We start from the raw sequence: 144,179 nt of genomic DNA, 5'->3' as shown, positions 1-144,179 counted from the left end.
CCTATTACAACCTATAACAGACATAATGACCTAGTAGGAGTCCCTAGGTCCCCTTAACATATATATGGATAAAAATACCTAAAAATGTATCATGAGGTCGTTATGTGTCATTTGGTAATGTAAGAATGATCATTACCTAATAAGACCTATTATATCCTAATAATACATATTAAGATTTATTAGAACCTATAAAAAATAGTATGACCTATTACAACTCCTATGTCCCCTTAAGACACACATGTATGGATAACGTATTGAAAAATGCAGTTGACATAAGTGATCAAGTAATGTGTTGTTCGGTAATGTAAGACTCATTATTACTTGACAATACCTATTATGTGCTAGTAAACATATGAATACCTATGACAACCTATAATAGACGTAATGACCTGGTAGGAGTCCCTAGGTCCCCTTAACATATATATGGATAAAAATACCTAAAAATGTATCATGAGGTCGTTATGTGTCATATGGTAATGTAAGAATCATCATTACCTAATAAGACCTATTATATGATCCTAATAATACATATTAAGATTTATTAGAACCTATAAAAAATAGTATGACCTATTACGACTCCTATGTCCCCTTAAGACACACATGTATGTATAACATATTGAAAAATGCAGTTGACATAAGTGATCAAGAAATGTGTTGTTTGGTAATGTAAAACTCATTATTACCTGACAATACCTATTATGTGCTAGTAAACATATGAATACCTATTACAACCTATAACAGACGTAATGACCTAGTAGGAGTCCCTAGGTCCCCTTAACATATATATGGATAAAAATACCTAAAAATGTATCATGAGGTCGTTATGTGTCATTTGGTAATGTAAGAATCATTATTACCTAACAATAACTAGTTGTTAAAATAAACATCATCAATATCTAAGTGTGGTTCATTCGGTTAGTAGAGGGCCTATGTTATGGTTAGAATGTGGTATGGGTTATGATTGTAGTTAATATAAGGCTATGTTAGAAGGTGTATTTAATGTCAAAATTAATTTCACCATAAGATATTATTGTTTCACCTCTAGATCCATTAGGTTATGTTAGAAACTGAATAATGTTCCCTAAAGGTTTGCTACATTTTTTACTAATCTTTTTTTACATGTTTACCTCATTACCTAATATTTTTCTATATTTTAACCTAATGTTTTTCCTAATGTTTTTCTAAATTTTAACCTAATGTTTTTCTATATTTTAACCTAATGTTTTTCTATATTTTAACCTAATGTTTTTCTATATTTTAACCTAATGTTTTTCTACACTTTTAACTAATGTTTTTCTATATTTTACCCTAATATTTTTCCTAATATTTTTCTACACTTTTAATTAATGTTTTTCTACATTTTTATCTCATGTTTAACTACATTTTTGCTAATAAATTAATTTAAATACCATTCTAAAATAATTAAAATAATTTAAACATATTAAAAAATAAATAATTTAAAGAATTTCACTCACAAAATACTTCACAAACAACTATTTTAAGTACGATTAACATCTATTAATCAAAAATACATTTAAAAACTATTAAAAAATGGGGAGGAGAAAACCACCAACAATTTACGGCCGAAACCCTTAACCAGCTCTCCAAACATTCAGGAACCGCAACAGTAACAATGATAGCCACTAGAGGTTTGTGCCAGGTTTTATTCTGGCTCGGGTTTCGGCTAGAACCCTTTCAGCCGAACCGGTTTCGGCCAGAACCCTTTCGATCGAACCAATTTCGGCCAAAACAGTACGCACCACGTAGGCTCGCGAAACCGCCACATGTGTACGGCGAGATCTGTTACGGCCGAAACCGTTACGGCCGAAAGGATTCCGGCCAAAATGGTACAAGATATCACAAACAGTGACAGAGCTTTGTGGTTTTACCCAGAACCAAGTTTTATTTATTGTATATGTAGCCACCATTATTGATCAATGTCACATTGATCAAAATCGTTATGATTTGTTGATGCCACCTTGAAACAAATTTTGGCTTTAGTATATTTGGCACAAAATGAGAATGAACAAATAGTAATTATTATCCCCAACAATGTGAAATGCAACTAGAGCTAATAAGTAGTATCATTGTTGTTGACTAGTGAAAGTTTGTTTGTTTTCCTCCTTCCGCATGTGACTCAAACCTCCAATTAGTTTGCTATGGACTAGAAATTTTAACTTTTGAGACCCATTTTGTAATTTAGAGAAAAATAACATAATCTGTCCCACCAAGAAAAAACCTAAAAACCCTAATGGAAAAACCAAAACCCTAGAAGAGTCCTTACTGTCAAATTTTTTTGACTAAATGTAAAAGTGCATTAAGTTAAACTAGCCTAGCTGAAACCCATAAGAAGAGTAAAATCCTTAGGGAAATTATTGTGGTGGATAAGCAAGACTCAGAAGAGTCTACCAGGGATGGAGACTAGAAAATGAAGGTATAAGGTTATCATATTGAGTCTAGCTGTGGTGAAAGGAGATCAGATCGATTGATGGTTAAAAAAGGTAAGAACTATAAGGAAGAAAGTAGAGAGGAAAACCCAAGACAAAAATGAGGACAATACCTATGATGTTGAAGTTGAAGAAACACCAGAGAAAGAGGAGAATAGTGCCACAAGAGGAATTTGAAGCCAAAGTGGATGGCGAAGAGTTGGAGGAAGTTGAACAGGAGTCCCAGGAAGTCCATATTGAGGTAGTTACAGGGCCCGATGTTGACGTCCCTAAAGCTGACAATCTTGATGTGGAAATTAAAGTCCCGATTAATATGATACTAATTAGGAAAGTAAGGTTGAAAGATAAAAAATGACCTGAAAGATAAGAAATTTTCTAAAAAATCAATGATATTTTCGATCTTTTGAAAATTGGTAAGTGTACAATTTTGATGGAGAATAGCCACGTCTATTTATCACTGGATTGAAGAGAAGCTCAAGAACTAGAAAGTGGTTGTCTATTGTATCACAAACATCGAGGACTCAAAGTGGTGATAGAAACTTCCTTTAAAAGAGTCCATTATCCCTAGTAGTGGCTAAATAGTAAATAAAACCTTAATATAAAGTAAAGTTTGAAAATAAACCAAGTGTCCTCCTAGGGAAAGGAAAAACATAGTGGCTCTTTGAGGGAACCAGTGCTTTCAATGAAGAAAATCAGAACAATAGAAAAAAGACATGTGAAGACTTACGAAATCAATATGACAGACAAAAGACTCGTGTAGCCACTACCTTCTCTGTCCCTCAAACAAAGCCATCAAGGTATTTTCAATAATAAAATTTACGCCTTCTTCTTGGTCGGTAGATGGCTGGGTAAGTGTTGTAACCCATCTGATTATTACACGCTTGCAAGCCTTGGTGCTCGTGCTAGAATAGACAACCTCTCAAAATTTTTTAAGGTCTTGGAAATTTTTTTACAAAATAATGCACGCGACCTTTCCCTGAACTTTCTTGCCATATCCAATGTATTTGACCAATATCTTTGCCATTTCTTTAAAGAATTACTGGCTTTGTAGCGGTTGCCGCTTAACTTCTCGAACATGGTGAAACCCTTAATAATATTTAAGATTCTTTAGTTTAATCAAGTTTAGTTTGTCGTCCATGCGAGAAGAATTATTTTAAGTTAATTAATAATGTGGTTATATCTTTTAAATAATATCGCATATATTTAATTTATTAAATTATTAAATAAAAGAGTCTAAACAAATAACTAATAATAAATTATCGTGGTGTTCTTGTAATTCTAGGAGAAACTTCTCTAAGTTATTTATAAGGTCATGTTTGACATAGTTGTAGGTATGGTGAATTTGATATTTTAATTGTATTTGCTAACTTAGGTTGGAAGCTCAACATTTTCTGTCATTTTGTAGGTGCAAGATCCTCTTTGTTCTTATACTTAATAGTTTCGGTCAGAATTATCCCTCACTTTATTCTACTTGTTAATCTCAATTACTGTAGTTATAGATAACTTTTTTGTGAAATTTTATATTTGTTCCACTATGTGATTATCCCCATTATAACTGAGTAATTTGTCCAACATTGTGTATGCATTTGGCATAAATCAATAGTATTAAGTTCCTTATCTTGACTGTGTCTGTGTTCATATTCATGTCTATGCATGTTTATGAATTTGTTTGTGCATTTGCATCATGATCATGTATGTGTTTGTGTCCACACCCATCTTAATGTTTTTGTTTGCCTCTATGCTTGTATCCATGTATGTATATGCCTCTGTTTCCATGTCTTCGTCTTTGTCTAGGTTTGTCTATGTGTTTGCATCCGCACTTGTGTTTGCATCCTTTTAGTGTCTATATCTAAGTGTGTCTTGTATCTGTATAGTGAAAGGAAGATCATACATGAAAGACCTATGTTAGCCATATAGGGGTGGCTTTTTGTTATTTGTTGTTAAATTTGTAGGATCATTGGATATGTAATTACATTGCCTTCTTGGTTATATGTTTTCCAAAATGTAACTCCATCTCTTATAGCATAATCCATGAAGGGATATATCCATTTGCTAATATAATAATTTATTATTTACACACACACACAAGTTGTATATAACTCCAGTTTAGTCTTTTGAGTTTATTCAACTAAAGCTACGAAACATTAATACTCCCTCTTGGCTAGAGCGGATAAACACAAGACATCTTTTACACCATTGGTAATATTAAGCATGACAAATTTTAACTATATCTTTGATTAGTCTATATTTCCATAATTATTATATCACATATAATATCAAGAGTATTGAATATCAACATTTGATATTGAACAAAACTCTAAGTAATGGTCTCTAGAATATCAGCACTTGATATTCACCATTTTGATATCAAATTTTAGTATTAGTCTCTATAATAACAATATATGATATTTTCCAAATACTCTTTGAGTAATGGCCTCTAGAATGTGATGTAAGATATTTACCAAGTACAATGAGTAATGGCCTCCAAAATATCAAGTTGTATGATAATCAACGTGTACTCTGTGAAATGGCCTTTAGAACATCAATTCGCATAACATTCACCATATACTCAAAAGTTTTTATACGGTATTTGCACACACATTCTTATAATGCTTACCATATAAACATCCACCATGAAAAAATATAATCTATTATGATCTACATAGATATCATAAGATATCCATCATAATAGAAAATTAAGTTATTGTAGAATTGTCACCTTTCAATAACTTTAGCAAATACAAGTGACTTCATTTGGAAGTTGTTACTTCCTCATTATGTAAATAGGAGGTAGGCCCATTAAAACCACATAGTCACGAAGTATATTCATCAATCATAATCCTTCTGATTGTTACAACTCAATGATCACTAGAGAGACCATCTCAACGTGGTTTATTGCCTTGAGTCACGGTTGAATCATATCCTCTATCTGCTCCTGATGGATGTGTCAGACTCCCTCTAAAAATCTATTTTCTAAGCTCCTTTACCTTTGATGAAGTGTCACTCCCTCTAAATACAAATGATCTAAACTCTTCATCTAGAATTGTCACTCCCTCTTAATCTCTCTTTTTCTACAATAACATTCTCGGAGAAAAAGATCAAAGCACATAGCTCATATAGAAATATGGATAAGAGATAATATTCAAGGATAATAATTTTGTATAATAATATAAGATCATCCCAATATAATGTAGATAAGTGTATATGCTTCAAATATATGAGCACATCTTCCATTATATATATATATATATATATATATATATATATATATATTCTATGATCTATACTTTCAATATATATTATAAATCCTTTACTAATATCACATATAAAGATCTAAGGAGACCACTTTTATTTATATTCATAAAAAAAAATTAGAAAAAATATTTTACAGATATAATCACCATATATTTTCCGTAATACTATCTCATATAATATAACTAAGAAATAAATATTATTAATGATGACAGATCCCTTAAATAATATTCTAAATATCCAAAACATATACTTACCTCCAATATCACTCTAACCATAAAAAAAATAGTAGCTTTCAGTCAATACTCGTGTTTGACCACATGCCATTTTCATATATATTACTCTCTTCAATATGTATCCACATAGGATATATGTTTACTATCCACTCCCTTAATCATTAGCTCTGTCAAACTAATCACCAAGGGTGCCAAAACTCTTCTAGACTCCTCAATCCTATGCCATGTACCTCAAACATTGTGGCTCTATATGTTTTCATCTTGGGCCACCTTATCCACATTGCATATGAAGATGTTTGAGGAGCTTATTTTATTTTTGAATTAGTTTGTTTTATTCCTTCATTATTATTTGCATCTAGTCAAATAGTTTTCACAACATCACATTCTGATCTATGTTCGTCCCCATGGATAAAATAATATAGTCAAGCGAGGCACAAATGCAATCACCCGCACACACATAATTTTCCATTTAAATATTTTAGAGATGTTGTTGATGTTGTTTTGTGAATGCTAATAGTGTTGGGTGAATTAGCTTCAATGTTTTATTTGCTTCCCATTCTATCCACTAACTAGTTTCTTCTCCCCTTTTGTAATGGGTACAAGCTAATCTCCCACAAAAAAGTACCAAAGAAAAAACAAAGTCAAACCTTTATTTTTATCCAAATTCACAAAAATATAGTATTTTTTTTCCAATTTTTTTGTTGTTTTTTACTACAAACTATGCAGATCATGAAGATCAAGCACTAAAATTTTCAAAAAAATCCATGATGTTTTTTTATCTTTTCAAAATTGGTCAACTATAATTTTTTGTGGGAGGGTAGCCATGTCCCCCATAATGAGGATGCTTTTAAACTACTTGCAATTTCTTCATTCCTTGGTCCATGTTATAATTGGTAACTTTTATATGCATTGGCCTTGGTCTGCGTATCATGGAATTAGTTTCCTAGGGTTGTATCCCTATCATCAATTTAGAGATTGATGCTCCAATTTCTTTTTTCCTTGATGCATAATTCATCTTCAAGCACGATGAAGCCATTAAGACCCTACTCCATTTTTGACACCAAACAACTTTTGAGGGGAATCTCTCTCATCACTAGTTGAATTTTTGGTAGAGTGTCTTCTCTCGCTATTTCAAAGTAGACCCTAAACTAATGCAAGGCCATTATATGACAAAAATTATTAGACGCTAATGATCAGTTCTATAAACTCATACTTCAGTATCACCAAAAAGACTCCCTTCTAGTAAAGATGTGAAGGATGACATATCCCTTTCATATGTACACATGATTTTGTGGCACAAAATATCCTTGACTTTTCTAGAGTGTGACATAGAAAAGTTGAGTAATATTCTCAACAAGGTTTTTGCCACTAATCTGACAACTATATGGTGAAACTTCAGGGTACAACCTAATCTCCATCAAAAAGGTACCAAAGACAAAATAAAGTCAAACATTTTTTTCCAAATTCACAAAAACGTAGTGATTTTTTTCCAATTTTTTTTATTGTTTTCGACTGCAAACTATGTAGATCATGAAGATCAATTGCTTAAATTTTCAAAAAAAATCCATGATGCTTTTGATCTTTTGAAAATTGGTCAACTATACACTTTTGATGGAGGATGGTTGCGTCCAAACTTCAATAGTAAGGTGACATTATGTGGATGATACTATAGGTCTTGACATGTGAGCTGCATAGTTTGCACTGAAGTTTTCTACAATCACATCTATTAAAAATTATATCTCCTTACATTGCTTCAATTATCACTGTATGACCATTCAATCACCTTTTTTATGCTCTACAACCTTCAAACTCCCTATGTTCTAGCACGTAATTCATTCAATGATTAGTTTATTTTCAAACTAACACATTCAAATCCCCTCTATGTTTCTCAGATGAGTAACTAAAATGTTGCAGTTCCATGCCTCCACTATAGATATTATTGGTGATTTTCACTTAGGTAACCAATATCTCCAACAACATAATAAGAAGTCAGACAACTAGAACCAGTCACGAATTTCTAAATGAAATTCTATTTAGTTATAATAAGAAGTAGAGTCCCTTTTTTTCTATGTTATTCCTTCCCTTGTCATGGTTGGACCAAGTTCTAATTTTATTATATTTCCAAAATGCTCTAATACCATGTTAAATTTGTAGGATCATTGCATATATAATTATATTTCCTTCTTGTTATATGTTTTCCAAAATGCAACTCCCTCTCTCATAGTAGAATCTTTGAAGGGATATGTCCCTTCAAGAGACATATCCATTTGTTAATATAATAATTTATTATTTACACACACACACACACTCTCTCTCTCTCTCTCACACACACACACACACACATGTGTGTGTGTGTGTATACATATATTTTATACACACACACACACGTGTGTGTGTGTGTGTGTGTGTGTGTGTGTGTAACTCTAGTTTAGTCTCTTACTTTTATCCACCTAAAGCTACCGAACATTAACATTTGTTCCTAATGGTATAACCATTTTGGATTCTAGGTAGTGAAGGGGTCATATGGGAGATTATAGTGGCATCAAATCTAAAATTCTACTAGGCTATAAAATGCTTTGGATGATTACATAAACTAAAGAAGGGAAGAAAGGGATAATGAGATTTATGCCACTAAAATCATTGAGTTGTACGACTGATACCAAAATAGGAAGAATCTTCTAACATTTCAACTATATCTACTTATGACACAATAAACTATACATAAGCATGAGGTGGTTATCAAAATCTTCAATTATTACTCAACTAAATCTTAAGGAGATCAAGGCTGAAAAATCCTTTGATAGGTATTGTGTAAGGAAAAGAAGAGAGGAGTTGAAAGCTGAATTAGAAACTCAATCGGGTTCAAAGAAAGATGAAGACAAGATGACATGTTCGCCCTAGTTACATAACAGTGTGGATAAGAAAGAGAAAAAAAAATGTCTCTTCAAGTGGAGAAGAGCCAAACTCTCAAGACAAATTGTAAGGATGAAAAAAAATTGTGAAACCAATAGTAGTTGATGAACCTCATGGAGACACAAACTCTATTAATGGTCCCTTGTAGAAGAAATTTTTACAGATGGTTGAATGTGGATTTTATCCTTTGGTTGGGAATGAGACATACATGATTGTAATCTCTCAAAGAAACAAGTGGTATCTTTTCTATGAGATTCCAAAATAGATGAACGGGCATGATAACCTAAAGGCTTTAGATTTGAGCATCAATGTGTTTATAATGGGCTCTTTGTGACTTTGGAGGCATGAAAAAGTTTATATCAAAGTGGAGAAGTAGAAGCTTGATGATGACTTAATCTACTCACCTACATCTAAGTGTGTGCATGTGATCATAATGCAACATGGGGATTTCAAGTAATTCATGTACCAATGTATGTGCATGGTCTAGGATCTTAGAGCTTATTAGATGGAAGATAGTTATAGATTACTTGAGGCGAGAAATCTTTGGGTCAAGAGGATTATAATGTCCCTAATTATAATAAACTAGTTTTGTTAAGTTAACTAATTAAGTGGTCCTAAATTTTAAATTATATCACAAGGAATTATTTAATTAATTAATATAATTATTAAATAAAGGTACAAAAATTAATAAAATAATAAATTATTAATAGCCTTCATGTAACCTTTCGAGAAACTTCTTAGAACTCTTTGCAAGATTGAGTTGACATAGTTCTAAGTATGGTGAATTTGATATTTCAATTATATTTGCCAAATCAATTGGAAGTTCAGCATTGTCTATCACTTCAAAGGTGAAAGATCCTCTCTACTCTAGCACTATGTAGTTTTGGTGGGAATCATCCCTCACCCTATTCTACTTATGATTCTATTGGAAATCTGATTGAAAAAGCTCATTGTCAAAGATCAAAGAGGGAGATTGTTGCAAAGAAGGAAGATTTTTGTAAAAGAATGTTTTCAATCATCGTTTTGTCATTGAAGTCAAACTTGCTACCTGTAGGAATGACATTTTCTTATAAGATCCAAGTACTATCACTTAGTTGATTGATGAAGAGGATTTGGTCAACAAGATGTAACAAGAGCACCTAAGGGAAAGGTTGAGTTATGACGTTGTAATGAAGTGCAAGGATTAGTTAAGACAATGGCTAAATGATGTATTGATAACATGCTCAAGGATACAAAGGTTGGTCATACTTAGAAACATTAGAGGAAGAAGTTGTAACAGGATGATTGCAAAGCCTAAACTAAGATCTTTAGTGGATGCTTAGCAAGTTAGTTGAAGCCGAGCAAATTCCCAGTTGGAGCTGAGTAACAGGAAATTCTAGTGTGTGCTAAGTAATCTTCAGGTGTTGAGTGAAGATCAGGTGCTAAGCATAAAAAAAAATTTAGTTGGTGCCGAGTGATCTTGAGGTACTAAGCATCAGGAAAAACACAGTTGATGCCGAGTAACATTGTATGTGTCAAACACCAGTATTTTAATAGTGTCATGCTACTACATTGTTTAAAATGATGAAGATTCACCAAATCTAAGTCGACATAGTGGTTACATTGAATTTTGTGAATGAGTTGGAAGATAAGGATGATGAGTTGGTGGTACAGAATCCTATGTAAACTATTTTTGGGTGAATTCTAAAGGATTATTCAAGAAGCTTCTAGAGGAAACAAAATATGGGTTAGATGCAATGAGTCCTACCTAATCCATGCGAATTGGAAATTAAAGAATGAAAGAATTGAGTGGGAAAAGGAAATCGAAGACTTCTATTTAAGGAGTCATAGACCAAGAAGCAAAGAGCTACTAATATTGTTGTTGCTGAAGAGCCAAATCTACAAAGTGATAGAAGGGTGTTAAGGAGGAGACATCTAGGAGAAGGAAGAGCATAGAGGCTCTACTTCTACGAATGGTCATGAAGAGATGATTGCACTAGTACATTAAGTGTGGAGACTCAGTAAGACTAAGCTTGAAGAGATTGAAGGCTAGGCAAGGGTATCCGCTGAGAAGTGATCTAAGATCCACAAGATAAGTTGTATGTTGTAGTCAGGTCAAGATTTTCTAATACTCTCTAGAAATTGTATTAGATCTAAAAATCCTATGGACATAGGTTAGCCTAACAACAATTTGTAAATCCTTTAACAAGGTGACATTCCAAGTGAAAGTTCTAAAGCCCTCTAACCAAACCCACTTCTAATAGGGTAGATAAATCCTCTAACAAGGTCACATTTGATAGTGTGTTGTAAGCATTTAATAGGGCAGGCCTTTCACAAGGCATCACTTCAAAAGAGTGAGAATTGAGTAGCATGTTACTGGTGGTTTTTCCCAAATTGGGTTTCCATGTAAATCACTATATCATGTGTCAAATTATTATGTGTTATGCTTGCATGTTGATTTATAGTAACTTGTTGATTAGATAAGTTAAAACTTGGATGAATGAATGGTTGAATGGATCCACTATACCTAGTAAAAAGTTTGAATAGGACATCTGGACCTTCAATAACTGATTCACCCACCCACCCCACCCCCCCAACCCTCTCAGTTACTCTAAAACAATTCTAACATAGTCTTAGTTATTGTAATCATGGATATATTTTGTGTGAAATTTTATATTTGTTCTTGATGCAGGTAGGGATGAAGAACTAGAGCCAAAGACACACCCAACTATCCAAACCACCTTGCAAGAGTTAACATAGCAGAATCACAACACAAAGAACAACAACCAAAGGAGGAAGAAGAGAAAACACTTATTGATTCATCAAATAATTAGCATACATGCCTTGCTAAAAGGCCTTCTGGGTTATAGCCAGATACAAAATACATTCAAATCCATGATCCAACTTCAAATTCGGATTTCCAAATACATATGCTTCCAACTTTTACATCCTCTTCATTCTACTTCCAAAACTCAATCCTTGACCTTGTTAAATACTTGTGTGGCCACAAGTTGGCCTTTCACAAAATTAAACCTTACACTAAATGCATGCACAACAAAAAGTCAGATCACATCAAATATTAACTACCGATATTGAAATTAAATATGTGCAAGGTCAGCCCAAACTAGAACCAGACATAGGCAACTCAAAAAATGAAGGCTCCACAAAATATTGGCACTCGATATCCAAATGAACACTTGAAAACCACATGAACTCAGCAACCAAAGGATGACTTAGCAACCAAAGATCACTCAACAACAACTTTGAACTCAACATCTACTAAGAACTCAACAAAGTAGGACTTTGCAACTCGGCAAAATTGAAAACGTGTAGGGTAGAAGAGAAACCCAGGATTCTCCTCCATCAGTTCCTCTATGAAATTCCATATGTGTTCCTTGATGGGATTATATCTACTACACATGAGCAAGTAGTCCAACATTGTGTCTAAATCTGGCATATATTGATAGCATTAAGTTCCTTATCTTGATAAGGCCTCATTAGTGTTTATGACCAAATTTTTATTCACATCCATGTCTATATCCATATGTACTTTTGTATCCATGTCTACATCTGTGTTTCTATTTGTGCCTTTGTTCACATTTGTGTATGTGTCTTGGACTATGTTCATGACTACATCTGTGTATGTGCCAAATTTAGTAGGTTTCTACATTTATGTATGTATTTGTGTATGGGTCTATATATATGTCCACATTTCCATTCGTCTATGTGTAAATGTCCATGTTTATCTATTAGTGCACCTCTATCTCTGCATCCATGCCTACATTATGTATGTGTATGGATCTCTATCAACGTTTGTATTTGGGTGTGCCTTATCTATGTACAATGAAAAGGAGATCATCTAGTGAAGGGCCTAGGTGGATTTGTGTTGTCCATACATGGTGGTATTGACCCTTTGGGGAAGTGTTATATGTTGTACTGGGAGAGACAAAAGGTATCATATGAAGGTAAGACAAATGGGGTGTCATACATGGATTTATACAAGATGTCAAATTGATCCATGTTATTTAATTTTTTTTTATCATGAGAATCATTTCTTATCATGTAATGAACAAACAATTTATTCTTGCATTATTAAAAACTATCCTCCATACGGATGATTTTGGTGAGTGACATGGGAAATATTTATATACAAATCAAAGAGATACCTAACAAGCTAATATTTTAATTTTAATAATTAAATTTAAATTTAATAAAATTAGTAAGTTTTCATGTTGAACCCAAAGGCTATTATGAATAAAAAATTATTGTTATAGTCATATCATATGTTAAGAAATTCAACACCGGTAAAAAATGTCATTGTATTTTTTACAATGTACGTAAATGAAGGAACTATTTTCATTGTTGTTATAATTGTAAAGTGTTTCTCTAATATGTTGGAAAAATATGTGTCCTCACATATTTGAGAGATATGTTGTCATTGATGTCAACACATTTCTCTATTCAGATAGTGTTGTAGGGTTTGTTTAGGAATGTCCATGCAAGAAGATTGGATTGTTGAGGTCACTATATTAAAGATCAATTAGTTCAAGGATACAACTAGATAGAAAGGTATATACATAATACTTTTTTGAATTTTGTATGATTTTTTAAATGAAAAATGGAAGTTATAGTGGAATTACCAAAGATTGGTAAATTGGCACATTAGAGAGTGTTTAGGAATAAAAGGTGACAATGCTAGAGTTAGTGAGCATTCATAGGAATGAGTTATGAGTAGTGATAATTAGGAAATATCAATGACTCCATTAGGAATCCTTAACATGATTGGTTCATGTTGATGAGAAATGACAGTGAGATCTCTGTGGTGATAGAGTTTGTGGTTTCTAGATAAACAATGTTTGACACCAACCTGAGATGAAATGTGTTGAGTATGGATTCTAGCATTCTCAAGGATTTATTGGCATGCTAGGATGTTCTTTTAGATTATTTTTATGGTTTAGAAAATATTTAATGGATCAATTGGAAATTATCATAATTATGAAATGATTTTGGAATTAAGTTTTTGATAGGGCCAACCTATATTTTGTTCTACAAGGTAGATGACTTGTATAAACAAATGTAATATTTTGAGGATAAGAAGTGTGTGTGGTGTGTGTAGATGCACACATGCATCAGTAGTAGTGCAAGAGATAGGTGTGGAATATAATGAGCTTTAATGAAACAATTAGGCATCAGGAAAATACTATTAGGAAGTTCAAGTAATATTGAATTATATTTCAAAGCTGCAAGGTAGTGAGCCTTCCATTCTAATTGGTTGGTGCAATTTAAGAAGTATTCTTGAATGAAAGTGCATTCCCCTTTGTAATAATTTATATTTTTTCACAGAGTATACAAACACATGCAAGTGTACATATGTATATTGGATACACATATTTGGAGATAATATACACCTCACAAAAGATAATTTTAATACTAAAGAGTTAACATAGTGCTCAGTTAAATCAAACTTTAAAATGATAAATAAATAAAAATTAAAACAAGCTATGAATTTTTTTCCTTGAAGCATTTATGTTGTGCCTTTTCAAAGATGTAAATCTTAAAAAATTAAAGAACCCATTAAGTCTTCGATATTTTGGTTTAAAATTGGTCATTTCTTTAGCCACTAAGAGTCATTACAAAACAACACCACCACCCTAGTTTTAGATGTAGGTAATTCCTCTCAACATCATAAGAAAAGTTGCATATAGGCAAAAGCAGATGGCATGATCACATAAACTAAGAGATTCACTAGTTCAATATCTAATTGCTACAATGGTGACCACAACCTAAGATCAAAAAAATCCTAAATGAAAATCATTCTAACCTTTAATATCTCCAATGACCAGCAAGAAAGGAAAATCCTATAGTAGATAGCAAGCACTTGTAAAGCTTACCATGTTGCTTGACTCAATCTAAATACATAAAGGAGATATTGGAAAACATTTTTTTATGGATGATTCAAGGCTAGTTGGCACACCTGTGGTCATTGAATATAAATTATCTAAGGAATACACTACTGTTGAAGTGAATTAGAAATAGTATAGGTTAGTGATTGGAAAGTTGCAATATGTTGTACATATAAGAAGACATTATATTGCACATGCAATTGAAATAGCAGCAAGATTATCAAGAAATCCTAAGGAGACACATGTGACTGCAACACAAAGAATATTTAGATATCTCAAAGGGACATAAGAATAAGGATTATGGTATAAGAAGGAGGGTAATTTTGAGCTAAGAGTTTACATTGATGTAGATTGGGTTGGAAATGTTGATGACAAAAAAAGCACAAGTAGAGGTGCATTCTTTTTAAGAAAAAGGTTGGTCACATGAATAGCTAAGAAATAAATATATATTTCTTAGCCTACAATTGAATTTGAGTATGTTGGTGCTAAAATTAATTGTTCAGATATTGTATGGATAAAGGAACTACTGATACAAAAACTTGTACCCTTGCCTAAAGTCTTACCTAAAGGCAACCTTGTGTAACATGGAAACAATCTTGAAAGTGTAGAATTTTGCAACTTGAGATTGAATCTCTGGAGAAGGTTGACTTCCTTACTATCAAGATTCACCTAACTATTTATTGAGAGTAAAAGGGAGTAGGAATGCATCAAAGAAAACTACCTAATCTAATCTAAGAGGAGGCTATTCACCAAATAGTATGTTCAACCTTATCATTGCCCAAGAATGCATAGTTCATCAATATAACCTTGTAGTATACAAATTCAATCCTTTCTTAATCCAACAACCATATGTAGATCAGAAACCAAAAGAATTCTATAAGGAAGAAACTTCACTTTATATAATGTAAAATTCAAGTAGATGCAATCATATAGTTTGAGAAATAAAGACAATATATTAACACAAAGGAAAGCGGTGTTGCATAGTATATTAATGGAAGAAAGAGATACAATAGAGGAATGTATTAACTCAAAGGCAAAGGAAATTATAGTAGTAGAGCATAGACATACAATGTTACAGAATCAGAGAAAATGATTAACCCTAGGAAGGGTTACAAAATTTTCTTTTATAGTGCAAGCATAACTCAAATAGCTTCTACCCTAAGGTAAAACTCAACAACTACATTCAAGATTGTAGAGAATAGTCACTGAAAATCTAGGAAAGATTTGATCATGGCACACATCTAGATGTAGGAAAGTCACGTATTCACAAAATAGAGCCTTGAGAAGGTAGAAATGATGACCATTATTGTACTGACTAATTAGATGGATCAATAGGTGCTGATGGGGTATCCCTTCACATTTATCAAGCATGGGGAATGATGAAAGTGGTTGGAGAAGATTGAAAAGATCATATCTACCATCAAAGAGTTTCTTCCTTTGTTATCAGCATGCCAATTCAACTAGGTCATTGGTCAACTAGAGTCAATCCTCAAGCTTCGCCATTTGGACTAGTCATATTTTATCATTCTGAATCCCAACCACTCTTCTATCTTTCATATTTGACCTTGATTTATTTTTATTATGGCTTCACAACCACCTTTCTTCATTAGTTGTTATTCCTTGTGAAACTACAAATAAATCATATCGCTGCTTTATAGCTTGTCCCAAACATCTTCCCCTAACTATTGCAATCTCGTGACAATGTGGGACTGGCATCTTGCATCATCACCACTTAATATTCAACTAGCATTAGATGCCCACAACCATGTGAAAGTGTGATCCAAACTACCAACATACCATTTGCGTCATCGTGACTTGATCCTGGACTTGACATGAAATTTTTGCAACCATGTGAAAATGGACTTAACCACCATTGCTTGCTCTCCACCTAGACCTATTGAGACATGTGTTGCATTGTTTCCATCTCACTATACATCTTTTCTTAATGACATAGTGACAAGCATTGAGCTTGGGATATTGGATGGCCAAGGAAAAATCGTAATTACCATCCATGTCTAAACTTTTTACCAATTCAATGGTCCCACATCATCATAGTCATCTATATTGTTCCATGTTGCAAGTTTGCAACCTTACCCCGAGATTATCTTTAACTCATTGAGATCATGCAAATAGGAAGTGATGCATGATCACATTACTAACTATGGTTCAAGCCATAACTCCAGTGAAGCTACGATGACAATTTGGTCTACTCATTTTATGTTATTGTTGCTTCATAGCTTGATTCCTTAACCCATCATTGACCCCAACAACCATGTGCACAAGGTGATTCATGAATTCACCATCTTCACCATGGTTAACACTAAACTCTTTGCAATCATGAGAATGAAGAAGGGTTGCAACATCACAACTTCAACCTTGAGTCAAGATCATAACCTTGCAACCAAGCAATAAAGAGAGATCACTATGTCATCACTCATAACTAGATGTTAGCCTCCTAAACTATGAAGCCACCTTGACCACTAAAAATACTGTGCCACACGTTCACACTTTCCTTGAGCCATAGACTACAGTGATTGGGCAATGAAGGATAGTCACATGATCACGACCTCAATCTCCAAGTGAATAAAGAATAAAATGCTTGAACTTAGGAAAATATGGGATAAGCCAAAGATTAAATATATCATTTATAACATTTTATCATTTGAATAATTGAATAGATATGAGTGTTGGCCATGCCTGAGAGGCAAACTCATTTTTTTGGTGGGAGGGCAAATATGGCTAACAGAAACTATTGGAAGGTATGAAAGAGGAAGTTATTGAGTCTGTTACTATCTTTTGTGATAATACAAGTGCTACTAATATATCAAAGAATCATTATATGCATACAAAAATAAAGCTCATAGATCAATAAAGTATCACTACTTGTGAAAGAAAATACAATAAAAATAAGATTGAAGTATGTGAAGTATAAGGAGTAGATTACAAATGTATTCATGAAGATAATACCTAAGGATACTTTTGAGTATCTAAGAGTTAAATTAGGGTACCTTCCCCTATCCAATATTCACTAGGTGAAGATACATGTTGCATCAATTCATGAATGAGAAGAATATCTTTATGGAGTTGATGCACAAGTTCACATTTGGGGACTTTCCTAGAGTTGTGAAAATGTTTGTAATGAACTAGGTGGAATTAGTAGATGCAAGGTGCAAGGCATAAAAACAAAATTTTACAATCTTCTATACGAAACTTATAGTTTTCTTTGGCATTATTGTCAAAGGGGAAAAGGACGAGTAAAAGGGGACAAGTACTACAAGAGGGAGAGAGTGAATAAATGGAGAGAAAAGATAAAATGAGAGAATGAGAAATTGTGAGTACACCAAAGGGGTAGAGATAGTCAAAGAGGAAGAATTAAGATTGATGATGGTGTTGGACATGTTAATTATATCCTAACGGGGGACATATGAAGTTGAACACCATGCTAAGAACTTGATGTTGAATAGAGAACCTAAAAAAGAGTAGAGATCATGTAATGTCCCCACAAGTTAGGACAATAATACCTGCAAAACCAATGTTATAATTTATTAAATAATAAAACATATTTTACTATTCTACCCTCTATCCTAACCCAACTTTAAAGATGTTTCTAGATCGGGTTTCCTAACCCTTAGTTATTCAACCATATTTTTTAGAGTGCACCCTTTAAGATTCACATATACATATGTTGATACCATTAAAATATTCATTCCTTATAAATTCCTTGAGCATGTTGATTAGATGGAGATAGTTCTCACATACCAACATTATAGAGGTTGTATCCATTAAGTAGTATTTGGCCAAATGGGTATTACATACCTACATTTTATATCCATCTCTGTTATGTCAGCCAAATAGGTAGTTATACCTATCTCTAATACTGACACTAAGAGTTTACCATTTACTTCATCATATTAGCCAAATAAAATGCAACCATCTCTCATACTAATACATGAATTTATAATCTTCCTTTAATGGGGTACTTGATAACCCTTTCCATTATCAAGCTATTTTTACTTATGAAAATAAAATACCATTACATATTGAATTATTTCCAACATAATAATAGATTCATATTATTTAAATAAAATTCATTCATATCCAAAAGACAATAATAATATGTAACCATTTAAAATGATCTCATATCTATGGCATCATTAATGTATAACTTCTACAAAGTCATTACCATTATTTGATTCATTTCATCTAAATTCATGTAAAAAAATATGCTTTAATATTTAATTATAATAGACTTACCTCTTACGTAAATTGGGGTTGCGGGGGGGGACCATGCCTTTTACTTACCCTTTAATCGTTGGTCGATCTTTCCTACATCAATTTCACCCCTTGTATCGTCTGATGCCACTTTCTTTCATTAAAACTTGCCTCTTATCATTTTATTTTATTGGGAATTTTTCTCCATATACATGTCCACCCTCTTACCTTATGTATCCCTATAATTTCAGCCATTTATGATTTTAAGAGGTTTCATATTCTTACAAAACTCCTCCATATTCCTTACTACTTAGACATGGTTTTTGGTCAATATTTGTTAATTCCATATGAATTGGCATTAAATGCATATTTTATGTTTTTCTTTTCCTGTTCCTTTATCCCTTGAGTGGTATCAATATAAATATATCATTGCCCCTATTATATGGCCATGCTTTATTGAAATGAGGTGTAGTGTCATTATAATTAGATTATAATAATTAGACATTTATTTATTTATATTTATTTATAGTTCAATATTTACGAATATCATTATTCATTTAGCATTGACCTCAAAATCTATATATTGATTAGCAATATGAAGATTGATTTTGATATTTGGTAATATTGATTTATATATGGATAGTTTATATTATTATTTTCTTAGTATTTAGATTTTATGAAAGGTAGGTATATTATAGATCCAGAACTTATAGAGAACCTGATGAAGATCGAGAGGTGAAGATGTGATGGTATACGAGAGAATATTATTTCATAATGTTATAATTGGGTGATAATGTATTTTCATAAATGCTAAAGGGGGATATTTTAATCCCTAGCTAATAATGTTGTTAATATATGTAAGAGTGTCATATCATTTTTATTTTGTTATTGATGTCAAGTCTTAATTCGTTAGAGATTATGTTGATTCAATAGAGTACCATATCATATGATTGATGAAGAGGATTTGAAGAAAGTATAATGTTGAAGTAAGAGTTGGTAAGTGTATGGTATACAATAGAAACTTAAATGAGTTAGATTCTGATACTATAGTTTTGGTTTGAGTATTTTACATGATTTAATTTAAGCATTGATATCATGTATAAGAAAGAAAATTTGGTTAGTGAATGAAGGAGTTTAATATTAACTGAGCTACTATAGTAGTCACTGAGTGGTCACAATTATAATTGAATGTATGGAAAAGAACTGAAGGAAACATAGTGTTAATTGAGTGAAGTTCTAACTGAATGAAATGAAGTGTTAACTAGGTAAAGGGAGAAAGAGCAGTTTTGAAAAGAATTAATCTAAGGCTGATACTTGATGAAAATGGTTTAAAAAGTTTCAAGGATAAGGATGAAGCTAGTTATAAGATCAATGACTAGTAAACTTCATAGAAAATATAATGAAGGAGATTTAAAGAGATGTATTGGAGCATAAAGTTCAAGGTAAAAATGTGATAACCTAGTGTCTAGATTCAAAGAATCTAAACTGAACAAAGATCTAATGATTGTAATTAAGCGATAAAATATGAAATATTCTAGAGGAGCTACAAAAAATTTATATTTAAGGGATAAAAACATTGTTCATTATTGTTGATCAAATAGAAGGCCAAGTCAAGCAAAGGAGAAAGAAGAAGAGGATAATTGAATAGAGTTGCATTATGAAGATCAAGCATGAAAAGTGTTAAGTTGATGTAGAAGTGGGTGGATCAACCAAAAAGAATGAAATAGAGATCTAAAAAAGAAAAGTGAATTGTTATTCCATAATAGAGCATTTCACTATTGCATTCTAACCATTGTAGTGGAAAATCTCTTAACTGAGTAGACCTAACAGTCTTATTGAAATCTATGGTAGCATTCTACTTTAAAATGTTTTATAATTCCTTTAGAGCAAGTCACTCTATATATGCTCATGGAGTGATAAGGTCTAGATGATCTTTGGTGAAAACCCTCCAAAAAAGTCACATTTGATAATGTACTTGTAATATTTAAAACAAGGTTTTCTCCTAACCAATTCTAGTTCTAGAAGAGTGATATTTTTGGGTTTTCGGTCCCATATGAGTTTTCCCTTGATAGGGTTTCCATGTTAAATGATTGCATCACAATTTTGCTGATGTTTATTGTGTTACATGTTTATTTCATGTTCACTATGTGTAGTTTCAACTTAGTATATACATAAGAGTTTATTCTGAGACTCGATAAATGAATTAAGTTTAATGTATATTATATGCTTACTAAGTTAGTGATCTAAAAGACTAATAAGTTTAAGATGGTAAAAAGTATTTTGAGAGATCTATAGGATAGCTAGCAATAACTTGTTCGTCCCCCATCTAAATTATCTGACAATACCAACTTAAACTATGACTATGACTCCAGGTGACTATGACTCCATCCCTCAACCACATCAAGCACATCAAATAGAAATGTAAAACAAACATGCACACAAGACACATGCAAGTATGGGGTAAGTATAATAATAAATCTCAAATATAAATGAAATCAAATTCCAACATGGATGTATCTCATCACATGAGGATATAATAAGAATGTTTCAAAGACATGTCATATGACATCATCATGAAGATAATTTCATTAACTAACTAAGAAAAATTAAAGAATCATAAATGAAAGTATGCAATCACCACTAACTGATATAAATCAATTATTCTACATATGCAAATATTGCATTTTAAAGATTCCTAAGAGTTGACAAGCTCATAGAAGGTTTAATAGGACTTAAACAATGAAATCTACAATGATAGGAGAAGAGGGGTATTATACTAGAACACAACCTCTGATTGAAGAAAGGGCCTTCACTCACTAAATTTTGTAGAATAAAAAATACCCCAAATTTAAAATGATAAAAATAACCAAATTAAGAATTTTTTGAAAAATAAATTACTAAATTTGCAGATCGTGCTTCCCAAGTCTAATTTGCAAATTTGTTTTCCTCAAATTTGACTTTTATCCAATAGAGGAAAATTTATAGTGAATATTTGTGAAAATGACCACCTCAATGCAATGGCAAGATCAAATCTTTCTCTAAACACTTCCAATAGATTTTACACCTCTGCATCAAAATTATGACACTCTAAAATTGAAGTAAATATTCTCTACAATGGCTAGCCAATGAATCGCATATGGCTTTCATACCATGTAATAATTTGCTTAAGGCATCTTGAATGAAAATGCCAAGACCTATAAGCTCAATTAATAGCATAAGAGAGATAGACAAAAAGATACAATCAATGGATTACATCAAAAATGATCAACACTACAATGAATAAGATGTCCATTGATTTACAATGTAGATGTGTCTCAATATATAGACAATGCATGATAACTAGGAGTGATGCAAGTGATAACCAATCAACTAAACAAGGTGTTACCACATGCCACTAAAGGTGGATCATCCTCCATTGTAGAACAAGGTATGTGTAACTTTTGCAATGATGATAGAATGATAATGTGATAGGAGAAATAGGTGGATCTCTCACACAAAGAGGTATGAGATGACAAATAAGTCCACATCAAGTGAATTTCTCCAACACCATGTATTAAAATAAAACACAAACTTTTATGTGTCTACATGACAACTAATATGCAAATATGTTATCCTAAGTAAACTTAAGGAAAGTATAATTAGTATATTTATTTAATTATACTAATAATTATTATTTACATTTATTAATATATTGAGGAAGAGGATGAATTTTTTAATATAGAATTTTGATTTGCTACACTTTTCAATAGTGTAAAACTTGGTGTTAAAAAAGTAGAGTAAATGTTACTATACAAATGGAAATGAAATACAAATGGATCCTTTTTAACATAATGATAAAGGAAAGGATCAAGTAGTTGACCATGTCCTAATAGTTGTAATAGAAAATGTTGACTTAAAGCCTAATATTTTTGACAATATTGCACCAATAGTTGTGACTTTAAAGTTGTTATTATTGATGATGACTACTTGTAATTAACTTAGAACTTAGATGTATTCGATAGATTTAAAAAGCCAAAAACCATTAGATGATACACTAGTGCATGATAAAACATGACTTAGTACACAAATATTGCTCTTAGTTTTTGTTTTTCCCTTTTGGACACTTAGACAAAATGAATGTTGATGTGGCCTTGAAACCTTAGTTATAAGTAGTGGAATTATGCTTCTAAAAAAGAAAAAATGAGAAAGATTTGGAATTTCCACATAGAATTCTTATTATATCAAAGCTTAACTACAAGGATCTCTTCTATTTGATAATGCATTTTTTTTGTTTACAAATTTAACTTATAGGAATTAGAGTGTTTCCTTGTACTGCTTATAGGAGACATATAATCAAGCTACAAATGAAGTGTGCATACCCTAACCCATGTAGGATTTAAACTTGTGACCTTTCTTTCAAGAACCATTAGGCAAACAATGTGGAACTTGTAGGCCCTTAAAATTTATGCACATGAAAAATATTACAACATTTAAATCATCTTCAAATCGACTTCACATTGATTTTAAGCATTAAAGAAGACAACATAATAGTTGTTTTATACAAAAAATAAATGATCCTAGATAATATTTTAACAATTTTTAAATATATGCCAAGTTTAATAACATGTCAATTGTTCCTAATGTTACATCTAAGAATGACCAATCATATGTATAAACTAAGAGTTCATTTTCTAAATATTATCTTTATCATATAGATGGTGGCATGTTGTCATATCGAGTGGCGATGTGTGGCAATGTGTGGTCTTATATTTAGTAAAACTAAAACTAAAAAATGCATGCACAAGGCAATGAAAAAGGATATCTAAGAAACAAAGGTTTTCATGAATACAAACAAATGTATTATGCATGACTAATGTATTAGACTAATAACTAACATGTCCCATAAGATGGTAGTTAATTATCTATTTACATTAGATTAAAATTGCTCAAAATTTTACTCACCCTCTAACATATCACCCTTTTACATTAGATTAAAATTTCTCCTAATTTTACTCACCTACTAACATATTGCCGTGCTATATTTTCCTAAACATAATCATTTAACCTTCTTGAGATGCAATTGTTACTAAATATATATGTTTAATTGAAAAACCTCACACTTTGAAAGATTTTCCCAAATTTCATTAGATTACTTAGCAAGGTGCTTAGTAAGAGTGAAAATTCAAGAAAACATCAATGTTATTTCATTCCTCAAAACTCTTTATCCTTCCATATTGTATGTTCTCTTCTTTTTATTTTGCAAGTGTTTGTTTTAGCCTCTTTATTAAGGAATGAGTGAACTTGCCTACTGTACATTTTTTCAAAGGTTTCTTAATCAATAACATTGTATGATGTCTTCATCGATTATAGAGGCCCTGATTAAAGGTAGTGACTATCCAACAACTGATCCCTTATGTCCCATAGCATCATATGCGACATTCTAGCTCTATTGTAAGTTATTTCTTCTTACAATTGACAACAAACATTTTTAAAAAACAATTACTTTTAAAACAAGGGTTGCATGAGTAAATGGAGTCCATGCCAATGGTGGAGTAGGGGGAGGGGAGTCTGTAAGGGAAGAAGAATATCTAAGGTAGATGGAAGTATAAAGACAACTTACATTTATTCAACCCAAAGTCATATGCATTGTGATGTACATGTATTATAATTAAAAAATAGGAGAATTGCTGAAATTTGGATATTTCAAAATAAAAATAAACCTTAACATATTATGACTTAAACATGAGTCTAGCTTAGTAAAGAAAACTAGATTTAAATTGCCTAAATTATGTTTAGTTGCTCAGGTTAGTTAGAATCTTAACTAAAATGGTTCTTGTTGCTCAACATTAGATTATATGTTTAAAAATTGATCAAACCAAATCAAAAAGTTATTTATACTCAAAAAATATGTTTTTAGTAATTGAAAAATTAGTTTTCATAACTAATATATACCAAATGATCGACAATCCCAACTTACAAACCATTGTACTTAAATAGTCAAATTTATAATAGTTCAAACTATCAATGTTGATAAAGTGAATATTCATAACCAATAGGATATCAAATTTGAGATTGAAGAACCTATTATCATTTACTGTGATAACACAAGTAGAATGAGTATGTCTAAGAATCCTATATCACATTCTAAGACAAAGCATATATCTATTAAGTATCATATACTGAGAGAGAAAGAAATAGAAAAAAGAAAATTAGATTGGAGTATGTAAGTACTAAAGATCATATTACAAATATATTTATGAAGCCTTTTCCTAAAGATCCATTTGAGTACTTGAGAGGTATGCTTGGGGTTATGCCCCTACCTACTTATGAGTAGATGATTCAGAGAGTGATGGGGACACAACCCAAGAACAGAATGGACACAACAGAAAAGGGAAATTGTATTAACTAAAAAATAAACTAGTACATTTAGTACAGAGAAAATAAAATTCAAAATATGCCCTAAGGACTTACAATAGCATAAATGTGGAGATAATTTCTCCTTTCAGTACCTCCTCTCAAACTCCACTCTGAACTGCCTTTTACAATGCCAAGAATCTCCTTAAATAGACCCCAGAGGGTTAAGGACTAGGAATACATTCTAGAAAGTGCTAGTAGGCATCCACCGACCAAATAGAAGGCTCCAAAAGCTGCGTTAGAAGTCGACGCAAATCTAGAAGATTCCAGAAATGGTAATCGAACTTTCGGAAGGCATAACTTTTGAATTGTAGCTCCGATTGACAAACCGTTTGCATTTTCAGAAAGCTCTCGAAGAGCTCTATAGCCCTATGGACGAACTTGGCTTGTCCCCCATTTTTTGGCCCTTTTTGAAGTCATTTAATGCCCCTAACCTGACTTTGAAGCATTCTTAGGAGGTCTCCAAAACCCAAAAAACTGCAATAACTTTCAAACCGTGGGGCCTTTTGTACTGATTCTTTTTCTGGAATGCTCTAAATTACAATTACATTCATCTAGCCAATTTACACCTCCTAGTTCACCAAAATGATGGCTCAATTACATACTCCTATTTTTTGGGGATTTACACAAACACTGATAGTGGAACTGTGAGAGTTGGAACCTTTATTGGACCCAAATGGGTATCCAAAAATGAAAACACATGAAACAAAAACTAAGTCTAAGTATATTTTTTTGGGTGACACAGGATTGCCCTTATACCTCTGGATGCTCCTGCATCAGACACCCAAGGTAGATTGAAAAGTGACCCTGTCACTTTATGAATGGTAGAGGAAATCCCAAATGGGAAACCTCAGCTGCTCAAATTCAAGTTGAGTCCTTGATTGGTCGTCCTTTCCATTTGACCAAATAGTCTTCATACTGCCTGTTTCTGGTACTCCTACCCACACGATGATCTAGAATGTCTTCTATCTCCTCCTTCTTGGAAGAAGGAATCAGACAAGGCTCTAACACCAGCTCCTCATCTACACCATCATCATGATACTCTGTTAAATCTGTAATGTTGAAAATGGGAGAAATGTGAATACCATCTAGCAGCTCCACCTCATATGCATTTCCTGAGTCATGTTTCTTCAAAACTTTACAGGGGCCAAATTTCTTCATTTTCAGCTTGTTGTAAGTACCGGCTGAAAATCTCTCTTTTCGTAAGTGCACCATGACTAAATCTCCTACTTGGAATTCCTTATGTCTTCTCCTTTGATCAGTCCTACCTTTATACTCTTGATTCATCTTGGTAATGTGTGCTTGAACCTCCTCATGTAGACGCTTGATATGTTCAGAAAATTCCTCAGCTTCATTACTTGTCCTCTCCCCTTGTTCTATCTTCCTCAATTTTGGTGTAGTCCTTGGGCTATTCCCATATAAAATTTGGAATGGTGATTTTTCAGTACTCCTATTTATAGAGTTATTGTAAGCAAACTCTTCTTGTGGTAGAATCAAATCCCATTGTTTGGGCTTATCCCCAACTAAACATCTCAGCAAATTGCCCAAACTTCTATTTACCACTTTTGTTTGGCCATCAGTTTGTGGGTGGTGTGTGGAACTGAATTTTAATTTGGTTCTTAACTTTTTCCACAATGTCCTCCAGAAATACCCCACAAATTTAGTATCTTTGTCAGAAACTATGCTCCTTGGGAGACCATGTAGTCTTACCTCAGTAGCAAACCTTGGAGTGGGCCATTCCAAGATGGCTTTTACCTTCTCTGGATCCATTTTGAGACCTTCGGGTGATATAACAAACCCCAAATAGACTAACCCCCTTTTTGCAAAGAGACACTTCTTCAGATTAATTAACAGTTTCTCTTCCCTTAGTCTTTCAAGGACACTACGAATATGTAGTAAATGTTCTTCAAAAATCTTGCTAAAAATTAAAATACCATCCAAATAGACAATAACAAATTTTCCCAACAACTTCTTAAGAACCTCATTCATGAGCCGCATGAAGGTGCTTGGGGTGTTCGTCAATCCAAAGGGCATGACTAACCACTCATAAAGACCCTCCTTGGTCTTGAAGGCTATTTTTCACTCATCTCCTTCTTGAATCTGTATCTGGTGATAACCACTCTTCATATCTATACTTGTGAATTACTAAGCTCCACTCAAGCAGTCCATAAGATCATCCACCCTTGGCAAAGGAAATCGGTACGTGATGGTTATCCTATTTATAGCTTGAGAATCTGTACACATCCTCCACTTTCCATCCTTCTTTGGTGCGAGTACTGCAAGTACTACACATGGACTCAGGCTCTCTCAAATCAAGGCCTTCCTCAACAGCTCTTGAACCTGTCTATTTAGCTCCTCTGTTTCAGCAGGAGTCATCCTGTGAGTAGCCTTGTTAGGCAAACTAGCTCCTGGAATCAGATCTATCTGATGACTGATTTGCCTTACTAGTGGCAATCCATCTGTAACATTATCAGAGATAATATCTCCGAACTCCACTAGTAAATCTGAAACTTTAATTGGTATTTCACTACTACCTTCTTTATCTTTCCTAGGAATCAAAGCATAGAACATATGCTAATGTTTCATGCCATTTAAAAACTTCCTTTTATCAACAAGAAAAATCCTAACACTGCTACATACCTTTTCACCTTCCTCTTTCATCGGCTTTAATTTGTGGCGAACTCCATCCTTTGTCAGAGAGTATGTGTTTGCATGTCCATCATGTACTGCATGTCTATCAAACTGCCATGCTCTACCCAATAATAGATGGCAAACATCCATTGAAATAACATCACAGAGAACTTCATCATGGTAACTCCCAATTTTTAATTTCACTAAACATTGTTCACTTACCAGGACCTTATGATCATCTTTTACCCAAGCAATTCAATAGGGCTGGGGATGTTTCTCCCTCTTGAGCTTCAGCTTAGAGACCATCTCTTCTGATACCAAGTTATCAGTGCTACCACCATCAATGATCATGTCACAACATTTATCCTCACACTTGCATCTGGTACAGAACAAACTCCTTCGTTGTCCTAGTTCAATCTCACCACTTAGTAGGACTCTTTCATTTACCAAGGTCTCTCCTCTTTCTGCATCCTCTGAATGTGATGATTGTGCATCTTCATCCACATGAGCAACCCTAGCTTGGCCCTCAGCTCTCCTATCTGTCCTTCCTTGTCGTTGAGGGCATTCAAAGGCACGATGACCTTCTTCATTGCAATGGAAATAGGTACCACAGAAGCCGCCTCTTCCTTGTCCACATCCTCTACCTCTTCCTCTTTGATTTCCAAAGTCTTGATCATGAGAGCGGTTGAAACCCTCATTCCTTTGGTTCCTGCTAGTACCCACATTTTCATTTTTCTTTTTGGTTTCATTGCGGCCTCCAAATGATCTACTACTTCCCCTTCCTCCTTGACCACGCCCTCTTTGTCTTCCTTCAAACCTTTTATTCAGCTTCTCTTCAACTCGTAGGGAAAACTGGTATGCCTCTTCAACACTGGTCATTCTTACCAGACTTAATTCCTCCTGGATGCTAGGTCGCAACCCACTAATATAATGAGCAACCTTCTCCTTATTTGCTTCTGCATGCCCCGCTCTAATCAAGAGTCGGTAAAATTTCTCTGTATATTCTTGGACTGATCTTCCTGCTTGCTTTAACCCATGCATCTTCTTAAACAAATCAAGCTCGTAGTCCACAGGAATGAACTGCTTCTTCAATTTGTCTACCATGCGATCCCGTCTTGTGATCTTTTCCTTTCCTCTTTTGTTTCTTTCCAATTGAACCTCTTGCCACCAGATTTTGGCATGGCTTTTCAGTTTGGCCTTTGAAAACTTAACCCTATCTGGGTCCCTGATATCCTCATACTCAAAGCATTCTTCCAGTTCATTGATCCAATTGATCAACTCATTTGGTTTCAGATTTCCTGAAAATACACCCACTTCAATTGTAGGTCTTTTCCCAAACTTAGTAATGGACCTAAAAAGCCTTTTCTCTGCATGATTCAGAACTTCCCTGTCAAATTCCCCTTCTGGTCCCATTTCATCTTCTTCGTTGTCATCTTCACTTTCATCACCTGCAGCCATAGTTGTTCCTCTACGGAGCTCCTCCTGCAATGCTTGTACCTACCTTTGGAGGGCTCTAACCTCCTCAGGATTAATAGCTATGGCCCTTTTGCCACACTCTCTTCATGGAGGCATCTTCTAACTCAAACCCACAACCACACAGTCCTAGTGCAAACTACCTCATAATTAGCGCTCTGTCTACACACTCAGGAAAACCAGCTCTGATACCACTTGATGGGGACACAACCCAAGAATAGAATGGACACAAAAAAAAGGGAAATTTTATTAACTGAAAAATAAGCTATTACATTCAGTACAGAGAAAATAAACTTCAAAACATGCCCTAAGGGCTTACAATAGCATAAATGTGGAGATAATTTCTCCTTTCAGTACCTCCTCTCAAACTCCACTTCGAATTGCCTTTGCAATGCTAGGAATCTCCTTAAATAGACCTCAGAGGGTTAAGGACTAGGAATACATTCTAGAAAGTGCTAGTAGGCATCCACTGACCAAATAGAAGGCTCCAGAAGCTGCGTTAGAAGTCGGCACAAATCTAGAAGATTCCAGAAACGGTAACCGAACTTTCGGGAGGCATAACTTTTGAACCGTAGCTCTGATTGATGAACCGTTTACATTTTTGGAAAGCTTTCGAAGCGCTCTATATCCCTATGGATGAGATTCACTCATCCCCCATTTTTTGGCCCTTTTTGAGGTCATTTAATGCCGCTAACTTGACTTTGAAGCATTCTTAGGAGGTCTCCAAAACCCAAAAAATTGCAATAACTTTCAAACCGTGGGGCCTTTTGACCTGATTCTTTTTCTAGAATGATCTAAATTACAATTACATTCATCTAGCCAATTTACACCTCCTAGTTCACCAAAATGATGGCTCAATTACATACTCCTATTTTTTTGGGATTTACAAGAACACTCATAGTGGAACTGTGAGAGTTGGAACCTTTATTTGACCCAAATGGGTATCCAAAAATGAAAACACATGAAATAGAAACTAAGTCTAAGTATATTTTTTTTGGTGACATAGGATTGCCCTTATACCTCTAGATGCTCCTGCATCAGAGAGTGCATCAGTCCAGTGGTACATAGCACTATTGTTTGATTGGACTGAATTTTGATGCTTCCCATATGAGGGAGTATCTATAATGTACTAATTCATTGACCACTCTTGGTATTTGGTATTGAATAGTGTCTTTGGACACGTGAGCTAATTGAAGATTTTATGCAGCAGATTAGCAATTGATATTTAACAATTGGTACATTGAGATTGCATTCTTTGACATTAATGTCAATGGGGGAGAATATGCATGAAAAACATCTCCTAAGGCATGAGAAGAGTATATATGTGAAGCACTCCTAAGTTATGGGGGAGTGATATCTCTTTAAAGGAACAAGAAGAAGTAGCAGTAGAGTACTACTTGGTATTCTTGGAACTTAAATGTTTTTCATCTATGTTGCCATCGATGTCAAAGGAGGAGATTGTTAGCATGAATGCTGATGATACTACTTTAGAGGAGTATCTTAAGCACTAGAGAGTATTGATATGTTGTATTCATGACTGTGTTTGTCATTGATGTCAACATAGCATGGTTTTTGTAAAGACTAGCTGAGTAGTAGAAGGAGATCTTGATGGTATGTATAATGGTTTGATTTTCTAGTCATGCATAGTTATGAACATGTTCAACATAGTGTCCTAATGATGTTTTCAATGGCATAGAATCTAATTCAATGACCTACGAAAGTTGTACCTAATTTATAGAGAGTAGTTCACAGAGAGAGTATTGGGAGAGAAGTTATTGGTGTTTGTTGTCTATCTTACATCTGAGATGTAATGTCAAGATGTGTAGTCAAGAAATTACAAAGGATAGTTTGTTGATGAAGTCATTGAGTGTGAAAATCTTAGTATTGTAGGCATGAAGTTTTGTATAGATTGTGAGCCGACATTTATATTATAATTGTAATTAATTAATTATCTTATTTTAATTATTTGGGAAAGCCTCAAGGCTAACTCAAAGAATTATTATGAAGATATGGTATAAAGGAAATATGTTTTCCTTGATTGTAAAGTGTATTATGCGTATTTGGAGTCATTGTTGAAGTGTGAAGTGTGAAAAGAAGTGGAGTTCTTATTGAATATGTGTAAGCAATCCAAGAAATATTGGATGCGAGATTCGAGATCTAGTTACAAGATCTGAACAAGTAGAACTCTAGTTGACAAGACAGAGATAGAGACATAAAGTACATTTTAGTTCTATTATTCTACAAGGAATAATACAGAGATCATTTAAACAATGGGTTCATTGATCTTTCCCTTGAAGCTATTTGGGAAATTGGTCTAGTTGTCTTCCACAACTCCTAACAAGGTTGGCACAACTTCTAATAGGGTTGGAATCTCCTAATAGGGACTCATATGTACTGAATGTTGTAAAACAACTCCTAACATGGTCTATCCTCTAACAAGGAATATTTATATTAGTACATCATCTTATGGGTACCATCCCCACTAGGATTTTCTCTCTAGTCAAGGGTTTCCCTGGTTAACATATCTAGTGTTATTGTGTATGAATATCTTGTTATGGTTTCTATTTATTTTACTCATATGGTTAATATTGTTTAAGGTTGTTAATTGTGAATATTAGTTGAATAATTGACTCAACCCTCCCCTCCCCCTTCTTAATTATAGTAGTGGACTATATATTTTAACATATCATAGTTTATGGTCAAACTTATTATAACCAAAATTAGCTACACTTTACAGCAACACTAGTGAAGATTTATGGGTGTCATCCCCACCCCAGTTTTACCTTCTCATTGGAGGGTTTTTGGGTAACAAATTTATTGTGTCATGTGTTATTTGTTTCATGCTATGGATGAAAATGTGTAGTTAGCTATTTTAGTTTTACATGCTAAATTATGAGACGGATGTGTGGTGAATTTTTTATGGTTAATGTTATGAAGTGCTAATCCCCACCCCGAGTTTAGTTTCCCATTGTTATTTCCAAAATTTGGTATCATAGCTTTCTTCTCTGGAAAGGGAAGCTTTATAGCTTTGGAGGAAAGATCTTGAAGATGGAAGTCTACAAGTTGGGAAAGACTATTGAGAATCAAAAGATTGAAGTACAACTTGTTGTACACCAACTCAATGAAGCAAGAGATGAATTGTTGCATTCATTACAAAGAAGAAAGGAACTAGATATTCAACTAAATGACACTCATTACCAAGAATGAGACACTACTAATTTTTTTGAGAATGGAAACTCAAGTGACTTTGATGTAGTAGTTGTAGATCTAATGGAAAAGAACAATGCCATAATTAAAGAGATTATAAATCTTAGGGGCACCTAAAAAACTCCAAGAATACAAGGGAAACCAGAGGACTACAAGCATGAAGATGAATCATACATACCATGGTCAAATCAACTATGTAATCTTGAAACCCATCACCGCATTAAGAATGCAAAATATGTAAATCCTAGGTGCTAAAAGCCCAAAAAGAGGCTAAATGGTCATATGGATCTAATAGGGATCATAATAGGATTGTTTAGTCTTTATGAATGCTTAATAAGATCATCTAATTCATTGAGAATGGTTGGATTGGTCAAAATACTCTTATAAATAGAAAATTTTAATATTGTAAATTAAAAATTTTGAATTATAATGGTTAGTTGGATTTAGGAGGGAAAAGTATTTTCTTAGTGTTTTAGGTTTTAAATCATGCCTATACCAACCAAGGGTGGTTCGAAAATTTATCTAGAAGGTTATATATTGTGGAGAATCCATTAGTATGGCTAGAAAAGAAATTTTATAGACTACCTACAGAATTCACAAGAAAAACCTCCATTTTTGCAAGTTTTATGAAGTTTGTTTGTTGATTTGGTATTCTTGTGAGAAACTTGAATTTATATTAAGGAAGGAAATTTAGATAGGTTCTAAATTTGTATTTCATGTCTAATTGAAAGTGTCTAGTACTATTTCCCTTCATATTGTGTTAACTATTACAAGCATTTTCAAAATTTCCCAAGCAATTTTGACAAATTTCTTTAAGAGATTGTCATTCCATGAATGTATGGTCTAGTTCTAATGCAATGAAACTAATTAGAATTTTATGATATCCTACTAACTCAATACTATGTAGTTGTGAAGGAGGAGATAAGTTCTTGGTGATCACCATGTTGATTTGAAGGTTTTTGCATTGAATTTGCTAGGTATGCTACAACAGTAATAGTTTGGCCTTAAGAAAGGGTTAATTTTATGTTGGATTGTGTTTATATATTCTGAGGAAAATGTGTTCCATCCATAATTTTTTGGAGAAAGTTTTGGGAAGGCATAGATTGATGAAGCCCTAGTTTTTTAGGGTTTTAAAGCATAATTTAGGGTTTTTACACTTGTAGGATATATAGACCCAAATTGATTAAATAATCCTTTGATTAAACTAATTTTATGAGACTATGGAGAGTCTTGGAGTTTTCCAGCAAGTTTTTCTTATAGTTGCTTAGTAAATCCATCATTTTGGAGGTCTAAATTACTAGAAAAATGTCAAAATAGATTTAGTCTTCCAAAATAACCATACCTATCATTTTGGTGTGTCATAGTACTCAGTAAAGGTTATCTAGAAAGGTGGGCTATAATATTTGGGTCTAAGAATCATAATAGTTATGAATTTTGCAAGTTTGCTAGAGACCTAATTGACAAGGCTACTAGGCCTACATTGTGCAATTTCAAGTTTACAACCATAGTGAGTCTATAGGATGATAACACCTATTGAATCACCTTATAATTTATTTCTTAGGAGAGCATCTAAACTATTTTGAGCCTAAGAATTAGTATTGACCAATAACCCTTGTGTTAGAGGCATTAAAGGTCATTACCTATATATTGAAACTTGAGCATTTAACCATTTTCCTTACTCTTGTTGATTGGACCTTTATCCCACCATAACCATGTGGATAAAGTGGTATCAAAACATTAATTGGTAGGTCTTTGAGTAGGGAGAAGAACTAGTTGAAAACATGCCTCCTAAGGGACAAAAGGCTAGGTAGATGGAAGAGTTAAGACAAGAATTGGAAAGGGAAAGAAGAGAGAAGAGGGAACTAGAAGCATCGAAGGGAAGAGAGACACTTAAGAAGAGAATGATTTCACTTGATTGCAAGGATTAAAGCCTTGGAAGAAGATAGGCATGAACCTAGAGGGGAAGCAATCCATGGAGAAGAACATGGAGAGAACAATAATGAAGAAGGAAACCATAATGCAAGATGAGAGTAAGAGGATCATGAAGTAGCAGATGACCCTAATGAAATAAGATTTGTGAAGTTCATAAAGGCAATACAAGGTACTCGACTAAAGACAAGTATAGATTTACCCATCTATCATGGAAATATGGAGAGTGAAGAAGTGTTTGGATGGATAAAGGCATTTGAAAACTATTTTGATCTAGAAGACATAGAAGAGGACAAGAAGGTGAAAGTGGAAAAGGAAAAGTTAAGGGGAACAAACCTTACTTGGTGGAAAACTTTACAAAATGAGAGAGTGGCTAGAGGCCTGAACAAAAGTTCAAATTGGGATAGGATGAAGACAATGTAAGAAGTCAAATTTTTCCATTAGATTTAGCTATACAAATGAAGATGAGAAGGAATAATTTTAAGTAGAGAGATGTGGATGTCATGTCCTACACTAAGCATATTCATACCCCAAGCATAAGGGGAGGAGTAGAAGAAGATGAAAAAGTTGTAAGGTATATGAGTGGACTAAAGTTCAACATTCAAGATGAGATTGGTTTAAACATCCCTGGGACCCTTGGGGAATGTTTCCAATTAGCAATTAGAGAAAAGAAGTTAAAGAGAAAGAATGAGAAGCAAAACAATAGAGGAGGATCTTCGATATGAGGAAGGGGTGGAACAAATTAGTTTGATAGTGCAAGAAATCAACATAAGGACAAAGGGTCTACATTTGAGACAAAAGAAGTTCTAGAGGAGGAAGATTTGGAGGTGGAAGAGGAAGTGGAGTCTTCACTAGGAGATGTTTCCATTGCAATGAAGTTAGCCATCAATAATTTAGGTTTCCTAAATGGATTGATTTAGATAAGGGTAAAGAAATGAGAATAAACCTAATAGAGGAAGAAGACAAGAGAGATCCCATCTTGATACTACTTGAGGAAGGAGAATGTCTTCTTATGAGGAATGGAGGATCAACATTACCATCATCACAAGAAGGTATATTTAGATCTAGATGCTTGGTAAAAGGTAAAGTATGTACTTTCATCATTGATTCAAGGGATCATAGTAATTTGGTTTCAATTGATATCATTTCTAAGTTGGGTTTGGCATTAGTAGAACATAATAGTCCTTATAGTGCCACTTGGGTGAACCAAGAGTTGATTGAAAAGGTTTGTTAGAGGGCTCTTGTCAATTTTTCAATTGGTCCATATCAAGATCAGCTTTGGTGTGATGTCATGATAATGAATTGTGGGCATATGATATTTAGTGGGACTTGGTAAATTTCTAGGAGAACCTTACATGATGGATATTCTAATACATACATTGTGCATAAAGGAAAAGAGAAGTATAAATTACAATGATCCACTTGCAAAAGTTAGGAAGCCATCATTGTGTATTTTCTTGATAAGATATCATTGCAAGGTCAGCATAGAGACAATGACACTAGTTAGGAAATGAATCAAAATCTTGGGGTAGACTATCCTAGAAATTGGAACACCTTGGGAATGTTGAAAACAAGATTTGAAGGCTAGAAGTACATAAAAGATGGTATTATCCATTGTAATATAATTGGAAATAGAGATATTGGTTAGGAGAAGAAATTACAGATGCTTGGAGGGCAGAAGAAATGGCACAAAGATTAGGCAAGGACACAAACAACAATTGTAGTAGTTACACACTCCATTTGGTCCAAGGGTAACCATTAGACATAACCGTGTTTATTTTTATTCTAATAATTTGTATTCAAGTTAGAGTAAGAGGTCTATGAATTTGGAAGATCTCATGCAGCTATCAAGACATAAATATCATGGAAGACAACACCAATTTGGCAAGTCTCATTCTTGGGACAAGAATCTTTTTAAAGGTGGGAAGTCTGGAGCAAGGGAACCTAAGAAACTCCATGAATAAAAGGGAAACTAGAGGACTCCAAGCATAAAGATGAATCATCCATACCATGATGGAATCAACTATGCAATCTTGAAACCCATCATGGCATTAAAACTGTAAAATATGTAAATCCTATGTCTTAAAATATGAAAAATAGGCTCAATGGTCATACAGATGTAATACAGATCATAATAGGATAGGTTAGTCTTTAGGAATTCTTAATAAGATCATCTAAGTTATTTAGAATAGTTGGATTGGTCTAAATACTCTTATAAACCAAAATTTATAATGTTGTAAATTCAAATTTTTGAATTACAATAGTTAGTTGGATTTAGGAGGGAAAAGTGTTTTCTTAGTGTTTTAGGCTTTTAATCATGCCTATATTGACCAAGGGTGGTTAGCTAAGCTATCTAGAAGGTTAGATATTGCGGAGAATCCATTAGTATGGATAGAGAGCAATTGTACGGACTACACACAAAATTAACAAGAAAAACCTCCATTTTCACAAGTTTTATGAAATTTATTCATTGATTTGGTATTCTTGTGAGAAAATTGAATTTTTATGAAGGAAGGACATTGAAATAGGTTCTAAATTTCCATTTCATGTCTAACTAAAAGTTTTCGGTGGTGTTTCCATTCATATTGTACTGACTATTACAAGCATTTTTTGATTTTCTCAAGTAGTTTTGAAAATTTTATTTAAGAGATGGTCATTCGATGAATGTATGGTCCGGTTCTCATGGAATGACACTAATTAGAATTGTATCATAGCCTACTAAACCAGTAACATGTAGTTGTGAAGGAGGAGATAAGTTCTTGGTGATCACCATACTGATTTGAAGTTTTTGCATTGAATTTGCTAGGTATGCTACAAAAATAATAGTTTTTCCTTACGAATATGCTAATTTTATATTGGATTGTGTTTATATATGCTAAGGAAAAGTCATTTGATCCATTAGTTGTTGGAGAAAGTGTTGGGAAGGCATAGATTGATGAAGCCCTAGTTTTTAAGGGTTTTAAAGCATCATTTGGGGTTTTTGCACTTGCAGGGTATATAGACTCAAATTAATTAAATAATCCTTTGATTCAAATCATTTTATGAGACTATAGAGAGTCTTGGAGTTTGAGATATATATATTTTTTAGATTTTCTTAGTAAATTCATCATTTTGGAAGCCCAAATTGCCAGAAAAACATCAAAAAAGAGCCAATCTTCCAAAGTAACCATACCTATATTTTTGGTATATCATAGTACTCAGTAAAGGGTATCTAGAAGGGTGGTTTATAATCTTAAAGTCTAAGAATCATAATAGTTATGAATTTTGAAAGCTTGTGGCCTACATTATGCAATTTCAAGTTTAGAACCATAGTGAGTCTGTGGGAGGATAACACCTATTGAGTCACCTTGGAATTGATGTCTTAAGAGTATTTAAACTATTTTGAGCCTAAGAATTAGTCTTGAACAATAACCATTGTGTTAGAGGCATTAAAGGTCATTACTTTATATTGAAACTTGAGCATTTAACTATTTTCCTTACTCTTGCTAATTAGATATTTATCTGACCATAACCCTCTACATAAAGATAGAACAAGAAGTCCAATCAGTATTGCTATGTGAGGTGACTAAACAAAGAAACAAAGCTGAGGAAGACAAAGTCATAATTGAAGATGACAAAAGGACACTAACCAACAGACTAGTAGAGAAGACATCAGATATGCAAAAAATTACTAACATGCAACTAGATAAAATGAATCAATTGATGATTACAAACCATGAATTGAATAGAAAGGACATTGAGATCACAACCCTGAAGCTATAGAATGATCAATTGAGGAATGAACTGAGAGAAGAAAAATAATTCACTGAAAGTTTCAATAAACCTAGTGAAGCCATCAAATACTTTGAGAAACTGATGAAATCTCCAAGACCTAATGATGATATTGTTGGATTGGGATACACCAGTCCTGAGGAAGAAGAATCATCTAAAAGTGGTGAGCAAAGAAACAACAAAATTAAGAACTACAAACCCACTTGTCATAATTTTGGAAAGCTAGGTCATACAGTAAATGTTTACATGAAAAAGAATGCAAATCATAACCCCAAGTACAAATTCAAGGGTTACTATCATAAGTGCAACAAGCAAGGACATTTGGAACATGAATATAGGACCAAAAACCATAAGCACTCAAAGATTTGAAGGATACTGCCACAATTCTCAGAAGTATGGATACAAAGCATATGAGTACAGATCTAATGCCAAGTGGACATCAAACAAGCAAATAAAGGTACAATAATATGGAAAATCCTATGATTGGGATTACAACACAAGGTACAGTTGTCACTATTGTCAAGAATATTGCAAGACATGGTGGAGAAATAGTACCACCCAAAGAAAGAAGGTATGTCATAATATTAAGAATGAAGTTATGTACTAATTACTCTTAATACTTATGTGATATAATATATTTCAAACTTTACATAGGTTGTTTGACACATCAAAGGTAACCAAAGAAAGAAAAAAGAGGCACAAGCAACACAAGCTCAACCCATGTGGATATTCAAAACTTGTCACACAAATTGTAAATATAAGTATATAAAAAATTATATACAAATATTTTTAAATTGTGAAAAATTTGGTTTTTGATGAAATTGATTACAAAAAAAATTCATGATACCAAGAAAAAATGTAGGCCTTAGAGTTTAAAAAACCACTTCCGAAGAGGACAAGAATTAGCCTACAGATAAGACTATAGAGCCTTGACTGAATGACTTTGAGCAATAAGTGTGCAAGGTTCTTCTGCTAGATCTATCAATAAGGTTAATAGGTCAATTTATTTTTATTTCAAATTGAATACTTTAGCAATTATTGTATTTGATATCAATTCCTAAAACTATAAGTCATTATATTTGTTTTAAGTAAGGAAAAAATGATTATATATTTGTTTAACACTTTAAACTGAAAATATTTAAATGTATTAAAATGAATAATTAACATTTCTCAGTAGTTGTCCTGTATTTATATGTATATATTGTTGAAAAACGCACTAATTATTTACATTGGATTGTAGCCTGCCAATCCTAATACACCATCTGAGCATCATGGAGGCGTCGTTTTGAATATGCATTGTATTACTGAAGATATATATTTTCTATTTGATTTTTTATTTCTCAATTATTAATACAAGTAAATGTTTTTGATTGAATTTTGTGTAGTAATACAAATTTAACTATAATATGTGTTGGGATTAATAAAACATCTTGTATTGTAGTTGCAGGGCAAGTAGAGTTTGTTCCTAAATCTTAGGAAAGATGATGTGGTTGGACAAGGTAAAGAGCACTACAATGTTCTTTAGTCTTTAAAGTCTCTTATTTTTTAAATTTAACCCTTTTATTTGTTATTGCAGAAGACCCACCTTTGAAAAGGATAGCAAGATCACATCCATGGGTGAGAAGAAATGTCAATGACAACATGGATATGCCTCTGCAACAATATAGGGAAGGACAAAAAAAGAAAAATACAAAAAAGAAATGGTTCTCATTTATGTAACTTATTTTATAATGACTAATGTTTATGTCTAGATGTTTTAATTATGTTCTATTGAATTTTCTAGTGAATCTTCCACCTTCAAGTGGTTGGCCCTAATTAGTAGAGAATATCAAACTATTCTCGAAACAAAGTAAAGCTCAACATTAACCTATGATTGCATGACAACTAACAGTGTCAATCTCTTGGTTTCAGGCAATGCAAAAGGAGGCCATAGTTCAATATGCAATCTTGATTCAAAGTGGTAGAATCTTATTTTGGATGCAACAAAAAAAAGATGGGAAAATGATGTCACTTTTTCAAGTCTGGAACCATTTTTTGTTATATTTTGTCACATGTATCCATATGAATATGAATATTTTTAAAGAAAACTAATTTTATTCTCTAATAATTTTAGATTTTCTAAAAGAATTAGTAAAAATTAAAAAAAATTATTGTTAATGAAATTGAATATAATACATCTACCCCTATCTTATATATCATAAAAGATCAACACAATCCTCACTATCATAATAAATACTACATTCTTATGATAAAAAAAAAACACAAAATAAAACTCCTATGAGTATTGAGTCTGTATTATAAATATCCAAAATAGTGAGCTCTTGAATCCCTAATTTTCTAGGAGGGGACATATACCAATGATAATATAAGTGCATTATTTCACAAATTTTAATGAGGCAACATAGTCAACATAGTAGTTTTCAATCTCACCATCCTTCACATGTGTAACATATAGATCACAAGAATATTTTTGAGTAGCTAGACCCTTTTCACAATCCAAAGCATCTCCCCATCAAATTCTATCAAACCATTAATGTCGTTCACTATATAAGGATAATGGACAATATAAACAATCTCCTTGGTTTGATGTATGACATAGAAAGGATTCTTCCTTAATTTCAAGGAATTGTTTACTCTAATCAAAATTTATCTTCAAGATGAAGAGATGTTATGTAAATTTTAGGGACAGGAATTCAATGCATTATCTTTCTTCTATGATCTTCATACTCTTCCTTTGCACAAACTTGGCTTTTTATGGCAAGGATTTTTGCATGATTAATTTTGGTTTTGGTTTCATAAACATTAATTCTAAGGTGAATATCTAAAAATTTTAATGAATATGTGTTGATTTGATTTAGTTAATTAAAGTTTCCAATCAAATATAGTTGAGTTTTTGTAACATTTTTTTTCTGTGCCATTAACTTCATAAAGATAGAAATCAATGGGTAAAAGTACAAAGTTGTGTCACTGTCCAGGATAACTTATCATAACAACCAAATTTGAGTATTTCTATCCAAATATTTTTTTTTTTCAAACATATGATCTAGATGAATTCATTCTAGCTAAGTTATGTATGGTCTCACACTTTTCCAATTGAAAGTTTCTATTAAATGCATGTTTTATACTAGTTTTTATCCAATTACTAAAGAAATACAATTATTTTAGAAAACTAAGGTTTCAATAACTCTTACTATTTTTTATGGATTTTTTTTAGTAAACTATAAACACCATTTTATATAGCCCAGAGTCAAGAATATTCTCATATAGAGTTTATAGTGTTTTAATTAGATATAGTATATGATAATTACAAAATTCTACAAGCACGTATTTTAACACTCAAAAAGATGTCAATTTTGAGACAAAAAAATATGAAATCATATAAAAAATAATAATAAATTATATGACGTTCTAGAGGAGAGAGTCATCTCCCAGAATGTATGATTTTTCTTCTAGTTAGAATAGATTTGTTCAAAAAATCTGATGGGAGATGAAAACTATTGATTTTAGGTGAGTTGAAATTTGAATCACTATAAAAGAGAAAATATAGGTCTAAAGTCAATTTTTATTTTTAATTGTTCTAGCTATATGTGTTCTCTATAACATAGTTTGAGTTCATATGGAAATAAGTTTATTTCCATATAGTTTTGTGGTGGGAACTAAACCCCTAATTTTTTATATCTTTCAACAACTAAAAAATTATCTATAAAAATTAGGAAAATATATAATTTCTTATTCTAAATAATTATTAAAAATTACAATCTTAAACTTTAACCATTTCTACACATGTCATTAGTTTATTTCATTTTCAAATTCTAAATAATAACACCAGTTTTATGTCAATTAAGATGAATAGTTATACTTTTGTTAGCATTTTCCTTTACAAAAGGGTGACACAAGTTTGTGCTTTTACACCAATATTTTACATTACATATCATCATTTATTATCAAATTGGGATAGTTGGAAAAGAATAATGAATGACACATCTTGATTGACTATTTTTTTTATAAACCTTCCCATTTTCTTCACAAAGTGATGATAAATTATTATGTTGATTTAGACATTAAAATTCATATTTCTTAAATTTTCACATCACTTGGTCATGAGGGTTATCAATTACCTCTGATAAGAAGCATTCCCAAGGTAAGGGGAAAAGACAATAGTGAGTTAATATAATAATAATAAGAATATGAAATGCTAATAGAATTATAGGTTAGTGTTGAGGTGTATTAATAAATGTATGATTTGACTTTATAGTCCCTTATAAGGGAATTTATGTGGATATAGACATTTTAATATTATTCATGAAGGTTTGATTAAAAAATAAAGATAGTTAATGCTTTTCTTAATAAATCTAGAAATTCTAGGTAGTTGATTGGGTAGCCCACCTACTTTTAATTGGGAATCTAACTGAGTATTAGGTAGAACTAAAGAATCCATGTCAACAATTGATTCATTGATATCCCTATTTTTCTTTGAAAGGTTGCATTTTTAGCGGTCTTCTACATTGTTAGAACTTCTTGCAATTGGATTTTTTTTCTTAATCTTTTTCCTTTGTAGGATATCTTGTCTGAAGATATGGATGAATCGTGATCTATATAATAATAATAATCTTGAGATTTTTTAATAAAGCCCATGTTTTATTGTTTTATCTTAGTTTTTACTTTCCTGTATTATTATTTTTAGCTTTCTGGATAAGAAAACCACATGCAGTAAAAAGCTACTCAATTTAGTTTTAGATACTCTTACATGTTTTTAGATAAATGGTCAAGTTCACATGAAAAAATTATATAGCTTGTTCTTCAAATGAGTAGTCATATTTACTTGTTCCATTCTTTTAGCTCTTGAGTGTAGTTTTACAGTTTTAATTTATATCTTATCTAAATTATAAATTGAAGTAATCTAAAACTAATTAGACATTCTAAGAATGGAAAAATGAGTGTGTATTGGTTTTTAAAACCAAGATATCATCATTTCTCTATTAATATAGAAGATTACAACATTTTGGGTATCATGCATCCCAATTATAGGTTGCCTTTAGCTAAGTAACAACATGTACAAATATCTAGTCCCTCAAGTTTTCATAAGAATTAAAGCTAGCCTGAATGGACTATATTATTTATTTCAAATCAAAAGACAATTTAAAACATTTAAGCCAACATAGTTACTCATTCCAATAGTTTATAATGAATCTAAGCCCCAAGGATGGAATTCTTTTCTATTTTAGCCTAGTTTTTAGATCTAATTTTAGGGTAACTCTTACAAGGAGCAGTTGTATGGTGGTAGAAATTCTCCTAGAACAAATATACCAAAGAATAAAAAGTAAATTCGGAATAGACCATATCTATAAGAACAAAAGATCTGTGTATGACATACCTAATGTGATATGGGGATGGAAGAGAATTTGGAACCTTTTTTAATTTACTTTTCTTCCTCGTTTGTATTAGAATATTTTTTTCCTTCCTTAATTCTAGGACCCAACAATAAAGGTTACAATTGACTGATAGGCTTGAAGTTGCGGGTTGCCCTCATGGTCTTGGGTTTGATTTTGCCTCCATGTTAAAATGGTGAGAGTTTCTTGGGCCCAAATATTCTTCCCCCATGAGAGACAAGTCTTTCCCTAAGCTTGCATCCACAACTTCTATCTCATCCACTCTCAAAGCTAATTGGTTCTTATGTATTCTTGTAGGTGCAGCAGTAATAGGAGAAGCCATAGGAGTATGATATGGAAGGTTGGGTGATAACTTACAATCTCCAAAGAAAGTGACAAGCATGTACACCTCCAACAGAATTGGCAAAGTGGAAATATATGATGTTGATCAAAAGACTCTCAATGCATTCCAAAACAAAGGCATACAAACAGTAATGGGAGTCCCAAATGAGGAGCTCCATTACATTGCATCAAGCAAAGCCACTGTAAGGTAGTAGGTTATAGAAAACATTCAAACCCAATACCCAAAAACCCTCATAAAATACATCTCAGTGGGCAACGAGATACTGTTTGATACACCCTACACATCCAACATCTTCCCTATCATAAAAAATGTCTACAATGTACTCCAAGTCATCCACTTACATAATGAAATCAAGGTCTCTACAGCAATACCCATGTCTTCCCTTAACAATTATTATCCTCCTTCTTTATTAACCTTTAGCCCTAAAATAACCTCAATCATGTACTCCATCTTAGACTTCCTTTCACAAGAAAAATCCCCCTTTATGGAAGATTTGTACACCTATCTTGCTTATGCCTCTAATCAAAAAGACATTCCTCTCCCTCATGCCCTCTTCCAAGAGACGACCCCCAATGAAGTGGGTTACAAGAATTTATTTGATGCAAGTGTGGATGCTCTCATTTATGCCATGGAAGCCTTGGGTGACTCAAACATTCCTATTGTTGTTGCTGAAAGTGGTTGGCCTTCTAATGGGAATGCTAATGGTGGTGCAAATGTAGCCAATACAAAGATTTACAACAATAGCTATATCAAGCACATTTTTTCTAGTCAAGGGACTCCCAAGAGGCCTACCAGGCCATGGAGGGTTATTTTATTTCCATGTTCAATGAAGATTTGAAGCATAGGGATGCCACGGAGAGGCATTTTGGACTCTTTTTAGCCTACTAAAACACAAGTGTACCTTGTAAATTGTTAAAATCTAGTGCATTGTAATTTGTTCCCCTAGTTTTGGATATGTATGCATCACTCTCTTTGCTACATGCCTATCAACATATAGCTTTAGTTGGGTTTTGAAATGTTGCAAGTTTTTCTAAGTCTTCACTAGATCTGTACTATGTTGTGTCACATCTTTTGCTCTTGGGACTCTAAAATAGGCTTTCCCATGTAGCAACTATGATCTTAAAACAAGAAAAGTTTGGAGTCATGGCTATCCATTGGTCTTACAATGGCACAAAGTAAATTTTCATTAATAATTTGACCAGTCATCGCAATTGTGATGATCTATTCTGACGGATAGTTATCCCTTGCATAGCACATTGTTTGCAACAACATCATAACTATGATAGCAAGATCTAATGGATAACTGTCACTTCTATAATGCTACTGTCACATACATGTAACAATTGTGATGACTAAATAAAAGTTTGAATCATCATAATTATGATGACATTTGGTTGTAATTGCAGTGTTGTGAACATGAACTCTTGTCTCTCCCTTCTTTCAAGTTATGATAGTGTCATTCATTGCCATTACAACGAATGCCCTCACCATCATAATTTACAATAGAAAAGTTCAATGAGAGCCAATTTTTGGTTTTGTCACTAAGGTGATGGGTTGATTTCATGATTAGAAAGACCTTCCATCACAAATGGGTCGAAATGTAGTGGTGTGGGAAGTAGTTCAAAATTTTACTGTTGGCATCTTGATATTTAGGTACAAACTTGGTTTCTAGTGTAGGTGTATCCATAGCAAGCCAATGCAAAACTAAGATGCCTTGTTATGACTCTTGTCCTTCTTCTAATTTGTCCTCATCTATCCTCATCAACTATCTTCTAACTGCTTCCCATGGGAAGAGCCTTGATCTCACCAACTGCATCCCACATATAAATCTCTCTCTTAGTTGGTTAGTTAGTGCCTCTAATAGTCTCCAAGTTTTTCACAAAGTTATTTCATCAAGCATCTAAAATGACCCTTGATTCTATCACAAACTCGTTTATGTCTACCTCAATCTTAAATAGAAAATCAATCAAATCATAGAAAAAAACTTCATCCACATCTCCATCATATATTGTTACACCACTTTTCAATGTCACAATATGATCAAAAGATGTTGACCACTCTTGCCAATCTTTCAACATGTTATCATTATCAACAATAAAAGGAATGAAATTATGAATACTTTCATTCATTATCTTCATCTTACTTTATATCACCTCTGATTTATTTGAAAAAAAGCCAATCAACTCCTTAACTGCTTCCAAAGCCTCTTATAATATGAAATTTTTTTCTAGTTGTTCTAGCTTCTTAGCCATTAGAATGATCAATCTATCAAAGAACTGAATTTATGATCCCTGCTAATTAAAAATAGGAGTTAGCCATGTCAAGGCTTCATCACATATGTCTCCAGCATTCTGCAAAGAGATAAAGATGTTGTGAACTTACTAGGACACTCTCTTCAAAACATCTATGTTGTGAATCAACATTCCCTTAACACATTTACCTTTAATCGTTTGTCCTAGCTTGGATCCTCGATCTCCATTATAGCAATTGCTTTCTCTGTCTCAAATGCTTTTTCCTTTGTCATCATAGCAACTTGTTCACTGGATCATTCTATATTGACAACTCTCATCTCACTCTTACTTTCTTCCATGACCTTGAGTTTCTCTTTTAGAGTGGAAAATTTATTTTCTAATCCTCATATCTTATCTTCCAATTCTTTCACCCATTTCTCTAGTACGTAACTCTTTTTGAGTTCTTCCTCATACAATTTTCTAGTGTCAATATATTCTCTAAATCTTTGGGTGAGGTGGTCTTCAAATTTCCCTACCTTAGATTCATTCATGAAAGTAGATTGCTTCAAGGCACTTGAGATCTCACTTCTAGTGGTGGAATCCAATGTCCATATAATAACACTTCCTTAGGATGTATCTTGCACAACCATCAACCTGGGCTTTTTTGTCTCAGAAGAAAAGCTCCATACATCTAAGGTATTTGTATCTATGTTGAAAATTTATCCTCTCTATAGATCCCATGCCCCAAAGGCTTCATAAGAGATGAACTTATCATGTCTCCTAATTTGGTCCATCAAAAACATTGTTCCAAAATCCCACCTAGGAAACAACATCATGCAACTTCTCTATATCATATCTCTACCCTCATTCACTAGCATGGTCTCACTATCTGGTTCATAGGCTAAAAGCTTCTCTATAAGCTCTTTTTTCTTCTTCTCACTCTCCCCTAGTTTCAACATCAAATTTAATTCACCTTTTTTGACTTTATACAAGAAGATTTTGAATTCTTCTAATTTATAAAATCATCATCTTCTAAAAACAATTCGGCTCTCTATTGTCTTTATTCTTTCCTCCAAATAATTTTCCCTTATGTTAGAAAAATATTACATCTTACTAGGCATTAGTTTCAATTTCCTTTCCTTTACTCTTTCATGCATACAAACAATCTTCTTCCTCTTATTTCCCTTTTCCACCCATGTAGATGCTTCGGGTTGATCTTCTTCTTTGTCTAACTCTACATCTAGCTCTGGAGAGTCTAGATATACTCCATCTTCATCTCATAAATCATGTGGCAATTGTGACATGATATGATAGTAGTTTTGCAACAAAGTTTCAAGCCTAAATGGATAAGAAACTTCTATTCAAAAACCCTCAAAGTTAGGGTCCTTTTTCTTCTTCTCCCTCTCTACTCTTTAAATGTCTTCAAAATTCCTCAACATATCCTCCACATCACTCTAATTATATCTTCTTGAGGTAATTTTTTTTTTTTGGGAGAGCGTAATTTTTGGTTTTCTTCAAAGCATACCTAACTACATTCTCGAGAACATAAATTTTGTATGGTGCGAAGACAAATTATAATGTCTTAGAAATTCATTAATTTGATTAATTGGATATTTTCCAATTGTAATATCTCCATCTTCAAACATTTGCATAAGAAGGTTCCTTTGTGCAATTTTACATCTACGTATTCCCTAACCATCATGATGATTTTCCATAAGCATTCCATTATTACTAAGCTAGTTGGTATATATCTAGGCAATATGTGTGGGGACTAGAGGCATGCATAAACTCTCATGATAAAAATTGTTTGGAACAAGACTTCATCTCCCCAATTATGATCTAATTTAGCATCATATCTCATTAACAATGCAAACCTTAATATTTTCTTTAGAATTTCAAGAATTCTTTCTTTTTGGGCACCCAACAAGAACATGACAATAGAGATAAAATTATTTAAAAATGAGACAAAACTAGAATAAGGCTAATACCTATCACATACCCGAGTCTAGATTTGCACTAGTGATTCTCCATCAAGGTCTAATTTTTTATCAATTAAATTGGTACTAAAGTAGCCAACATTCTTGTATAGAATCATATGCATCAAGAGTAAATAGTGATGGATTTTGAAATTTCAAAATTCAACCCTATGGGCAGCAGTAATTTGTTCTTGCATCTTCTTAATGATGTACTTCACATAATCGTATTTAGTGTTTGTGAAGGGATCTTGAATATTTAGGGTCACGAGGTAGGGTCCTCCATACACCATATTAGAACCATCACTCCCTAGTGCTTTGTCCAAACCATAAATTGTGTTCTGCATATAATTAATGAATTTTTTCATAGAGAAGATCTTATCCAAGGAATATGGTGAATCATCACCTTGCCAATATAAAACTTGACATTCCTCTCAAAAATTTTCTAGAAGCCTTGGATGTCCATCTCCACACTCATATCTCCTTTGAGTCCAAAAGCCTCAATGAAGGAGACATGATCAAGTTTGCATAATATGCTCCCATCCTACTTGTGGAAATATTTGGTTGCAGGGTTGTATGATGTTATTAGGGCTTTTAATAAGTCTACCTCAATGTATACCTCAAGAAAGATGAGCTTTTTGAAATCCCTTCTCTATGGGTTCAAGGCTAGTGGCTTTTTAAACCTGTTGCTATAGAAAAACATGTATAGCTCATACCCATTTGTTTCTGGGAAAATGGCTTCTCTGTAATACATGTATGGATCACTAAAACTATGATCATTTGTAGCAATTACATTGACAATCTAGGCAAGAGATGGAGCCATTCTTCTGCATATTTATTTGGCCTTCTTTTCCTTGTTTTGCTAGTTTTTGAAGATGATTCTTGAACTATTTCTACCTCTTTAGATTTCCCCTCACCACCTCTTATTTCAAACATCTTTTTTATGTAACTAAACCCTAGATTTTTAAATTTTCAAGAACAAATTGACAATCTGAAAGCTCAACTGCTTCTGCAACTCGATAATTTCTCGTTTGGAAATTGGTACTTATTTTGGTCGCTAAGAACCTCTTTATGTAAGAGTGAGTTCCATAAACTTTATTTACTTCATTAAATTCTTTCATGCACGAGGATTCATATTTGATAGCAGGAGTGTCACTTCATGTTTTAACATTATTAGTACTAGCTAAGCCTTTTATTGTATGCCTAAAACCTATGATTGGCTAGAAACCTTTATCCTTTTCATATTTTGCAAACTTAACTTATTTATTTTTGTCTTGTTAGGGCCTATGATCTTACACCGCATTGGACCTTTCCTTTCTTCATAACTCTATAAAATTGACTGCTAGAATGCTCTGCTCTTATACTCAATATCTCATCGAACAATCAAGAACTTTAACTTTCGAACTCATTTTTAACTGTGAACTTATGCTAATTGCTAGCATCTTTTCATCATAGCATCATAACCCTTTGAAAATACACCTCCATTTTTATGCCCAACAACTTTCATAACTTTAGAAGGTATCAAAATGAGTTTTATGATCTCGCATTTAGCCTTTAGTTGTAGCATCAAATCAGCACATATAACACACTTACAACTCTATTCTTTCATTTAGAACATAATTTTTGGAGACCTAATACCTTAATGAAAAAAACCTTTTATGGACTTAAGATTAAGACAAAAGCATATCTTCAGATGACTTTTGTAATCGAACTTATGCACTTACATTTTCCTTTGAAGCATGTCATCATGGCTCACATTAAGCCCTAAGGACTTTGACTTGCGATATTATGCTCAACTATTAGAACATATGTTTGGGACACATTTTCACTTTTACCACATAGACTTACAACCTTACATTTGAAACCCTAAGCATAAAGATTGGGACATACTCTTACTTTTACAAAAATAGCTTACGATGATACATTTAAGACTTAGGCATAGGGTTAAAGCTTTGAACAAAAGGCTTTGTAATGCTATGCTTGCACTATGTCATGAGATTAAGGGGAATATGGAATATTTGTATTAGACTCATGACCTCCTACTCAAAATTAGGACTTGAGAAGATTAAAGTTTCAACCATAAGGTATAGATATTTTGACTAAGTGCATAACATGATTAAAACATTTCAACATAACTTTGATTTATAAAAGGTACCTTAAAATTCTAACCCAACCTAGCACACAGGTCAAACAATTTAGGGTTAATATACTAAAACCTCTGCAACAAAAACTTGGATACCCTAATTTCATTCATTCACTTGATTTTCACAATATTTTTCAAAAAAGATTGGACTGCTGAAAATATATGCCATCACACTCAAAGAAACCTAGATTCACAGAAAAAAGAATGGGTAAGAGCACAAAGTTGGGTCGTTGGGTTGCAATTTCGCGAAATTCAAATCCACAGAATTGGACCTCTTAGAAATGGGTACTCGATTTGCTTAGAATCAGGTACCCAATTTTGAAATCCTGCTTCAAGCACCCAATCCACATTTCGAAAATTGGGTGCCCAGTTTTTAAAATGTGGTTTGGGTGCTTGAACATCTTAAGAATCAGGCACCTAATTTTTTCAAAATCGGGTGCCTGATTCTAACAATATCGGGTACCTGATTTTGAAAATTAGGTACCTAATTTGAGAAACTACAAATCCCCCCATTTTTGGAAATTTTTTGTTTCATTTTTATCATTTACAAAATGTGAGCCCGATTTTATAGCAATACGGGAGCCCGTTTTTGACCTCTATCGACCCCCCCTATTGTTATTTTTTGACATACCAAGTATTTTATTTTATTTTGTACTATTTTATTTAATTATTTTTCAGTTTCATGTTTTATATACCTTCAATTTATTGTTTTTTCAATTTTAATATACATAAAATTGTAAATTTTCATTATTAACAGTATTATCATTAGATTATTGTATCTATTAAGTTAAATAATAGTTTTGTAGATGTTCATTTAAAAATTATTATTTTAAATAGTTTGAAATGTATTTAATATGTAAATTAAAATGTTGAATGATTAGATAGATGTAAATTCATTGTTTAAACATGTAATTACATTCAATATTTTATACTTATTTCAAATAAATAGTGATTAATTATAGATTAGTTTGTAAAACATATAACAAAGAAAGTAAAACTAACTATATATTTGTAAGTCTTTAACCTTGACCTAACCATAATTGTACAATAAAACCCTAAACATATAACTAAGTATTTAATCACGTAACACCCCACCAAGGGATCCAAACACAAAACTTAGTATTTAATGATTTTACTTATTGTATTGTACTTTGTTTCATGGATAGAAAATGGATGATGTAAACTATTTTATAAATGTATATTCTTTCATCCTTTCATACCCTGTGACATGTACGGTGGATGATTGTGCATTCCAAAAATTAATGCCAAGTGACATTCAGAACAAATGTATATTATTTAAATGGATTGACCTTGTAGTTATTCTTTCATGTGGATGTGTTATTTATTTTACTTCTAGTATAATTATTTAAAAATGAAATGTAAATGTGCTCATTAAGGAATGTAATCTCTTATGTTTTTTATGTAAATTATTGTACATGTTATTGCTTGCTTAGTAAAACGTCAGGTTAGTTCTTTGGATCCCTTGGTTGGGCATTACATAATGTGCTTCCTTACCTTAAAACCATATCTTTTTTAATAAAACTACACACTAACTGTAAACATAGTATTAACCTTGATGTAAAATCTCACTTTCACCATAATTCTAACCTAACCCTGACGCTGATTAAGATTTTAACCAAATTATATAATTAAAATTGGCAAACTTAATTCTAATCCTAACCCTAATCATGTTAATAAACTGAATCCTAAATGTTAAGTTACTCTAATTGTAATTGTAACTACAAATCTTAAACCTAAGACTTGATCCCTAGCCAGGTAACCATAACAATAGGTATAATGGAAAGTAATCTTAATCCTAAGTTTGAAAACTATATTTAACGATTATAAATTGGGTTGAAGAAAAATTATGGATAATATAAATAATATTATTTTGAGAATATATGTTATTAATAATTAGTTCTAAATAATGAAATGGATTGTGTATAAAAATTCATTTATTAATGTAGTTATTTAATAGATATAATTGTCTTAAGTTAAATACTAGATCTTGGTACATTGATATTTTGAGACACTAAAACTATACCAACTATAAACTTCCTCTATCAAACTATTAAATTAAGTATATTTTATAATTGTACATTACTCATTCAACTTGTGATGAAGTCTACATTCATTACAACTTTAGCTATGAGTTTGTATGATTCTATTAGATGTTATAACCTTTTAAAACCCTTTTATTACTAAGATTTTGATCCAACAAAGGTAACATTACTAAACTTTGTTTGATCCTAAGATGAACATATAATGCATAATGAGAATACAATCCCCCAATGTCACAAAATAAGTGTACATAAAAATGATCTAGCTTCTTAAATATAGAAAAGGGAAACAATTTTGAGGCAAACAACCCTAGAACAAACAACAATCCATTATGGAGAAAAATCCATTGAATTATGGACTAACTGATAGCATCTATGATATGCTAATACAACTCTAAATAATTTATCAACTCTCTAAATTTCAATATGTTCTAGTCATACCTCTTAGATCAATCTTTAGTATGACATTCTTAGACATGTTTATATCTCATACACTCATATGTTCATCACCATTTTCTTGTAACATTAAAAGATAATTTCATTTTTATATACATGAAATTAACATAAAAATGGTTGATCTTAACCATCATATTAATTTTACAAAAATGACTAACAATAATCAATTTTACCCAAGATATGTAAACTAAGACAAAGTTAGAACCCACATATATAATCTCTAGTATGCCATGATCTATCAATCACACTCATGATCTAATGCAACATGATAGATAGTTGAGTTGGGCTATAATACATCAACACACTCCAAGAGACCTTTTGAATCTAATAAAAAATCTCATTGTTTTCCCATATTAATAACATGATATAATTAAGAAAAATAAATAAGCATTGTGAAGTATCACATCAACAAAAAACACATCTCTATCTCATAATAAAAAAGAAACTCTACATTGTTCATCATGAACATCAAATAGAAATATCTATCTTTAAATAAAAAATAACATGCACAAATAAAAATCATGAAGCTTTCTATCTTGAGATACATGTATATGAGTACTCAACACTTCACTTGGTTAGCACCAAAAATTATTACATAATCAATCCATCATTAGCAAAAAAACTAGCCTCTAATCAACACATTGTAACTTAGAACTCAAATCATCATATTAATCTCTTCGAGAAACACTGCGAGTCCTTCCTAGACATAGACATGTTATTCTTATTTGACTCATCATGACTACTAATCATACCTAATAGATATGTTTCTAGCAATGATAATATCTATATGGTCACATGGAATATACTTTCCAACAATCTTCTTCTATTTTCTTCTCTAACCTCTTATTTTCCTTCACAAAGGAACAGTAATTGTTTCATGAGTTGATCCTTGCCATATGTCTTTGAGTCTTATTCCTTTCCAAATTTTGCTAATGTCTTACCAAAATCACCTGACACAATAAACTTATGCCTAATTTCTCACCACTACATGGAATGTCACTCTAGATAATATTTTCCATTTTATTTGTCACCTTCTCTTATCACAAAGATTGTTCACTCACAATCACAAGATTTTAAGGCAAATCATTGAAGGCTTACCCTTCATTAATTACCTTTCTATTCAATTTCTTAGTCATAATATCTTCTGCAACATTTTTAATCCTTAACTTTATTTGGTTCCTTCTCTTCTTCTTCACTCATTATTGATGAAATTACCTAAAATTGAGTCCTTGATTTCTCCTTGGATTCATCCAATAAAATGGGAACTCCTAAAATAAGGAGTCATTCTTCTATACAATACTAAAGAATTGATTAAAATCATCATAACCATCATTGTTCTTTTTTCTATTATCATTGTTCTTTTTTCTATCCTTAATCACACATGGTTTGTCTAAATCATCCTTAATTTTTACACCCATTGACTATGGTACTTATGTGCCCTTGTAATCTATTTCCATCAACACATTAGAAGTTGCATTCTTAGTCTCCGTGCCAATTTCTTCATACTTTCCTTCCATAATCTTAATTATCCTCATTTTTATATCATCTTATACTTATATTTCTTAATGATTTTGTGCATTTCCTCACAAGTTTAGTAGGCCAAATAAATGCATAAATAGTGTTGAATAACAAATCTTATAGGAGAATCAAAATATTTTTTTCCCTTTCTGTAAGTTCAATTAGGGGTCTAGGATAGAAACATATAACTATAATATTTTTTTCAACAAGACTTTAAAAACTAAATAGAATAGGAATATAACTACTCTAACATTCAATATAAAATATTAACAATAAAAAGATCACTAAAATTTATTTCATAAAGTAATTCCATTTAGGATCTAGATCATAATCTAATAAAACAATGGTTAAACTATTGGGCACTTTCACATCCTTTTCCTTAATATCAACAACATGTTCTCTTGAACTTTACATAGACAAAAAAAGTTTGTATCTAAAATTAAAACTAGATTTATATAGTTGATTTATTAATATAGTTTTTTGGAGTATTTTTTTATGATTAGACTTAAATTAGGTATAATGTTCAATTAGCCTTAATATTAAAGTTTACTTAAGTGTTTAACTTTATTTATTTAATTGATATGGTTTTAAAGATCTGCGTATTTATATAATTGATATTTTAGATTTAAATTTTATTAAATAGTAATTTTGTCATTTTTTATGTTGTTTAAACATATATCCAGACTATATTTGATGGACACGTCACCACCCCCTCCCCCTCCCCCATCCTTGCCTCTACCCCCTCCATCTCCACCTCCACCTCCACACCCACCTCCACAACCACCTAGTCCTCCTCCACCACCCACCATAGATGATTTGCGAGAGAGCATGAGGAATAATCTTAATGACCTCATGTGATATATTGAGGCTATCAGGCACAAGGCCCACCCCCCTCCTTACCTACTATGCCTTGTGGATAGCATGCAAGACATCATTCACTCTATACAACATTTGGATTGTGATATTGGTTCATTTAGATTATGGAGGAAAGACATGTGTGCCTTCTATTCTGATAGCTTATCATATAGAGAGGTCCATAACCTCAAAATAGATAAAGGGCATTTTACAAGATATTTTGTAAACCCTAAGATAGGTGAGGAGATTAACAAAAAGAAGCCTCGTATTTCTATTAGATGGTGCACACATCGACACATAGCAACACACTTTTGGGAGCGGTGGTGGATGGTATTTGATCATCCACCACAAGCTAATCATGAGGTGCCCACGTACTTCCTTAGGAAGCTATGGACTGAGTTTGAATTGGGTTTGAAACCTAACTATTTTGGGATGCCTCAGGATAGGCCTAGGGCAAAGCTAAGTGATAGAACAAGAAACAGCTTATGACCTTAGCCCCTTGTACCTCTTCCTATGCCTATTGTACCAGCTCCACACCATCATCGACCAGTTTTGTCTGCTCTTACCTCTTTGAGTGCCCTTTTGGGAAATTTAGTAGAGCAATGGATGTAGATTACACATGTTCATCCACTTGGACATATTTGTATTAGCTATGGAGGCATATGTAGAGGCCCTGAGAGCGATGTTGATGCAATGCACGATGACCATTATGCTAAGGGTGTTGATTTTATTGATGACATATATGTTGCCCATGGTGATGGTAGTGATGAGATTGATGTGTCATCATTTTTTGACCTCATGCAAGGAGAGCCCAGAGATAGTCAAGAGCAGGAGGTAAAATTTTAATTAAAATTTAAATATAAAGTACATAATTATTTACTTTCTATATACATGTGTAATTGCATTAACCATATTAATTTGTACTTTTGAAATAATAGAGGATGGATAATATTATTCCTCCTAGGAGGCAATATAGTCTTTTTTCGAGACCTACAGATGTTGGCATGCCTCATGGGTAAGTGCACCAAGTTGTAGTGCCAAAAGGGGGGTATAAGTGGACATCTTTTTCCTAAAATCAACAATTTCTGAACTTCAACAAGAATTTGAAGATAGTTACACTCAAAATTTTTAGATATGACAAAAACAAAAGTCATAGTCCTTTGAATTTAGTTTCTAAACTACTAATTTTTTTTTTTAAATGGTTTAGTTTTAGGTCCTCAAAAGGGGGGCCATAACAATTGGTACTGTTTATTCCAAAAAAAAAATAACACAATACAAAGTGTGCCCCCCTAAATTTTAACTTTTAAAAAAAAAAAAATTATTTTTTTTGGTCAAAAATTACTTAACACTATGTAGTTTATCCCAAAATTTTTGGGTAATTTTATAATGTCTATTTTTTTTAATGAATTTTTTAACTAAACACATCCCAAAAATGTGAAATATCTGTGTTGTCCCCCTAGAAATAAATGAAAAATAATCTAAAATCAAAAAAAATCAAAAAAAATTCAAAGTGTGTAGAATGGATTCTAGTTTCTAAAAAGCTAAGTTGCTGCAAAATTTGATGAACGAGCTAAAATCTATAGCCCAATTAGTACATGGTGGTTTTTGACAAAAAATGAACATACATTCAAAAGAAATTATAGATGAAAGGCTTGAAATAGTTCAAATTAAAAATAAATTATTTGGTTATATAGCTAACATAAAGACCTACACTGTCATGTAACCTAATCTTATCGATGCCCAACCATAAGGAATCTTGAAGGAGAGCACACAAGAAAAATCAATCATTTTTTGTATGTTTGTTGGTAAACACGTCTTAGACCTATTTATAAACTCCAAACCTTTAGGTTGGATCTCCAAGGAAAAACCACGTCGTAGGCTTGGTTTTAATGCAAAGCTTTAAGTAGTGTGTATGCCCTATACCGCACACATGCTATAGCATGCATGCGCTATTAAAATCATTTGAATTTTGGTCTCAATAGTGTGGGTGTGTTGTAGTGCACACACACTCTTGAGACCTAAATAATGCATAGAAGATACAAAGCAAGAGAAAGAGAAAATGGGGAGGGGGGAATGGCTATGTGTGTGTGTGTGTGTGTGTGTGTGTGTGAGAGAGAGAGAGAGAGAGAGAGACATAAAGAGAAAGTAGGGGATGGGAGAGAGAGGAAGTGAGAAAGAGTAGGGGTGGTAGAGAGAGTATGACATGGGAGAGAGGAAGTGAGAAAGAGTAGGGGTGGCAGAGAGAGTATGAGATGGGAGAGAGAGAGTAGAGGTGGTAGAGAGAGTACGGGATGGGAGAGAGAGGAAGTGTGAGAGAGAGTAGGGGTGACAAAGAGAGAGTACAGGATGGGGGAGAGAGATTGAAAGTAGGGGATGGGAGAGAGAGAGAGGAAGTGTGAAAGAGAGTAGGCATGGCAGAGAGAGAGTACAAGGTGGGAGAGAGAGATTGAGAGTAGGGGATGGGGAGATAGAGATTGAGAGTAGGAGATGGGGGAGAGAGAGTAGGATGTGGGAGAGGGAGAGTGAGAGAGAGGAGGATGGGAGTGCATGTGCATCAAAGAGAAAGAGTAGGGAATGGGAGAGGGGGGAGACAAAGTAGCTTTAGAGAGAGTAGGGGATGGGAGAGAGAGTAAGCAATGGGAAAGGGAGTGGGAGAGGGAGAGATAGGGGGGATGGAAATGTGTGTGTGTGTGTGTGTGTGTGTGTGTGAGAGAGAGAGAGAGAGAGAGAGAGAGAGAGAGAGAGAGAGAGAGAGTAGGGGATAGGAAAGAGTGTGAAAATGTGAGAGAGTAGGAGGTAGTAGAGAGAGAGTAGAGATGGAGAGAGTGAGAGTGAGAGAGAGAGAGAGAGAGTGAGAGTGGGAGAGAGAGTAGGTGGTGGAGAGGGAGTGGAAGAGGGAGAGCGAGTGAGAGACAAAGTAGGGAATGGGAGAGGAGAGAGGGGGGATGGGTGTGTGTGTGAAAGAGAGAGAGTAGGGAATGGGAGAGGGGAGAGAGAGATAGAGAGAGGGAGGGGATGGGAGAGAAAGAGAGTAGGTAATGGGAGAGGGGGTGGGAGAGGGAGAGAGAGGGGGGGGATGGGAGTGTGTGTAAAAGTGAGAGTAGGGGATGAGAGAGAGTGTGAGAGTGTGAGAGACAGTAGGGGTGGCAGAGAGAGTGGGAGTAAAGGATGGAAGAGAGAGAGATAGTAGGTGGTGGAAGAGGGAGTGGGAGGGAGAGAGGAGGGGAATGGGAGTGTGTAAGAGAGATAGAGTAAGGGATGGTGGAGAGTAGGTAGTGGGAGAGGGAGTGTGAGAGAGAGAGGCAGGGGAATGGGAATGTGTGTAAGAGAGATAGAGTAGGGGATGGGAGAGAGTGTGAGAGTTTGAGAGTAGGGGGTGGCAGAGAGAGCTTGTACGAGATGGGGGGAGAGCAAGAGAGTAGGGGATGGGAGAGAGTAGGGGATGGGAGAGAGAGAGTGAGAGTAGGGGATGGGAGAGAAAAAATAGAGGGAGAGAGAGTGCTTGAGAGAGAGAGATAGTAGGCAGTGCAAGAGGGAGTGGGAGAGTGAGAGAGAGAGGGGGGATGGGAGTGTGTGTGACAAATCTAGAGAGTAGGGGATGGGAGAGGAGAGAGAGGGGGGATGGGAGTGTGCATGTCTATGAAAGAGAGAGAGTAGGGGATGGGAGAGAATGTGAGAGTGTGAGAGAGAGTAGGTGGTGGCAGAGAGAGCTCATATGGGATGGGGAAGAGAGAGAGAGTGTGTGTGTGTGTGTGAGAGTAGGGGATGGGAGAGTGTGAGAGAGAGTAGGGGATGGGAGAGAGAGAGTGATAGTAAGGGATGGTAGAGAGAGAGTAGAGAGGGAGAGAGAGAGAGGGAGAGAGAGAGAGAGTAGGCAGTAGGAGAGGGAGCGGGAGAGGGAGAGGGAGCGGGAGAGGGGGGATGGGATTGTGTGTGATAGCTCTAGAGAGTAGAGGATGGGAGAGAAGAGAGTGGGGGGTTAAGAGTGTATGTGTCTATGAAAGAGAGAGAGTAGGGGATGGGAGAGGGGAGAGAGAGAGTAGGGATGGAGGATAGAGAGTAGGTGGTGGGAGAGGGAGAGAGTGAGAGTAAAGGATGGGAGAGAGTGTGAGAGAGAGTAGGGGATGGAAGAGAAGAGAGAGAGGGGGGATGGGAGTGTGTGTGTTTTTGTGAAAGAGAGAGAATAAGAGATGGGAGAGAGTGTGAGAGAGAGTAGAGGTTGGTAGAGAGAGAGTACAAGATGAGAGAGATAGAGTGAAATGATGGGAGAGAGTGAGAGAGTAAGGGATGGCAGAGAGAGAGAGTATGGGATGGGAGAGATAGAGTAAAAGGATGGGAGAGAGTGAGAGAGAGTAGAGGGTGGTAGAGAGAGAGTACGGGATCAGAGAGATAAAGTGAAAGGATAGGAGAGAGTGTGAGAGAGAGTAGGGGATGGGAGAGAGTGTGAGAAAGAGTTGGGGATGGGCGAGAGAGAGTAAGATTGGGGATGGGAGAGGGAGAGAGTAGAGAGGGAGAGAGAGAACTTGAGAGAGAGAGATAGTAGGTGGTGGGAGAGGGATGGGAGAGGGGGAGAGAGAGGGGGGATGGGAGTGTGTGTGAGAGATCTAGAGAGTAGGGGATGGGAAAGGAGAGAGAGAGGGGGATGAGAGTGTGTATCTATAAAAGAGAGAGTAGCCTCAGAGAGAGAGAGAGAGGGAGAGAGAGAGAGAGAGAGAGAGAGAGAGAGAGAGAGAGAGAGAGAGGATGGGAGAGAGAGACTAGATGGTGGGAGAGGGAGTGGGAGAGAGAGGGGGGGATGGGAGTGTGTGTAAGAGAGAGTAGGGGATGGGAGAGAGTGTGAGAGAGAGTAGGAGGTGGCAGAGAGAGAATGAGATGGGAGAGAGAGAGAGTGAGAGTAGGGGATGTGAGAGAGTGTGAGAGAGAGTAGGGAGAGGAAGACAGAGAGAGGGGGATGGGATTGTGTGTGATAGATCTAAAGAGTAGGGGATGGGAGAGAAGAGAGAGGGGGGATGGGAGTGTGTGTGTGTGTGAAAGAGAGAGAGTAAGGGATGGGAGAGAGTGTGAGAGAGAGTAGGGGGTGGTAGAGAGAGAATATGGGATTGGAGAGACAAAGTGAAAGGATGGGAGAGAGTGTGAGAGAGAGACTAGTGGGTGGAAGAGAGAGAGTACAGGATGGGAGAGATAGAGTGAAAGGATAGCAGAGTGTGAGAGAGAGTAGGGGATGGGAGAGAGTGTGAGAGAGAGTTGGAAATGGGAGAGAGAGTAAGAGTACGGGATAGGAGAGAGAGAGAGTAGAGAGGGAGAGAGAGAGAGAGAGAACTTGAGAGAGAGATAGTAGGTAGTGGGAGAGGGAGTGGTGGAGGGGGAGAGAAGGGGGGATGGAAGTGTGTGTGAGACATCTAGAGAGTATGGGATGGAAGAGAGAGAGAGGGAGGATGGGAGTGTGTATCTATAAAAGAGAGAGTTTAGGGGATGGGAGAGGTGAGAGAGAGTAGCTTGAGAGAGAGAGAGAGAGAGTAGCAGATGGGAGAGAGAGAGTAGGTGGTGGGAGAGGGAGAAAGAGAGGGGGGATGGGAATGTGTAAGAGAGAGTAGGGAATGGGAGAGAGTGTGAGAGAGAGTAGGAGGTGGCAGAGAGAGAGAGAATGGGATGGGAGAGAGAGTGAGAGTAGGGGATGGGAGAGAGTGTGAGATAGAGCAGGGGGATGGGGGGAGAGAGAGAGAGATAGTAAGTAGTGGGAGAGGGAGAATGGGAGTGTGTGTGAGAGATCTAAAGAGTAGGGGATGGGAGAGGAGAGAGGGAGAGAGAGAGAGAGTAGAGGATGGGAGAGGTGAGAGAGAGTAGGGAGAGAGAGAGTAGGGAATGGGAGAGAGTAGACGATGGGAGAGGGAGTAGGAGAGGGAGAGTTAGAGAGAGAGAGTAGGGGATGGGAGAGGAGAGATAGAGTAGGAAGAGAGAGAGAGTAGGGGGAGAGAGAGTAGGGAGGATAGAGAGTAATATGTTTTGACATAGTGTGTGTGCTTTATAGTGTCTATGCACTATGTGAAATCACCCAAAAATAGTCAAAAAGAAACTTTGGGGCCCATTTCATCCATTCTCTACTTTTGGTCTATTGTGTTTTCTGTTATTTTGATAGAAATCATGGGTTTTAACATAGCAAACACTATTTCAATACCTTTTGAAGCTAGCAAACACCAAATTCAATCATTAGATACGCAATTTGAAGACTTTTTGAATATTCTTTGTATATAAAAGGTTAGTGAAATCCATTTTAAATATTGTTTGTTGACATATAGATACAAATTTGATTATAATTTGACATGTTTAATATATAGTGAATTCATTGAAATTTGTATGTTTGAATGAAATGCTATTTCAAAATGGTTAGAAATTTGACAGGTTGTTTCATATATATTGTATATTCATTCAAATAATTATAATTTTTATATGTATTTGAATAATTTGTAATTTACACATTTTAAGTAATTTAGATGTTTGAATAATTTGACATGTAGAAATCATCATCATGCCAAGGAAGAAACTAAAAACTCAAAAAAATGAAGATAGGAAGAGAGATTTGGCAATTAAAACAGATAAAATGAAACTACTACGTGAACAAAGAAAATTGCAAAGCAATAATGACGAATTGACTTTCGAAGAGGATCAAGAACCACCAATACAAAGAAACAAAGAGGACGAACTCGAAAGACAAAGAGAATGAATGATACTATTATGCTCAAGAAGACAATTGAATTGTGAAGCTACACCATCTTCCAATGTCAGAGTCATATCATCCTCTCCTGTTAAAGGGACACTAATTTGTAGATCCGGCAATGTACACACTCCATCATGTCATGTTGAATACATAGCATCAACACATCAAGTAGGTGATATTCCATCTCTTGCATCTTATTGCCAAGGCACATCATCTTCGATTCAAGGTATGAAATACACTGAACCTTATGTTGATGTTCAAAATGTTGAGGGAATGGAAGAGATTATAACACCTAGAATTCATTTTAGAAGACCAAAATATTTGATTGATATTGATACTAACATTTTGAAATCAATGCCTAACAAGATTAGCAAGCACACTTGTTAAAGTAAAGTTAATTGTATGTGGAGATTATTTTTTGAAGAATTAAATATTATAGTTCAATGCCAATTATTTGTTGAAATGATGAGGAATTTTAAATTTAGGCCTATCATGAAGATTCTTGGGCTAAGAACTATGGATGATTCAAATGAAAAAAAGCATTCTAAAGAATCTAATGAGTGCCTATGACAATGTGGGTTCTAAATCATGCATCAAAGATAGTAATAGCACAAGATGAGTACTTACATCAACAATACTAAGTAGCCAAATGAAGAAAGCTCAACTCATGAGAAAGACAAGCAAAACATTAAAAATTGGTAGATGTACTCTACGGAGAACCATGCTAAGGCATGAGAGATTAGAAGATCTAACAAAAAATGAGTTATGGACATTTAACGGTAGACTACCACAAAAGGATAAAGAAATTAGTGAAGCTTTGAAATCATTGATCGAAGATTTTTGGAAAAATAACACACGTGTTTCCCCTAATCAAAGAGATGTTGTATGAAGGAGGATTGAAAGCCAAAATTGCGACCCACATGCAAAACATTTTTTGGACTCAACTCAGACACAATTTTTTGCAAAATTTATTGGTATGTATCCTCAAATTTGAATAAGTCAAAGATTTTTTGAGATGGGTAAACCTTTTTATGTCAAGATAAATCACACATGCACAACTTCTTGTTGTAGGATACATATTGATTTTTCTAACCATTTTGATGTTTTTAGGCATATATGTGTATTTTTGCATTCTAAATTTGTTTTGTAGGATTGTGACATGAATGAGCTACCAAGATCTTCAAGGGAATTCATATCCAACATTTTATGTGAAATAGGGGATGGCCAACAATTTTACAAGACATCATGCTTGGATGGTACATGGTTATTTTGTGGTTCTTTGCAACTTTATCCGACTTTTCAACATATGGACAGTACACATGCAATTGGAAATAAAATAGTAGATTATAGAAAATTCAAGACAGTGACATATGCTCTAAAAGATGGCAAATAGGGCAAAAGATGTGATTTAGTCATTGAAAAGATTCTAGTGTATGAGTTTATGAAGATTTTTTGTGAAAAGATTATTTATGAGTATGAAAGGCACACATATAGAGCTTGATGGCTAGATTTTCAATTCAATTTGTGCAAGGATACGTTTTCACTAGATACCATTATTTCGATTGTAGACTTCACAGAGAACTACACATTGTAACCACAAAATGAGGTGCAAGAAAAGTATTATACTTGTCAACAGGTTTTCATATTTGTTCACATAACATTCATGCATTCACCTACAAGTACAAAGGATGACAAGAAGATTTTGAAGGAGTACCATTTTTACATCAGCGATGATCGATCACATTCTATGGAGTTTGTACAAGGTTGTTTTTAACTATTTTATGGAGATTTAGGTAAGAGGGGCATCACATATTGTCATCACATTATTTGGTCAAACAATTGCGCATCTCAATTCAAGAATGCATGGATGTTCTATTAGTTAAGTAGGATGCACATGTTGTGTAGAATTCAATATATGTGGAATTTCGCAGAGGTTGGTCATGGAAAGGGAGAGCACGATGGTGCAGGCACATGCATCAAAAGAGTCTTAGCTCATGAAGAACTAAAGTGCAAAGATGGAGCAATATTGATAGATGCAAAATCTATCATCTAGTGGTGTAACACTACAATGGGTCCAAGTAAGGAAGGTGATTCTATGGTTCGTAGATGTTTTTGTTTGATAGATAATACTAACATTGCACCATATCAAGATTGTTGCACACTAACAGGATCTAGTGAGTTGCATTCTTTTAGAAGCTCTGGTGTAGGTTCATGGAGTATCCACACATGAAAAAATGGAATGCTATTGTCCATCATATGCAAAGGAAAATTGGGATGACTATGAGTCGACTGAATGGGTGGACAAATGGGATATATTGGTTTGGGCCCAATTGACACCTATCGTCACCCACAAGCATTGGAAATGGTACAGATGGATTCATCTATTGACTTTGATTGCTTATCTAATCTAGTGCAACCTGATAATATATATATTTATATATCTTTGCAATTTAAATATGTAACTTTATAACTTTTACCTAAGTATTTTTTGAATTAATGACCAAATTTTGTACATTTGTCGCTGTAGGCCATGTTTTTGTTGTTATTGCAACTAAAGACAGTGAAGAAGGGACAGATTATTATTGGTGTCATTGTGTCCAAGCCAAACAAAAATTGGATCACTCGGTTATAGATGGTGAAGGTTTAGAGTACCATGTTAGTGCGGTGGTTGTAATCAACACATGGCTTAAATGATATTCTATGAACCCTAACTTGTGGTTATTCAAGGATTGGCAAACAAAGAGAAAGATTCTTCATTATTCAAACCTTGTTGTCACATCAAATGTCCACTTGACAAAATATGGTGGAAAACCACATAATAAGATTCTTTGGAAAGTTTGCAAGTTAGACCATGAGGGAATACTTGAGACATTAAAATGTAGAGTAGATCCAGTTGGCTTATTAGATTGAATAGGGGGAGAGGGAGAGAGAGAAAGGGTGATCAATTGGATCCAAATACAATGTTGCAACCTCTCCCCCAAGACTATCCACATGACAAGGTGGACTGTATTTTTATGATGTGTAAGTGATGAGATAAGTTTAAATCATAGATTTTATGTTTTGATTGGTTTAGAATCTAGATACATTATTTGAATTTATATTAGATTCTTTAATAGGACCCATTTTCAGATTAGTCATTTGAATAAGTGAAAGTTTAGAATTTGTTGTTTAGATCAAAATGTAATGAAAGAACATGAAAATTGTTAGAATGTGAATGCTTTGTGATATAAATTCATGATTGTGTGCATGTAACTAGAAACTTCAAACTAGCAAAAGCAAGGATAAAATGGGAGAAGTTTCCAAGATTCATCAAGCCATGTTCAATAAGCCACTTGATCATTGCTAGAAGCTCAAACAATAATTCTTTGCATTTGGAACCTTGTTACCAATAATGGTATTATGACTAACATGCTTCTATCTTTTAATAAAAATTAGGAGGAATCTAGTGGTTCAAATGTTGAAAGTGAGTTTGCTAATAGAGGGACATTTAGGGGTAGAAGATTCAATGGCAGAGGAAGGTCTAGTGGAAGACGGCCTAGTGTGTTCACTAGTAAGTGCTTTTCTTGTAACCAAGTAGTACATTAGTCCTTTAGATGCTCTAAAAAGAATAAACAAGGATATTACATTTATTTGGTTCTGTTCCTTCTTACAATTTTTATTGCCTTATGTGTTTTGGGTGTAAATTTGAAAAAAAGACACTCTCATGTGTCCTTTCTTAAATTATTGATGTAGTGTCATAGAAAATAATTCTTTTCAAATCAGTTTCTTTCTAGAGTTGGTCAATATGAAATATAGTTAGTATATTCTAAAACAAGAGAACCTAGAAATGACACCTCTTTTTCTCTGAGTTATCTTCATTCTTCTAATAGTGATCTCAATCTTAGCACTAAAGATAATGCACAGTACAAATCTACTCATGCCAACTATTATTATTATTTCTAAGAAATAGATGGAAAAATAAAAGTAATCCAACAGGAAGCAAAATAAAAATAGTTGAAACAATCAAGAGCAGTTAGCCACGTGGGACCTTTATATACTTTGCCACAACCTTATAAATATATATATTGCCACCTCATGAGTATCCTCTTTTAAGTGCATCTTCACCTTCCATGTGACCATGGTCTGTTCATTTACTTCTGTCACACTCCAAACATGTGGTCTTTTAACTCCCTTACATTAATTAAATAATTCATTATTATTATTATTATTGTTTTTATTATGTACCTAATGTTTCTTTTAATTGCCCATGATTTCTTGCAAAAAGAGTAAACACATCTACAAATGGAAGTGGAAGAAAATCTAAGGGAGCTAAGGAAGTAAAAACTATAACAGATCAGGACCAAGCAGGGATATCATCAGATACATGTGCAAGGAGTTCAAATGATGAACCTTTGGTATGTAAACTCCAAAATATGGTTTTTGGTTTTAAACTAAACTTGACTATACATTTGACTTATTTATCCTGAAAACATAGAATGCATGGAGATCCGTGCATGCACTGATTAGTAGACTTTGGGAGTCAAGCTTCACTTCAAAAATATATGAAGAACATGCATAGGTATAGGAAACTTCTTTAGATTTCTTAACATACCTTTCACCTTTAAAGATAGTTTCTACAAAGACAATACAAGGCATTTCATAAGACATTAGAGTGATCCTTCATAGAACTACCTTCCTAAGTGGCTCATGATGGAGGTTATAATGTTTTAGAATGTCAGGACTAGTTTCCAGTTGATATCAGCCTCGTTGTAAAGGCTTGAGACTCATTGGTGTTTCTATAAACCTTGATTCCTTAAAAATGATGTAGAGTTCAAGTAATCCTAAGCGCAATGCTGATATCAACCCAATACGATAGGTCTTACACCTAAACCTCTACACCTTGACACAATAGAAACACAAATGAATCAACATTAATCCATAAACTTGACACCTAGCAACTTGATTCAACACCCAATAAATGATGGATCTTCACAAATTAAGACTCTCACCATGTAAAAGGGGTTCCATATATAAGCAAAACCAAAAAAAAAAAAGCCATAGAACAACTTGAACATGGGTTCCATAGTTCTATCCAAATAATGCAGCACTTAGCATTAATATGCAACTTCAAACTTGACTCAATGCTCCAAAAATGGTGGATCCTTACAAAAACAGTTGAACAACATAATAAGGGATTCAATCTATCAGCAAGACTCGAGAATCAAGACCAAAAAACATGTTCAACATGGGTTTCATGGCACTATTTGAGAATGCAACAATTAAGGCTACTAGCTTGTCCAACACAAAATGTGCAATAATTGTAAAAACTTCCAAAGGACCTCCCCAACTAGTTGGTATTCTAGATACCCTTTATGGAGTTTTTCAAACCTTCAAAAGGACAAGTGTTGGAACTAAATATAAGTCCTCCAAAACTAAACTATCATACAGGCCTTCCAAACTCTAATTAGCACCTTAACTTGCTTTCAACCTCCAAACAATGGTGTAGAGCATCTAATAAAAATGTTTGTTTTGTTCAATGTAATCAGCCTTAGTATTGATTAAGAAAATCTCCTCAAGGCCATCCATCCATGTAATGGATACAAGACCCCAAGGTGTTAATATGAACCTGGGTATCATTTGGTTCCAAAGGTGGAATTTTGGTTTATTTTATGTTTGTTAGGACAATTTATGTGTTTAGAGTCTTAGAATAAAATTTAGGAATGGTTAGAATTGAATTAGGAAGAAGGTTTGTCAAAATGGCAAAAATTGCAAAAAAATTACAAAAGTTGCATTAGCAACTTTTGCAATAATTTGACAACATTTCCGAAAAACCACTCTCAACAGCTAAAACTACCATTGGGTGGTTTGACCCATTTGTAATGGCATATAAAGGAAATAGACACCCAAGGGGAGAGATAAAATGAACAAATATATGTACTTGCTCTTTAGAATGAATAAAATCTTCTATTTCTAGACTATTTTGACTAGTTTTTCCAAATAGTACGACCTCCAGTGATTGGGAAGTCAAAAATTTTGTACTGAATTGATAGCCCTACTTATTTATGAAGTTTTGGTTTTGATTCAAGTGTTCATCAATCAAGATAATCAAGTTATTGGTTTTTCTTAGTCACTGCCCTGTGAAACCCTCAAAACAAGGGTTTGGCCAAAGAATTGGCACTAACTTGAAACTCCACCATTGGAAATTGTTCCAAATTTGTATGGAGCAAGTTAGGGCAATCCATTATCATATTCTAAAGGTCTTGAGATAGGAGGCTGCAACATAGATTTATAGAAGCAAGCCTTAGGTCTAATATTACCCATGTATTAGACCTTGTTTGTGCAATTTGGTTGAGTAATGTGAAGAAAAGGAGTTGAGGACTTTGTGAATTAGCAAAGAACTTTTATCCAAATTAGGAGAACACTTTGGAGTTGGAAGATTGATTCCATGAACCCACTTCTTGGCCATTGCCTTGTAGACTACACCTAAAGTTGCTAATTAGGCCTGAGTGCATGGTTGGGGTTAAGGCATGCTAGAGTGGAGTGAAGTTTTCAAACTTTACAGTCTTTTAATCCTTGGAAAAGGGTATCCAAAAACATACTTTGTTGACTAGGTCCTGTGGAAGCATTTTGAGTTATTGCTGAAAAACTAAAGTAGGAAACCTAATTTCCTAGTAGGTCAAATGTCGCATTCTATTTTCTGGATTGTTTGTAGTAGGTCTAATCAGTGATTTTCCTTATTTTGGTCATGTTAGGGTTGCCTCAATCCATAATTGGTGTTAGAAAGCTTGGGAACACAATGAACCCACTTTTGCCAAGTTGGGGGGTAGTAGGCCATTGTTGATCGAAGTAGTAAGAAGTTGGATTCTTGTCTTCTTTGGAGATTTGGGCTTGTAAACTTGTTGGAAATTTGTAATATTAGATTAGTATCCATTTGGAAGTGAGTCATAGTCTTTTCTTTACCCTTGTGGAGTTTGGAGGTTTGGGGGGTGGAAGGTTGATTTTTTGGTGCTTCCTCGTGCTTACTCTGCATCAAACAAAAACTAGGCCTTCTTCCAAGGTTAATGAATAATCCATTGGACCTCTAACATAGGTAGACCCTGTATCTAAGTGGATTGCACTTCACAAGCCCAACCCTCAAACCTTGGGTGCTCAAACAACATGGACCAAACGCAACACTTAGGGACTCCCTATCACTAATAGTCTTAAAATGACAAATACTTGTTAAATGGTTCCAACACTCAACTTTTTTGATGGAGATGGTTTTTTATAGACTCAAAAAAAAATGAAAACCCCAATTTTGAAGTCTCTCACACTCAACAATCAAATTGCAAAAACTATTACCAACACTTCTTATTAGGACAATTCCTAGTTTCAATGGTCAAACTCCCAAACCATACAAAGGACCATCCAATGTTTGTACATCAATAAAAACTCTTCAAACACTCCTAAGAGATTCTAAAAGATCAAGCACAAACTCTGCTCCAGCATCAAGTTATGCCCACTTTGTGTCACAGTCCTAAATGGCCAGTTTAGGTTGGGTTACAAAGAAAACATAAAAAAATGGGTTCATAGACTTGGTTCAACCCCTTGTATCTATTATAAACCTTCAATTTTTCCTTCTACACCCTTCATCTAGGTCAAATCAATCAACTTGGGAGTCTGTTCCTTCTTTTTCCTCCAAAACTAAACTAGACATAAGACTATGTTCAGTCTAGGGCTTGCTGGTAAAAATAGGTGCCCTAGTCCTACAACCCTGAAACTCTACCATCTTAAAGACCCCTCTCCTAAAATGAATTCCACAAAGTGGAATTGAAATCCCACAGTTGGTTTGCAAGTTAGGAGGCCATCTTGCTGAAACCCTCAAATTTAGGGTAAATCTGGGTAACGTTCACAAAATCTGCTATAACTTTTATTCTAGATAAGATAAATACTTCAAACCAAATGTAATGGAATCCTCACTCAACCCTCTATCCAACCATATGAAACTTGTGCCACTCCCAATCCATATAGGCCATATAGAATTGAAAAAAGAGTTAAAAAGGCAAAAAATTTGAGTTTTAGTCACCAAATGCTCTCCACCCATCTGTACAATGACCTTCCTCGCATGTGGAGACCTTAAATAAGTGCCTTAAAATGGTTAAAACTTCCACTTGAATGGTTGGAAGACCATACAACTTCCTTTCTTAGTTTGACAGCAAAAATTGCTCTTTAGCAACTTTCTTGCACTTTTGCAGTTTTTTACAAACCTTTAATCCAAAGGTGTCTTAATGACTCAAATCTACCTAAAACATCCTTAAAATATCAAAATACTCAAAATCACACCTATTATGACTCCTTAGTTACAAATGGTCACTTGGCTTATAACCACACCGATGTGCCTTTGTACCTTACAATTGAGCCTTTTATTACAAGTATGGATCAAACTTCTTTCCTAATTATTCTAACCTACTAAACACCTTGAATTCATGCTTAAGAGCCTTAGGTGCCCTGCACCACTAGGGTTCTCAACTGACTGACATTTCTAATAGGGCTAATCCTAGCTTTCTCAGTCAAACTCACAAACTTTACAAAGGGCCACACTATCTTTTCACCTCTTTAGACACCCTTTAGCCACCTCTTAGAGATTCCAAAAGATCAAACTCTGACTCTGTTCTGGTAGCAACTAAGACCCACTTTGAGTCATAGACCTAATTGGCCAAATTAGGTTGGGTTACAAAGGAAGTATGAGTAAATGGATTCAGAGACCTAACTTCGCCCCTTGAAACTCTTCTTCACATCAAATTAATCCTCCTACACTCTTCACTTGGGTCAAATCAATCAGTTTAGAAGCCTGAACCTTCTTTCTTCTTCAAATCTAGACTAGACATATAGCAATGTTCAGTCTAGGGCTTGCTAGTAAAAATAGGTAACCTATACCTACAGTTCTAAATCTCTTCCATCTTGAAGTACCCTATCCTAACTTGCATTCTACAAAGTGGTATTGAAATCCCACAGTGGAATTCCAAGTTAGGAGGCCATCTTGAAGAAACCCTCAGATTCAAAGTAAATCTGACCAACCTCTACAAAAATTGATGTAACTTTTGTTGTAGATAAGATAAAGACTTCAAACCAAATGAAATGGAACACTAAATCAATCCTCTATCCAACCATACAAAAATTTTATCCCTACCAATCCGTACAAGCTATACAATATTGAAACAACAGAGAAAAAGGTAGAAACTATGAGTTTTTTTCAATGTTTGTTGTTCACCCGTTCGTACAATGGATTTATCCCCTTGTGAAAAATTTAAATAGATGTCCTCCAACTACCACAAGAACTTATCAACACTAAAACTAATCATTTTCAACACTAATCAACAAGAACACTAAAATATTGAACTCAATCATAACAAAAGATAGATTATTATACTCAAACTCATGAAAAACACTAGGTCATTGGTCAAGTTGATCACATATGAGTATCAATATCTAGTATTGTTGGATATATTTGTGAATATAATTTCTATTACACTTGTAATGAGGTTCTAATTTTCTCTACAACTCAAGATATTCTCATTTTACTAACCATTGTCCCCATTTTGTGCCATTACCCAGGGTTTCATCTATTTTCCCTCATATCTTGAGATTCGACCATGGGAAATTAACAACCCTTGGTGGAATCCAAGTTAGGAATTTTTTTAAAATTTTCCTTTTGGTTTTAGGTTAAAATAATGAAGTTGGAGACAAAAACTTGATGCCCTAGGCATGCAAGATCCATGTGCATGCTAGAAATTCGTAGCAACATCTTCCATAACTTGCTACAGATAAGGTTTCGAGGCTTGAAAATTGGTATGTGATCATTTGACATGATTCCTCTCATGTTCCAATTTTTGGAATGAAGTTTTTCTCAAGGGTTATGGTACTTCCTTTGTTAATGGATGCCTAATTGCCTACATTCCTAAGTGAGCCTTAAAAAACTCAGTTGTTACATACTTATCTTGAGATCACAAGGCTTTAGTACATTGCATAAAATCGAAAAGGGTATCAAAATCAATGATTCTTTTATTTGGGTTGTGAGGAGATGTTTGTGATTTAAATCCATGTTCAAGGCTACAAGCCTAGTCTTGAGTTTGTGAAGCAACTAGCCTATGAAAGTTGTATAGTTTGAATCTAATATTGGATTGATGTTAGTATGGACCTAAATAAACCCTTTGCATGCTTGGAAGTCACCCCTAGTCATTATTTGTATTTGTGGGGTTATGTGTCGAATAAGCCTTATGATGCCCTTAAGAGTGCAACTAGTGATTAGTTGTCTTTGTGATAGGTTTTCCTTGTGATTAGAGATTCCTAGGAGTGGTTGGGGTTCTTAGAAGGTTATAAAGGTCCTTAGGGTCATTAGGTTAATTTTTAGGCATCTAGGTGTTAAGATGTCAAAAATTGCAAAAAATCGCAAAAGTTGTCAAAGTAAAATTACAAAAATGCTGACAACTTTGTAGGAGTTTGGGAATTGGTGAAGGGCTGAGAATTTGGAAATAAGTCATTTTACTATTTCCAAACCTTTTCCAAGTCATAGAATTGGAATCAAGTGAAAAATGTAAAAATTGCACTTTTTGTGCAAAGTTGCATTGTTGAAAGTTGTAAAAGTTGGTCAAATTTGCAACTTATTGGAAAAAGGGTCATGGGATCAAACTATCTACTCCATTAGCTCTAGGTGGCTGGGTAAACCCTATCCCCAACTTTGTCTCATCTTTTTCAGCACTCGAACATTCTCGGGCATGCCAAATTGAACCATCCCTAAGGGTCACTAAATGTCATAGAGTTGCAATCTTTGACATGGCATATCTCAAAGCTCATGTGAGTATGGATGTGATTCTAGTTCCTATAGGACCTATTCTAGATACCTACGCTAAAATATCTTGCTTTTTGGAGATCATACTCCATTTTGATTTTTTGATGCCATCTCAAGTGATGCTGAAACTTGTAGTGTTGGCTAGTACAAAGTTGCCAACTACCAAATCTCTCTAACCTTTCATCATGGGATTGAACTGTCTACTCTGTTACCTCTGAGTGGCTAGGTAAACCCTATCCCCAACCTTGTCCCATCCCGTTGAGTGCTCAAACATTCTTGGGAACGTCAAACTGAAACATCCCTAAGGGTCACTAAATGCCATAGTGCTGAGATCTTTGATGGTGCATATCTCAGAGCTCGTGTGAGGTATGGATGAGATTCTAGTTCCTATAGGACTATGTTGTGGAGACCTACAATAATCTCTCTCACTTTTTAGAGATGATGCTCTATTTTTATTTTGCGATGCCATCTCGGGTGATGCTAAAACTTGTAGTGTTGGCCAGTACAAAGTTGCCAACTGCCAAATCTCTCTCACCTTTCGTTGTGGGATCAAAATATCTACTTTGTTAGCTCCAGTTGGCCAGGTAAACCCTATCCCCAACCTCATCCTATCCTATTAAGCACTCAAACATTCTTGGGCACACCAAACCGGAATGTCCCTAAGGGTCACTAAATGCCATAGAGATGTGATCTTTGACAAGGCATATCTCAGAGCTCGTGTGAGGTATGGATGTATTTCTAGTTCCTATAGGACCATTTTGTGGAGACCTACAATAACCTCTCTCACTTTTTAGAGATCATACTCTATTTTGATTTTGCGACACCATCTTGGGTGATGTTGAAACTTGTAGTGTTGGCCAGTACAAAGTTGCCGACTACCAAATCTCTCTCACCTTTCATTGTGGGATTGAACTATCTACTTCGTTAGCTCTAGTGGCTGAGTAAAACCTATCCCCAACCTTGTCTCATCTTGTTCAGCCCTTGAACGTTCTCGGGCGTGCCAAACTTGAATGTCCCTAAGGGTCACTAAATGTCATAGAGTTGTGATTTTTGACGGGGCATATCTCGGAGCTCGTGCGAGGTATGGATGCGATTTCAATTCCTATAGGACCATGTTGCAAAGACCTACACTAATCCCTCTCTCATTTTGGAGATCATACTATATTTTGATTTTGTGATGCCATCTTGGGTGATGCTAAAACTTGTAGTATTGGCTAGTACAAAGTTGCCAACTGCCAAATCTCTCTCACCTTTCGTTGTGGGATCAAACTATCTACTCTGTTAGCTTTGGGTAGTTGGGTAAACCCTATCCTCAACCTTATCTCATCTTGTTGAGTGCTTAAACATTCTTGGGCACACTAAACCAAAATGTCCCTAAGGGTCACTAAATGCCATAGGGCTATGATCTTTGATGGGGCATATCTTGGAGCTTGTGAAAGGTATGGATGCAATTCTAGCTCCTATAGGACCATGTCATAGAGACCTACAATAAGCTCTCTCATTTTTTAAAAATCATACTCTATTTTGATTTTTTGATGCCATCTCGGGTGATGCTAAAACCTATAGTGTTGGCCAGTACAAAGTTTCCAATTGCCAAATCTCTCTCACCTTTCATCATGGATTGAACTACCTGCTCTATTAGCTCTGGGTGGCCGAGTAAACCTTATACCTAACCTTGACTCATCTCATTTAGTGCTCAAACATTCTTGGGCATGCCAAACTAGAACGTCTCTATGGGTCACTAAATGCCATAGAGTTGTGATCTTTGATAGGGCATATCTCAGAGTTCATGTGAGATATGGATGTGATTCTAGTTCCTATAGGATCATGTTGCAGAGACCTACACTAACCTCTCTCACTTTTTGGATATCATACTCCATTTTAATTTTGCGACGCCATCTTAGGTGATGTTGAAACTTGTAGTGTTGGCTAGTACAAAGTTGCCAACTGCCAAATCTCTCTCACCTTTCATTGTGGATCGAACTATCTACTTCGTTACCTCCGAGTGGCCAAGTAAACCCTATCAAAATGAATTGTTTTAAGGTCAATGATTAGAACAATACAAATACTATACAATGTTCATGGACATGCGAGCATGAATATGTGTTGCAAGATGAGTATAGACCTTATGTCTACAATTGCAATACTTTATCTAATGATTTGAGTAAGTTATAGATGTTTTAGTAAAGACTAGTTGCAGGCTAGTGATAGAGAAATATGTCAGGTACTGTTACTATATTTTTGGTATAACTTGTTGGTGACCTAGAATTAAGGTTTGGGAGTATAAAGCATGGTTGAAGACTTTGAATAGTGCATGATTTGGAATTTGTAATTCATTTGGTTTGTGTTGCGACGATCGCTAGCATGTGGCATACAGATTACTGCTTCTAGGAGCTGAGGGGATGGTGTAGTTTATTGTTTGGATTGGCGAGTGTTAATTGATAAGTAGGACTCCAATGAGTCCTAAGTGTTCTATTCATTCTCATGAGAGATGGGTTCATGAAAACCACTACTCATGCAACATGGGTCAATGAATTTGACTCAAAAACAACATAGTTGAATCTTGATAGAAATCACAATTTGACATGTTGTGGAATATATATGTTACTTATCAATTAACAAGCTTAAGGGGATTACTAATGAATGGTTCATAAGGTACAACACTTGATGAAGCTTTTACAAATGGAGTTGCAAGAACAATGGTTTTAACCATGGGGGAAACTTTTTAGTTAGGTGCACTTGAGTTGGAGTAGTACTAGGATGGGTGACCTCCTAAGAAGTATTCATACTTCACCTCTCTAAGATTCAATTAGATTCAATGAGTGCTAAATGTTCTATTCAATATCTTGAGAGATCAGTTCATGTAAACCACTACTCATGAAACATGGGTCAATGAATTTGTCTCAAATACTACACAGTTGAATTTTGATAGCAATATCACAATTTGAATTCTTGTAGAAATGTCTCCTACTTATCAATCAATGAGCTTAAAGGGAATTCTAATGAATGGTTCATAAGGCACAACACTTGGTGAAAGTTATGTAAATTGTGTTGCAAGAAGAGTAGGTTTAACCATAGAGGAAAATTTATAGTTAAGTGTTCTCAAGCGAGAGTAGTACTAGGGTGGGTGACATCTTAGGAAGTCCATGTATCTCAACTCTATGAGAATCACCTAGATCCAATGAGTGCTAAGTGTTCTATTTACTCTCACGAGAGATGGGTTCTTGTGTCCCACTACTTGTGAAACATGGGATAATGAGATTGACTAAAAAATTACACACTTGAATTCCATTAATACTATCACAATTTGACTCATGAAAAAAGATCTAAGCCTACTTATCAATAACACAATTTGCTAGACCATTTGACCTATCCTGGCACATACATAGATATCCAGTCTCCATGGTGATAGATTGATTGACTTATGAGGTGCACATATACATATGAGTGCCCATTACAATTGGTATTCTATGATGGCAAATCTAACATATGGAATTAATGAAACTTTGAGAATCCTATTAGGCTCTACATCATAACTAAACCTTGAGAATCCTATTCTGGTTCTACATCACTGTCTATCTCTGTCACGTGATAATCCTTCACTATTTTGAGGCTAGATTAATTGATTTACCTCTCCCACTATCTATGATGTAGATGTAACTTGTCGAAGAGGGTGTTAAAATTGTAATGAATGTATATATAATGACTTTGTGTGCAGGATAAGATTTTTGACAGAGAGAATGAACCAAAGACTGGCTAGGCAGTGAAGAGCATGGGCATGGGTGACTGCCCCAAGTAGAGAAGTAAGAGTTTTATCCAAACAAGGATAAGTTTTATGTTTGATATCATCTATTGGCATAATTTTAAGTATGTTTGATCCATTTACAAGATCTAGAAAGATTGGGAGATGAGTTTTTGGGAAAGCCCTAGGGTAAAGGGCCTAGAAGTGAGGGTTTGGTGAAAGGGGATGTAGAAATGCTAGAGTGACCAAAAAATTTTTGAAATCCTTTCATTTGAGTCATATTACAAGATTTTCTGAGGTTGTTAAGGTTCTAGCAAATAAGGCGATATGAGTTGCTTTGTAAATGGCCATTAATTAAGCTTAGTTGTGTAACTAAGATAGCAAGATTTGAAACATGCTTTCCAAAATAGATATAGTTGAAATTTTGGTATGTTTTAAAAGGCGATGAAATTTATCTAGAACACTAAAGGGGTTTGGAAGGTCAATGGAAAATTTTGGAGAAAAGTGAGAATTACTGTCTGGCAAGGGCTAGCTGAGTCAAGCCTAGAATAGGCAAAATTGGGAAAGTGTAAGAGATCAGTTGTTGAGAGGTTGCAAGGAGTTGGAACATATTAGATGGAATGTGTTGAGATGACCCAAGGTGTTGGGGTCATGGTGTGAAGCCTAGGATGGGTTTTGGTATAATGGAAGCAACCAATTTCTTATAGGTTCCCAAACATCACTACTAGAAATGCATACATAAGTTCCCGTAAGTAAAAAATATCATAAATATATGAACAAGATTTCATTATAAATAATTGAATCTATTATCACAATTAGATAGCATAAAAATCACATAAGCATACCAAGGACAATCATCTTGATATACCCATTCTTCTTTATTACAACTAAGCATGTGTACATTTACATATTACAAGGAGCAAGTAATCATTATATATCATGTTCTCATATACTTCTAACATTTTTATCCTCCAACATGATCTCTATACAAAATGGATACATAAGTATTATATCATAGTCATGATACAAAAATATGATGTTGCAACATCTAGTCACACACAAAAAAAATGCAAAATTGGAATGTGTGAAGAAAGATCATCCAAGGGTCTTGAAAAACTCTGGAAAAATAATCAATGGATAAAAGACTTTCCACCCAACCATGTAACCTTACTACCATGCTCCCCTAAGCCAAGAGATAACACAAGGCCCCACACCAAGTTCAAACATAAGCAAGGGGATAAAATAGCTATTTTAACACTGATAAAGTTTATTGCTGATCAATATTATATCAAAAATTCAAACTGATTAGGTATTGAATTAAACTTGATAAAAAAATGATAGAGAAGGAAAAATTTAAACATGAACAAGATCATAAATCATATGACGATGACATATTGGAAATGATAAACTTATGCTTAAATAGTGATAAAGTTTATTGTTAATCAATATTCTATCAAAGTTTTGAACTGATTAGGTATTGAATTTAATGTCATACATGAACATATCTAATTTAGTTTCATACATCAACATATCTAATTTGGTGTCATACACAAACATATCTAATTTAATGTCATACATGAACAAACATATAATATAAAATGATAACCAATAATGTCATGTACATTAACAAACACATAATATATTATGATAACTAATAATGTCATACATGGACAAGCATATCATATATTAACCAATAATGCCATAATTCCAATAATGTCATGCATCAAATAAATGTCATACATCAAATATAAAATGTCATATATACATCAAATGTATATCGAATATGTCCACTGGCATAAAATCCAACATATATGTCTATTGATGCCTATACATGTACATGTCTATCAACTATATCTTCTCCTTCCCACAAGGGGAAGGAAACAAATCTCTAGAGGCCTTTCGTTATTGTGTGGAGGGAGACGGTGGCGATGATGGGGTCCTCCTCACACGCTCGCTTGTCCTCTTGTTGAGGCTCTTCTCTAACTTTAGCTGATACAAACAAAGTAGAAATGAATGAATAATTATTATAGATTGAAATCAAATATATGTATACACAAAATTAATTATTTTCTTACCACCATCATATAGTCGCTCTGCAAGTCCACCTCGAAGGCTTGTGGACGATCAGGTGTGACAAGACCCTACAACAATTGAATCAATATAATCACTTATAAATAGTTCATTAGAAATTTTGATACTAACTATTATAAACAACAACTAAAACCAAGATCATTCTTTCATGCCTTAGTCAATGGCTGTGAACTAGCCATAGCTGGAGCCACTCCATGATCAACAAATTGTCAAAGATGAGGAGTATTTGATGTCTTGAGCTGCATGTCATACTATACATGTTAAATGTAACATTAAACATGAAACAAATATATTGAAATGAATTAAATTAACATGAAACAAATGTACATCTACGAAGCTCGTATGATGTCTATGCTCTGAGTTTGTAGTAAATGTCGACGGTCCTATAGAGAACTGATGCACATACATAATTTTTTTTGTCAATCCTCAATATGATTACTTAATAAATATATGTATTAATTGTAAATGATTAAATCGATACATAGCTCTGGACTTGTGTAAAGGGCAAAAAATGGGGCTGGGGGATCGCTACTAGGCCTGCCAACACTCTAACCTTGAATTTTGAACAATGCCAGTAGTTGCTAATTGATTAATCATTCACTATACATATGAAATGTGATCAAATTAGTAAATTCTAATTGTAACTTACCTATGTGTCAATGCCAAATGTGTCATTCGGGAACTGATTAGTGACGAGCCCATCATCTGCACCATCTCCAACATGAGTGCCGCATGTGCATAAGGATCTGCATGATATGCACATGTGACTGCAGCACACTGAGGCTCCCCCTCAACTAGTGGACTCGTGCAATGGATGAGGGTTCACATCAAAGCATTAATGGTCCCTATAGCATTGACCTCTACATGTTCCTTCACAACTGAAGGAATAGTCACATGCTCACCTTGTGGCTTGACCACAGGTGACCTAACTACTTTAAGGTGAGGACATGCCCCCGACCTCTCAAATGATGAACCACCACCTCTACCCTGGGAGTCTAATATATTAAAATAATTAGGGATCTCCCCAAGGACAAACTTGCAATACAATTTCTTTAAAAAATACATGGGAACCTCGTGATTTTTGCAAGGAGGGGCATAAAAAACCATCCACCATCTATCCGAAAAATTATTTCTAATAGCATCGTCTATGCACCGATGGATGGAAACCATTTAGTACCCTTTGTAACAATATTTTGTTCACCAAGTTTTATAAATAATGCACATATTCTACCTTTTGGCATTTCTTTCTTTTTAACATCTTGATATGACAATTTATTCGCATAAAATATTTTTTGTTCATCCCTCTTAACTCACCAAACATCTAACCACTAACTGAAGCTATCTAGGTCTTAATGGATTTGAGGGATGATGCCAATTCAGCCCTCATTGGATTGGTTTGTCCAAATTCTTTCAACCGACCAATGAGTCCTTCTAATTCAGTTTTGCCTCTTTCTATTTCATTTATTATATTTTCTTGTGTGCCAAGCGGAGGTCTTGCAATTGGTTCAAGTTGCGAAATTTGTTGTTCTTCTTGGAGAGGGTTTTGGTTTTGATTTTCTTGAGGGTTTTGAACTTCTTGGGGATTTTCCAGTTGATTATTGACATTTCTTGATAAAAAATCAATTGAAATTTAAATAAATAAACAAATTTAAAGAAAAAATGTAAAAACCCTACACTACAATATAAAAAACTTACAAAACAATATAAAAAACATATCAAACAATGCAAAATGAAATTTAGACCACATACAGCATGCTTGTGATCTCATATTTTTCCAGTGAGGAGGCATATTGGCAAGGTAGGTGATGAAAAGGTTGATTTTCTCCAATTTGTGTATGCATTGCTGTGAGGAGGGGTTCAACAAAAGAGTTAAAATGAATGGGCTATGGGTATGCAACCCATTTATAAAAAAATTCTTTTTTACAAGCACGTATGCACAATAGCACATACGGACTATGGCTTAGGTTAGCCAAGCCATAGCGTGTACACGCTATTGAAAATTGGAAAAAAATAAATAAATAAAAATCACAACTTGGTGCACATACCCTCATATGGTATGCACTTTGAATTACACTATAAAAATGTACATTCAAATTTGGATTTAATAACTGTAGGTGTAAATAAGTATTTACTATTTACACTTACTTAAGTTTACTTAGGTTAATGCATGTATTTTATTATTTATTTATTACTCACATGGGTGTTTGTGTACTCTAGTGAGTTGTCATGTTGACAACACAGGACTTTGCACTCTAATTATGCACATGTTGTCTACACTTAGGAGTTAGCACATTATTTGAGCACATGGTGTCTACAACATTCTACACACCTCATCGTGCTTATCATCTTATTATGGAGGATATGTGCTTAGTTGTCATGCTTATCTCCTAGTTCATTCTAGACACATTCTAGATGCATCTTAGAGGCCTTTATATATAGGCTCTCCTAGTGTGTGTGTATGTGCTTCTACATGCTTTTGCTAACAGAAAGCATTTTCATAGTGATCATACTCTTTGGTCTACTGTGTGCTTGTGCTTGTGCCCCTTGATCTTAGGTGAATTTTGCTCTCAGGAAAATTCTTACATGGTATCAGAGCTATACCAAACTCTTACATGGTAGCAGAGCTTGGGGAGATTCTCATCACTTGCCATTCGAGACCATAGTTGCTTTAGCACCTTGATCCAAAATTAGAGAATCTACAAATATTGGGAGCATTTAGAGCGAAAGTGGACCTCGCCATTACATCTGAAATGTTGATTTGGTGAATTGATTATAAATTCGCCTATGTTGGACAATAGTCAAAATTGAGGCAATTTTTTTTTTGCAAACTGATAACTCAAAGGCTTGATTTATGAAATTGGTATGATCATTTCAAATCTCTACATTTAATTTTAAAATCTACATTTTTTTTCATCTACCTCTCTACAATTTTTTTTTGGATTTACATTATTTTTTCCAAAAAAATTGGTCATCAGGCTTGTAGGAGAGATATTTTATAAGTGAATATTAAAGCTTGTTGGTGCAAATTAAATATTTGCATCATATTCAGAAGCTCAAAAAAACCCCAAATCAGATTTTGTTTCATCCAAATTAGACATTTGAGTCAAAATCTAGAGCCTTTTGATTTTTGGAGGCACGGTTGCGATTCAGGAAAAATAATAGCAGCAACAATTTTCAAATAGCGATATCTTGCTGATACGAACTCCTTTTTGCAAGCAATTTTTTTTGTTTTGGGGTAAAATTTTATGGTCTACACATTGGTGTAGGTGGTTTGAAATATCTATTCCTGAATTTTTTTACAAGTTGCAAATCCCAATTTTTGCCACTTCAAATGCTTAATACGGGCTTATCTGGACACCAAAACAGGATCTATTGTTATTGAAAGTGCATTTTTTTATCTAGTTTCCAAATCTGCAATCAGATTATAAGTTTTGTGGATAGAAACACTGCTTTCAGAAATAGGCCCTAAATTCACATGTGGTTATTGCACTAAGTGTCAAATCATACATTAGGGGGGGTTGATTGATTATTTATGTATTTTGGGGGGTGCATACATTCATTGATCTCATGGAGTCTTGGCACATATGTCAATCTGGTATAAGACCAAAGTTGACACCGAGGAACTATTAGAAATGGAGTGCTTTGATGCTTGATCATCTAAGAAAACATCAGGAAGTGATTCCTTCTCTATACTCAAAGATACTGCCTTCATTCAAATATCTTCCTTTTCATCTTCACTTTATGTATAACAGTATGAGTACAGAATCCTTTGCTCCTCTTCTTATGGAAAGTTTTCCTCATGATGTTTGGATGGCTCTTTGGGAAGCATATGGAGATCTGTGTGTTCTTCCATTTCTAGAGGACATTTTACATCCAATCACTCCAATTACTCTAGAAGAGATCCCACCTCCTGATACTCTTGTTGCTCCTAGTCATCCTATTCCAGCCATAGATGCTTCGAATTTAGTGTAGTAGGTCCCTTCATGTCTTCCTACTTTACCTTCATGTGATGACTTCTTTCCTACCCTTGCAAGGTTATTCGTGGAGTCTCATATTGAAGATGTGGGAGACACTATTGATGATATTCATCTTCTCTTTGAGAAAAATAATTCATTCATTGCCATAGTGATAGATTCATGTACTTCAGCACAACGTCTTCCAGTTCTAGCCTCAGGTGATGACTTCTTGACTGACATTTTAGGTTTGTTCATGGAGTGACACACAATAGATTTGGAGGACTTCTTTGATGATATTCAACTTCTCTTTGATGAGGATGATCCTTCTTCAGTTGTTGTGAGGGCCCACTCTGACCCTCATGTCCATTCTCTACATGATCAGTCTTTACAGGCTGATGTGATTGTGGATACTTATGTATAACATCTATAGGAGGTCTCTTTTTCATTTGAGAAGATTTTTGGTTCCTTGAAATAGGTTCTACATCACTCCTTGTTCGATCTACACTTCTTCTTAGCAGTTTTGGAGGAAACCATCATTAGCATCGAGACAGAGACACTTGAACAGGTTTTAGAGACACCATTCATCATAGAGATGCTTTCTCCATATAGGGGATGCATCTCCTTTGTACCCTTGCATATTTTTATTCCAAAGGGGAGGAACATCATTCAGAGGTTAGGGATTAGCTTCTACATTTGAGTATTTCTCACTAATTAGCACACTACTTTTAAGGGGGGGGGGGACTACCTTGTCTCCTTCTTCTCCTTTTTGGAGGGGACTTTTTCCTCTTAAGGGATTTTGCCCTTCACTTATTTTTCTTATGTATATACTAGATGTATGTTGTAATGGGGGAGTCTTGATCACTCCATCCATCCATACATCATGTGTGTTTTTCATCTCTCTTTTTGGGGGAGGGTTTTTTCCATGAGGTTTTCCCTCTTTCTCCACTTTATCAAAGATTGCATTTTCTTTGTACATGGGTACCTAACATGGCCTAGTAGCCAGGACCCATCATGCATTTCAGCCTAGATCATGTAAGCTTAAGGTAATTCCTCTAAGTTGCACTTAAGGGGGGGTGCTGGTGTAAATAAGTATTTACTATTTACACTTACTTAAGTTTACTTAGGTTAATGCATATATTTTATTATTTGTTTATTACTCACCTAGGAGTATGCATATTCTTGTGAGTTTTCATGTTGACAACACAAGAGTTTGCACTCTAATTATGCACATGTTGTCTACACTTAAGAGTTAGCACATTATTTGAGCACATAGTGTCTACAACATTCTAAACACCTCATTGTGCTTATCCTCTTATTGTGGAGGATATGTGCTTAGTTGTCATGCTTATCTCCTAGTTCATTCTAGACTCATTTTAGATGCATCTTAGAGGCCTTTATATATAGGCTTTCCTAGTGTGTATGTATGTGCTTCTACATGCTTCTAATAATAGAAAGCATTTTCATATTGATCATACTCTTTGGTCTACTATGTGCTTGTGCTTGTGCTCCTTGATCTTGGGTGAATTTTTCTCTAAGGTAAATTCTTACAATAACATGTGCTCATATATTCTTTTTATCCAATTTTGTAGGGAATGTCGGCTGCTACATAGTTTGAGGTCGGTATAGGTCCTGATCCAATTACCACTAAGGCACAGCCTCAAATACATATGGCATGAACTTTTAACTGAAGACAAATAATTTGTACTATTTTTATGTATGTACATTGTTATTAACTTATAATATGAACAATTTTGACTCATGTCTATATTTTATGTGTTTTGATTTTACAAATAGGAGATGGATCGTACTCATTCATACAGGCCTTGATATAGTTTATTTTCGACTCCATCTTTTGATCATCATGCTAGCATACATTTAGACACATCTGTGACATTGGCTACAACTCAGGTATGATATAGTTACATTTTTTATAGTGTATAAAAAATGTAGTGTACAAATTATGTACTTTTTAGTTTATGTACTTGGTAATTATTCATGTATATAGATTTTTGTCTCAACGTTTATGTATCCATAATTTTAGGAGTATGTCACCATGAGTGTTGCTGAGAGTACGAGACTAAGCAAGATGGAGGTACCTACATCATCCTTTGAGGTTAGTATTGTGATTTATGTACATACATATTTCATTATGCTCTTTATCAAATTTTAAAAATGTATGTATTGTAAATTACAAGACCTCACCACTACCACATTTGGTATCTTTTATAGTGCACCTCCTCTCGTTACAGAGGAACACCCATCTCATGTGGTATTTATTTTATTATGTAGTGAATATTTAGTTTATTTGCAAGCTAGATTTTGAAACCCATTTCAATTAAGCATGTACATGATGAGACATGCCTCATGTTACATAGGATGATCCATCTACCTCACAAGGTGTCCCACATGATGAGACAACTCATATTACATTGGATGATCCATCTGAGTCCTCTTCACATGGAGTAAAAAGGACATTCGATCAGATAGATTAGGTCTTGTTGGCACCTTTAGATTGTGTTTTTATGACAGATATTGTTTACTATGATACACTTTGTATTAGGACAATTAACTGTATTATATGTATTTTTTTACTTCATAGATGATGTTATGACATGTTAGACCATATACTATTTTTTTACTTCTTATCATGCTAGTGTATGTAGTATATATTATTATTTTAAATCATGTTTTAAGTATTCAAACCATTTTCTTTATTGTGACATATTTTATTCATGAACATATGAAACATTTTGTAAGTATATATGGTACGTGAACAATAATTTTAACTATTTATAAAGCATTAGTATTGATATCAAAAATATTATTGGATAAACATCACACCAAATTTATGCATTGAGATTCACATAAATAAAATTGACCTACTATTATAAATATTTTTTATCCTAAAAATTCAAATTTATAAAATTTAGGTAAAGATTGAAGATTTTTTTATCTGAAATGATGGATGATACCCTTCCTTTCACACATTTTCTCATCAAGGCTATGTACGTATGAATACGACTATGCACCTAGATGGTTCTTTGTAACTTTGACTTAGGTTTTCTTACATCCCAAGTGTCACTCTGGCTAGAATGCCTATTTTTCTAGACAAAACACTTGATCTCTTATCAAGTTGTTACATTTTCTTAAATATATTTACCTATGTAATTAAATAACCAATTGAGGTAGTTTTAATGTGTGCTAATTGGTCCTAATATATTCTAATATTTTGTAATGGGTCCTGGGACCACTTACAATCCATTATGAACCCTTATGATACATTAGGATATTAATATCCCATTTTTTTGTCCTACTATAGTTAATGTGTTCTAACGGGTCCTAATAGGCCCTAACATGTCCGAGGACCACTAAGAACCCATTATGACCCTTCATGATATATTAAGACCACTTAAAATCCAAGAGGAAACATTAGGGTTGATTACAACCACTTAGGAACTATTATAATGCCTTTAGACATAGTAGTGTATAGTATGATGGTGAATGTGTTCAAAGGGGTTATAATTGGTTCTTATGTGTCCTAATGGCCCCTAATGGATTATAAGGGTTCCTAACGGGTCCTAAAAGGTCATGGGATCAGTTAAAATACATTAGAACCCCTTAAGACACATTAGGATCCACTAGGGCATATTATAACCCATTAGTGTGTCTTATGCCCCTTAAGATTATCTAAGAGGCATTAATGGATTTTAATATGTTTTAAATGGTCATAATGTTAACCCTAAAGGGTATTAATGGGTTTTCAAACCACATAGGACCAATCGTGATCGGTTGTGAGATATTGGGACCACTTAGGACACGTTACTATGTCTTGCAATGGTTAATGTGTTATGAGAGGTTTTAATGGGGTCTAATGAGTCCTAATGTGTGTGAATGGACCCTAATGTGTACTAATGTGTCCTAAAAATCCCTAATATCCCCTTAGAACATATGACTTATTAAGGCATATTAGACCTCTAAACGACATCCTACAATGACTAATATCCTAGGAGGTTGTAATTAGTCTCAAGGATTCTTGGAACGACTTAGGACCCACTAAAACTCCTTAGGAGAAAATAGGATTGAATAGGACACATTACAACCCTAAAGTGTATCCTACGATGATTAATGTGTTTTAAGGGTTCATAAAGTGTGTTAATGGTATGGATGGGCTCCAAGGAGTCATAATGGGTCCTAAGGTTTCTTATGACCACATATGACCCATCAAAACCTCTTGGAAACATTAGAATGTGCTAGGACACATTAGAAAAGATTACTTTTAGGACTACAATAACTAATGTGTTGTAAGGGGTCCTAAGAGGTGCTAATTTGTCCTAACGTGTCCTAATGGGTCCTAATGTGTCCTATGGACTCATAATGGGTCCCAAGAAATTGTAGGACCATCTAGAACCCATTATAACCCTTTTTGATAAATTACAAGCACTTATAACCCTCCCCATATCCCTTCCTCCCTCTCCCTCCCCCTCTTCCTCCTTTCCTCCCTCCCACTTAACATGGTTAACATGGTTAAACATACATGTCAATTATCAACATAACAATAGCATATAATCAATACAATGAGTAATGATCTTTAAGTTATCATGTACAAGTGAAGGGTTTAACATTACAATCAATAGTAGTTTGAAACTTCAAACAAACATTAATTTAAACATGCTTGAATTTAAAAGTAATGGAAAAAAAATAGGAGGTCATTACTTAAATTGACATTAATTTATAATATCAAGTGCACACCTTTAACTTTCAAGTAGAAGTAAACTCTTATTTTTAAATTTGTTTGTACAACATATTTCACAATATATGTAAGACAATGTCAATGATATATTTATAGAAGTGAACTCAAAATATAAAATTGGTTCAACACATCTCTTCAAATGAAGTCCTGTAAAATAAAATTGTAAAATAGAAACACATGTTAATAAATGCATAAATTAATATGAGGTATCTAAACTATGTAAATATATGTGTAATTTGAATATACTCACTATGTGGAACTGCACAAGATGTTGATGTTTGATCCACTTTAACATTTAAATTTGCATAAATTGTAATTGAGACCTAAATAAGAAGTATATATATAAGTTCTCTAATTTGGTATTGATAGCACAAACATACATGTAATTAAATTATATAAGTACATATATAAAAATAGCACAATAAAGAAAAAAACTTACATGTGTTTGATTTAAATGTAGTCATCCCACTGTACCATCTGCATCCTCTCTCTAATGCATCTATGATTGTCTCATGCTCGTCCATTGAAATTGTCCATAATACCTTATTGGCGGGTCTCCCTTTGTATCTTTCTAATTTGATATTTGTTGCCACAACCAAATGAGAATAGTGTAAAATCTTCTTTTTAGATTGGTATTCTTCAAATGCCGGTAAACCATTTCTTCTTGTTAGGTATTTATGTAGCTAGGTGCCAACTACAATGACAAGCCCAATTGGATACTCAAAACCATCATTGTCTACTTGATGACATAATAATTTTTTCTTAGGTTCCACACATCTAGCTAGCCAATACTCAAGTTGTTCATCATTATCACTAGGCACAATAACAACATAAACATGTCCTACAAGATAAGATAAAGTACAAAAAAAAATTTAATCGCATGAGTACATATGCAGATTATATAAATTGAAGCATGAGATCACAACAAAATCTAATTAAATTGTTCATACCAGGTTGTATGAGGTCTGAAATATGGCCATAGTCTTCTTATCCTAGCCGAGTTCGATGCTCACCCATTCAGACTTGCAACCATTTTTGATTTGATCTGGTTTCTCCACCGTCTTCGTGGCTTTGCTGACTCGGAGGAAGGCCAACACAGATAACCTCATTTAGCATACTGCTCTTCAGTTGCTATTGCTAACTTTGATCCTACCACTAGAGCCTGCGGTTGGTATGCTCAGGCTACTATCCTACTGAGTTCAGTGGGGATCGACATTGATCATCTTCCTCCCTACCAATTCTCATTGGATGCCCCTACTCATCTACTCCCTTCTCAGCAGGAGTTGAACAGGCATGTCAGACTTGACATTTACAGGAAGTATATCACACGGACTTGGGTGGATCCTCCAGGGGGACTACATCCAAGGATGGCTTTCTACACTAAGCACTTCTTAGTTATCCAAGATGGGATTATTGTACACCCTGAGTACTTACATAGATACTGGACTCACGCCCTAAGTACTTACATAGATACTGGACTCACGCCCTGCGTATCTCCCTTGGCTCCTTTAGGGTGGGCTCGCACAAACTCTGGATTTAGGTCGATCACCATATTGCTAGAGAGGATCGGGTGTGTACACTTTGTACCTTAGTAGAGGCAGAATCTGAGATTCATTTTCTTTTCAGATGCCCCATATACTACGAGATTAGAGGGAGATTTAACTATCTGTTTAGAGATTGCAGATCCCTCTCAGATTTTTTCAGGTACACAGATCAGCATTGCATTGCACTCTATCTCCGTGAGTCCTTATAGCTTCGTGACCATATTTTACAACTTTAATTTCCCAAGAGTCAAACCTAGGCACAGCTTATTACCACCTTCTTCTTGCCCTTAACTCTAGCTCGGGGTGTGAAGGGACCGTACAGTTTCCCTAGCACAGGTGGTTCCAGATCGGTGAGACCCCGTAGGGGACCTTTTTACCAGCGACAGTCCTCTCATAGCACTCAACTTCATCACAGGGCTTCTAGTAGCCACACAAATCAGTCACTGTTGGACTTTTCCCCTATGAAGACGGATACCTAATCTTTTCTGTGATGTTTCTTGCTTTCTTCTTCTTTTTTTGTGCTTGTTCTTTCTTTTTTTGGACACCATTTGGTGTTCTGTTTGTCTTCTTTTTCCTTGTTGTAAGCTTCCAGTCCCATAGACCCACGTTGTGGTCTTTTATTGGACATTAATAAATTTACCTTATCTTATCTTATCTTATCTTATGCAAAAGTAACATTTTGGCCTTCATTTACTGTATCATCTTGAAAATGTGTGTCAGTAGGTGCTAATGATTTTTGTTTCCAATCTTCAACCCATTCTGTATTCTCGCATTCTTCCCATTCACTTGCAAGACAAAATTGACAAAAACAAAAAGCTCTCTAGTCTATACAGTCCAAGTGTTAGAATCTGAACTCCTAAATGAATGTCATTTAGCTAACCCACTAATTGTATCACAGTCATATCTTGAAGGATATTCTTCTCTTCAAGTAGGTAGAAGAAACGTTTGATTGTAGCGTTCTCACTTGATCTTGTGTATAAATATTTGTTACACCATTCGACAATCTCATGTGCATTTTTGAATTTGGCTTTTTCCTCAAATTTAAATTGCTCTCTACTAAGGGCTCTCTTCACACATGCACCAACACCATCATGTTCGCTTTTACCATGTCTAGCCTAAAAAAAATTCCACACATGTTGGATATTAGTTTGCTTATGTGTCCTACTCAACCAATAGAACATTCTAGCATTCTTGAATTGCCCTATACAATTATCTAACCATATCCAATGTTGTGTCATTTTAATTTGTCTCTCTTTTAAATTATCATAAAAGACCTTGAAACAATATTGGACAAACTCAGATGAATGAAGTTTATTATCACTCATATAGAAATGGTACTCCCTCAATATTTTTTGATCCTCCTCTATACTATCAGGTGCATGTCTATGAACTATATGAACATAAATTGTTACTTGCATTGAATTGTAATGTTGTGGTTGTATCTCATCTTGCAATGCAAGTGTGTAGTTCTTTGCAAAGTCAACAATTGAAAGTATAGTACCAATTGGAAATGTATTCTTACATATGTGAAATTGTCCATCAAGCTATCTAGCATATTGAGAGTTTTTAATATATTTTGGTATGATCACACTCTTAAACTCATCCATAAATGCATGACAACTAAGTTTATCTATAACTAGATCACACTTTCTTCCAATCTTCTCATCCTTCAATGGATATTCAATAGTTTTGAATCTTTTTACATCAACAAATTTTTGTCCAAAAGTAGTCAAAGCATTTTCATGCAAACATTCATCTAACAAAGAAAGATTGTTGCACATATCACATGTACCAGAAAGACATGCATTGAAAAGAAAGTATTGATCATTAGGTGGCTTACAAAACAAACCTGATATGAAATCCTTTATAGTTTGAGGTGGTATTTTTATACCACATTCTTACAACATTTCTTTACTATGCATGGTACCATGTATAGATTGAAATACATCATAATGGTAATGAAATTGAACATGAGTTTTACTACAACATGTGATTCTTTCCTTGTTAATCCTTACATACCATGGTTTACACTTTTCGAAAGATCTTTGACTAATGGTAATAGTTAATACCTTACCATCTACAATTTTTTTAAATAATTCAATTTGAGTCATGTCCAAAAGGTGTTTAGGATGTGGATCATGCATTTTTGACCTAACTCTCAATTTAAGAACATCTCTTGAATATCTAGATACTCTTGTATTATCAAGCCAAAAAAATTTAACCAAACTTTTGACTTCACTAGTAAGTTTCATATCACATCTTGAGAGTCTACCACTAGAAGTTCACAAAATATTTGTTGGATCACATTCAAAGTTAACCCTTCTCTTTAGAGCTCTTTCTAAAGTCTTATGATTCACATTAAGATAACAACTTATGTTGCTAATCAATCTTTGGTTAGTTGTTGATTTGTTAACTAAAGCTATTGTTATTGCTCGTCGTGCTGCATTCTTATCTTTAGAGCAACTTCTCTTTCCGATGCACTAGCAATAGTGGATACAACTTGTTTTGAAGACTCATTTTTATTCTTGGGTTTTGCATACATTCCTAACCTTCTCATTACATTTCGCATTTTAAACATTTTAATTAGTTGCAACATCAACTGACATTGAAACCCAAATTTTTTATTATTCAAAAAAATGTCTATATAATCTATTAGCATGTCTCCTAATTTTTCTCCATGAAACCAATCCCTCAAAATTATCTAGCACATCATTAGAAAAATGAAAATTATGTTCAGACACTTTACTATCATTCTGACATGTTTGTTCAATAGTTGGTGTTTCTATGTCTACACTACACTCATGCAATTTTTATTTTCAGTTGACATTTCATTTTTAGTGTAATTTAAGATTTGAATCTCATTTTCAATTTTTCTTGGTATCTCTTTTGGGGCATTCATTTCCATTGGAGTTTGTTGTGCATGATCATTTGACAATTTATTCTCATGAAGAAAATCTAAATCGTTTAAATCATAACCTGCTTCTAAAAAATCACCAATTTCATCATGAGAAAAAAATTGAGAGTTTGGAGACACACCTATATTGAATGTTTGATTAGAATGTGCACCTACATTTCCTTGTATTGGGTTCTCTTCTTTGGCCTCTTCATCCATCATGGTATCCTCAATGTCTTTCTCCTTTGAAACATTGTTCAAGTCTCTAATTCTTTTTTTTCTCTCATTGATGTCATGCTTCATTCTCTTTATTTGTTGCAATCTCCTCATCTTTCAAAACTTTTGCTTTTTTCTTTCTTCATTTTGTTTGATCTCATGTTTGCACTAGTTTTAAATTTGAATCAATAACTTGCAAATTGTAGAAGAAGACAAGAAAATAGAATAACTATGATAGAATTCGCTATTGCAGATTGAAATTGTTATTCAATCATTTCAATCATTGAAAGTTAGCCTATGGGGCAACTTTTGGGGCCCAACGGGTACATTAGAATCGGGTACCCGATTATTTAAAAATTGGGTACCCACTTACAAATCAAGTACCCGATTTTTAAAGAATCAGGTACCCAATCTTTAAACAATCAGGTACCCAATTCTTACAATGGTTAACTTGCAATCGGGCACCCAATTTTTGAATTACAAATTGGGTGCTTGATTCTTTAGACATGAGTGGGAATTTGAAATGGCTACGACTTTTGCATTAGGTTTTGCCTTCGGGAAAGGCATGGCATAGGCTTGGTCCCACCAAGCCATGCCTTTATGAATAATTTTTTTTCCAAGGCATTTAATCAACAATTTCAAAGATTGTCGTAATTTTTATATGGTCATCCCCATTGAATTTTTTGATGAAACAAAAACCCATTATAGGTCTTACTGTTATGATTTCAAAAATGTAAATTTTCTAGTGCTATTAGTTCATTTGCTATTTTTTAATTATTTATTAATCAAAACCATCTCTTAAACATTAAAAAGTGACATTCACTAAAACTTTAATAACTTTTTTATTTTATAATTTTTTTTCAATTAATTTATATGTCATCAATCTACATACAATTCTTTTGAGGTTAAAAAAAAGATTTGAAAAAAGTAAAATTTTGATCAAATTATAGTGTCCATACATGAGAGGTTTTAAAATTTACCTTATACCCAATTAATAATTAATAATAATAAAATTATTCAATAAAAAATTATGGAAAAATATTGTCATCAATCTTAGGTGTATTAGGTAACTCCCTTTAAAAAGATTTATGAAAATTCATTTATTTGTGTCAAATTATAGTGTCCATACACGAGCGTGGTATGGTCCTCAAATAGGCATTTTGAAAAAGTGGTTTTTAAAGATCCATACCAAAAAAAATCTATCATATGGATATACAAATAAATTACATATTCAAAAAGAAGATTCCAGGCACTACAATTTTTATTTCTGAAGATTTTTTTATATTTAATCTCTAAATGGCTCAAATTTTGGTATCAATTGACAAAATATTTCAAAAATAGGAAAAAAAGCTTCCACTTTTTGGCCAAAACTGAGACCCAACTTCTTGCACTAACATGAATACTAAAGTGGAATGATGCCTAGATTACTATTCAGAAAATATCATCTGCCTTTTTAATTTCAAAGTCTCAACAAATTAAACTTTAAGTGATATCAGATTTCCACAATCCATGATAATTAATTCCTTGTTTTTAGGTTCAATTATGTAGACACTTTTTTAACATCAACATTTAGGATCATACAACATGATCCATCATTAGGATGCAGCTTCAAAAAAAATAATTGAAAAAGAAGGGAGCAATGGCCATGGGGATGTGCAAAAGCCTATACTATCAAGGCATAAGGTGCATGTGATGGAGCCTAATCATCATATCTGTCATTTTTGTTTTTCGATCACAGTGTTGGGACATCTCTACCTCTGCCACTTACATGTTTTTACCTCTCCTCGAGCTCTTTCTAGAAAAGGGACGAACAAAGCCTACATTCTAGAATGATAGAGATGAGGGCTTGAATAGAGAGAGGCTATGGAAAAAATGATTAAAATATTGAGAGAAGGATCTAGACAAAGTAAAAGTGTCCATTAATTAGACATTCTTTTTAAAATTTCTTTCTAATTTTGATATGAAAAATAGATTTTTCTAATTGCTTTTTCCTATGACAGCCAATAGAAACTTAGATAATCATAAATTTATCACTTTAAAAATGTAAGAAATAATAAACTGTATAATATACTTTAGAAATGAATTAATTCTAAAATGTTATTGGTTGAAATAATTAAGTTTTATGCACCTAAAGAATGCATAAGTATTGAGGAGCCAATAAAAAAAAAAAAATTATTTAATTAGATGTACAGACTCTGTTGAACACAAGAGGGGGTGGCTTTCTTTTCTTATGTAATGGGATCTCCTTGGGAAATATGTCATCCATTTATTTGGCTTCCCCCATTTTTCACACTGTACATATCCACCTATTCCCAAGGGTGTTATTTCTACCATATTTGATCAACTTCCATTAGGATCTGTTTGGTTCATGGAATTGTAGAAGTTGTGATTTATACAAATTGGAAATCTTGATTCCTATTTTTTAGATTTTATTTGAACCATTCATTTCGTTTAGACGATGAGTGGTAAGATACATTTTTATGCGTTTGGTTTTTCAAATTGGAATTGGAATTTGATTTTTAAAATTTTTAGTTTATTTCTTAAATATTTAATTTATTTAATTTTAAATTTATTGGATATTAATTTTGTATTTATGTCAAAGGCCAGATAATGTCACCCATAGACATTGAAAAGACCACATACATGTGGTCTTCAGTTGTTTTCCTAGGATAGGACAACTTTCTAGAACCTTGCCTATCTAATTGCTAGTTGACATCAAAATAGTCCCTTGCCAATACAAATTACCTATTCATCCATATTTACATTGATGTCAACACAACTATAGATATAGTAGATGATGGATAGCCTATAGGAATCCTCTTAATGTTTACTATAAATGTAGTTTTTGATAGAAAGTACTTTTACAATGTGGCCCTTGATAATATTATTGTTGTTGACAAATGCAAAATAGTTGAATGATAGAATCTCATAAAAGATTCAATTTTGGATAGAACAAATTTCTTTCAAGGCTTTCATTGGACAAGTAATCATAGAGAATGAAGAGACACTTGTTCTTTCTTCCCTAGCCCTTGAGGTGTACAAGATTTTGGTACTATAGTCGTCCAAGGTAGCTCAAAGTTGATATAAGAGAAAATTTAATTTAATTTAGTGGGTAGGTAGCGTCTGCTAGTAGCTTGTTGCTACCAAGACACGTTTATTGAAGAAAACAATGTCAACACAAGAGAAAAATTCCTCCACAAGAACAATGCAAGTCGAACAATTCAAAACGCAAAAAAAATTAAAATGATATAAAAATATTATAGGCAGACTCCAAAAAAAGTTCATTTTCATTTTGAGCTACTCCCCAAAAAGTGTAACCAATTTTAAATCTTAATTCCTAGCTGGGAGAGGGAAGATTGATAATTAGATTTTGAGGTAAAATTAGAAGTTTGAAATACTAATTTCATTTTACCTTCTTTTGAAACAAATGCAAAAAATAAATAAATTCATATCCAGATTTTTAAAATGATAATTTGAGTCATCTTCCATGAACCAAATGAAGGGACATACATAGGACTAATGGAACAAGGGGTGCATGCACCAAAGTTCCCACCTTCATGTTTTTATGGTTGACAAACCCGTGTTCTCATATGACTTTTTTTTAGATTGTTTCTTATTTCTCGCAGAGTTGTCACACCTTAGTAGCTTTTGATAAAATTGATAATTTTTAAGTATTCTTACCCCTCATTAGCTTTTGATAAAATTGATAGTTTATGAAGTAATATAGTTTTGTTCTTATATTTCTTTAAAAAAATCAAAGAGGTTTTGAAGGCTAATCAATTTGCATGTATTAATTACATTGAGAGATGTTCCTTACAACAACTCAATGGAAATGAACTATTTGTGTACGTGAAAAAGAATCAATTACAAACATTGATTTATGTATCTCTATTTCATGAAAAGAAACTAATTTAGTTATTTCATAACAATTAATCAATGGTGTCAACTTTATAAGGATTTGAAATTTCATGGTAATGTTTTCAAAAGGAATTTTGTACAATTCGTAATCCGAAGTTTGCAAATAGAAAATATATGATCCTCTCATCAAACTACTTTTATCCATAGAAGAGTAGATTGTTAATAAACATCCAAATATACATCTTCTCAATCATCCTATCCATTTTCATCTCCTTGCTTTGGAGGTAGGGCTTTTGTGTGCTCATTTTGTTTAATTTGAAAGTTTTTCTTTAGAATAGAGCCTCTTCTTTCTATTTTATTTATTTAATTTGTTGACTTTGAATTTATGAAATATAAGTTGTCTTCCTAAAATCCATCCAACCATACATACACTAGTTTAAATATGTATGTATGTACGTATGTATATGTATATGTATATAACACGCTACATCAATGTAAAACTAATAAAAAATATAAAACACTTAACTCTATATTTGATTAAAATATCTATATTTGAATAACATTTTACAAATTACAAAAATAAACATCAATATAAAATTAATAATAAATATATTTAAAATAAGAAATATAAAACATTTAACTCTATATTTGAACTTGGTAAGGAAAATAGATAGGGATAATTAATATTGATTTGTGAGGGGGAAGATAAAAATGATTATTTTAAAAAAAAGTTAATTCACTTGTCACAAATGTGAAAAAGATAAAGTTGTAATTAATGCATTCATCAATAGAGTTGTTAGAAAATATTTGTATTTTTGTTAGAGAAAATTGAATTTTTTCATTCACTTTTTAATCATGAGCCAATACAATTTTCAAAAAAATGTATTTTTCAATTTCAAAGAAAAATGCAAATTAATATATCTTTTGCAAACATTAGTATATCTTCAAATATTTAGATTAATGTAACTAATATAGAAGTTGATGATTCCATTAGTTCCCCTTGGCAGGCACTAATAAATCGAATGGGGCAGGAAATTGAGGGGAAGCTCCCCGGCCATCAGAATGTCATGTCCGTCTCCCGCCCATTTTCCACTCCCCGCAATCATTTTGTATTATCCGGTCCCACGCCAATTTTCCACAACGTAAAGGAAAAGCTCAAGGCGTTAAATGTGGCTGTCGATCTAGCTCAAACATCGAGGCCTGAAGGTCGCCAGAAAAATAGTTGCGAAGGGCCCATATGCGTTTTATTTTGCTGTTTATTTCACTAGCTACAGAAAAAACATAGTGGCTGTCCTAACAATTGCTGTCAATGAAGAAAATCACTACCACACAAAAGAGATATGTGAAGACTACTTTTCTGTCCCTCACAGGAAATCAAGCTCTGTTTTGTTGGAAAATTCGCTTCTCCTTCTCCGTTCGTAGATTAAGTGATGTAACCAATCTAACTATTACACACTTGCAGGCCTTGGTGTCGGGCAATGGCTAAAGGGTAAACTATTTTGTTTACTCTGCCTATGTCACACTGCCTATGGGGCCGGACTGTCAGATGCTGCCTTCTAATTCATTCTGACATCGTCCGTACTGTCACAGTTCTTACCGCCCCCAAATGACATCGTCCTTACTGTCACAGTTCTTACCGCCCCCAAAATACTGAACACAAAAACAATTATAGAGAGGATAATATCAACTTTTCATTTCTTGTAAGTTATTGTTTGAGGAATTTATTTATGAATTATAATAAAACTTAAGCAGACTTAACAAATATTTAAAGCGGCATTATTATTCAATGCATTAAACATGGGAAAAGTTAAAAAAAAATTACACAAATTGAAACGAGGTAAATGGGCTTTAGTTGCAAACACCTTACAAATTGTCATTGTTTTTTTCACGTTAATTTATTTAGTTTTCTCATTCTATAAATTATTATGTTCATTTATTTGTTTTAAAAATAAAATTTAAATAATTTTTTCAAATTCTAACATTCCATATTTTGTTCAAAATTTGTCCGATGAGGAAAAAAATCTAAGATATATAGGATTTTTTGTTAGGATATAGAACATCATTGAGCCATCAAAAGTTAATAATGTTTATAATATTATATATATTTTAAATTATTTTTTATGTCTATTTTTAGTTTTATGATTACAAATTATATGTCAATCTAGATTTGTTAGAAATGTGTAGGTAAAAGATCTTGATTTACTAGTTTGAATGTTATATGTGATTTATTTTAATTTTTATCTCATTCAATAAAATTAAAATGAAAAATTAAAAGAAGATAAATAATAAATTAGTTAGTTGCAAAACATACATCCAATTAATTGGATTTTATTAATTGGTTTTTGTTATTTCACATAATTGATATTATCCTCCTCCATAATTGTTTTTGAGTTCAGTATTTTGGTGGCGGACAGTGACAGTACCGACGATGTCAGAATGAGTTGGACGGCAGCCTCTGACAGTCCGGCCCCGTAGGCAGTGTGGCACAGGCAGGTAAATAAAATAATTTACCCTTTAGCCATTGCCTAAACAAAATAGTTTACCCTTTAGCCATTGCCGAGAACCTGCCTGCCATGCCTCTCAATCATAATTCTAACACCGATCTAGTGCAGTTCGCTCCTCTCTTCTGCATAAATCTGCATTTCTACGAGTGCGGAAAGTGTCTGAGCTGAAACAAATGGCATCTTCTTCATCACCCAAATGGAAATGTCGCGATTTCTTAGGAATTGAACCTCCTGGAATAAGGCGAAAGGTTTCTGAATCCGCAGCATTGTATGATGTCTTCATCAATCACAGAGGCCCTGATTCCAAACTCGCTCTGGCCCTTCCTCTCTACAATTCCCTCAAGAAATTGGGAATACGGGCTTTTCTTGATTTGGAAGAGATGGAGCTTGGTCAATCGTTCTCTTCCACCATCGAGACAGCCATTCGCTCAGCTGCAGTTCATATCGCTATCTTCTCCAAGAGATATGCAGAGTCCCCTTGGTGTTTGGCGGAACTTGTTCTCATGCAACAGACTCAAGCTAAGATCATTCCCGTGTTTTACGAGGTGGAACCCTGGACACTGCGCCATATAGAAAAGGGGGTCTACGCTGATGCATTCATTCAATATGAAAGCAAATCCAGGTATCTAGATAAGCTTACGCAGTGGGAGGAAGCTCTATGCTCTATTTCATTCATCACGGGTTACGAGATAAAAAATTTGGAGTAAGATTTCTTTGTTTCCATTATACTTTGCTTTATGCCTTTGCAAATAATAAATGGTCGCTTTTAGTAAATAAAATTTATTTCTCATTAAATTCCGTCTCCCTGTATGAAGGGCCAGCGACTTGGAAAGCATAGTAACAGCAGTTCAAAAAGAAGTTAAACGCATAGAACCTTTGCATGTTGCCGAACATCCAGTAGCACTTGACAAGCTTGTAGAAGATTTTGAAAGGCGATGCCTTGATAAGCTTGTACTGGATTTTGAAACCCACTGTGCAATGTGTAAAGAAGCTGAAACCAAGGCTAAGACCGTTGGCGTCTACGGGATGGGAGGGGTTGGCAAAACAACTCTTTGCAAAGAGTTGTTTAACCGAAGGCGTCAGCTTCATCAATATGATCGATTCTGCTTTCTATATGATGTCCGGGAAGCTGCGGCTCGAAACAATTTAACTTCTTTGCAGGGAAGGCTTCTCAGAGATGTCTTCGATGTGAAGGAGCGCAGTTTTATAAGTACACAGGAAGGGTCAAACTACATCCTTAACTGTGTAAAAAGAAGCAGGTCTTGCAGCTTCCTAATTGTTCTAGATGATATTGATCACCAGGAACAGTTAGATGCCCTACCGATCACGCACATGCCTGGCAATAGTCTGGTCATAATTACAACCCGAGATGAAGGTATATTAATAACCAAGGGAATCGATGTACGTTATCATTTAAAAGAAATGGTTAAAGAAGATGCTAGACAGCTTTTTAGTTTACATGCTTTCTCCCGCCCTTATCCAAAAAGTGGATATGAGCAACTTGTTGATAACTTCGTTGGCGTTTGTGGAGGCTTACCTCTGTCTCTCCAAGTTTTGGGTAGGGATGTTCGTGACCGAAATCAAGATTACTGGAGGGCAGTGCTCAAAAAACTTGGTGGTGGGCATCTGCATCTGGACATTAAGAAAAAGCTTCAAATAAGTTTTGACGCTTTGGAAACAGAGGAGCAACAAATTTTCATAGATATAGCATGTTTTTTTGTTGATCAATTGAAATCTACAGCCATCAGAGTATGGGAGGCATCGGGATGGAACGCTCAATGTGGACTGCAAAAACTAAAAGACAGGTGTCTTGTTGAAGAGCTTGTTGAAGAGCTTGTTGAAGAATCTGCTGAAGACGAGTATCTTGTTGAGGAAATAGATGACCCTGTGCCTATACTGAGAATGCACGACCATCTGCGGGACTTGGGAAGAGAAATGGCAAACAAACGGAACGACCCTCCTCGCCTGTGGCGTCCACAAGAGCTTAAAAAATTGGTATGTTTCTCCCAACTTAAATCATGTGCTATGTATCAACTCAAATGAGTTTCTAATATTAACTTCTGTGAATCCAGGAATCAGAGGGATTTGCAAAAATACTTTCTCACACCAAAAAAAGGTGTTTCTATTCCTTTCTCGACGTGTCCCTAGGATCTAGAATTATGTTCCTTTTGGGGGAATCGGATGAAAGTGCTGCGACGTCAACTTCTTTGCTGCTTCTTCAATTGGATGTGGACGAGGATAAGAATACCCCTGATTCAATTCCCTCATGGATTCCACTTCAACATATTAAGCATTTAAGAATCTGTAATGGTGACTTCAATAGTTTGTGGCAGCAAGATATACAGGTAATCTCTTCTTTTCAATTGAAAAATAATCACTATTAAAAAATGTTTATGAAGACACGCAATGATCAAGGGCAGCCTTTTTTTTTAATGCATAATAAGTGCTACACGTGCAGTTTATCTTGAAGAGAGATACACTCTAATTTTAGATTTTTGAGATTTGAATGACTTTCTTCACTGCGTTCCCCTCTCACAACAGCAGTTTACACGACTGTTTATCCATATAACATTAGCTTTCTTCACGCAATATGGATTTGTTCGTGACTAAGGGTTTGTAACTATAAACTGCTTTATGCAACGTAGAAAGAATTATAATAATTTCTTTTTATTTGCTATGTATTTTTGTTGACAAAAATAATTCAATAATTCAGATCAATGTTTTTTCTTTTCCATCTGTGCTGTTTGCAAAGTAGTGTTTTATTGAAGTCTTTTAGTCAATGATCTGCAATGAGTTTTATTTCAGACCTAATCTTTTCATTTTAGTGCAAGTGCTTAAGAATTTTATCCTCCACGATGAAATGCATTAATTTCTTGGCTACCATTGAAAGTTCAAAACAATAATTTTTTTATTAATTTTCAGGTTCCTTCCCAATTGAGGGCACTGGAAATTTCTAGAACTTCTTTAAGAAATTTCCCAGATTTCATTGGAGTAGTAGCTGATGTGGAAAATGAAGTTATTGAAGGTGAAGACATGGCGGCTATAGGAGGATTGCCATTATTAGGATTCTCCCCAACGAATCGTCAGGGTTCGAATGCTTGTGGAAAGCCTACGACTGTCAAGGCTCCATTGAGCTTGCTTGAGGATCTAATAATTAGCGAGCTAGAAAGTATTATGGAGATTGAAATAAGTGGAAATCTTTGTCCAAAACTTAAGTCCTTGGAACTTTTTTCCATGGAAACTCTTACTGAAGTGAGGTTTAGCAATTGTGAAGATTTTGAGAATTTGAATTGTCTTAAGATTAGCAAATGTGAAGAACTCAAAAGATTGTCAGTCACAGCCAATCTTAAGCTTGAAGAAATAAACATTAGTGCCTGCCCTCAGCTCGAGGAGGTATGTCTTGACCGTATGGGCTACCTCAAAAGGATTACAATAGGAAATTGTGATTTGAAAAATGTGCAAGGAATATCGGTTTGTAGGATGGTTGAAGAATTGAACATCAGTAGATGTTCAACGCTTCATGCTTTAAGTCTTGCACAACAGGGCAGCCTAAGAAAAGTAAAGATTGAAAAATGTAATTATTTGACAAGTGTGACAGGGATATCCAATCTTCCAAAGCTTGTAGAACTAAGCATTTCCTTGTGTTGGAAGCTTCAGCTTGAGTTGCATCTGGTGGGTTTGAACTTTCTGAAGAGGATAGCAGTTGATTCGTCTGTTGTGATGATTAAATGTTTTAGACTGGATGGTTGTAAAAATCTGGAAATAGTCTCGGGAGCAGCAATTGATTTCACAAAGATACATGTGTTTTACATTAGTGCCTGTCCGAAGCTTAGAGAATTGCCAGTTATTTGTGGTGCAAGTCGCCTGCAGACAATAACAGTTAATGATTGTGTGAAGCTCAATTACCTTGAGGTGATGGATTGTAGAATTTTGAAAAGATTATCGGGTGTCTTTGACCTGGCGGTATTGTCCATAAAGGATTGTCCAATTCTTGAAGGGCTGCCATGTTTGGGGAATATGACATGCCTTAAGGAGGTTCACATTCTTCGGTGTGGGAACCTGCAAAACATAACTTTGCCAAAGACTCTGAAGCGTCTTGAGTTGAATGCTTGTGGAGAACTGAAAAGCCTGCCAGGAATATCCGCTCTTACAGAAATGGTAGAATTGAATATTCGTGCATGCCCTAAGCTCTATGAGTTGGATGTTGCACATCTTAGCAAGCTAGAAAAGATAGTAATTACAAATCTTGAAAAGGTATCTGGTATATCTAATCTCACCAAGCTTCTAGAACTAGAAATCTCTGAGTGTAGGGATATTGAGTTTGAGTTGTGTCTCTCGGGCATGAGCTGTTTGGAGAATATTGCCATTATTAAATCTGAGAAGATGCAGACCATGACACTGCCACCCAGCCTTACTAAATTGACATTGGAAGCTTGCAGAGAATTGAAAAAGATAGCAGGATTATCTGGTCTAACAGAACTTGGAGAGCTGAATATAAAAGATTGCCCTGAGCTTCAGGTTGATTTGCATCTTTTCGGATTGAAGTCACTATATAGGATCTCCGTTGAATATTGCAATATGCAAAACATGACACTGCCAGTGGTAGTTAGAGATCTCAAAGTGCAGGGGTGCAAAAGGTTGCAACATATAACAGAGTATGAAGATCTTACAGAGCTTACGGAGCTGTACATTATTGAGTGTCCGGAACTTGAGGAGATACCAAGCCTTGCCCGAGCGAGTCACTTTGAGAGGATTAAAATTGTCTTCTGTGATAAGCTGCAAATCATAACTCTACCAACAACACTCATCAAACTCACTGTGCAAGGATGCGGACATTTGCAAAGGATTACAGGAATGTCTAATTTCAGAGAAGTTGTAGAGCTGTGCATTAGTGACTGTCTGGAGCTTGAGGAGTTCCCAGTGATTTGTGGTGCAAATTGCCTGGAAAGGGTCACTATTGATGGATGCGGGAAGCTCGGTTGCCTTCAGCTGACACATTGTAGGATTTTGAAAGAAGTGTGGGGCACTTTTGCACAGTTGCATATATTGGATTGTCTGGAGCTTCAAGAGCTGCCATGTTTTGCACATTTAACTTGCCTTGAGGGGGTTCAAATTATCAATTGTGTGAAGCTGCGAGAAATAACTTTGCCCAAAAATCTGAAGCTTCTTTGCTTGGATGCTTGTACAGAACTACAAAGTGTCTCAGAAATATCACATCTCAATAATCTTGTACAACTGATTATTTCTTAGTGTCGGCAACTTGAGCTGAATTTGAATCTTGTGGGTATTAACTCTCTCCAAAGCATCACCCTTGATGGATGTGGGAAGCTTAAGTCTTTTGTGTTGGACAAATGTTATAATCTGAAGAAAGTGTTGAGTAACTTTGATGTACACAGGTTATCCATATGTGACTGTCCTGAGCTTGAGGAGTTAACCATATGCTTGGAGACAGTTCGCATTGAATCGTGCTGTTTGGAAAGTATTTGTATTGATGATTGTGACAAGCTACACAACATAACAGTACCACACTCAGTCATCAAACTCACAGTGAGAAGGTGCAAAAAATTGCATCGAGTGGGAGGAACCGGTAATTTTACAAATCTTACAGACATGATCATTTCTAGGTGTCCTGAACTTGAGGAGTTGCCATATCTTTCTGAAATGTGCTGTTTGGAAAGTATTAGTATTGATTACTGCGAGAGGCTACACAACATAACATTGCCAACTACACTCATCAAACTCTCAGTGCACGGGTGTAAAGGATTGGAGATGGTGGGAGGAATCAGCAATCTCACACAGCTTACAATGTTGTCCATTAGTGAGTTTCTTAATCTTGAGACGTTAAATCTCTCTGATATGGGCTACTTGGAATGTATTAGCATTTATTCCTGTCATCTGCTGCAAGACATAACACTCCCAGCTACACTCAGGATGCTCAGAGTGGGCTTCTGCGGAGGATTGAAGCGAGTCACAGGAACTGATTATCCTACACAGATTGAGTGTATAGACATCAATGAATGTCCAAACCTTGAGGAGTTGCCAAGTCTTGCTAGACTGAAGAGTATTAGCATCGACTCTTGTGAGAAGCTGGAGAATATAGCAGGTATTGGAGAGATGAAGTCATTGGAAAGAATGCAGCTTTTATTTTGCAGCAATGCGGCAATACAGGATTGCGTTCGAAAGTTGAAGGTATTGATTTCAAATCGTCTTTTAACATACAATGGTGTTTCAAATGTCAACGGTAGAGGTTTTTGAGTCATGATGAACCATCGGCTTTGTTCTCATTGATGCCATGTACATTTTCTAAGTAATGGATCTGCAAAAGAAAATAACTTCCTATGTATAAACTAATAGCGTTTTCTGTTTTCTTTTCAGAGTTTGCCGTCAGCTTTTAATCTAATTGGAGAAGCAGAGAATGGAGCGATGTCAAATTTGATCCCTTCCCTGCTTCCCGAGGCTATTGCTTGCGCAGATCCAGCCGCTCTGTTTGAAACATTTGATAATCTTAAGGGATCAGTGAGTGCAATAATCGTGTGCAGTTTGGTTGACGCCAGTGGCTCTGCTCCACTACCAGCGACCAAGGTGTTTGGTGGTGTGTACATGTACGAGCGACCAGGACAATGGATGATTACCACCGTAATTAAAGATCAGCATTATGAAGCGGTGCGGCCCTACTCATCCATGCACCAGTCGAACTTTTCAGAAACCCGTGAAGACTGGTTGCAGTTCGTTAGGTTTCACGAGGACCGTACTTTTATTGATTCCTATCTCCAGCGAGGGAAACTAGAGAGGTGGTGTGCGTGGGTTGCGAGGACGGATGAACATTGGAGAACTCTCACGGCTTTGACTACAATTGTTGATAAGCTACATCACAAGTAAGATCTTTGCTTTATCGTAGTCTTCCACTTTCACATTGGAATGGTGTCTCCGCTAGGGAAGAAGAATGTTAATGATATTTAGGTCATGGAACATGAAATACAAATATTTCATTGGTTGAAAGGATATTGTGTACATTTCTTTTACACTAAGGCTCTCTTTGGTTGCTGGCATAGGAATAGAAAATTAGAATAGAAAAATGGAATGGGAATGGAAATGGAGAATGGGAATAGAAAAGGGCAATTTCAATCGTGTTTGGTGCACTTGGAATTCGACTGGGAATATGTTAATCCATTGTTTGGTTGTACAAAAATGGAATAGGAATAAGGTTAAGTTTTGTATTTTTAAAAACATTTCGCCTAATTTTTGTTTTAATTTTAATTTTTTCAAACAAATAGATATAATTTTTAAAAATATTATTAAAAAAAATTCAAAATTTATTTTTGGATGGAAAATCAAAATGGGAATGGAAATGGCCTATTCCAATAACAGCTATTTTTTGGCATAGACATATGCTCATTTTAGGGGCAAAATTGGAATATGTCTTCCTATTCCCAATTCCGATTGAGCTTACCAAACAGTGAATATAAAACATGTTCTAATTTCCTTTTCCTATTCCACTCATATTCCAGCAACCAAACGGGGTAAGCAGTCTTACTACTATTTTTTCATGAAATTGTGTGTGTGAGGTGTAGTTAAAGTATTTAATTAATGAATAAATATGGTCAAATATATATGTCTAGGCTATTGGATAATTGTTGTTTATAAATAATGCATAGTCTTACTACTATTTTTTCATGGAATTGTGTGTGTGAGGTGTAGTTAAAGTGTTTGATTAATGAATAAATATAGTCAAATATATATGTCTAGGCTATTGGATAATTGTTGTTTATAAATAAAGGCACAACTATGTAATTGATGCAATTTTTTATTCTTATTATTAAGTATTAAAGAACAAATGTTATTTTCTATTGAGGAGGTGTTGGTTATGTCTTCAAATCTTCTTGTAGTGAAATTTCTTACAACATTACTTTTTAAACATCAAAAATCTTATCTTATTTTTTATAATTTTTTTATATTATTAACTTGTATGATCTCGTTCAATTTTACATCATAAGACCTAATGTCTAATGAATTGCGAAGATCATATTTTATTGTTTCTCTTGATGTTAATATGTTCAAGGGGGTTGTAGAATCTCGATTAGCAAATCTATTTAACTTTTGGAGGCTTCATGTGCACATGGTATATTTACCCTCAAGGTTATTTTCAATTCTCTAATTATTTTTTAGGAACCTAACACTTTATGTTCCTAGGTCTAGAATAGCATAAATTAAAGAAGACTCGCTCTACCCAAAAAGTTAGTCTCAAGTTAACTCTTCCATTCATGAGTTTTAACTAATTTCCTTGAGTTTGGCATTTCACAACCTTCAAAATTGGTATCCACACTAGAAATGTTGATCAGAAACCAAATGCTAAGATGAGGAGTAAGAGAAAATATGTAATAAAAGAATAAAAAAAAATTTATACAAAAAAAAGTCATACTTCACGTTATGATTTTCATTCAATACATATTTTTAGGATTATTCAACCCTATTTTTTGGAAAACGTTATCAAATAGATCTATAAAAAAATAACCTTTTAAAAAAACCTTGTGACTAATAATAATATTCAGTCAAGTTTATTAAAAATTTAATCACCTAATTATCATAATCACTTCCTCTTATGATTGGGCACAAAAATTCCAATCACTTTGCCATGTTGTGAATAGGGACAAATGCATCCATGTGCCTGCATAAAAAATTGTGAATGGGGAAAAAAATGCATTCACGAACAATGAATGGGGGCATACTTATCGAAACCCAATATAACAAGAAAGAGAACCAAGTTCTAGTTATCATATATGTAACCACCATTATTGATCAATTTCACATTGATCACAAATGTTATGATTTGTTGATGCCACCTTGAAACCAATGTTGCCTTTAGTATATTTAGCACAAAATGAGAACGAAAAATCACTAATTATTATCCCCAACAATGTGAAATGCAACTAGAGATAATAAGTAGCATCATTGTTAGTGACTGGTGAAAGGTTGTTGGTTTTCCTCCTTCCTCATGTGTCTCAAACCTCCAATTAGTTTGCTATGGACTAGAAATTTTAACTTTTGAGACCCATTTTGAAATTTATAGAAAAATAACATAATCAGCCCCACTAAGAAGAAACTTAAAAACCCTAAAGAAAAACTAAAACCCTAGAAGAGTCCTTACGATAATTTTTTTTTGACTAAATGTAAAAGTGCATCCAGTTAAACTAGCCTAGCTGAAACCCATAAGAAGAGTAAAATCCTTAGGGTAATTATTGTAGTGGATAAAAAAGACCCATAAGAGTCTAGCAGGATGAAGGAGACTAGAAAATGAAGGAATGAGGTTATTGTATTGAGCCCAACTCTAGTTAAAGGGGATCAAATCAATTGATGGTTAAAAAAGGTAAGAACTACAAGGAAGAAAGTAGAGAGGAAACCCATCACGAAAATGAGGACAATACCTATGATGGTGAAGTTGAAGAAACACCAGAGAAAGTGGAGAATAGTGCCACATAGGAGGAATTGGAAGCTAATGCAGATGGTAAAGAGTTGGAGGAAGTTGAACAGGAGTCCCAGAAAGCCCATATTGAGGTAGTTATAGGACCTGATGTTGAGGTCCCCAAAACTGACAATCCTAATGTGGAAATTAAAGCCCCGATTAATATGAATACTAACTAGGAAAGCAAAGTTGAAACATGAAAAATGACCTAAAAGATCATATTAAGGTCCTTAATGAAAAAGTGTTATCTCTTAACAACTAGTTTAACAATGTCATTATTGGTATTGAGCTAGGACTGGCTATCTCAACTATACGCAAGGTCCTTAAAGAGATGATGAGGAAGGCAATCTTTGGAATAGTCATGGGTCGTAGAAAACTCAAGAAAGCTAGCATGTAGAATCTATAATGTTCATGTGGAAATGAAGAGCACAGAGGATGTTCACAACTGGCCCAAGGATCTAAGGTACCTAATCGAGGATTAGGAGAAGAATAAATAGCCCTAGCTTTTCCTGGACTTGGCTCCCTTATTTTCCTCATTTTTATGATTAGTACTTTTAATTTAATGCTTTTATGGGTGATTGTGCTCCTATTTTTAATTTTAGGACACAGTTTAAATACTCTTATGTTTAATCTAGTTTATTTTAAGGGTATGTGCAGGATCGTGGTCTATCAAACTATGGCCTTAAGTGGCTAGGGGTCTTAATGCTCCTAGCAGAAAAAGGTTATTAAAACATAACCTTAAATCCTTTGACTCTGATATTATTTTAATTCAAGAAACCAAATTAAATAGGTTAGAAGGAATTAAATTAGATAAGATGTTAGGTCTTTGGAGTTCTATCTTTCAAGGGTCAACAAGGGTTTCAAAGGGTTTAGGAATCTTTTGGAATCCCAAGAAGGTTTCCATAGATATTTTAAACATTAGTAATAACTGGATTAGTGGTAGTGTCTAGAGTTTAAAATTAGATCTTAAGTTTATTCTCATTAATTCTATGGTCCAATTAGCAATCTTGGTAAAAAGGCAGTTTGGGAAGATATTGGCTTATTTATGAATAATTTTAAGGGCGGTCTATTTTTAGTAGGTTGAGACTTTAATACAATTTTAAATATTAATGAAAAAGTAGGTGGAAGTCAACAATTATCACAAGCATCTAAAGAATTCAAAGAATGGTGTGATACTCATAACATGATTGATATTCGAATCAGTAATGGGATTTTTACATCGAATAATAGGAGGAAAGATTTTTCTTACATTGCTGAAAAACTTGATAGGTTCTTGATTAAAAGTGATCTAGATGTTAACAATCTAAATTTTCAATCTTCTATGTTGCTGATTGTTGGGTCTGATCTTTTTTTGGTTAGATTTGAATTTTCAGAACCACATAAACCTACTCTGAACTCGTTTAAATGTGAGACAATGTGGTTTTTAGACCCCAACTTTATCAATAATATTAAAAAATGGTGGGCACAAGACAACTTTGAAGGTTCAAAGATGTTCATTTTTGTCGCTAAAATGAAGATGCTTAAGGAATGAATTCTCAGATGGAATAAGGAACACTTCAATAATATCTTTAAAGAAAAACTAGATATAGAAAAGAAATTAAAGGATTTAAACTCAGAAGTAATAAGAAAAGGTATGAACAATGACAGCTATCTGTTAGAAAAAGAACTATTAGCAAAGCAAGAGGATATACTATCCATAGAAGAATTTTTTTGGAGACAAAAATCAAGAGAGAGATGGTTAGATGAAGGGGATCAAAATAAAAAATTCTTCCACAACTCCACGTTATATAATAGATCAAAGAGTAAAATATCTTGTCTCAAGAATCACCTAGGCATCCTAACTGATAAACCAAGTGAAATTGTAGATACCTTTGTAGAATACTTTCAAAATATTTTAAACAATTATGAAGGGTCTAATGGAATAGCGCAAGCTAATCTCCTCAAAGTAATACCAAAAATCATTACAACCAAAGATAATAAGGTTTTAAGTAAACCCATCACTTTGAAAGAGGTCAGGACAGTAGTCTTTAATATGAATCCAGATAAATCCCCTAGCCTAGATCATTTTTAGGCCTTCTTATTCGAAAAATGTTGGGATATTATCAGTAAAGATCTGTGGAAAGCGATTGAAGCCTCAAGAAATGGGGGTGCTTTATTATCGGAAATCAATCATTACTTTCTCACTTTGATACCCAAAAAATCAGAACTTGAGACCCTAGGAGACTTTAGACCGATCGCTCTTTGTAACACTGTTTACAAAGTTTTTTCCTAAGGTCTTAGCAAATAGACTAAAGGGTATCCTTCCAAAGTTAGTATCGGAGAAACAAATAGGATTTGTCTCAGGTAGATCCATTCTTGATGGCATTAATACCATTCAAGAGAATCCATTCTGCTTGTAAGAACAAAGAGGCATGCATCTTCATGAAACTAGACATCCAAAAAGCATACGACATCGTTGATTGGTGGTTCCTATGTAAGGTTCTTGAAGCTTTCGAGTTTTCTCATCAATGGTTCAACCTCATTTTTAAATTCATATCCACTCCCAAAATCTCAATCCTCATTAACAGAATGGCTGAAGGATTTTTTGATAAATCAAGAGCTATCAGACAAGGAGATCTGTTATCTCCTTCACTTTACATCATCATGGCAGAGGCATTTGGGAGAGCGGTGGCTGATGTGCATAAGAATCAAAATAGTTCAGGCATTACTGTTACAAGAAATATGCGCAACATTACACATCAACAATATGTAGATGATACTATTTTGCCTGGCAAAAGTATAGTTGAAGAGGCTCTTGGCCTAAAAACCATCATTAAAGCCTATATGGAAGCCTCAGCTCAAATCTAAGATTTGTTTTATAAATATAAGACTTGATATAGAATATCAGATATGCAAGATCATGGGATACAAAAAAGGATTATTCCCTTATAAGTATTTTGGAATTGCCTTAGAGAAAGGCTTGAAATCTAAAAAGGTCTGGTGTAATACCTTAGAGAAAATGGATGCAAAGCTTAGTAGTTGGAAGGATAAATGGCTGACAAAGGCAAGAAAAAGCACCAAGATCAGATCAGTTTTATCTACCTTTCCAACCTTCCCTCTATCTTGTCTCCCTTTACCCAAGTGGCGCCTGCTTAAATTCAAAACTAAACTCAGGAATTTTCTTTGGAAGGATTGTGAAGAAGATAAAAAATTGGCGCTCATCAAATGGGAGAACATTTGTAAACTTAAGGATTTGGGTGGGTTAGGGATTAAGAATTTACAATGGAAAAATAAAGCCTTAGGTGCCAAATTAATTTGACGTCTCTATAAGGAAAGAGAGAATAAATGGGCTAAGATTCTTTACAATAAATATCTCAACATGGATTATCATCTATTGATTTTTAGGATGAAAAACCTTCCTAGAGGCTCTGAGAGTTGGAACTTTATGATAAAGTGTCACCATTTGGTTTGCATGTATCTTACTTGGGATGTAGGTAAGGGTGATGAGGCCTTATTTTGGGAAGATTCTTGGGATGGGCACCCTCCATTACATCATAGCTCTTTCCCTAAGGATCTCAAAGAAAAATTAATTAATCTATGGGGAAACAAAGTCTGTGACTACAACACAATGGTTAATTCAGAAGGTAGATCTAAATGGGTATGGAAACCTTTGGATGGGATTGGTGTGGATGCTAATACGATTAAAGATTATGAAAAGTTAGAAGCAGATAGGAGGATTAAGCAATCAGAGAGGAAAGATGAACTTATTTGGGCAGCCTCAAATGATGAGAAGTATAGCATGAAAAATGGTTACAAGGCTCTATTAGATTCTCAAAATGGGACAAAGAGGATATTCCACTCAAACTCTATTGGGATTCTACATGCCTCCCGAAAGTAGGATTCTTTTTATGGCCAGCTTTCCAAAATAGAATCCTGACTGCAGATAGGTTATGTAAACTTGGTTTTCAAGGTCCATCTAGATGTGTATTATGTAAACAAAATTGCAAGGATGCTAATCATATTTTACTTAACTATCCATTTTCCCAAAGATGCTAGGGATGGCTTAGGCAAATGTTAGGGTGATCAACGCCTTTCCCAAAAAAAAATTCTAATCTCCTCAAGCGATGGGCTACTAACCTGGTCAATGGCATTTATAATAAACTGAGGAACATCTGTCCTTCCATCCTGGCCTAGAAAATATGGAAGGAAAGGAACTGACGTATTTTTTGTAACTTAGAATTAAAGCCTGAAGAGCTAATATTAAAAATAGAAGCTAGCATAGTTGAAACAACTAATTCGCATCTTCGAAAGGTTTGGAAAGAAGAAGGCTCTTTCTCTATTTGGAATGGGAAAATGAAGAAGAATTGTTCTAATTTGATTAATCCTCCTCTATTTTATGTGAAAAATAGCAAGGAGGCAAGAGAAAGATGTAAATGGTCAACTCCTCCAAAAGGATGGGCTAAACTCAACTTTGATAATGCTGCTAGAGGTAACCCAGGTACATTAGGTATTGGTTGCATCATTAATGACAATATAGGTCATTGGGTAGCCAAAAAAGCCATGTCTATCCAACCGACTTCCAAAAATTTGGCAAAATTAGAGGCATTGGATCAACATCTAAAGTTGTGTCATAAGTCAAATTTATCAAAACCTATCATAGAAGGAGACTCGCAGATTATCTTAAATGTAATTAGAAAATGAACTACCCCTAATTGGGTCTTTAACTCTAAGCTAGAAGAAGTTCTTGTACTTCTAGATCAATTTGCAGATAGTAGGATTAGTCATATTTTCCTAGAAGGTAATCAGAAGGAAGATTATTTAGGAAGTTTGGGGGCTAATGGGCTCAATTCCTTGATTATCAAACAAGTATCAACTATACCTAGTTTATGGTGGTAATTGGTGTATTTAGATTTTCCTAGCATATTTAAACTTTAAGATCTATCCTCATATATATATATATATAGAGAGAGAGAGAGAGATTCTTATAATAATATATATTACTTTTATTTGTATCGAATCTTTAATGTGATGATTACTTTTCTTAAATTCCTAACCTTTATCTTTTGTACTATCTTTATCGATGTCTTTTAATCAATTTTTTCTCTACTTAATTCTCATCATGAAGTTGGGTGGGCCTTTTATTTTCCCTTGTTAACTCTCCTAGTTTTTGCCTTTTATCGTTGAACTTATCATTATTTAGCAGTTAAGGCCTGCCTGTGCTTAGGTTAATGTGGGTGACATCATTAGCTGTCGTCATGACAGAGTTTCTAGGACCTTCTCTTGCCTTTGTATTTCCTCAGGTGTTGCCTTCCATTTCTTTCTCATGGTGATTTATTACACTAAAAATGGATATGAATATCAACATTTATCATACCTCCAAAAATTTAACCATGGCACTTTGCGGCAATGCCAAACCAGAGTGGATGACATGACTAGGATTGCTATAAGCAGAGCTATTGGAGAAGGGGTTTTTTATTACAAGTTTTCATGGAGGATGAACAATGATATAATTGGCTCTTTCATTGGCTGCATGGAAAGAGCAAAGGTTGACGCGTGGGCCATTATCAGACTCTGCTGCAACATCTTTCATCTAGTGTGGAAGGAGGGTCTTGAGCAAGCAGTTAATATCATAGATGATAAATTATGAATTCCTCTTCTGGAGAAATATATGAATCTTCCTCTGGGGTCTGCTTATCATCATCCTTCACTGGTAATCCGCAAAAACTATGCTTTTTACTCTGAATGGCCCAAGATCGAGACAAGTATTCAATTCCTCCTTCGATGGAGAGAAATTGTTGTGGAAGAAAGTAGAGCATGGTCAACCATTTAACTCAACTTGTTTAATGCATACATTCATCCTAGAGTGGCCTTCGACAATCTTGATGCCCTAAACTTCTGCACTCCAAATTTGGAGAAAACTAGCAAGGCTAAATTTGACCTCAAATTCCCTCCAAACTTCTATTTCGAGAATCCTAATGATATCCCCAAAGTCATTATTGTGTTTTAGAGGTAAGGTACTATCTCTGGTGTTATATTGGGAAATTTTGCTTTGTTTTTGAGAAAGGGTTAGATGAAACCATGCATTAGGTATTTGTCATATAGACCGCTATTCTATGTTAGGTTTTATGTAATGATCAATATGTTTATGACAATTTACTATATGGTAGTAGTAATGATGAACTTTGGATCCTTGATATAAGAGGCTTATAGATTTAGATGAATGAAGATGTGCACTCACTCGAATCCTGTATATATCTTATTTTGATAATATAGCTAATTATAAGAAGTTTGGTTTATCTTATTGTTCCTTTGAATGATTTGGATTTGGATGCCCTCAAGGTTTATGGTTTCTTAGTTAATTTTAGAATATACATATCGTCTGATTTTATGGGTTGGTATGCTCTAATTATGGTAATATTTATAACATTAATAGAGTATTAGGGATAATCATAGTGGATGTGAACAATTTTCCTTTTATCTAGTTTTTAAGACAAATATAGTGCTATGTGCTTGAAAAATGGTTTGGTTTGTATGACCTTTGAATTTCTCAACTGAATGAGATAGATGAAGAGTAATATGCACATCATAGGTTAGTTCTTTGTCTCAATGCTCTGTATTAAGGCAAGCTCTAGTATTGCAATAAAAGAGAATCAACATTATGATTTCAAGTAATAAGTACAAAAGTGATGTCTGGTGTTTAGTAGTTTTTCACCAAGTTTATCTAAATATGTTTGAGATCAACCATGGTGCCATCTGATTCAATTGGTAGCATTGATTCTACCTATATTTAATATGATGGTATAATTGTTTGAGTATAGGATATAGGTATTGGTGAGGTTTATAATTTTTATGCTAAGCTTGGTTTCTAATGTATATTCATAGATTTGTTTTAGTTTGAAAGACTAGATCCTTAGAATTTGTAGATCTCCTCTATTTGGGCTAACCCAAAGGCTGGTGTGTAATAGTATGGGGACCTATTTTTTGATACCTTGAGTATCAAAAGTGAGAATGGGTGGTGTATATGAGCAATGCTAGTATGCTAATAGAAACCAAATTTAAATAAAGCGTCTACAAACTAAACAAAATTCATAAACTTCAAGATAGACAAAGATGAGCTCTGAATTGAGAATATGAGCCATTAATGGGCTCTCTCAATGAGAAGCTCTCTTGTTGAGTGGCTTTGTCTAAATAGATAGGATGTATGCTCAAGCTTATGCTTCAAAAAGGGCTTCAAATAGAGTTGGAATTTGGGTGTGAGTGTATGGTTTTGATGTAAAATGGCTTCTTAAAATGGCATTATGACTTTACTTCATGGATTGTGTTAAAATTGCTTGGGAGAGGATTCCTTAAATAGGCAAAAGGCTTGAGGGATGGAGGGCTAAGATGCAAGGATGGGAAAAAGCTCATGGAGGGCTCAGATTGCATGAGAGGAGAGCACATGGATTGTGCTTCCTTACAACCAATCAGGGAGTGACACATGTCACAGGGTGAGAGGATGGAGGAAAGGGGAAGGATGAGTCAACAAAGGAGGCTCAAGGGATAAAATCTTCATAAAGAACCTCATAATGGCTTGTAAGAGCAATGAAAGGGCTTGGAAGAGTCATTTATGGCCTAGTGGGCTTCATAAAGTTTTATGGTTGGGATATTTTGAGGGAGATGAGAGGAATTTCAACTTGGACTTGATTATGAAGGTTTTAAGCTTGATTAGGATTGTGCAAATGATTAGAGGATGGATTAGGATGGTTTAGGATTAGCTTAGGGATAGGAAAGTGGATGGAATTTAATGAGGGTGGGTGAAAGAGGAGATATTTGTTAACTTTGGCTTGGGTTAGTAAGTCTTAACCCATTTTTAGGGAATGTGACAAGGTTAGGAGGGGATTAGGATTAGGTTTAAAGACATCTTCTAGAAGAGTCTAGACTTTGGATGAGGATAAAAACTTTCTAGAATAGTCTAGAACTTTCTAGGATGAGGATGAAGACTTTCTAGAAGAGTCTAGAACTTCTTAGGATGAGGATAAATTAGATTTTAGAAAATAAATAAAGTTTTATTTATTTCAAGGGTTTGGGTTGAGGAGATATTTATTAAAACTCTTTTAATAAACATGAGGATTAATATTTAATCTTAATTAAATATTTTGAGTTGGGATTAGGGGTAGGAAATGATGGGATTAGCCTTTAATCAAAATTAAAGAAGGATTAAAAGATTTTGGAAGAGGTTAGTGGTCTTAAGGAAATTGGCCAAGTTTTGGGCAAAAAATAAATTTTTTATTTATTTTGAGTTTTTTGGTCAATTTATTAATTAAATAATTAATAAATAAGGAAATAATGTTTAAATAAGATTTAAACATTTTTAGGAGGGATTCCTTAATTAAATATTTCTAATTAAGATAAAGGGATTTAATGGCATAAAAATAAATAAATTAATTAATAAATTAGTAAATAATGATGTCATTAGGGATTTTTTAGAAAATAAAAATACTTTATTTTCTAAAAGATTTTAGGTGTCTACATTTTTCCCCTCTTTGATGTCATGCCGCAAGTGACATGGCATCAAAGATAAGAAAATAAGATGCCCAAGGCTAGAGCAGAAGAGGAAAGAATGGATTGTGAGATGCCCCCTCAAGAAGGCGGTGGGGAGAGAAAGTGAGGCTCAATGGCTTCTTGAAAAGTACAAGAATTCGAGATGAACAAGGAGACTCAGATTGGCTTAAGAGAAGAGGTTTAGTTAGCTCAAACTCTCACTATGGGAGAATGATAAAGGGAGAATCAGAGGCACAAGAGGAAGCAAGCTTAAGATCTCAGGGATTGCAGATGATGAAGGAGCAGAGCGCTATAAAAAGGAATCCAGGATAGGGAGATGGATGATGGGATGATAAAGCTGATGCAACAAGATTTTAAAGAGTCAAATTGGCAGAAGATGGGTTTTGAAGATCCCTAGGACTAGGATTGTGGAGCTCGAAAGATGAGGCTTGGTGGATTGATTAGATTGCTGGATCCCTAAGAGTAGGATTCTAGATCCCTAAAGCTAAAAGTGCAGATTGATTCAAAGAGATACTGATGCATAAGCTAGGGTAGGAGAGACAGATGCTAGATATGGATGGGGGATAATGGAGATGAAGGGAAACCATTGAATCTTTTTTGAGCAGGGGGATACTTCAAAGAGAAGTACCACCATGTAGTTGAGCACTAGATTTGCTATAGGACTATTGGTTAATTGAGAAGGTTACCAAGAACATCAAGGCCATTTCACCAACTGTCCAGAGGACTGACAGACTGACTCAAAATAAACACACAAGGATTGCCCCAGCATCACACATGAATCCCAGAGGAAGCAGCATGGAACCAACACTGGGTAACCCACAAGCAGAAAAGAAAAATAAGTAAAAGACCTGATCAAGACCTTATGCTTAGATTGCCCCATTCGCAGTATACCATGATATGGAAGATCGTGGAAACCTTGAGGAGGGAACAAGGAGATTGCTTGGAAAAGATACTTCAAGACGCAAAAGGGAAGATTTCAAATCAAAAGAAAGAAAAAATCCAAAAGAGAACTATTTGCCAATGAGATGGGTAGGATGAGGTACTAACGGACCAAGATCAAACATGTGGAAAGCTATATCCTACAAGGATCTATCGAAGAGCACCTAAGTTGATAGATTTTGGATGAGTGATGCGTTTGGCAAGCTGAACTAAGAAGGATAACACTTTGGTGATAGGAGATCTAGCTAAAGGATGCATTGGAATAGCTAACCAAGGGTTGTGCGATGTGTGCAAGATGCTGATCAGCGAAGAACTAACACAAAAGCGGGATAGATACAATGGTACTAAGCTAAAGAGGATGTACAAGCTGACGAACCAAGATATGTTACAAATGTACAAGGTTGTTCATGTTTTGGTTTTTGTGAGATGAAAATGTTCATGAAGGGTGGGCTGTCTATAATAGTTGATAGGCGGATAGGTAGATGGTTTGCGAAAAGCTTAAGGAAAATGGGATTCTTTGTGTGCATGTGATAGGATACAAGCTAGGATACAAGCTTATTTACAAGCTAGAATATGGTACAAGCTTTGGACAAGATTTGGATATACAAGCTATGATACAAGGGATGATACAAGATTTACAAGCTAGGGTACAAGATTTACAAGCTGAGGTACAAGATTTACAAGTTGTACAGGAGGTATTTACAAGCTTCATTAAATTTTGGATATTTGGTTGGAACACCAAGGGAACAAGCAAGTGTTTTATGGGATGGTGGGTGAATGGATGTAGGATACGATAGTGATAGATAATGGATTATTCTTAGTACACAAGGTGCCTGAATTACTAAGTTTTCACCATGGTACCTATCCAAGGCACTTGAATTGCCAAGTTTTCACCATTGGACGCTTATTTGTCTTTACTATTTTTTTTTTGTATTTTTCAAAAGCTGGGTATACCAAGGATCTTCAAGCATAGAACTTCTTGAGATGAATGATGTTAGTAGGATCATTCAAGAGTTCTCCTTCTGGTGTGGATAGCTAATAGGCTCTGAAGCCAAAGGATGTAGTGACAACATAAGGACCAAGCCAAGTAGGTTCAAACTTGCCTTTCTTTTCTCAATCAGCTTGGACTTTCATATTTTCTTTGAGGACCATGTCACCTGGCTCAAAGTGTCATGGAAGCACCTTCTTGTTGAAATTCCTTTTGAGACGAGTTTGATAGACTGTGAGATGATCATAGGCTTGTTGTCGCTTCTCGTCTAAAAGATCTAGCAGGGTGAGTCTGGCGACTCTGTATTCTTCATCTGATATTTGCCCTTGCAAAGATATGCACAAGGAGGGAAGTTCAACCTCTATAGGTAGTACCGCTTCAGCACCATAAACTAGGGAGTATGGGGTTGTGCCTGTGGATGTATGGAAGGAGATTTTATAGGCCCATAGGGCTGGATTGATTTGTAGGTGCCAATCGCGGCCGGAATCATTGACAATATTCTTTAGGATTTTGAGGAGGGATTTGTTAGTTTCCTCTTCCTGGTCGTTACCTTGTGGAAAATATGGGCTAGAAAAGTAGTGATGGATGCGGAGGGAAGTACACAATTCTTCCATGTTGATATTTTCAAAGTTACCTCCGTGGTCGATGAAGATGGTGGATGCGATGCCGAAGCGACAAACAATGTGGTACAAGATGAACTTGGAGACCTGAACTCCTGTAGCTACGACTAAGGGGACTGCTTCCACCCACTTAGTGAAGTAGTCTATAGTTGTTATTATCCATTTATGTCCATCAAATGAGAGAGGTGTGATAGTTCCAAATAAATCAAGGCCCCAACAAGCGAAAGGCCAAGGTGGTGTAATAGGCTGTAGATCCTGTGCTAGAGCATGCACAAGATTTACATGTTGTTGACATGGGAGACACTTTCTAAAAAAGTCACAGGAGTCTTTTTCAATGGTAGGCCAATAGTAGCCTGCTCTAAGGATTTTTCGCATGAGTACAATACCAATCATGTAGTGCCTGCCCCTAGTTCGCATTTTTGCTAACATTGTCAAACTCTTTTAGGGTTAGCTTTATGTTGATGGTCAGCAGCACTGTTATGAGACTATGAAATATTATGTTATGGATTCAGTTAATATGTGATGAGATCACTTAGACTTTACATTTCATGATGATTATCTTCAGTGTTCGCAGTTATTGATGATGATTAGTAAGATGATTTATTATCATATGTGTTTTCTTATGGATACTTACCCCATACTTGCATGTGTATGGTGTGCGTGTTTGTTTTGAGTGTTTACTTTTGTATGGCGTGTCTAATATGGTTAAAGAAGGGAGTCGTAGTCACCTGCTAGTCAGGATCTACACGATGCACCACTTCCTACCATTGCTTGTTTAGTTTAGTATATGTTGTGCTTGTACATGCGTGGTTTTTATGCAGGTTGTAGGTATCAGGTATCAACTTCCCTGAATTGCCAGGATGAGTGTACCCTATCACACTATCTCAATGATAAGAGAGGGGAAATAAACTCTCAAGTCCAAATCCCATACCTTTAAGCCATTTGTTCTAATTGGAAAATTAGGACAAGTATCTAAGTTGAGTGCCCTTCGAATATGTCAGATGAAATAATGCGTGATATTAACCCTTGGTTTGATTTTGTATGTATTTTGGCTATGATGGATTTTCATATTTTTACCTTGTGAGTCTTTGATGTATTTTCTATTAATTAAGCCTAATTAAAAGATTTAATTAATGGTTTAATTTAAATGAAAAATTAATATAATATTTTATTATTTATCTTATTTAATTAATTGAGAAATTAATTAAATAAAATAATTAAATGTGAAGTTAAAAGTTCAAATTTGGAATGTGACAATATTTATAATAATATATTTGGAGTTCATTTTTAAAAAATGACTAAATAATATTATTATTAAAGCTAATAAATATTTTAGCAATTAAGTTTTGGAAAATGAAATTTAAGAGTGGAAAATATATTTAAAATTATTAAAAGATTCTAGATTTCATGTGACTAAAATATAAATATATTAAGATTGAATAGTGGGATTATTAAAGTTAGTGCATGAGATTTAATAAATAAATAAATAAAATTGGAAAGAGTAAATTAATTATTATATTAATTATTGTGCATTATTTTAATGTTTGCTCACATAGGAGTTTGCAAATTCTTGGGAGTCATCATGTAGACAACGCAGGGGTTTGTACTCTAAAAATGCACAAGTTGTCTACACTTAGAAGTTAGCATTTTATTTGAGCACATGGTGTCTACAACCTTAAAACTCATCTAGAAGGTTGGAGAAGACCCATGCTTGGTTGTCATGCTTATCTTCTAGTTGTTTCTAGAGACACTCTAGATGCATCTTAGAGACCTTTAAATAGAGGCTCTTCTAGTGTGTTTGGACAAGGGAATGGAAGCTACAAGCTACAAGCTACAAGCTTCAAGAAAAAGTGGAAGCTTCAAAGCTTATGTGCGTTTGAGAAGCTCATATGCTTCTACATGCTCATATGTTCTATATGCTTCTATGCTTCTTCTAGCACTTCTAGTCACTTGGAGGATTCGGTTGGCTTGGATCTTGGAGGAATTGTGAATGATGGAGAAGGAAGGGATTTTCTATGCACTTCTAAGGCATGGCGGAATTAGCATCAGTGTCCAGGTGCACTCATGATATTCGCATATTCTCTTTGCACTATTTCTCTTCCTGTCTCTATCATGTCTGAATACTCTTTGTGATTGAATTGGAATCTAGATATTTTATTTGGTTGCGAAGAAAATATTAGAAAACTCTAGATCCAATTAAAGAGAAATTAGATCTAAACGGGTTTGGGTTCGAATTAGAATCAAAATTGAGAATGATGATTTCAAATTTATAGTTAAACCTGTTGGATGGATTAATGGATATGTTTATAAAACAACTACTTAAAAGGGAAAAATCTTGTTTAGAAAAGGCCCTTTTTGTTTAAGTCTAAATATATACTCTCTTTTGGAAATATGCATATATATATATATATATATATTTTAAATGCAGTGATAATTGATAACAAAATTTGTATATATATATATATATATATATATATATATATATATATATATATATATATATATATATATATATATATATATATATATATATATATATATATATATATATATATATATATATATATATATATATATATATATATATATGTATACGTATATATATATACGTATACATATATATATGTATATATATATATATATATATATATGTATACATATATGTATATATATATATATATGTATACATATATGTATATATATGTGTGTGTGTGTGTGTACATATACATATATACGTATATACATATATATACATATACATATATGTATATATTCGTGAAAGTCAAAATAAGAAACTTTATTTACAAATTCCTTTTTGCAAATCGTATATTTTAAAATGGGATGGAAAAACCTTAGTTAAAATCTGAAACGCATTTGTTAAAAAATGTTTATAATACTAATTGATTTGGGGAGGGGCGGATATATCCACCCCCTGCCTGCACCTACCTTTATTTAATGGTGCCGGCAATCACCAGTGCCCGCTGATGCAAGTACTGCGACTGCCGTTGCAAGCCCTGCTTCAAAGGGTAGGGCCGCACGATTTGCCCATGCCATAGTGATTATAAATTTGCTTAAACAAAACACTCTCCCAATGATTTTTAAAGAGCTTGGCCTGTATAGATATTCAGTTGTTTTATATAATATTATTGTAATTTGATATTATTATATGTATATGTGTGTGTGTGTGTGTGTGTGTGTGTGTGTGTGTCTATATATATATATATATATATATATAATTAATAAAATTTTATTTAAGATATTGAAATCTCAATAAAGCAATATTTAAATTGGTCTAAAGACTAAGTGAATCAATGAAGATTATAATGGAAAGTTTGTAGATAGAGCTGATAGATAGAGACATTGAATTCAATAGAGAATGGATGACTTTTAATATTAATTATTTAATGTATATTAAATATTATTTAATATATGTTAAATAATTTAAGAAATGATAATTTTAAATGAAGAGAATATAATGTTAATGGATTAATTGATATGGAGTTATTATTATAATAAATAGAATTGTTATGTTATGTATTATTAGATAACTTGTCGATTTACCTTAATGGTGTTAAGAGTTAGTTAGATATTAACTAATGAGTATATGGAAGGATTCTATAGATCGAGTATTTATATTTTGATGATTTCATTATTTATTAATGTTTGTAAGGACTAGCAAACTATTAATAAATAATGGTTTGAATAGTTATCAATAAATACGATTAGAGTTAATCTAGTGGAGATTATTTAATGATTAAAGTTTTGTTAAAAGATATTAGTTTTTGGTTTGAAGTATGATTGATTTTTAATTAATTAATATTCATTGAGTTGTCTATATAATTATATTATGCGATTGAGATTTATCTTGAAATGACTATCATTAGTACGAATTAATTAAGGAAACATTAGTATTCATAAAGAATGATGAATGTGATCTATTAATAATATTTCCAATATAGCTTGTCATTAAATATTAGTAAGTTATTATTATTGAACTATGAATATGAATATTTGCGTATGACTGACTTTTAGTTATTAGTCAACTAATATTCATTGGGTTGATGGTTTGGTTGTGCAATTATTAATTAAATCAATGAGAGTTATTTAGATTTAATTAATAATTAAGTTATGAAGATTTAATTGATATAATTCTTTTAACGAGTTTGTAGACTATCTATATTGAAGTTGATAAGTCTTATGACTTGAATTATGACTTTAGATATTATTAGGTTGTCAACGGTGATAACGATTAAATTAAAAGACTCAAACTTTAGTAAAACTTAATTAAGTTTCTAATTGAAAACTATTAGAGTGATAAAGGTCATGGATTATGTACCTATGTTAATTGATTGACCAAGTTGATCATTTTAATTAAGTTATAATCTCCTATTCGAAGAATGATAATTGGTCCTCTTATAATATAACAAATAATGATCCTAGTAAAGTTGAAAGGTTAATCAATTAGAATATGGATCATGGTTAAATATAGAGAACAATTTAATTTAAGGTCAATGATGATCAGTTTGGTGAGTATTTATCCTTAAGTTATTCTTAGAATGTAATTCTTAATAATAGAAGGATAATGCTATCGGAGAAAATGGGTTGACTTGTAGGTCAAATGATGAAACATAGATTTTTGAATTACACTTGAAAATGGAAACTAAAACCCCTACACATTATTCAACTATGTGAATTTAGTAAACCAAACATGTGTTTGCATCGTGTATTACCTATGCCTCTTGTTTTGGGTTTTGGGTTGACTAGTGTTGACTAGTCCTAGGTTGTTACCAGAGGCTCGGGGGTTATGAGATATGTTGGCATGTTGATCTTATTTGGTCTCGATCTTTATAAGCCCAACCATGGTAATGTGATCGTATGCTCTATGAAATGTTTATATTTACTGATTGTATTGTTCATCAGTCTTCATGTGTGAAGCTGAGATGTATATGTATCCGAGACACTTGAGCTAATCATTTTTGAGTCATCGATCAGTTATCCTTGGTTATTTTTCCAGTTGCCGTGATGGGACTGAATTTTTAATTGATGATGTCATGTTGTGACATGTTTGACTCAACTATTTTGGAGTCTTCGATCAGTATGATTTTTAGATATTCTTGGTTGCTTGTTGAGAACCAATGAATGTGATGATTTATTTTGGTTATTGAGAACCAATTGATACTTATGATTATCAATGATGCCTTCAGTTGCCAATAGAGAACTGTTGTGGTCATGATTTTCTATGGATGTTTTTCAGATGCTCATGGAGATTTGATGATTCTTATCTTAGAGATTTGATGATTCTTATTATGGATATTTGATGCTTTTATCATGGATATTTGATGATTCTTTTTATGGATTATCATTTGGATTTTTTTACAGTCGCTTGTATAAGATTGTGGTGATTTATGATTCCATGAGCTTAGGGTAGGTAATCTACTTGTAGTGTCGGGAAGTGGCTTGCAATGGGGGTCGGGGCCCCAAGTGGCTGCCAGGGTAACTCATTGTAAGTTTTGTTAATAAGTGATAACATTTACACACTAAATGGGGATTAAATGAACCTAAAAAGATAATTGTTTTGGTTCTCGCCCATGCCTTGAGTGCTTGTATAGGCTAGGATGGGAGTAGTCAGAACGCATGGTTGCGATTGTGCATTCCGTAGTATGCCTCGTCAGTATGAGAGGATACTAGTGGCCACATGAGATCAGTATGGACCCGTGGAGTTTAGCTAACTGCCAGGGTAACTTGTACGTGATAATTGCGATGACACTTTCTCGCTTGCAGAGTAGGTTTCCTACATGTCATTGTGTGTCTCTGGAAAGTAGATGTCAATTTTGTGTGATGGAACCTTTGAGTTAGTATACTTTTAGGATTCTTGGACTTATAGAGATTTATGATTTGTGGTTTTGATAACATGTCTAGCACTTGAGATTATCTCCTCAGCACGGTGGGAGTGGACCATTTAGGTTCCACGCGGTCTGGTGGTAGTATTTTTCCACTCTTATCATTTGAGATCCGTTTGAGACACCATGGCTAGAGCATTCTTGGTTGGTATTTATCTTCATTTTGTTTTTGGAGTATTATGATAGATGATATACCCTATGATAGTTGTATTCAGTGGTATGTTTCTTACATTGATGATTTGGATATGTTCGTTATGCTTTGCTTTGCATGTTAGTAGGATGTTTTTAGGAGTGACATTCCTACTATGTTAATAGCCGATGATCTCTTTGGTGCTTTGGAATGTTACACACAGAGGGATGGCTAGGATCCATGATGGTCTAATGATGCTATTTACGGTTGGGAGGAACCGTGCACTTAGTTATTTATGTTTGTGATGTATGGTTATCTTTTATGATGGATGTTTATATATTTATGATGATGATGTATCATGTATGGTTTATGGTTTCATTTTGTTATTGCATCATGGTTTAATATTGGGTGATGATGTAGTTTATTTTCATGGATGTATATTCTTTTAAGCTTTTCATACTTTGTAACATGTACAGTGGATGATTAAGCAATTGAAAAAGTAATTTAAGAACACTGGATGCATCATTGTTGTTTCATCGTTAAAGATGTAATTAGATGAACAAGTTATGGTTAGATGTGATTCAACGTTAAGGGATCTTTAAAGAATGTAATTTTTATGTTGTGTTATGTTTACTTTCAGTTCGATGTTACTATTGCTTACACAAATGTTATGAATGGTTTTACTTTCATGTTTTAAAAAAAAATTGTTTGGTAAACTTAGTGAAATTCTTTGGATCCCTTGGCAGGGCATTACATTTGGTATCAGAGCTTGAGTTTCAACATTGGGAGCTCTGGGTATATTTGAATGCCACTAGTCGTTAACTAGTTGAACAAAATGAAAACTTTGGAACTATCATGTGTATCTCTTTCAAAATGAAAACTTGAAACTAGGTGAACTGAAACAGAACTTAAAACTGTTACTTGCATATTTTTCATACTTCAACACTTAGCTGAAAATTCTACTTAAACCTAAACATGGGACAAATTGAAAATTGAAAACTCATTCTAGTTGCAAAACATGTATCTTTCGTCTATGATTTAAGGTACTATGCCCTTGATTATCTTTGCAACCATTAAGTTGCTCTTGTTAGAAATGTATTGGGGGATCTATTTTAATAGTTGTTAAAAGAATGGATGTTGGATCGATATGGTTTTTGGTTTACCATTAAACCAGAATCATATTGCTCTAAGGGTGTTATAATATCCCTAGTGGAATCATATTTCCCTAAAAGGGAAAGGGTTCAATGGGACCCGCATAGTGAGTATCTTAGTTTTTCATTCTTGTAGGCTTCCAGGAGTAAGCCTAATCCCAAGGGGGGTGGATGTAGTGCATGCCACTAGTTCGTATTTTTGCTAACATTGTCAAACTCTTTTAGGGTTAGCTTTATGTTGATGGTTAGCAGCATTGTTATGAGACTATCAGATATTATGTTATGGATTCAGTTAATATGTGATGAGATCACTTAGACTTTACATTTCATAATGATTATCTTCAGTGTTTGTAGTTATTGATGATGATTAGTAAGATGATTTATTATCATATGTGTTTTCTTATGGATACTTACCCCATACTTGCATGTGTATGGTGTGCGTGTTTTTTTTTGTATGGCATGTCTAATATGGTTAAGGAAGGGAGTCGTAGTCACCTGCTAGTCGGGATCTACACGATGCACCACTTCCTGCCATTGCCTGTTTAGTTTAGTATATATTGTGCTTGTACATGCGTGGTTTTTATGCAGATTGCAGGTACCGAGTATAGACTTCCCTGAATTGCCAGGATGAGCGTACCTTATCACACTATCTCAATGATAAGAGAGGGGAGATAAACTCTCAAGTCCAAATCCCAACCCTTTAAGCCATTTGTTCTAATTGGAAAATTAGGACAAGTATCTGAGTTGAGTACCCTTTGAATATGTCGGATGACATAATTCGTGATATTAACCCTTGGTTTGATTTTGTATGTATTTTGGCTATGATGGATTTTCATATTTTTACCTTGTGAGTCTTTGATGTATTTTCTATTAATTAAGCCTAATTAAAATATTTAATTAATGGTTTAATTTAAATGAAAAATTAATATGATATTTTAATATTTATCTTATTTAATTAATTGGGAAATTAATTAAATAAAATAATTAAATGTGAAGTTAAAAGTTTAAATTTGGAATGTGACAATATTTATAATAATATATTTGGAGTTCATTTTTAAAAAATGACTAAATAATATTATTATTAAAGCTAATAAATATTTTAGCAATTAAGTTTTGGAAAATGAAATTTAAGAGTGGAAAATATATTTAAAATTATTAAAAGATTCTAGATTGCATGTGACTAAAATATAAATATATTAAGATTGAATAGTGGAATTATTAAAGTTAGTGCATGAGATTTAATAAATAAATAAATAAAATTAGAAAGAGTAAATTAATTATTATATTAATTATTGTGCATTATTTTAATGTTTGCTCACATAGGAGTTTGCAAATTCTCAGGAGTTGTCATGTAGACAACGTAGGGGTTTGTACTCTAAGAATGCACAAGTTGTCTACACTTAGAAGTTAGCATTTTATTTGAGCACATGGTGTCTACAACCTTAAGACTCATCTAGAAAGTTGGAGAAGACCCATGCTTGGTTGTCGTACTTATTTTCTAGTTGTTTCTAGAGACACTCTAGATGCATCTTAGAGGCCTTTAAATAGAGGCTCTCCTAGTGTGTTTGGACAAGGGAATAGAAGCTACAAGCTACAAGCTACAAGCTTCAAGCAAAAATGGAAGCTTCAAAGCTTACGTGCATTTGAGAAGCTCATATGCTTCTACATGCTCATATGTTCTATATGCTTCTATTCTTCTTCTAGTACTTCTAGTCACTTGGAGGATTCAGTTGGCTTGGATCTTGGAGGAATTGCGAATGATGGAGAAGGAAGGGATTTTCTATGGACTTCTAAGGCATGGCAATATTAGCATCAGTGTCCAGGTGCACTCGTGATATTCACATATTCTCTTTGCACTATTTCTCTTCCTGTCTTCATCATGTCTGAATACTCTTTGTGATTGAATTGGAATCTAGATATTTTATTTGGTTGAGAAGAAAATATTAGAAATTCCTAGATCCAATTAAAGAGAAATTATATCTAAACGGGTTTGGGTTCGAATTAGAAGCAAAATTGAGAATGATGATTTCAAATTTATAGTTAAACCTGTTGGATGGATTAATGGATATGTTTAGAAAACAATTACTTAAAAGGAAAAATTCTTGTTTAGGAAAGCCCCTTTTTGTTTAAGTCTAAATATATACTCTCTTTCGCAAAAATATCTATATCTATATATATATATATATATTTTAAATGCAGTGATAATTGATAACAAATTTTGTATATATATATATATATATATATATACATACATATACATATATGCATATATGTATATATTCGTGAAAGTTGAAATAAGAAACTTTATTTACAAATCCGTATTTGCAAATTGTATATTTTAAAATGCGATGGGAAAACCTTAGTTAGAATTCAAAACGCATTTGTTAAAAATTGTTTATAATACTAATGGATTTGGGGAGGGGCGGATATATCCACCCCCTGCCCGCACCTGCCTTTATTTAATGGCACCGGTGGTCACCAGTACCTATTGATGCAGGTACTGCGACTGCCATCGCAGGCCCTGTGTCAGAGGGTAGGGCCGCACGGCTTGCCCGTGCCATAGCGATTATAAATTTGCTTAAACAAAACAGTCTCCCAATGATTTTTAAAGAGCTTGGCCTATATAGATATTAAGTTGTGTTATATAATATTATTGTAATTCGATATTATTATATGTATATCTATGTGTGTATAAATGTATGCATATATATGTATATATATATATATATATGCATACATTTATATATATATATATATATATATGTATGTATGCATATATATGTATATATATATATATATATATATGTATGTATGTATGCATATATATGTATATATATATATATATATATATATACATATATATGCATACATACATACATATATATATATATATATATATATATATATATATATATATATATATATATAATATTGTAATTCGATTTTCTAATTATAATGAAGTGTTGGACAGTAATCGTTATTACATATATATAATTAATAAAATTTTATTTAAGATATTGAAATCTCGATAAAGCAATATTTAAATTGGTCTAAAGACTAAGTGAATCAATGAAGATTTTAATGGGAAGTTTGTAGATAGAGCTGATAGATAGAGACATTGAATTCAATAGAGAATTGATGAATTTTAATATTAATTATTTAATGTATATTAAATATTATTTAATATATGTTAAATAATTTAAGAAATGATAATTTTAAATGAAGAGAATGTAATGTTAATGGATTAATTGATATGGAGTTATTATTATAATAAGTAGAATTGTTATGTTATGTATTATTAGATAACTTGTCGATTTACCTTAATGGTGTTAAGTGTTAGTCAGATATTAACTAATGAGTATATGGAAGGATTCTATAGATCGAGTATTTATAGTGTGATGATTTCATTATTTATTAATGATTGTAAGGACTAGCAAACTATTAATAAATAATGGTTTGAATAGTTATCAATAAATACAATTAGAGTTAGTCTAGTGGAGATTATTTAATGATTAAAGTTTTGTTAAAAGATATTAGTTTTTGGTTTGAAGTATGATTGATTTTTAATCAATTATTATTCATTGAGTTGTCAATATAACTATATTATGCGATTGAGATTTATCTTGAAATGACTATCATTAGTACGAATTAATTAAAGAAACATTAGTATTCATAAAGAATGATGAATGTGATCTATTAATAAGATTCCCAATATAGCTTGTCATTAAATATTAGCAAGTTATTATTATTGAACTATGAACATGAATATTTGCGTATGACTGACTTTTAGTTATTAGTCAACTAATATTCATTGGGTTGATGGTTTGGTTGTGCAATTATTAATTAAATCAATGAGAGTTATTTAGATTTAATTAATAATTAAGTTATATAGATTTAATTGATATAATTCTTTTAACAAGTTTGTAGATTATCTATATTGAAATTGATAAGTCTTATGACTTGAATTATGACTTTAGATATTATATGGTTGTCAACGGTGATAACAATTAAATTAAAAGACTCAAACTTTAGTAAAACTTAATTTTCTAATTGAAAACTATTAGAGTGATAAAGGTCATGGATTGTGTACTTATGTTAATTGATTGACCAAGTTGATCATTTTAATTAAGTTATAATCTCCTATTCGAAGAATGATAATTGGTCCTCTTATAATATAACAAATAATGATCCTTGTAAATTTGAAAGGTTAATCAATTAGAATATGGATCATGGTTAAATATAGAGAACAATTTAATTAAAGGTCAATGATGATCAGTTTGGTGAGTATTTATACTTAAGGTATTCTTAGAATGTAATTCTTAATAATAGAAGGATAATGGTATCGAGGAAAATGGGTTGACTTGTAGGTCAAATGATGAAACATAGATATCTGAACTACACTTGAAAATGGAAACTAAAACCCCTTAACATTATTCAACTATGTGAATTTAGTAAACCAAATCATGTGTTTGCATCGTGTATTCCCTATGCTTCTTGTTTTGGGTTTTGGGCTGACTAGTGTTGACCAGTCCTAGGTTGTTACCAGAGGCTTGGAGGTTATGAGATGTGTTGGCATGTTGATCTTATTTGGCCTTGATCTTTATAAGCCCAACCATGGTAATGTGATCGTATGCTCTATGAAATGTTTGTATTTACTGATTGTATTGTTCATCAGTCTTCATGTGTGAAGCTGAGATGTATATGTATCTGAGACACTTGAGCTAATCACTTTTGAGTCATCGATCAGTTATCCTTGGTTATTTTTTCAGTCACCGTGACGGGACTGAATTGTTAATTGATGATGTCATGTTGTGACATGTTTGACTCAACCATTTTGGAGTCTTCGATCAGTATGGTTTTGAGATATTCTTGGTTGCTTGTTGAGAACCAATGGATGTGATAATTTATTTTGGTTACTGAGAACCAATTGATACTTATGATTATCAGTGATGCCTTTAGTTGCCAATAGAGAACTGTTGTGGTCATTATTTTCTATGGATGTTTTCCAGATGCTCATGGAGATTTGATGATTCTTATCTTAGAGATATGATGATTCTTATTATGGATATTTGATGCTTTTATCATGGATATTTGATGATTCTTTTTATGGATTATCTTTTGAATTTTCTTTACAGTTGCTTGTACAAGACTGTGGTGATTTATGATTCCATGAGCTTAGGGTAGGTAATCTACTTGTAGTGCCGAAAAGTGGCTTGCAATGGGGGTCGGGGCTCTGAGTGGCTGCCAGGGTAACTGATTGTAAGTTTTGTTAATAAGTGATAACATTTAAACACTAAATGGAGATTAAATGAACCTAAAAAGATAATTGTTTTGGTTCTCGCCCATGCCTTGAGTGCTTGTACAGGCTAGGATGGGAGTAGTGAGAACGCATGGTTGCGACTGTGCATTCCATAGTATGCCTCATCAGTATGAGAGGATACTAGTGGCCACATGAGATCAATATGGACCTGTTGAGTTTAGCTAACTGCCAAGGTAACTTGTATGTGATAATTGCGATGACACTTTCTTGCTTGCAGAGTAGGTTTCCTACATGTCATTGTGTGTCTCTGGAAAGTAGATGTCAGTTTTGTGTGATGGAACCTTTGAGTTAGTATACTTTTAAGATTCTTGGACTTATAGAGATTTATGCTTTGTGGTTTTGATAACCTATCTAGCACTTGAGATTATCTCCTCAGCACGGTGGGAGTGGACCATTTAGGTTCCACGCTGTCTGGTGGTAGTATTTTTCCACTCTTATCATTTGAGATTCATTTGAGACACCATGGCTAGAGCATTCTTGGTTGGTATTTATCTTCATTCTGTTCTTGGAGCATTATGATAGATGATATACCCTATGATGGTTGTATTCAGTGTTATGTTTCTTACATTGATGATTTGCATATGTTAGTTATGCTTTGCTTTGCATGTTAGTAGGATGTTTTTAGGAGTGACATTCCTACTATGTTAATAGCCGATGATCTCTTTGGTGCTTTGGAATTTTATGCACAGAGGGATGGCTAGGATCCACAATGGTCTAATGATGCTATTTACGGTTGGGAGGAACCGTGCACTTAGTTATTTATGTTTGTGATGTATGGTTATCTTTTATGATGGATGTTTATATCTTTATGATGATGATGTATCATGTATGGTTTATGGTTTCATTATGTTATTGCATCATGGTTTAATATTGGATGATGATGTAGTTTATTTTCATGGATGTATATTCTTTTAAGCTTTTCACACCTTGTAACATGTACAGTGGATGATTGAGCAATTGAAAAAGTAATTTAAGAACATTGGATGCATCATTGTTGTTTCATCGTTAAGGATGTAATTTTAGATGAATAAGTTATGGTTAGATGTGATTCAATGTTAAGGGATCTTTAAAGAATGTAATTTATTATGTTGTGTTATGTTTACTTTTAGTTGGATGTTACTATTGCTTCCGCAAATGCTATGAATGGTTTTACTTTCATGTTTAAAAAAAAAATTGTTTGGTAAACTTAGTGAAATTCTTTGGATCCCTTGGTGGGGCATTACAACTCATGTGGGCACCGCAAAGTTTGAAGTGTACTTCTTTTAACGCCATCATGGCCTCATTTTCATCTAAACATCGAGAGAGAGTATCGTGATAACCCCAACGATATAGGGTATTGGCTATGATAACATAGCGGGATGATTTTCGGATGAAGTTCTGGCATTGGGTACGTGTGAGGTGAGGGGAGATGATACCATCTTTAAGGTAAGCATGCATCTCATGGTACCAAGGGGATTGGGGTCCAACCAAGATACAAACATGGTTTGCGTGATCATTCGCATAGGCAGGTGTGAGGAGTTGCTTGAGTAAAAACTCATACTGCGTAACTGCTTGGGGAATTTCCAAGAGTGAGCTGATAGTAGCCATAGAATCTGCTACTTTGTTCTGCATTCGAGGCACTTGTGTAAACTAAAGCTTTGTAAAATGCTAGGTTAGTTGATCAACTAGCTCTTTGTAGGGTAATAGATTTTTGTCTTTGGTTTGATATTCATTTAGGGCTTGCTTGATGATGAGCTGAGAGTCGCCAAAGATTTGTAACTCAGTGATGTTCCATTCTGCAACTGTCATTAATCATGCTATGAGAGCCTCATATTCTGCTATATTGTTGGTGCTGGGGAATTGTAGCTTGAAGGATTTTGGAATGTAATCTCCCTGAGGTGTAACCAACAATATTCCTACCCCTGATCCATGAGATGTGTATGAGCCATCAAAATAAAGTTTCCATGGGGGTTGTTCTTCAATTAGGCAGATATGCTCATTTTGAAATTCTGTGATCAAAGGATACGTATATACTAGAGGTGCATTAACTAGGTGATCTGCTATAGCTTGCCCTTTGATTGCCTTTTTATCCACATACTGGATGTCAAATTCACTAAGGAGCATAACCCATTTGGCCAAACGGCTTGTAAGTGTTGTTCTGGAGAGCATATACTTGAGAGGGTCAATCTTGGAGACTAGTTGGATGGTATGACTTAGCATGTAGTGGCGAAGCTTTTGAGTTGAGAAAACAACTGCCAAACAAGCTTTTTCCATAGGAGTATAATTGAGTTCATAACCAACTAGGGTTCTACTGATGTAGTAGATGGCTCTTTCTCTACCGTAGTCATCGAGCTATGCTAGAGGTGCCCCTAGAGCAATAGGTGTTGCTGATATGTACAAGATCAACGGATGACTAGGAACTAGTGGAACCAAGATAGGGGGATTGGCGAGGTACTACTTGAGCTGATCGAAGCCGTGTTGACATAAAGGATCCCACTTGAAGTTTTCATCCTTTTTTAGTAAATGTGTAAATGGCATACACTTATCTGCAAGCTTGGAGATGAAGCGCCGAATAGATTGGAGCTTTCCCTGAAGAGAGTGAAGCTGTTACAGTGTTTGGGGAGGAGGCATGTCTAAGATAGCCTTGACCTTCTTGGGGTCGATCTCTATACCTCATTTGGAAACTATAAAGCTTAGAAGCTTGCCAGATGTGACCCCAAAGACACACTTCTTGGGATTCAACATGAGATGATATTTGGCTAATTTCTCAAAGACTTTCTCTAGGTTAGCAAGATGATCCATGAAGGTGTGAGATTTAACCAAGATATCATCCACATAATCCTCCAAAATTCTATGGATAATATCATGGAAAATGGCTGTCATAGCTCTTTGATAGGTAGCCCCTACATTCTTTAGGCGAAAAGGCATCATGTTGTAACAAAAGGTTCCCCAAGGGGTAGTGAATGTTGTCTTATGCTGATCCTCTTCTGGAATCTTGATTTGATTATACTCAAAAAATCCATCCGTGAGGGAAAAAATTTCATGTCCAGCTGTAAGATCTACAATCATATCTATGTTGGGCAAGGGAAAATCATCTCTTGGACAAGCTTGGTTAAGATCTTTGAAATCAGTGCAGATTCTAATGTCACCGGAAGGTTTAGTGATGAGGACCATGTTAGAGATCCACTCTGAGTAGTCGATAGGTTAGATAACCTTAGCAACTAACATTCCTTCTAATTCAGCTTTGACTAGTAAAGCCACCTTGGGGTGCATTTTTCTAAGCTTTTGTCTGATGGGCTTGATCTTTGGATCGATTGCAAGATGATGAACTACAAGCTTTGGATCCAGCCTTAGCATGTCCTGATACCATACAAATCGGCCAATGTTCTCTCTTAAGACCTCAAAGAGGATATCAACTTGGTCTTGTGATAGGGATGCAAGAATGTGAACAAGTCCAGGGATCTCTGAAGAACCGATGTTGACTTCTCTAGTATCCTCAATTAGAATAGAAGACACCTCTGGTCGATTATCTTGAGGAGGTAATGCTAAATCCTCATGTTTTGCTTGTGAATTTGGATTTTCTTGCTGAGGGGTTCTCTTTGTTGCCTTAGCTAGTCCCGGATTCACCTTAGTTCCAGTTTTGGGTGTATCAGAACTAGGTTGGGGATTTTCTCAAAAATAACCCTTGGGATCTAGCTTATAGATATAGGCAGAATCTGACTTTGTTTTCTTGTGAGGAGTTTCAACTCCCATGAATCTCAAAAGTGCTTCCTCTGATGTGAACTCATCAATGTCTATGGCACTTGGTTGGTCCCAATCTATGAGTTGTGGATGAGTGAGTGGTAGGTCAATGAGGTGGATGGATAGTTCTTGGAGAATAGAGTCTCCCAGGGAGATTTGGTCTAGGATATCATCGTAGGCACTCTTTTCAACTTCCTTAGGAATGTCTTCAATTTTGACAAGGTCGTGGTGAATGTTCAAAAAAGCATGACCATTCTCATTGGTGCCCCCAGTTGTGGGTATGCCAAAGGCAAGACCTGACTTCGTTTCCCAATTGTGTGCTTCGATGGGACATTGCATGCCTCTCTCTTCTAGTCCTAGACCACCACCTTGATAATTCCATTTTTCTGTGATGAGCTTATGTTCTTGGGGATACTTCTGGCTAAAGTGATCAAGGCATGCTTGATTTCTTGGAGGTGCATCCTTATGTAACCAATTGTTGATATCTGGAGTGAGTTCCTCATGAAGAGGGATTTTTGAGGATACAAAGATTGTTGGTCCAAACTGTTTGTATTGAGGAGGTGGAATCTCTTTAGCTTTGTGATATGTCGATCATCCATGGGCATGTGGATCAAGTAGGAGTGCCCCGATAGCAAATGCATTGACAGACTATACTCTCCACAGCCTTTGTTATTGATCTTCACAGTAGATAGGGTGGAGGCAAGGATGGTTTTTGGGTCATTACAAGTGTGGGATGAGCTGGCGATGGCTGTGTCGATATTAATTCTAGGGCAATTGTTCGTATATGAAGCTTCAACTGCATTGCAGTAAGCAAAGGGTTCTGGATCGGTGGTTACCTCAGTGCCCTGATGCAGAAATTTGATTCACTGATGGTAAGTGGATGGAAAAGCTTTCATGGCATGAATCCATGGGCAGCCAAGGAGGATGTTGAATGGCAGTTTTAGATCAATAACATGGCATAGTGTTTGTTGGATGACTAGCCCAACCTTGATTGGCAGCAAAATAGTTCCTTTTGTGGTTCTTTCCAAGTTGTCATAAGCTTTGATGGTGATAACCTCACTGATGATATCTGCCTCAGTATACCCAGCTTGTTTTATGAATTTTAGGGTGCAAATATTCAATTTTGATCCATTATCTATCATTACTCTTTTTACGGCGAAGTTGTATACCATGATGGCTATGCGAAGCGGAAGGGTGTGATCCAGCTTGACCAAAGGTATGTCGATGGCTTTGAATGATAGGGCACATGAGGAGGATAGGTGTCCAATGAGATTATGAAAATTAGAAGCATTGATATCTGAAGGGACACGAGATTCTATGAGAGAACTGTCAAGGATGTTCTTGTACATAGGACTAGTGCGGAGAAGATCTAAATTGGAGATTTGGGCTAGCATGTTCCCAAGGTGTCCCGAGATATTGTACTAGCTTTTTGATGGAGTTAATGGTGCCAGTGAAATGGGTGGGCCTGCGATGTTAAATCACGCTCTTCGAGTGGTGACTGCACAGTCATTGTTTGGTCCTTGGATATTGATAACATTAACAGAAGGCTCTTTCTTGGATATACAACCTATGAGGCTACCATAGTCCATGTAGGATGAAGTGTGGTCATTGTTCTTCCCATGCTGTTGGTTTGGCTGGCAGTTGTTGGTGTTGGTGTTGGTTTGGATAGGTTCTTTTCCAAGATTTTGGTTGTGAGGAGGAAAAGCATTTTGATAGATTTGTAAGCCTACATTGGGAGAGGTTTGGGCACCGACGGTGATTTCTTTCCGATCAATGAGGTCCTGCAAATAATCTTTTAGTTTCATGCATTTGAGAGCAGTGTGACCTTTTACCCTATGAAATTTCCAGTACTCATTGTCTTTGTACCATGCAACTTTGGATTGGCTTGGGTCGATTTGCTGGGTAGGAGGAAATTTGATGAGGTTTTCCTTGACTAATTTCTCAAAAATGACATCCAATAGCTCACCAAGGGGTGTATAGTTTCTAGGTGCAGGTTAGAACTTAGGCTTTGGTCCTACAACTACATTGATGGCATTAGCTTGATTGCTAGACCCTTGAAAGTTGGGTCTTGGATTGTGGCTTTGATAGATTTGATGATTCTACTATTGGTAGTTGATAGCTTGTTATTGTGTGGTTGATATGGTGGTTTGGACTAGTTTTGAGAAGGACCAACAATATTCACATGTCTGGTGTTAGTGACGCCATCTGTTGCAACGTGCTTGTTTTTTTTCCAATACCTAGACTTGTCATTGGAATGTGATTGATTTTGGTTGGCTTCCTTGTAAATCTTGACCACACCATCTTTAATGAGTCCTTGCTCAAGGATCATTCTTTTCTCTTTGATATCTTTGTAGGTCTACAAATAGTTCATGGTCATGTGGTGAGCCAACCTAGGATGGGCATTATCAATAAATATTTTCACCAAATGGCGCTCTGGCAAGGTGCAAGATATGCGAGTGGTAAGGGTTTTCCATCTTTGCAGATATTCGGGAAGGCTTTCTCCACCTTTTTGCTTAGTGTGGACAAGATCAACTACTAATAGCTCTGTTTCAACAAGATGGGCATATTGGGCTACAAATGCCTCAAACAATTCAGAAAAGTTTTTAATTCTACCATAGGGGATTCTATAAAACCATTGAAGAGATGGTCCGGCCAAGCTTTTGGGAAAGAGACGCAAGAGGAAGACGTCATTGTATGCCACTTCTTAGTAGTGCATGTAAAATTCTTTGATATGTGTGACAAGGTCTCCTTTTCCTTTGAATTTATCAAACTTGGGTGTCTCAAAATGCTTGGGAAATGGTGTCATGGTAATGGCTCTGTCAAATGGGGAAGGACACACATTCTCAAACTTGAAGGTTTTTGGATCATTTACCTCCTGGATGTTCTTCAAAGCTATCTTCATGGTTTCCCATTCTGAATTAATGGGTGATGACTGGGGTACCCCAAATGTACGAGTGCCCTGAGGTAGGTATGCGCTAAATGGGGCAATGGAATATGGATGGCTTTGAGGTATGGGCTGGTAGGGATTGTGCATGGCTTGAGCAACTGAATGGTGGATGATGGGTTGCGGAGGTGGAGGTGGCACATATTGCTGTATGTGTTGCGAGGCTTGTTGTTGGTATGGGATTTTTGATAGGGATTGATGGATGTAGACTGGCTGTGGGATAAATGGATTGCTTTGTGGAGGTAAGGTATTAGGTGGTTGTGAAGCTTGGGGAAAGGATCGGGGAGCTTGTGGAACTTGACTTTGGATTTGAGGAGTTTGACCAATATATGTGGGTTGTGCCCCCATTTAGGAAGGTATCTGCATGGCAAAAGAGGCCAAGTAATTGGTGGTTGGTGGTGGTGGATTTCCTCCTAGAAGTAGCATAGAAAAATAGTTGGTAATAGGAGGTAATGGATTAGTTGGTGGTGGAGGTGGTGAGAATTGAAAGCTTGGGAATGGAACTGATGGGGTTTGATAGCTTGGTGGTTGGATTTGAAAGCTTGGTAGAGTGGTGACAGGAGCTTGGGTCACTTGAGAGCTTGGCAGAACATTGGTAATAGCTTGTGGGGTTTGATAGCTTTGTGGAATGAGGGTAGTAGCTTGTGGATTTGTGGCTGATGGCACTGAGCTCCAAGGACCTAGTGGAAATGATGGAATTGTGTTTTGAGCTGAGGTAAGTAGGTTGGGGGTGATAAAAGGTTGATTACTTGGCCCCATGGGTGGCATCCCAGTTGTATATTGCTGCGGTTGGCCAAAGATGCTAGCACTGATTTGGGAGATATGTGGATTTGGAAGGCTGGGTTGGAGAGCAGCAGAAGCAATAGTAAAGGGAGTGAATGGTGAGGTGTTTTGGGCAAAGGGGATTTGGGATGGAGTGGTATGGACCAATGGTGGAGTGGTGGTGGCTGGATTAGCTTGCGGAATGGAGATTTCAACTTGGGTGGAGGATGGTATGTTTGAGTTTGTTGGATCGTATGGATTGGCTTGAGGCTCTTCTTTTGGTGCATATTGAGGATAATTTGAATCATAAGAGCCTATGGGTGGTGGGAGCTGCTCAAACAAGGGATGAGATGGATCTGATAAGGGAGGAGGTCTTCCAAAGTTGAAGGCTCTGATGTTGTCCCTTCAAAAGTTAACCATGATTGTTTCTTTGTTATTGTCTATAATGGCATTCACCAATACTACATTTCCTGGTTGGTGCATGAAAGCTTCAATGTCATTAGGTGATGGTATAGCTTTCTTTAGGCTAAAGGATGGTTGGGTACTCAAGGGGAGTGAAGCTATTTGATCCAAATGATAGGGCTCCATTGTTTCCTTCTTCTTCTTGGCTAAGCGAGTGACGGGTGGCATGAAAATTCAAAATGTTCCTAGGGATGAGATGCAACAATGTTGATGGATGCAAAAGGGGAAGGCTTTTCTATGCTAGTGATTTCCTAGGTTGAGGCAAAGCTATATGAAAAAACCTAAGGAGGATTGGGTTGGGAATTCTAACTTTAAAAATATGTTGCCAAAGCATGGAAGGTTTGCTTTCCTATGCACAAGCTTGGTGGTGATTGTGTCAACTTAAGGATAGACTGATGATCCCTTAGGAAGAACACGAGATTGACCACTTGTGGATCCCAACCTTTAGCTCAAGGTGATGAGGGATAACAAGTGACAAAGCTAGATTATCGTAGACAAAGCTCTGTCAAAGGGATAACCTTGGTGAGATTAGTGGATTTGGAAGATGTTTAGGAATGGAAAACTTTTGGCAAGGTGACAACAATTTTGAAGGTTTGGATGGTAAAGATTTTGGATTGCTGGCTAGATGGTTTTGTTCTAAATGAGATGGATGAGATAAAATACTTAAGGGGATTACTAAGGATGGCTGGCTTACCTACAAAGATGACTCTAATGCAAAAGTGAAGCTTATGCAAGAAGATGTGGAGAAAGAAGGGGGTCTAATCATAGAAATCATTCCTAGTTGGTAAGGCATAAGTAGGGTTAACTCCTGGATGTTGGTTAAGTTGGATGGTGTGATCTAACCAAGCATCTTGAAGGGCTTCATCAGCATCTTTGTCCTCTACTTTGTGGAGTTTGGCAATTCGAGGGCTTGGTGTTATTTCCTTTCTCTTGGCTGAAAGTTCTTGGTATGCCTGAGATGGCTTGAGTTTGGCTTTGTGAAACTTCTGTTTGGGTTTGGGTTGTTCTGACATGAATTCCTGAATCTACTTGGCTTAAAGAGGTTTTGGTTGTTTTTCTTCGACTTGTTCAAATTTTGAAATAGGCAGTGACTACGCTAAGTATGCCCTAAGCTAGAATTGACCAAGTTTGGCAAACATTCATTCAACAAGTAAAAAAAATAAAGTAATAGATAGGAACAACCAGATAGAAGTTTTTGATTCTTAGAATGTGATACTTGCACCGAGGAGTGTGTATGTTTTACAAATGTTTTGATCAGTCACTTCAAACACATTAACACCCTAGATGGTTGTCTGCAAGGCTGACAGTTGGTTTAGCTAGGGAGTCCTCGATATACCCAAGGTACGTGAGGCCCAAATCCATAGATGAAAGCAAAACGATGTCACACAGCTAAGAGGAGTGGTAACCCACTTCTCCTCATTCACTTCTCAAGGGTATAAAGTTCCTTGAGGCTTAGCCCGAGTGACAGAATTTTGATTCCAAGAGAGGTGTCTTTGGATTCACCTCCTGATCTTTATACTCCGCTAGAATGCTGGAGTTGAGGTCGTCCAAAGGGTGATGAAATCCCCAAGCAGGCCTCCTAAAAAGAGAAACAAGGTTTTTGATCCTAATCTTATGCACCCAAGATGGCCTTGAAAGACAACAAGGGGAGAGAAGACTTGGATGACCTTGGGCTAAAAAATATGCTTGTTCTTTTACCAACTGACTCTTATGTGTGTTGATCTAGACTTTGCAAGCACTCATGTTTAAGAGACAATGTTCAATTCCAACTTGAAGTGTCTAACAAAAGTAAAATCGATCGAAGAATGAATACATCAAGAAGATTTAGGGTCAACAAAAGTAAACTCGCACGCCTGGAGACCCTCCACGTCAAGTGTCAATTGATTTTCTTTAAGGCATTCAAGATTGAGTGTTTGTTCATTTTAAACCCAAAACAAAGATGTGTGAAACTCAATTGTCAAGTGCGTGCAAGGAGGCCCTCCACATCAAGATTTGTTCAATTATTATGCCCAAATGAAGTGTTAGTGAGACTAATGCTCATTCAAGAGATTTTCTAACTTAGAAAAACCACTAAAAACCCAAGTGAGTGGAGTTTGATTTGTGTGGAGCACTTAACACCCTCTTAGGTAGACCCATCCCCATAGATGGCGTTGAGATTGCAACCAATGGTTAAATTGATGGGTGATTAAAGAGGGTGAGTCCAACTACAAACTCACTCAAAGCATCTTTAATTAGTTTTTGTAACTTACAAAATTTCTAAAATGTGGATTCTTTTTATGCCCCAAAAGATGAAGTGTGATGTATTGTAATGATTAATTGACCCTTTTGCATTCAAGATTGGATTTGTTGTTTTAATCATGCATTCATAAAAAAAAAAATCTTGATTTTAATCCATGGCACTCAAGAGTGATTTTAGCCACATGCATTCAAAGACAAGTGATTAAATATTCAAGTTTTTTCCTTTGAGCATTCAAGATTGAGATTTTGTGTGTTGATTTAAGAACTTTAAAGTGCTTTGTTTTAACCTTAGATCATTCAAGATTGTTTTTGACTCAAAAGTGAAAATGACTTCTTTGGACTTTGGTTTTCATTCAAGATTTTGTGTTCTAGTTTGCATGTTTTAAGCCCAAAAATGATATTCTTAGATTGTTTTGATGCATGAAAAACCTAAGAAACATTCAAGATTTTGCAACAAGACATTTTTTTGGAATAGATAACAAAGCTTTTAGGACAATTTTGGCAACCATTTAGGACTCTTAGTTTTCATGAGAATTTTAAAAGAACTTAAAAATATTTGCAAATGAGGTTCATTTTATCCTTGATTGATGCTTTGAGTTTGATTTAGATTTTAGTGTGCACTTAGTGTTGATTTTGAACCTTTTGAAGTGGAAACTTGAAGTTCTTTTTAAATTCTCAAAAATGAAGTGTTCCTAACTTTGCATAAATGCATCTAAAATTTTGATGTTGCAAGGATGCAAATGATTGGATTGGTATATTTTCACTTGTTAAAAGATTTTTTTTTTTTTTTGCAAATTTTTAGTTTTTAATGGATTTAAGTATGATTTAGGAGTTCATTTTAAGCACTAAAAAGAAGTGTGTATGATTTTGCTTCCTTAAAAAAAAAATGGCCAAGATCTCCCACAAGAAGAAGAAGAAGAAGTAGATGGAATAAGAAGAATATAGACAAGAAGAGGAAGAAGAATTCCAACTGCTTTGTCCACCTATTAGCTTGAAAAATCTGCAAGCACTATGAGATAGACTATGTGTTCCTTTGTCTTCTTCATGCTCATGTGGACCTACAAAACCAATTTATACAATCCTAACAATCACAAAAAGAAGAAAAATTAGCCAAAATTATAAAATGACATACAAAAATGGACTAAAAAAGCTAATTAAGATGACCCATGCGGGGTCCCACTGGGCGTGCCAAAATGTATATGAGCAATGTTAGTATGCTAATAGAAACCAAATTTAAATAAAGCTTCTACAAACTAAACAAAATTCATAAACTTCAAGATAGACTAAGATGAGCTTTGAATTGAGAATATGAGCCATTAATGGGCTCTCTCAATGAGTAGCTCTCTTGTTGAGTGGCTTTGTCTAAATAGATAGGATGTATGCTCAAGCTTATGCTTCAAAAAGGGCTTCAAATGGAGTTGGAATTTGGGTGTGAGTGTATGGTTTTGATGTAAAATGGCTTCTTAAAATGGAATTATGACTTTGCTTCATGGATTGTGTTAAAATGTCTTGGGAGAGGATTCCTTAAATAGGCAAAGGCTTGAAGGATGGAGGGCTAAGATGCAAGGATGTGGAAAAGCTCATGGAGGGCTCAGATTGCATGAGAGGAGAGCACATGGATTGTGCTTCCTTACAGCCAATCAGGGAGTGACACATGTCATAGGGTGAGAGGATGGAGGAAAGGGGAAGGATGAGTCAACAAAGGAGGCTCAAGGGATAAAATATTCATAAAGACCCTCATAATGGCTTGTAAGAGCAATGAAAGGGCTTGGAAGAGTCATTTATGGCCTAGTCGGCTTCATAAAGTTTAATGGTTGAGATATTTTGAGGGAGATGAGAGGAATTTTGACTTGGACATGATTAGGAAGGTTTTAAGCTTTCTTAGGATTGTGCAAATGATTAGAGGATGGATTAGGATGGTTTAGGGTTAGCTTAGGGATAGGCAAGTGGATGGCATTTAATGAGGGTGGGTGAAAGAGGAGATATTTGTTAACTTTGGCTTGGGTTAGTAAGTCTTAACCCATTTTTAGGAAATGTGACAAGGTTAGGAGGGGATTAGGATTAGGTTTAAAGACATCTTCTAGAAGAGTCTAGACTTTGGATGAGGATAAAGACTTTCTAGAATAGTCTAGAACTTCCTAGGATGAGGATGAAAACTTTCTAGAAGAGTCTAGAACTTCTTAGGATGAGGATAAATTAGATTTTAGGAAATAAATAAAGTTTTATTTATTTCAAGGGTTTGGGTTGAGGAGATATTTATTAAATCTTTTTTAATAAACATGGGGATTACTATTTAATCTTAATTAAATATTTTGAGTTGGGATTAGGGGTAGGAAATGATGGGATTAGCCTTTAATCAAAATTGAAGAAGGATTAGAAGATTTTGGAAGAGGTCAGTGGTCTACAGGTGGTAATAGAGTGCCCCTATGGCACCTGGCATTCCTTCAAAATAGGATAGATTTTGATAATATTTAGATAGATGGATTTAGTTTGATTGTTTCCTCTTTAGTAGTCAGTACTTAACAACTGAACTGTAGCTAATGGTAAGTGTACATCAAGTTTTGGTATCAATGTGAATTTCCATTTGAGGCCCATAAGGAAAATTTCTTTTTTGCCTTACCATTTTGTTTAATG

At 34.5% G+C, this 144,179-nt stretch overlaps 1 protein-coding gene and 1 pseudogene across 1 annotated transcript; both read left to right on the top strand.

Annotated features, from left to right (window-relative positions):
* Nucleotides 1–41,003: 41,003 nt before the first annotated feature.
* On the top strand, nt 41,004–98,362 carry LOC149546298 (glucan endo-1,3-beta-glucosidase-like; annotated as a pseudogene).
* Nucleotides 98,363–98,403: 41 nt separating this feature from the next.
* LOC149546297 (disease resistance protein L6-like) lies at nt 98,404–105,618 on the top strand. The gene is given in 5 exon segments (XM_089791145.1): nt 98,404–99,094; nt 99,207–100,386; nt 100,464–100,736; nt 101,314–104,580; nt 104,767–105,618. Coding segments are annotated over 5 exon segments (5,754 nt in total). The 5' UTR covers nt 98,404–98,564; the 3' UTR covers nt 105,271–105,618.
* Nucleotides 105,619–144,179: the final 38,561 nt, after the last annotated feature.

This window comes from Cupressus sempervirens, chromosome 7 (assembly GCF_028749045.1).
Source record: "Cupressus sempervirens isolate cs-2001-9-10 chromosome 7, ASM2874904v1, whole genome shotgun sequence".
Classification (NCBI taxonomy): domain Eukaryota; kingdom Viridiplantae; phylum Streptophyta; class Pinopsida; order Cupressales; family Cupressaceae; genus Cupressus; species Cupressus sempervirens.
The sequence above is the reverse complement of the archived record's forward strand: the minus strand, read 5'-3'. Positions and strand labels throughout refer to the sequence as shown.